Consider the following 141,310-nt stretch of genomic DNA (forward strand, 5'->3'; position numbering starts at 1 on the left):
ATAAGACACTGTTCCTGAAAAATAGCACACACTTCCCAACACACTGCACACTATTTTTTTCTATTTGAACACAGTTCACAAAGCACTGCAGACTTGTGTCAAAAATGCACATTATTGTCAAAATCTGAACTTTGCTTTCAAAATTAAGACACACGAAGCAAAACTAGGACACTGCACTGCTAAATACAAAACACTCTTCTCTCACTGTGTTTTCACATGAAGTGTAAAAAAATGATACAGTCCTCAAAAATGACAACTTAAACACAAATGTATCCTATAAATGACTCAGAGGGGTCATTGCAGTGCCTGACTGTACATTATAAAATAAAAATAATGTTAGACAAAAAATACAGCACTGTCTTGTACACAATACAGTATGCAGATATTTATACCACATCTCCATCTATTCTTTCAGCCTGGTCAGACCACAGGACCTCATCAACATCACAAGCTATGTTTTCTCTGGAAAGAAGGACCTAATGTGTCTGATCCATCCCTGACATGCATCAACAGAAACATCACCACATGCCAAGACCACTGATTGCAGAGATTTTCCCAAAGTATGGCTGCTGCTCATATACCTTCCACCTCCATGTAGAGAAGAATTCTTCAATTCAAAAAGGGAGAATATGGAGGCAGAAAAACCACAATAACTTGAGGTTCATATTGAACCATTCCTGAACCAATAGTCCTGGATGAAAACTAACATTGTCCCAGATGTATTCATGTGTATCATCAGAATCCAACTGAAAAACTCTCTGGAACAAACGCACACCAAACACAGAAAAAGTCAGTCATGTACACTTTCTGTAGTTTTACTAGCACTTGTGAAGCAGAATTATACATTATATTCTTTACAGTATTCTCAGAACATGTCTGACTGCTTGTATTGTTTCAGTATAGACATGTCACTGAAGTGACAAACAACATTTACATACATGTAAAGTAAACCACAATAAACCTGAAAACATTTACTTTATGCACCATCCTTACCATCTGCTGACCTTAACAACAGATTGCATTCTGAACAGCTAATTCTGCTTTCCAGCAGGTTTTATAGTGTGCAGTTCATTGGCAAAAGTGTTATCAGCTTTAACCTGTTGTGTCTTAATTGTGACAGCAGTGTTGGAACAGTCTCCCAGTTCTGCTTCCTAGTGTTCACTTTTTGAAAAATGTGTGCTATGTGTGAAAAAATGTGTTCAAATGAGCAAAAAGCGTTTTCAGTCTTTTGCAAAAAGAGTGCAAGAGTTTTGGAAACTGTGTGCAAACCATGAATAGTGACCAAAATTTGGACAGCAATATCCTGTTTTTGAGAAATGTGTGCAGTCAGTTGGTGGCTGTGTGCAGTGAATGGAATTTAGTGTCTTAACAATTGAGAAAAACTGTAATAGGATCTCAACAACATTTTTTTTTTTTTGCCCCATGGCTGCATCGACTGTTTATGGGCCGAGATCAAGGTATTCATTACAACTCAATATTGTGCATCACTGCCACACTGAAAGTATATAAAATGGGAATATTATGCAAACGTCTGCTTGATACAAAATAGTATTTTTTCACTACTGCCATGAGTGGCTCCCCACTGAAAGAACATCTCAAGTAAGTTGGAAACAAATGGGACTGTTGTTAACATAACAAAACATAGAATGAAAGGCTTCAGAGGGTTGTTTTACACTAGAGTCCACAAGTCAGGAGTCAAATGAGTGCTGCTTTTTATTGAGGATGATTTTGTGCTCAAAGTTGAAACATGCAGCATCTGTCTAATAAATGTCAAGTAAAAGTGTTGTTATTAGGTTACTAGTTGTAAGTAATGCAGCGACCAGAGGAGAAGGGCAGCTGGCTAAGCTAATAAAGGAGTCATATCCCCAGACACTGGCCAGGCTAATTGACAGACACATGAAGGGGGAACCACTAATTGATTATAAGCTTGACTTATCCCAACACACCAGGGGACTGATAGAAAATGAACTGAGGGAAATTTCGTGACTGTGAGTACAAATTTCTGTTTTCAGGAAACTCTGTGGTGCATGTTTCTTCAAAATGAGTTCCTTTTTGCAGTTTCGCAGCTCTAACCATAAATAAATCAAATGGTTATTTATGCCTAATGCTACTACTACTCAGCATGGGGCCCTTAGGCTTCTAAATACAGTCTGGACACACAAGAAATCTCATTAACTATAATTTCTTTTTGCCTCCACAGATTAAATATGGCTTTGTCGAAAGAAGAAAGCATTGAACTGGTACAATGGACGTGAAGGATGGTCATATCGAAAGATAGCAGATGAATTTAATGCACGTCATCCAAGGAGGATTCCACTTGGCTTTTCCACGGTGGCGAAGGTGGTTAAAAAGTTTAACGAAACAGACAGTGTCATGGACAAACCCCATTCTGGATGACCGAATGTGTCAGCCGAAACTAAAGAATTGTTCATGGCTAAAATTCACGCTCGCCCCCAAAAAATCACTTTCCTAATGCTAACTAACAGTGGTGTATATTTATGATGGATGCCAGGTGACAACCAAGAGGAAAAAAAGATGGATATGTATTAGAAAGCACAGGATTTTAAAAGCAGTTCAGATAAAATAAAGATAGAGGAGTACTTTACCACAGAGCTGATGTTAATAAATGTTGCACTTAGCTGCTTTAACCAATACTGTTGTCCTGGACAGATGTTATTTTCTTAAACTCAGATATCAATAAATTTTACATACAGATTGAGAAGAGCAGAATGCAGTTTCACTCACCCATTGCATTGGATGGCTTCAGTTCATCTGAGGTGAAAAACCAATGAATATCAACCTGGAAGTCAATGAAGGAAATTACAACATAGAGAAAACTTAGTGTGTTGCCACAGTGGGAGGTCTGGATGTTCCTGAACAACACACATCATACTGGTTATGCTATCTGATGGTGAAATCATTTTACTTAATTCTCACAGTCAGTCTCTGAGAACATGAATTTGATGTTGAGGAGTTGCCTGGAGAGCTTCTACCCCCTTATCTTAATATGTGTCTTAGAAATAGCCAACACATTAGTTCACAGAAGTTTGCCATCAAAGTTTTAATATTCTAGTATCCACAGGAACCTTACTGTGGGTAATAGGGGTAATGGGAAACCCCAACTGCTCCTCAGCAGAATGTAAAGGTGTAGAGATTATGGAAACTAGAACTACCTGAAAGAGACATTGGCAGGGCTTTGGATTTGGATTACATTTTGTGCATATCTTTCAGGCTTTCAGATATTTAGAACATTATATCAAGGGGAAAATGTTTTACCCAGGAGTCCTGTATGGTATCATAAGAGACTGTCCTCAAAAAACTGCCCAACAGGGCTAGTGTAACAGCATTTAATAGTCCATATTTTTTATTTCAAGGCAATCTCTGGCAATTATGTGAGACAGCATGAGTCATTCAGAAAATACATCAAAACAATTTGTGTTTCTATTCAAATGATAGCACCCTCTAGAAACCATGATGGAGGAAAAGGTGGAGGACATGGAGGACAGGGTGGATGGACAGGTTGAGAAAATATGAAACTTTAGGAAGCGGTTGTTTGTATTCAATGTCAAGCCAATATTTTTAACCATGTCTGTTACATAACTGTAAGTGTGTAATTATTAGGAATCAAGAATCTTCCTTGTAATTACGTTTTCGCATAGCAAAATTTTGATTGATGACTCCCAAAGCCATGTTTTCCATGTGAACTCATGCTTTCATTCATGTACTAACATAATTGCACAAGGGTTTTCTGATCATCTATTAGCCTTTCAACACCATTAGCTAACACAATGTAGCATTAGAACACAGGAGTGATGGTTGCTGGAAATGTTCCTCTGTACCCCTATGGAGATATTCCATTAAAAATCAGCCATTTCCAGCTAGAATAGTCATTTACCACATTAACAATGTCTAGACTTTATTTCTGAATAAATAAATTTTATCTTCATTGAAAAAAACTGCTTTTCTTTCAAAAATAAAGAGATTTCTAAGTGACCCCTGTATTTTTATTTGAACGCATTGGCTGTAGATGTTGCATTAAAGATGCATCTTCTACAGCTTACAATTTTGATATAAAACCTTTCATATTTTGCGGCTTTTTTGTTTTGTTTTTACCAATACCCCATGAGTGCACATCTAATAATCCTAAAAGAACTAAACCACCACATCCTCCACGCAAAAGTCTTTTGTCACCAAACTGTTATGTTCCACCATAAATTGGCAATTCATTGTGGTTAAGAAAGAGTCATTGGTTCAACCCCATCCTAAGTGATTTTTATTTGTTTCCTATCAAAGTGAATGTTGGGTCCAGCCCATGGGAGGGGCAACATGACATTTCCACAGCAACTTCTAAACAGGTCAGCCAAGGAACCATGGAGTCCAAAGCGGTGGGAGGGAGACACTTTCAACCAAAACCGTGTAACTGAATCTAAACCAGTGGTTAAACCCATTCAGTAGTGCAGGAATGGGGAGAGTCCTGACAATACAATACCATTCATAAGCTAACACAGCCCCAGTGGAATGACCAGGGAGGTATTTTAATCAGGCAGAAAGGCTCTCAGCCAGCCAGCCAGCCAGCCAACCAGGCAGTCGGTCATCTACAGAGGCCCTTGCTTCACATAAAGCCCCAGATCTCCACACCTACATCTATCCCTCTGTGTTTGTTTTGGATTGTGTGTTGCTTGACTCTGTCACTCTTTGATGGGTTTGAGGAATAAGAAAAATGTAAAGACTCTTCAGTTGGCAGTGGCAGAGAGATGTGATAAAGTGAAAGGGGAAGGAGAATAGGGAACTGCGAGTCAGTCTGCCCTTAGCCTGACCTGCAGCTTTCTGGGGGCTTGAACACATCAGAAATCCTATTGTGGGAGGTGATTAATTGAGAGTGATAACTTACCATGAACAGAGATTGTTATAGGCTTTAATGTGGTAGGCCTGGCTTTTTAAATGCTTCTTTCACGTAGCTTTGTAGTCCAGCATATGGGCCCAGACGTATTCACTGACAAAAGACGAACAGAAATTTATCACGCTTGTATGTCCTGCTAACAACGTGTTCTCTCTCTTTTTACTTCAGCCCTGATTCTCTGTTAGCCCTACTGGCTTTTTAACCTAAAACCACAATGGGAAAATACATTTTTACAGTGGCTGCATCCTGTTATTGTGAAGAGTATGGGTGCACTTAAAGACTCAAAAAATTGATTTTTTTTAATTATATGATTTTTCAATCAGTTCTTCAGCCAGTAAAATTTCCAACAACTTACTTGAGACTGGGACCAGCAGATGTTTGATGTTTTGTTTTGGGTCTGAGGCACTTCAGCTATTACTAAATTCTAAAATTAAGTAATTTTCTGACAGTTTATTAATAATAATGTTTCAATATTGAAAACTATGACAAAATACTGCAGACAAGGGGAAAAAAGTCAGTGTTAAAAAAATTAACAGCTATTATAATGAACACTTTGAGAGCTATTAACAGTGACACCTTGAAGTTAATTTACCTTGTCAACCTTTTGCATCAATAAGCAGTATTGTATTTTATTAATGATGTGTCTTTGCCAGCCATGCTAGCAATATAACTAGTTCTTGAAATGAGAATAGTACCAAATATATACAATAGGGATTTCCACAAACCCAGTGAAAACAGACGCAAAATACACAATAAGAAAATAACAAATCAAGCAACGGGCAAGGAAAAGACAAAGTCAGATAATATAAGGCAGATGGCCACTGTACGAACTCAAGGGAATCCCAGGGATACACATACATTTACAGGAACTTTAGCATCATCAGCCCTTTTAGCCTTTCCTAATTCAAATTCAAAAGTCTGGAGGAATTCAGAATTAGTATGAATGAATTCAGTTAAAAGTCTTTCCCTGAATGCTAACATTAGCTTACCTCTTGGAAATGTCAGCATTCTAATAGGTCAGTTCATGTTAGTTCCTTATCTTAAGCTAAACGCAGACAGTATTTCAGGAAAGAGGTTAGCAAATTAGAGAGAACCGATAGCTTCAAAGAATCATAAATGTGCAATGACAGTAAGTGAGTGGTGGCTCTGTTCAAATAACTTGTTGAAACAGTTTAAGTTTATTGATAGACTTAGTCTCCATGTGATAGTAATTTTACATTAAATTGTGTCTTTTCTGCTCATACCATACCATAACATACCATACCATACTATACCATACCATACCATACCATACCATACCATACCAAGCTAACTGACTTTCAGTACAAAATACAAGCCAGTTTAGTTTCAGAGATGCATGTAACCATCAAAAAGATCAACATGTGGTTAAGCTTAGTAGTGAACTAATACAATGACATTACAACATAAAGTTGTAAATATTACACACTGAAGTACTTTGTGGGATTGCTCTTTCTCTGATCTCTGGAATAGCACCAGTTAGGAAACCACAGCTCAGACCAAAGTCCTGTCAGCTTTTACATGGAATAAGTGACTGAAGAGAAGTGGAAATAGAAAAACAAGAGGGGCGGTCAAATGGGACTGGTGTGATGAGTCATAGCATTTGTTCTTGGCTTTTCAGCAATGTCAAGACCCCAAGGCCTTCTCTGCCGGCCCTTATCTATCCAAGCTCAATTACCGATGTGTCAGCAGTGATCTATGAGCTGAGAAGGGCAGGGAAAGGGGGAAGAAAATGTTGGGATCTGGCTAGAAGTGGTCTGGGACCACATGGTTGGGTCATGGTGAATGAGTGCGTGACTTTGTGTGTGTGTGTATGGACTGGAGAATAAGAGGTGACGCAAAACTGGTTGTTGTGTGTAGGTGGGTGGGGGATGGTAAAGTTGGGTCACATCTTTAACGGTGTAAGCGGCTAAAGGCCAGTCGCTTTTCGAAGGGCGATTGCCCTCTAGCATGCTCCCTGCCAGCCCTCTTGACTCCTACTTGACTGCGGCACTCAGCACTGAGTGGACGAGGACACACAGCGTCGCACAGCTGTGTTCACAGGCAGGACAGACACATTGATAGATGGCTGGACATATGCTGAGCTATTGATAGTTCTTTCAGTGTCTGTGGATGTGGAGGGAGGGGCTCGTAGATGACCAACAGAGGACCGAAGGGTTACTCCCAAATCAGTCATTGTGAGGAAATGTCTCAGTGCATGCACATCCATGAAACATTTCCCTGTTCATGATTATTACACATTAAAACCTAAATTATTTGTCAAAGGAACATGGAGTGTAGACACTCCACTTTGACCATCAGCTGACTTTAGTAGTAGTTGTATCAAATGTTGAGCTGTTATTCATTTAAACCATGTTGCTACAAATCAAAAGTAGCCACACTTCATGACAGCCCACTTTTAAATGACAGCTCAACATCTGATACAGCTGCTACTTAAGTATACAGATACTGCTGCATTTGGGAACACTCTCCAGGAGGTAGGAGCGTCTGTGTCAAAGTCAACAATTAAGAGGAGACTTCACCAGAGTGAATACAGAGGGTTCACCACAAGATGTCAAGCATGGGTGAGCCTCAAAAACAGGAAGACCAGATTAGAGTTTGCCAAAAAAGCATCATAGGATGTTGTTCTGGAACAACATTCGAAGACGAAGTTGAACTTGTACCAGAATGATGGGAAGAGAAGAGCCTGGAGAAGGGAAGGAGCTGCTCAAGATCCAAAGCAAACCAGCTCATCAGGAAGATCCAGGATTCGCTCCAGGTCCAAATCCTCCACTGGCTCCTTCATCTGTGGCACAGACCCTCCAGTCAGCATGGCCTCATCCACAATGAAGCGGCCCCTGAGTAGCAGCACATCATATGGTACCAAGTTGTCCTGGGATGAATGTCCTACTGAGACTATGTCTCCACAGACAAGGTCATCAGTAGAAATAGGTCTCCACTTCCTGTTGCGATACACCTGGATCATGTAAGGCTTGTTTCCCATACGGTGGATCTCAGACATATTCAGCATTTGCTGCTGGACCAAGGAGGCCTCAAATGCACACTAGCATGAAAAATGTGAAAACACTGTTGTACCAGGTGGTTGTAGTATCATGATGGGGGCATGTATGGCTGCCGATGGAATTGATTCTGTTATATTTATTGATGATGTGACCCCTGACAAAAGCAGCAGGATGAATTCTAAAGTGTTTCAGGCAATATTATTTGCTTACATTCAGCCAACTGCTTCAGAACTGAACAGAAATGTGAAAGTAACCAAAGAGTTTTTTAATGCAAAGAAGTGCAATGTTCTGCAATGGCAAAATCAGTCGCTTGACCTGACTCCAAATGAGCTGCATTTCACTTGCTGAGGGCAAAACTGAAAGGAAAATGCACAAAGAACAAGCAGGAAGTGAAGGCAGCAGCAGTAGAGGCCTTGCAGAGCATCACCAGGGACCAAACCCAGTGTCTGGTGATATGGGTTCCAGACTTCAGGCTGTCGTTGACTGCAAAGGATTTGCAACCAAATTTTAAAAATGAAGATTTGATTTATGATTCTGTTAGTTTGTCCAATTACTTCTGGTCTCTTGAAAAGGTGGAGGGCACATCTAAAATGTATTGTAATTCCTACACCGTTTATCTGATTTGGATGTAAAGACCCTCAAATTAAAGTTGAAAGTCTGCACTTAGAGCACATCTTGATTGTTTCATTTCAAATCCATTTTGGTGGTGTACAGAGCCTAAATGCTGAAAATTGTATCAATGTCCAAATATTTATGGACCTGACTGCATGTGTCTCAGACATTAAGACCGTTTTTGTGTTGTAGCCAGCAGTGCTTAAAAATTGCTAATACAGACTGAAGTTTCTGTGCCAATTTGACACTAAATGTAGCCCGCCCACCCATCCCTATTTCATATAGGAAAGGGCCCTGAGTTCTTTTAACATATATACTCTGGTATGATAAGTCTTACTTGACTCTCTTTAATTCTTGGATCTATATAGCAATTGTAGCACTTTCATTCTTAAGCTAAATTGTTCATTACAGTAAGAAGAAAAAACTAGTTTATTGGCCATCTAAATAAATAACTGCACCAGAAATAGACAAACTAAAACAATACCACTTTAGTTAAACCCCTAATTTGTGGGAAATGTGCATAAACAAACAAACACAATCACAAGTCAAAGTTTCACAGTAACCCAACTTCAAAATAATAATAAAAAAACTGAAATATTCAGGTTAACAGTATTTACTTTCTTGAAATGTCCCTATGTCTATTTATTGTGTGCACACCATTAATTAGTCTCTAAGCCAGCAATTTAACAAAAAAACTAAACAAAAGAAAAACAAAAACAAGGCGCAGGCCTGATTCGTTGCCCGGGATTCCACAGAGCAAACTCGACAGTCCTTTACTCAATGAGTAAAAATAAATAAATAAACAGTGATACCTTTGTCCAGCGAACTGTAAATGTCCAGTGACTTCCCATGTTCCCAGAGGAACTCTGAGCTTTTCCAGTCACTCAGTGCGCTATCTGGTATCACCATGAACTTGACAATTTTATTCACAATGAAATGTATGGATTTTAACAACCATTGATGAAACTATTTATTGTAGGCTATTTATTGTTTATTAATTATTTATTCAAATGTACTTTTTTTCTCTAACTTTATCAAACTTTATTCAACACTGTTACACTGTAATATATGTTACTTTTTTTAACCTGGCTACATAAACTTTTCAAAAAAAATAGTAACAAGAAAATTGTTTTTAAAAAAAAAAAAAATGTTATGATTATGAGATTCACTTTGTCTCCATAATGATGAGAATGCCATTTAAACAATGCCACATAAAAAGATCCATACTTAATATTTTTCTTACAAGGTAGGCCAATACAGCTTTCAGTTACTGTTTAATCCCCTCACAGCCCTTTCTTTTGATCCAAAACAGTGTACACATGAGAAAAGACCGAAACAGCTTTGCCACTAAGCTTCCTTTGAGGCCTAATCATCACAGCATCCTCTTGCTGACATACTTGGGAGTCTTTGTAACAGCAATGGTGTAATCTGCTGAGATTAATAGGCTGGCTTCTGTGCATCTGATATCCCAGTCTGTGAGGTTCCATATTGACTGAGGGGTGGGGTTGGAGGGCTTAAACAGCCCCCTCAGACTTATCTGTGCTTGTCATGTAAGCTAAGCTCATTAAGCCCTCAGACCAATAATCACTAAGTCAATATCAGGCCTGCAGATTATTGCAGTTAACTCAGCTGTGCAGGTCAGTCTGTGTCTCAGCTTCCTCATCAGGAGCTGAGAAGACACACAAACACACTTTGCTCTTTTCCAACTTCATCTAAATCTCAATGAAACCACTGCCAGGTGTCAATGGAGAGTCAATAAACACATATGTCATAGCTCTGACTGTTTTCTGAAAATTGATTTGTGAGGTCAGTATTGATTCATCAGCTACATACTAAAATTGAAGAAGTTCAAAAAGATAATTCTCCCCCCTTTTTAAAGACAATAACATGAGATAATCATCATCTGCAATGGTAGGTGGCATTTGGAGCCACAGACTTCTCTGATTCATCATTGCAGGGAAAGCAGAGATGCAGCTAATTACACCAATGATTTGGCATTTAAGTTTAGTTTTTAAAAATCATCCTGGAAAACCTTCCTCCAGTTCAGTCAGAGTAAGCACCACAACTGTGAGGCCAAAGTGAACAACATTGGGCTCTGTGAATAAGAGACACTAGGAGGAATTTGGAAATTCCAATAAGTTTCTTCATCAACAATTCCAGACTGACATAGAAAAATATACAGCAAAAACTGATATTTTTACTTCTACCTAAGAAAAACAGTATGCATAATGAACCCGTGAGAACAATTTAGTGCCCCATACACTCATCTCAACAATTTTGCACATATACACTACCACTGAAAAGTTTGGGGTCACCCAGACAATTTCATGTTTTCCATGAAAACACACATTTTTATTCATGTGCTAACGTAATTGCACAAGGGTTTTCTGATGATCAGTTAGCTTTTTAACACCATTAGCTACCATTTGAACACATGAGAAAAATTGGCATTTTAGGGGGAACTCCACACGTATTTGTTATTTTTAAAAAAATATTTTCAAACATTTTTTTCTCCTAGATTTTTTTAGATTTGGTCTCAGGACAAGCAAATTTACACAAGAATTGCATGCTCTAGTAATTTGTACGTGGATTAATTAATGAAGAAATTTGATGGGTGCATGGGGCATAAAAATGTCTGGAATTTTGGAATGACCCATGATGCTTGTGTGATGTTTGTCTCCTGGTGTGTGGGACCAAGTGGTGTCAGAACTAAAGACTGGCAGCAAGATATGAGATATGAACATGAAGGAAGGCGATTGTCCAACCTGCATCACTGCTCATGTGTTGGAATATACTGCTGTACTACTAAAAGACATCGTTAATAATCACTGTAAACATTAAAAGATGCTGAGTCACTCAGTAACTCCGCTACATAATCACTCATGGTCCATGTACTGCTGTTTAAAATATTGGAAGGCGTCCATGCAGGTGGCATGAGGACATTATTCAGAAATTAGTGAAATATTCAAAATCACTTGTATAATTCAATCAGCAGCTGATCATGAGCTACCAAAAAAAAAGGTGCCAAAACTTCCTGCATGGCTGAGTAAGAGTTTAAAGGAATAAGGGTTTCTTTGTGATTTGAGTGTATATTTTATGTTTTATTAAACTGTCTATTGCTAACCTCAATAAATACTTTTTTGGTTTGATTAGTCCTTTGATCCTTTCTGCATGTGCATTTCTGTGTGGCTGCATGTATGTGAGCGCTGAATGCAGAGAAGACAAATTAAAGTGTTAGTGAATCAGTATAGACTTAGCAGTATGAATATTCATTAGTTGAGTGAAAAGCTGGATGAGATGAGTAGGGCTTAACTGGACCTGCACCTGGTGAACCTTGATCTGTTTCTATCAAACGTTCATTGCATTGAAAATCAAGCTGAAGAAACCAGATCACACTGGCATTTGTGTATTTGTGTCAGTAAGTGCAACCACAGATGCAGGAGGGGAAAAAAACACATAGAAATTAAAGAGATTAACAAATATTTTTGTTTCATTTTAATGTTTGTTTGTATGCAGCGCTACATAAGATCCATCCATTCACTATGCAGCATGGTCCCAATAAAACTTCAGAGCTTAAAAGAACAAATGGAACAAACCAAAAAATGAGCAAAGATATTGATTTTTTTTTTTTAAAAGCTGAAACAACCATATCAGAAACATCAATGTTCAAAGGATGTTTAATTCTAATTTAAAAAATGTAAATAAATCAACCACGTAAAAAATATCAGTGTTTGAAAAGCTGATGGATGTAGCTAAGTTGTAAGTTCCATGATAGGCTGTCATGGAGTGAATAAAGGTCAGTTTTCAGTCTTCATTTAAATAACTCACTGAATGTGCTTCTGTTGATGTTGAACCATACACTGAAAAAAATTACTTTTGGGTGTACTAAGTTTTATTGTACAAAACCACATAATTCCTACTCTGTAAAATTAGGCCTCAATGTTAACTAAAATTTGTCATTTAAAAATGTGTGCTAATATGTAATTTAATTATGTAAAATAATGAACTGCATAACAACTGTAACAATTACTGTAAATATAGCATTAATCTGTCTGTGCCTTCTTGTAACCACAAGTAAAATTTACTTCAAAAAATCAAGTATCAAGTTTGAACTGGCACATGGGACCAATTCAACCTGGGATCCAAGCTAATAGACCGTTAAGGCTTTTGACCAGACAAAAGCCAATTCAGCCGAAGCGGTTGTGGCTGTGTCAAGGTGCAATTTGAAAACCAAGGCAAGTAACTATTTTTCTTTTATGTTCATCATATGACAGTAATGAGTTGTATATTATTGCAGACTTGAATTTGGTCAGCGGGATTGTACGCAAGTGACGCTAGGCCTAACGCTAGCTATTGCAAAAGGTTATATGTAATATGTGTTTTTCTTCTATTCTTGTGTGGAGATCTGCGAACATACATGAACCACAAATATGCACTCTGTGACGAATTACACAGCTAGAGAAGTGCACGCCTTGAATATTGTGTGGTATTGTTTAAAATTATCCACATTGGCCTGTTTTGTGTGTTATGTGTTTGCTAGCATTAGCTAAACTGCTAAAGCTAACGCTAATGCCATATTCACAAACCTCTCTAGCAAAGCACAAAACACTCAGGTGCTTTAACTTTGTAACGTTACTCTCTTTTGTGCTATTAGCAACAGGCCAGAACCGAATGCCAACAATTGAAAACAATTAACGCGAAGTCCAAATCCATACACTTTTAGCAAGTGTCGCAACTGTTGCGGTAAATACTACAGTTCCCATCATGCTTTGCCGTGTCACGTGTCCTTAACCATAACAACGATGGCGGGTGTGTTGAGACTGGACGAGAATGACTTTATTTTGGTCTGTAAGGAGCTTGCTCTCTTTTCTAAAACTTATCTCTGGGCGGTGAACAGAAGACCGCGCGCTCCCGTTAAGCCCTTTGTGCCCCGGTTTGTTTGACTTTCTGCATTAACACAACGCTCGTTTTTTATGCCTTTCAATACGACTGTCTCACTTTCTCGTAACTATTCTAAACAAAAAAAGCTCTTCCGTAATTGCAACTGATGCATATGACTATTGCTTAATAACAATAACGCATTAATGCTACGTCTGTCTTATGTTTTTTGTAAACTCTAAATTTGGCTTTTTGAAGCAGTGAATCCTGTCTCTGTTCATCAGCACTAATAAATTCCAAAACCTTTATGTCGACTTATATTAATTATTGTTTGTCAGTTATTTCGTACAATCACAATAATGTAATTTCAGTAATTTTGAAATGGTCTAAAACCTTTCTTTCAGGAAAGGGGAGAGCAGAAAAGTCGTGGGACTGACATCACTAAAATACTTCTGATACTTTCAGTCAGTCAAGCATTTAATTATAAACATTATTTATTGTTTGCCAACTAAATACATTGCTAAATTTAGTTTTTTTCTTTCTGTAATTTTTTTTTGTACAGGGGAAGCCATACTTGAAGTCTGAATGAGACGTCACAAAAGAGAAACAGCAGGCAGTATAAACCCAGGTACATAATCATGAAGGTGCTGAAACAAACAGCTCTCAATATTTACTTTTTTCTTATTATTGGAAAAATGCTCAAAATGGACTTTGGCTTGTACCTAAACTATTGTCATCATTATGACAAATTCAGTTTTGGAATTCGAAATTTTTACAGAATATGCACTTTTTCACGATAGTGTAATTTTATGACCAGCACTTGGTATGTGTGAAAGTAATTCTTCCTCTCTATTGTTTTTTTCTAGGTGGACAACTTTGAGGACGTTTGGCAGCACAATATAAAGATTGCTGTTGTTGGTGCTTCCTACGCTGAAGATCCTGTTGATGTCTCTCTTATTCTTGACGGCAAGGAGGTTGTGACTGGATGTGGAAATACTGCAAAGGCATGTACACTGCTAATGGGTCTGATATATTCCCTCAATCTTGCTTATCCTCCAACACTGCGTTACACTTTTGAAGTGTTCCAGAAGCTTTTCTTAGATTTAGACGCAATAAAGCTATCCCCCAAAGTACAAACTCTGAAAATGAAGTTGCTGTCCAAAACTTAAAAGATGACATTTTATTCAGCTTTGTTCAGCTTGGTATGCCTTTGCCATTATAGCAGTTTATGCTATAAAGTTGTATTGTTATTGTGTAACTCTTGCACATGCTTCAAAGTCGTTAATTGTTCATGAATGTTAATACAGCTGCAAAACTTATGCAGCCATTTCTCACAGCTGTGCCTTCAGAAAGGACTTATATAGATAATAGTATGACAACAAGAATTGCTGATTTGTTGTTTTTTTTTTTCAAGTGTAAAACTTGGACAAAAAAGGCTGTCAATAAAACAAAGTTGTTAAATATTGTCATTTTTATATTATTGATTTTTCATATTTTCTGTATACACTTTAACAAAACTAGTAGTTATTACTCAAATGTAGTGCTTAAAAATTATTTTGTAATAAGAATAAATATAGTGATACAACGAATAAAATATAAATAACATTTATTAAATTAATTCATTATTGTAAGTGATCAGCACACATAAAATTTACTCAGTATTTCTATGACACACATAGAAATACTAAAAAATATCACATAAACCTTACTTCATTATTTCATATAACCAAATATATAAAAATCCATTATGTTGAGTAATTTACTTACAAATCGCTTTTAGATTTTACTTGATAAAGGCAAGAGAGTTTTACTTGATTTAAAGTAGTAAAATTTAATAATCTGTTCGTGCAAAAACTTACGAGGATTTTTCTAAGTAAATGTTGTTAGTTATTTTTTTCAGTGTACACGTGAAGTTGTTGTTTAGTCTCCCCTACGTATGAGTCTGTGTACTCTTCACTGCACTGAAAGTGTTGTTAGTTTTGCATATACAGCATTGCTCCTCTCATGTGTTGATGTTTTATCCTTGGGGTGAACCATTCTCTGTTTCAGAGTGTTACATGTGACATTCCAGCTACATTTGGTAAGGCACCATTGTTCCTCCTGTTTTTCTGTTATTCTCAGTTTGCTGCAGTGCTGTGTTTTACAGATCTTTTTGTTAATTTGATGAAGGCTCACTTGGGGTAGCCGCAGTTTCTCAGTGCTTTCCTAATATTTGTGTGTTCCTTCTCTTTTCCCTCTGCATTGGTAGGGTCATTCTTAGCCCAGTGCTGTCAGGTTCTGATGACCTCCACTTTAAGTTCCAGTGGATGGTGGGAATCAAACAGCAGATATTGGTCTGTGTGTGTAGGTTTCCTGTACACTTCAATGATGAGACTTCCATTCTCACCAGCATGCGCAGCGGAGTCCAAAAAAGACAACTGGCCATCCTTCTTATCTTCCCAAGTGAACCTGTCCACTGAATTGATGTGCTCTGTGAAAGCTTCTTGGGCTTTGATTTTGACCCAGGTGTCGTCCACATGTCTGAACCAGTGGTACCAGTGACTGGGAGTTATTCCTTCGAAAGAGCTCAGTGCTCTGCTTTCAGACTTGTTCCAGTAGAGATTTGACACAATTGTTAACACTGGAGAACCAATGGCGCAGCTGCACTTCTGTCTGTAGAAATTCATTATATTATATATTCATTATATTCCAAGTAAGTAGTGGTCACACAGAGGTCCAACAGGGTACATATCTGGCTGAGGGGAGTTCTCCTAGGGAGCTGTATTGTAGAAGTTGTAGAAGTTTTCACTGCCTTAGATGTGGGAATGCATGTGAAGAGTGAGGGGACATCAAATGAAAGCATGGCTTCATCCTGGGCCAGTTTCACTCTCTGAACCTTGTTGGCAAAATCAGTGGAGTTATTGATGTAAAGACCGGTGTCTCCAGCCAGCGATGCCAAGACAGCTGCAAGGTGTTTCCCATGTTGTAAGTGACGGAGTTAATGCTGCTAATGATGGGTCGAAGTGGTGCATCCTCCTACCTTTATCTACATCTAAGTGTTGTAAGTGGTCCTTTTTGTAGCTGCTTGTATTATCTCGTGTCAGGGCCTCATAGTGACTGAGTAATGGGATTTAATTGTGGTAGTCAGGTGTGATAAGTATAACAGTGCATCTTCTTTCAGTGGCCAGCAGGATGGTGATATATCCTTATTTTTGCTAAGAATTTGCTCAAAATTTCACAGTTAAAACAAGTTAGGAGTGCATCTTTTTCATGAGCATTTCTGTTCAGGTTAGTGCAGTCAGTGGTTCCCAAACTCCTCCAGAATGTGACTCTTGTAGTGTTACCATGCCTGCATGTGGTCATTTCAATAGTGTTTTCTTGTTTTTTGTTTGCTTTGGGGGTTTTGTAACTAGTTATCCTTAACTACTGTTCTCACCAGGTGACAAGCAACATAGTAACTGTTTAATCTGTAATCAGCCAGCTAATACTGCCACATTTGATATCTAATTTATTTTTAAAAGGTGAATGTCCAAAATAACTAAACAAAACAGTGCAAACACAGTCTTGAGGCAAGTCTAATGATCCTTGTGTACTTGATAACAAATCAATGAACCACATGTGACCAAGTAAAGAAATCATTCACAACATGTCAAGTCTACATCCTGATTAAGGAGGCGTTGCTTTGTGTGTTCTTCAAATCTAATGTGTGTTTTCTGCTTTTCTCAGGCTCAATACCCAGTGAATAGCAGTGTTTGTGCTTTTAGTGCTTGCTGTGCCATTAGATCCACCTCCTACAAAGAGTATGAGTTGACCTGGCTAGCACTGAGCTTTCTTATGGCCCGTGGTCCTGCATTGTCAATGAGCTTGCAGGCCATTCTTCAGTATCTTCGGCCAGCATTGTGAATGGGTGCAGAGGCTGATTTAAAGCTTGTGGTCAGAGAAGCAGGTGAAGGTCAGGGCATCTGAGGTCAACCGCAGAACATCCAATTTATTCAGCTTCAATCTGCTTGCAGTCACATAGATGGAGCTGTAATGACCATTAAGACTGAAGCGGTCTGCCGGGGCAGTGGCTGCACTGTCACAGACACGATGTGGAGGTTAGAGAGGCAGCCAGCAATTTTGTAAGATGAAAAAAGTCAAGTCATTCGAAGGGTTCGTTCACCCAAATTACCACCCGCAGACACTCACCCTCCAAAAGAACTGGAACAGTGAGGCCAGTTCCTTTATTTTTGCTGTAGACAAAACATTTGGGTTTGACATCAAAAGAAGAATATGAGACAAGAGATCAACGTTTCAGCTTTTATTTGCAAGATATTTACATCTGGATCTGATACACAACTTCGAAGATAGCAATAAAAATCAATATGTAGGCACATTGTTGTGTTATATGTGATTATATTATATTATATTATATTATATTATATTATATTATATTATATTATATTATATTATATTATATTATATTATATTATATTATATTATATTATAACAGGGCTCCAGACTAACGTTTCCACTGGTAGCATTAGCAAATGATTTAGTCGCCCCACCTCCTTATTTTGTTTCAGCATTGTCATAACAATTAATCCACCTTGCACCTTGCAACAGGCCACAGTGCTGAACACTCGCTGAACACTTGCTAAATGAGAAGTCCTACATTTTCCCGATGTTCCCCAAACACCTCACCTTGCCAGGCTGTTGCAATGTAACAGCTCTGACAGGTGTGTGACCCAACAGTTGTGGAAAATTATTGAAAAAATGTTCTAATGTCAGATTTACCCAAATTGAAACATACACTATTCTATTAGCAGAGTTTTCTCTGAACAGATTTTTCAGAGCTCAATTTAAATGTCAATACCAGAGTCAATCATGCTTATATAGTCAAAACTGTGATCACTGTTAAAATGTTAACCACCGTGATTGAATGTAGTGGGTTGCTTTTTCTTCTAAAGGTGCTCAGTGAAGATCTCTCTGCATGCACCTGAACATTTATCACCAGGTGTATCGAACCTCTCCCTCTCCTCCAGCCTCCTCCTCTCTCCTCACTGGGTTTTTAACATAACCGTCTATAGACTGTTTCATTGTTGGAACACAGTAACAGTAAAATTGACTGTTTTACACATCAGAAAGGGAGAGACTGAGTCAATGCAATGTGGAAGAAATAGTACTATTTCCAGCCACAATAACTTCCTGCCTGTGCTGTCAATCATCATTCACTCACACAATGCAATCATGTTAAATTTCAGCTCACACACTTGTGAAAAAGGTTGTATATGCAATTGTATTGGTCGTGATGTGGAGCCCTGTAATAATAACATAAATCCCATTTATCAGATTAAGAAATACACATCTTTCGTGTATCACATAAAATGACGCAGTGGGCCGTATTCAGCCAACGGGCTTTGAGTCTGACACATGCGCTATAGGGTTTAAGTCTGAAGATTGACTTGGCCGGTCTAAAACCTTCCACTTCTTGCCCCTGATGAACTCCTTTGTTGTTTTGGCAGTGTGTTTTGGGTCATTTTCTTGCTGCATGATAAAAGATCTCCTAGTTTGGTTGCATCTTTCTTTAAAGTGGCAGACAAAAAGTTTCTGTAGACTTCTGAGTTCATTCGACTGCTGCCATCATGTGTTCCGTCATCAATGAAGACTCATGAGCCTGTCCTAGAGGAAGCCATGCAAGTCCAAGCCATAACATTACCTCCACTGTGTTTCACAGATGAGCTTGTATGTTTGGGATCATGAGCAGATCCTTTCTTTCTCCAAACTTTACCCTTTCCATCACTTTGGTAAAGGTTCATCTTCATCTCATCAGTCCAAAAAACCTTGTCCCAGAATTTTTGAGACTCATCTCTGTACTTTTTGGCAAATTCCACCCTGAACATCCTATTCTTCTTGCTATTGAGTGGTTTGCATCTTCTGGTGCAGCCTCTGTACTTTTGTTCAGGAAGTCTTCTGCCAACAGTAGATTGTGATACCTTCACTCCTGCCCTCTGGAGGTTGTTGTTGATCACTAACAGTTGTTTTAGAGTCTTTCTTTACAGCTCTCACAATGTTTCTGTCATCAACTGCTGCCGTTTTCCTTGGTCTACCCGTTTCTTCAAAGAAAATTCCTTCTTTGCCTGAACCAGTTTGTCTGCTTCTGTGTCTGTGATTGGGTTCCCTGACCCCCCTCGTGACGCGCTTATAGCTTAACAGCTGATCAATGGGCCACTGATTGTGAAGCAGAAAAGCAGTAACTGATCAATTAAAACCACCCAGATCTCATTATTTCAAAGAAAACATGCTCATATTGAACAATCATAAGAACATGAATTATGAATTTGTTAATTTCACAGTCTTTGTGGCATTAGAAAAAGTGTATGCAGAACCTAAATGGAAATAATACCTTGTAACCAAACATCCAGTCAGCAATCGCAGTTATCCAGTAAAGGCCATGTGGTGTGGGAAGGATTCCCATCACTTCCATGTCACATTCTCAACTGGAGAGAAAGCATGTTTTTAAAAGGCTTTGAGCACCACTGGGGTTTTCACTGCGAGTGTTAGAATGATAGTGACTCCAATTGTTGTGTGTGTGTGTGTGTGTGTGTGTGTGTGTGTGTGTGTGTGTGTGTGTGTGTGTGTGTGTGTGTGTGTGTGTGTGTGTGTGTGTGTGTGTGTGTGTGTGAGAGAGAGAGAGAGAAAGTGAATGAATGAATAGCAGCCTGGGCTGTCACATTAGCCATGGTTGGGAGTGTTTGTGGGCGTTTCTCTGTGGCTGCGTGGTTGGTCTGGCTGACAGAAGTTGTCAGGGTGGAACTCTCTTTTTTTTTTTTCCTCTGTTTGAGTGACCAGAAAAGAAAGAGAAGAGCATAATTGGAGGACGAAAGAGTGACAGGCCTTCTCCTCATGCGGTCTCTGATGTTCTTTGTGCATTGAGAAAAGACAATAAATATGTAGGTGTTTGCGTTTGACAATAGACTGTAAACAACTTCATCTACCTGCTTAGTTACAAACGAACAGCTGCCACATATTTAAACTAGAAAAGCACTCAGAGAGCGCAGTACTTCGCCAAGGCCGGTCATTCCCCCATATGACATTGTCAGAAATACAGCTTTTTTTTTTTTTTTTTTTTTTTAAGAAATGCAGCATTTGTTTATTAGTTATTGATGAAATCACAGCAATATAGAATGTGGCCATTTAATATAGATGTACCCACTAAAAAAATGACCTTGTGCTGTGCACAGGTGTGTGTTATGCATGTGTGCGTTATGTACGGATACCGAATCGCGTGACCTAAATATGTAGCAGGTGGTGGGAATTGATGGAACTCAGAAACACTCTCACAATTTAGTCAGTTGTTCCTTGTATCATTTCCGATGGATAAGTCCCAGTAAGTCTGCAGCGGTCGATTTGTAGTAGGATCACAATCATGTGATCGTCAGCAGGCAGCTTAGGCAATGTAGTGTTCACTTGTTGTCATAGTGGCAGTGACGCTGTGCTGCTATCTGGCAGTGATACAGAAATCTTTAACAAATCATGGATCCAGTGGAGAAGCCGCATCACTACCAAAGTCTAATCACTTGGTCCATGTGTCAATTCTGACCTTCCCTGAAAATTTCATCCAAATCCAAACAGACAGACAAACATACAGACAGACAAACCAATACTGATGGACTAACAGGTGATTAGGGAATCCTATGTGAAGTCACATGAATGTGGAATTTTGGCCAGACTATTTTGTGCCTTTGAGGTGCATACATTAGCCCATGCTCATCTGGTGGAAGAAGCTTAGCTTGCTACTCCACCAAGGAACGTGGTGGAGTTATGTGACAATCACCACTGGTTTGTCTGTCTGTCTGTTAGAAACATTACTGAAAAATGGACTAATAGATTTGGATAAAATTTTCAGGGAAGGTCAGAAATGACACAAGGACCAATTGATTAGATTTTGGCAGTGATGTGACTTATAGTCTGGATCCACGAATTTGTTAAAGATTTCTGTATCATTGCGAGATACCGGCACAGCGTCACTGTAACTAGTGAACACTACATCAGCTGCCTGCTGATGATCATATGACTGTAATCCTACTACAAATCGACAGCTGCGGACCACGAATTGTTTAAAGATTTTATCCGTCAGAAATCATGCAACGACTGAGCAACCTTGGCGGAGTACTGCGTTCTCTGAGTGTTTTTCTTGTTTGTTTTGGGGGTTTTTTGCCTTTTTTTTAGATTTCTACCACCTGCAGCTTGAGGCAAGTCAAGAGGTTTTAAAACATTAGTGTACTGAAAAAAGTGTTCGGCTAAAAGTTGCTGAAATTCTCACTTCAATAAAAGGACTGGGAGAAAAGTCAGAGTTTAAATTGTTTTCTCAAGCTTTCTTTTTTAACACCTCACTGCAAGAATTTCCATTTGTAGGATACATTATTTTGTGTTCTTAAAACGATATAAGGCATCTAGCTCAGACTCTGTGATAGCAGGCTTTTCCCCAACATACCAGCATAGCAACTTAGAACAGTTAAACACAGGTTTATCTGACACATTGTATGATGTAGTTCATTTGAATGATACTGAGGCCTGAACTATGGCTAATAAACGGCTCAGCCATTCCTCCACACCTGTACAATATACCAGTGGACATGTACATTATGTTTGCACTAAGAACAGTATTCTCTACTTTTTGCACCATATTGTCACTGTTGCAATTATCATTTTGCAATACTGTTTGTATATTCTCTTCATATGTGCAAATATCTGTATATACTTTTTTATTTTTTAATTTATTTTCATAACTATTATTTTCTCTTCTTCTTTCTATAGTTGTTTTATTTTTCTCTTTCCTTATTCCTGGGGTGACACCAACAGCCAAATCAAAATTCCTTGTATGTTGTGTACGTACTTGGCCATTAAAGCTGATTCTGATTCTGATTTTTGTGGAACAAAAGTTTATACATACCGGTACTCATTCAAGCTGAAACAGCTGCACTATGTCTGTCAGATGACACACTGAAGGTCTTGGCAGCTCCTTCCTGCTCTCCAGGTATTGTTTCCCCATTACTAATTTGGTGACAGCTTCTGCATTCGTCCCTGTCTCATGTCAACATATTAACACTCCTTTCTTGAACACAGGGAAAACTGCATTCTGAAAGGCTGTAAATAAATATAGATAAATATGACAGTGAATAACCTTTAAAGCGAAGTGTAGTGCTGATGTGTTAATCTCTAGGATTGTCGTGAGGCACATCCACATTCCTGATGATTTTGGGTTTTTTTTAAATGTTGCTTTGGACACCCTGATGAATGTATTTCATTGTTGACTCTGTGCTAAGCCAGACGTTGTACATTAACTAGTAATCAATAGCGTTGGGAGCCGTTTGTCTTGCATCTGATAGCACTAATGCTACCTGAGCACAAACGTCTAATGTCTGTTGAACTATCAGAAGCCCTCTTAAAACTGATTTTAAAAGAAACTGTTTTCCCCAAACAGCATGCTAGGCCTGCTAGGATCTATAAGCACATAGAAATAAAATAAACCTTATATTACAAACTAAAACATTGTTCAACTAAAATACAGATATGCTGCATTTGGTTTGATTAGTTGATACCTTGCAAGCTTAGCATATAAACTTTTTTTATATCATTTTTGAAATTTTTTTTATTAATTCCCTTTTGGGGATCAAGTAAGCATTTCTATTCTATTCTATTCTATTCTATTCTATTCTATTGGAAATCAGACCTGCAGTAACTGATGGGACAGCAGAACAAGCTGTAAACACTAGTATATTATAAGCTTTTAAGTTTATATGACAATGTGTGGGCATGTTGACTATGAAAATCAAATTAAAAAATAGAAAATGTAGAAAATAAATAAAATAAAATGCTACATATTTTATTTCTATATTAATAATAATAGTACACATATCTCTGTTTCAACAAATCTACATAAATGTCAGATAAAGTCATTCAGTCGTCCTCTATATTGCTATATAACTCACCTGCTTGTCTGTGTGCATCACAGTCAGCACTTAGCACCTAAAGAAACAATAATGCACCATTACTTGTTTTTCCTGTGGTCATTGCAATTGTTTTATGGTAAAAGGCAGTATTCACATCTAGCTATGGGCTCTCGCTCCCTCAAAGCCTGAGGCCCTGCAGAGACTGATCACTTCTTAGCACCTATTACTAAAGGCTATATTGTCCTCCAGAGAATGATTAGTGATTACAGAGATCTTGAAGTATGTGCATGTTTCTCTCTTAACACTCTTAGGAAAGAGCCACTTGAGCCAACTCAAAAAGCAGGTTTCCATTTGAACTCAAGGAAGGGAAGGCAGGGCAGTGATTATTGAACAGGTCTTTAAGTGTCATTGTTGTAAATGTAATATAGTGGCTGGCCTGAGGATGTATCTGTGCACAGGAGCTGAGAGGCCCATCATTAAGTCTGGACACAAAGGTCCAGCACAATGCCTTGTGAAAACATAGCTTAGAGATTAGACCAGAGCTAAAAGATTGCACCTGCTCAGCTTTCTGGACCTAGCAGAACAGAAACCTTCTTATGTAGGTAGCTGTCATTTGCAACTTGTTTTTTTTTTCATTTTCAACGCCAGTTCTTCTGAAAACTGTCATAAACAGTAATCCCAAGTATTTTATGAACAAGGCTACATCTACATAGCTATTGTGTTGCTGTAGCATCAAATCTGTCACTACTATTTATGAAGTACATGTAGATGTGTGACAAATTAAAGAAAACACAAATTAGCCTTTGACCTCACTGAGTGGTTCTCATCTGCTTTTGGGGGCAGTTTCCTGACATGCTTTGTTTCCACTTGTCCCCTTAGAGGGAAGGGTCACTGGAAATCAAAACAAAGTTGCTCTGAGTGATCACCTTTTCCTGTAATGAAATATATAAAGGAGTGGTCCCTTTTAGAATGGCAATGCCCTCATCCATAGAGTGTGTGACATCACTGAATGGTTTCTGTGTGAAAATTATACAATATGAATCATATGCTTTGGTCTTCCCAGTCACAAAAACTCAACCCATTTGAACATTTAAGGAAGATTTTTGACTGACGTGTTGGACAGCACTGTCTATCACCATCTTCAAAACAGCAAATGAGGAAACAGCTTTATGACTTAGACTGATTTTATTAATCCCCAGAGCAAAATTCTGTTGTTACAGCAGCTGGATATTCAACAAAGGGGTAAACAATAAGACAACACAGTGTATTAGGGTAGGGTATAAAGTGAAGATAAAATAAAATAAGAATGTAGAAAATATAATACAGAAAGAAGAAAAACGAAATGTGCAAATGACATAAGTAGGTGCAGATGAATTTACAGATATAATGAATGACGTTAGAATGTAAAGTGTCCAGGATGTAAAGTGGTTTTATCAGCAGGCAGAGTGATAGAGTCTTTTTGTTATCTACAACATGCAGATGCATTGAAAAGTCTCATTGCAGTGGGGAGTAATGGCCTCCTGTAACGTACCTTGGAGCAGCGGGGTTGTATCAGTCTGTTGCTGAAGCTGCTCCTCAGATTGTCCAGTTCTATGGAGGGAGTGGAAGGTGTTGTCCATGATGGTCAGCAGTTTGGTCAGCATCCTCTGCTCCACCACCTCCTCCAAGGTGACCAACTGACAGCCAACCACAGACTGGGCTTTCCTGATCAGTTTGTTCAGTCTGTTGGCGTCCTTCGCCTTGATGCCTGCTTCCCAGCACATCACAGCAAAGAAGATTCTCCACCACTGACTGATCAAACATCAGGAGCATACAGTTGCATACATTGAAGGACCTGAGCCTCCTGAGGAAGTAGAACTGACATGGGTCCTTCTTGTAGACAGCCTATGTGTTTGTAGACAACTCCAGTTTGTTGTCAAGACTTTACAGGAATAGTGTTCCATTCCTCCAGTTGAGTTATGCTTTAATGGAGAATCAATGCCAAGATACGCTGAAGCTTTTCTGATAGCACATGATGGTACGACACCTTACTAAGACAAGTTATGTAGATTTCTCCCTTTAATTGTCATCTCTCTGCACCATTTGCACATAGATTATTTGAAATTTGATGTCCTCCAATTCTGGAATGACCCCAAATGTTGTTTATAAGATGAGAATGGCTGATGTGCAAACCCAAACCTGTTATCGGTAAAAATCTATGATGAGAAACAGGAGGTCACTGAACAAATTTACATCCCTCCACCTCCGCAACATACTATAGCGACAGCAGAGCTATGTGACAGATGTATAGACTACTGCAGCACCACCTGCATATACAGTTTTTTTTAGTCATGTATATATTGTATTAAGTCATGACATTTCTGTACCCCTGTTCTAATGGATGCTTTTCTCTTATTTATTACTATTACTGTTTTTGGTGTTTAGATTTACATACATTTTTACAGTGAACTGTCCTGCAGATCTGTAATTCTGCTTTAATCAATCAACTAACCAATCTATCTATCTATTGTGATTTTTACAAGCTGGTGTAAAAGGGAAGGTGTGCATTTTTCTTGCTCTGTTGATGCTGATTGATTTTGCTGTAAATGTGAAGGGAAGTCACTTTAAATGAAGATACATCGATATTTTAGAATTTTTTACATGCTTTATGCAAAAGAAGAGAGGTTCCATCAGTGAGCTATAGCTATTGATAACAAATCATTACATTCATTGCTTGACCATTTGATTGCTAAATTGACTATTACTGTGGAGGTAGCTGCCCCTACGCATACTAACTCTTGAATTCCACTTTCATTTGCTGAGCTGTGAGGATAAAGTGCTCCCTCTCTCGCTCTCTCCATGGCAATTATTTTTCCTTTAACAGACAATACCCACAAATGGTTAACCTTGTTTGGGTTTTCTTAAAAGTGCCTCTGAAGAGGTGCTCAAAAATTGTCATTCAACATATGGGGTCAAGAAACACCCAAGGAGGGCCCCAGAGAAGTGTCCTGACTTTCACTCTCTACACAATGGTCTTGTCATGTGGCCTTTTTTTTTTTTATTTAGAAATTCAATATTAAATCCACAGCAACGTTTTTTTAAATTTTTTATTTTTATTTTTTATCTTGGCCTGCAAGAGCAAATCTTTGTTGGTCGAATTTTGATCTTTCAAGTATGGAAATGGTGGCTGATCACTGGAATAACTTTCTTTCTGATGAGAAGATTGATACCAAAGTTATGTCTGCAAAATAATGAAGCTGCAGCCAACAGGTGGTTAGCTTAACTTTGCATGCAAAATAAAGAATTTACAGTTTTATGAGGGGTCTGACCACTGGTCATACTTAATAATTAGTTAAGCATGTAAAAGTGCAAAATTAAACAAATCAGAGCTAATGTGCTGATTAGCACATTAGGTCTAATGATGTTTAGAGTAAAACCACATTTCCCTGTTTACAATCTTTGTAAACAATGCTTGGCAGCCTCTGGCTGTGGCCTTGCATTTAATAGATAGATATCATATTGATTTCAGTGTTTTCATCTTACTCTCTGCAGAAAGAGTAAACATATACCCCCCAGACGCTGAACTTTTGATCATTACATGATTTTGTTGTAACCTTCTGACTGCATTCCCAGGTTTCTTCTCACTTCTCCTCTTTTCTCTTTAAGGAAATCACCTTCATGAAGTGAAGCATACCTGCATTTGTTGATGTTCAGGCTAATGTACTGCATTGTTGAATTGTTAAAACATTTAAAATAAAATTTGCCAACATGTTTCATTCAAATAGACAAGTTATATGCAGGTACAGATACATATTTGGCTACTGTAAAGATGATAGCAGTCCTAAAAATGCACCATGATCGGGTCTGATTCTCACACTTGACAAACAGTATTTCTCGTCATCGTATTAAGACTATCTCTACACTCTCTTGCATATTTCATGTGTATCGGGATCCTGATTTACCTATAAAACACCTCTGCTGGCTGTGGATCACTGATTGTTTGATCTCCACCTAAGTCAGGTGATAATCCATGTGGTTTTCACAGAGAATCGTGTGTACGCACACTACCAGTCAAAAGTTTGGGGTCACTTAGAAATGTCCTTATTTTTGAAAGCAAACCATTTTTTCTATAATGATAACATCAAATTATTAAAGAAATACAGTCTAGACATTGGTAATGTGGTAAATGACTATTCTAGCTGGAAACAGCTGATTTTTAATGGAATATCTACATAGAGGTACAGAGGAACATTTCCAGCAGCCATCACTCCTGTGTTCTAATGCTACATTGTGTTAGCTAATGGTGTTGGAAGGTTAATTGATGATCAGAAAACCCTTGTGCAATTATGTTAGCACATGAATAAAAGTGTGATTTTTCATGGAAAACATGAAATTGTTTGAGTGACCCCAAACTTTTGAACGGTAGTGTATGTGGGGTACAGCATAGAATCCAATACCAGTTATATCTATCTCTTCTGCCCCATATTAGCCACATTCCTCTTCAAGGTTAAACGTAAAAGAGCAGGAAGAGATAAATGTAGAGATAGTCTTCTGAGGAGAATGGCCTAACAGCAAGCACCACCTGTAAAGGAGAGGTCACCTGGTGTTTTGAAGGTGGGGCAACCAGAGCTCTTAATGTTACCCTCCCTAACAGCATAACATGGTGTCGTTCTCTGGGTTTGAAGAAGGTGGTGGTGGTTTGCCTCACATTAGTTTTCAACACAATCTTCCTCCTAATTTCTCCCTCTTCCTCCATTCTTGACAACGCTATGTTGCCTAGCAGGAATCACAGGACTACAGATAGCATGCTGACTAAGCTACAGAACCCCTCGTGTTGTGGCTTACAGTTATCTCATACTTATGAAATGTGTAATGGACTGGAGAGTTAGTCTCGATATGATATGAGTATGTATGGCTACACTCGTGGAAAGACAGTCTTTCTGGTTGGACAGGATCTTTTATTGACGAATGAATAGAAGGACAGTTCAAAACATGTACTTAATATTGAGTAACTTAAAAAAAAGTGATTGTTTAACATCTCAAGACATGATGTACTGTATAGAATACAGCTCAGGAGATTCTGTAAGGTTTATTTGTTGACATTTGACAGGCTATGCCACTTGACTCCCCCTGTTTTCTAGCATATCACATCCTAGATGCGAGAGTTGAATACACAAAGCTCAAATTGTTATCAATGTTGACACAGAAAAAAAATCCCAGTTGTCTACATTTACACACACATTCTGTAGTAATCGATGCTAGATTTTAGTTGAATTAAAAAATGTTGACCTACCTTACATAAAATCCCTTTAAAATTATTTCTATAATTAACAGTTAACATTTTCAGAGCACCAAATAATTCAGGTGTTTAAAAAGAAAAAAAAAAAGATCTGTATCATCAATGACGCAACAAAACAGAGGTTTTAGTGGTGCTCAGGACACCAGGTTATAGTCGCCTAGCCATAGGCAGGGGTCAGGTCAGGGCACTTGTGTGGTGAAGTGGCCTCTTTTAGTCTTTCAACAACTTCTTTGTGTGTTTGCAAATGGGGGCTGTGAGGACAAGTGATAAACCTACTGAAATAATATTAGTGTTACAGTTCTTAAAAGGTCTAGAAATGATGTAACTATAAAAATCAACAGGTGGACTTGTCAGAAAGCATTCCCTATGGGCACATGCCCTCTGAACAGTAGCTCACTAGCTTGATTAGTAGTTGGCTGATTTTCTCTCCTTTACACTCCCTTCTGCATTCCCTCTGTCTCTACGATGTCTTAGTGAACAAAGCAAACAAACTCAAAAGCAAATATTTTAAAAAGTGCAATTATTCTGGTGGCCGCAAGCTAAAAGAAAAAAAATCATTAAAATTAAAACCTACTTCCACCATTATTGCACACATTACATTATTATATACTTAAGTGGAGTTAAATATGATGCATAGGCAAGTATTTCTTGCACGTGGATGCTTTTAACATTTATTTTATTTTTGCTTTGCTACTGTATCAGACTATGATCAGCCCGTGTAGAGTTGCAAAAGCCTTTCATTTTTATTTTGTTTTTAAATTAAAGGACATGTTCACAATTGTCCAAGGCATAAAGAAGACTGTGACTTTGGTAGAGATCAGCTTGCTTTGTGTGAGCTGCTCAGTTGAGCCCTCATGTTGACATCACAATGCATATGTGAACAAAAGGATTGTGGATTTTGTCCCATTTCGCTTACATTGAAAACATGTTAGGAAAGGATCTTTAAATGACTTGTATAAACAGACAGAACAAGCACAACAAGCAAAAACTGTTGCAGCATAAATATACGATATCCTTATTACTATGTGGAGAAAAAATTAAAAACTTATAAATGTTATTGAATGTAATTTGTGGTTTACAAGATTATTTCCAGATATACTACTGCAAACAAATACATGCATATGTTTGTGTATTTGTACACACACAAATGCACATAAACAGGTTCACATACATGCACACATACAAATACATCGACCCATACAAAAAATTTGTAACCGTTTATATAACTCTTTCGAGTGTAGTATGAACACAGTATCCCTTTAAAGTCATCACCAGGAAAAAAAGCAATGAAAATTATTTTTCTTTATATTTTTTATTTCCTTGGGGCACTAATAACAACTAGTAATGCACTCAGAGAGCACAGTACTCTGCCAAGGCTGCTCATTCCTTGTATCATTTCAGACGGATAAGTCCCGACAAGTCTGCAGTTGATGATTTGTAGTAGTGTCACAATCATGTGATCGTCAGCAGGCAGCTGACGTAGTGTTCACTTGTCATAGTTACAGTGACGCTGTCACTGTCATCAATGTTCCATAAATCTTTTTAAAAACTTCTGGATCCAGACTACAAGCTGCATCACTGCCAAAATCTAATCACTCAGTCCTTGTGCCATTTCTGACCTTCCCTGAAAATTTCATCGAAATCTGTTGGTCCATTTTTGAGTAATGTTGTGAACAGACAGACGAATCATCGCCAGTTGTCACATAACTTCACTGCGTTCCTTGGCGAAGTAACAATCAATGTTTTCTTTACGAACAGATGCCACAGTTTTTGAAATATTGGCCTCATTGGCCTCAATCACTACAGCTGATCTGTTATCAGAAGCTCCACATCCTTTCTTCATCAGTTCTTTGTCTGTCGTCACGTGAGCTCCGACAGTGCAGTTTGATCGCCAATGCACATGATGCCCAGTGTTGCATGCAGGCTCTGGATGAAGTTGAAACTAGTGAAGTAGTTATCACAGAAGAAGACAACTGAAACTGGCAGTGTTTTTGTTTTGCATAATGTTGTCACCAGTTTGGCCTCTAAAGGTAGAGCTTGCTCCTGTTCACTTTGGGCCACATTGAAGAATGTCGATGCCCCTTGGTAGAGTAGTAGGCCATGGATGACGCCACATGAACTGGCCTGGCAGAACAACTTAAAGCGCCACTTGTCTGGCTTGTTGTCAATATATTGACGGTGAGTACCAGCCCTTGTGCCTTTGTTTGCCATGATGACTTTATCCACACTGTGCTTGTAAGTGGATGGACCCTGCTCTTGAAGCATCTCAAAAAGAGGGCGGATTTTGTAGAATCGATCTGGACTGGCATTGCATTGCTGATTATAACTAAAATCAATGAACCAGCGTAACAGCTCAAATCTTTTCCTTAGCATAAGATCAGCTACCACGTTGAAGCATTGACTTGTGGTGCCAGAAGTCTGCTATGGCTGGGAAGATGAAAACAAGTAGTTTGGCAAGGAAATCTTCAGTCTCTTTAGGGCTAGTCTTGATTGGATCCATCAAGTCAAGGCCAGAATACAGATTGGTGTGGTGAGAATATTTCTCTCCATCATATTAATGAACAGTGGCATGTGGATGACTGAGCTGTATCTGATACACATTCTGTCTCTTTCTGGCTTTGTAGATTACTGATCCTGGCTGGCTCTGCTTTAATTAATGACAGGTAAGTAACATTCTTGCAGTTTGTCATCATATTTATCAAACATGTTTGCATTTTTCTCTGCAAAAATAGAGGTCAGAAGGACTACACACATAACAGCTCTTTAATAGCTCTAAGAACCTCTTGTCCTAAGAACAGTGTTAACAGGATCAAATACTAGAAAATAGTTAAGTTGCTATCAGCTTCTTAAAAAATAGCTTTTCTTTCTTTTTTTCTGTCTTTTTAATATATCTTTTTGAAAAGTATGAGAGCAAAAAATAAATTAACAAGAGCAAAAAATGAAAATAAACACAGCAGAATCAGCATGTCAGGGCTCTGGCCGAATGCCAGTATACTTTACCTCATTATCAGTATTTGCTTTTGGCTTACCAGAAGCACAGAGAACCTCCTCATAAATGTTCAAAGCTACAGCTAAACTTCACTCATTCACCATGTGCTTCAACCAACTCATTTTAAGTGTGTTAATCATTGACTAGCTCTGCGATGCCTTAGAAAAGGCTGATAACATCCAATAAAACCATTTAGTGTCTCCCCATCACTCACCTGTTGATTTACAATAGCACACCTCAAATCTATTGGCATCTATTTTATTTGATGGGAGGTTGTTTAAACACAAGTGAGAGGTGGAGATAATTTTTTACTAATCTAAAAGATGGTATCTGTTAAAACATGCTGCCATTTGATCTGGAAATGTTTCTTTCTCATTGTTTAACAGGGCACAGCACAGTATGCAATAAACTTCAATGACACTGAAATGTGAATGATTCAAAAATTGTGTCATTTTACAGTAACTGCATTGTTTTGAAGTTGAGGTGTAGGCTATTTGATGTGATATAAAAGTAAAGACCAACAAGTTAGTATAATTAACTTAATATATGTAAAGTGCAAAATGGCCCAAAAGAGGAAACTTTACAAACACATTGCCAACACAATCTTTGGTCAGATCAAAATAAATTAATCTGGATCAGCCTGTTTGTTGTAGATCTGGCTAAGCCTATTTTCACAGCACATCATGTTTCACAGCGCTGTCTGTGAAACATGATGTTGGGAGTGTACTGATATGGGCCTGCATGAGTACAAAAGCTGCAAAGGAGAAAATATTTATTGATTTATTGTAAATGCAAGTTTGTATCCAAATACTGAGTGACAAGATGACTCCCAGTCTTAACAAGGTTGGCAGGAAAGGGATTTTCAATGGGGTTTAGGTTGGTTATGCTTATTGGGGGTATATTTGCAGTCTGTAATGGGTTTTATGTAACTATTTAATACCTATTTATGTGGGTGTGTTTGGGGGTTTACCTCTCAGGTGGTATGTGCCTGGTAGGCACAGGGTATTTAAGTCAGTGGAGAGAAGTGCCACGGGCTTCTTTTATCTGGTTGGAGGAACAGGCTAGTATATTGTCTGGCATTATGGTGTACAAACAACAATAAAAAGAAAATACGGATTTGAATCTTCTCTGATTCACTGATTCCTTCCTCTTCCTCCGCCGTTTTGGCTATCTGACAGGCACATCCCAAAGTTTCTCAGTGGGGCTGTGCATCACTTCATCCACCTCTGTTCTTCCCCTGATGCTCCCATCACTTTGAAACAGGGTAAATCTGGACTCATCAGACCACATGACCGACCACATTTCTTCCTTGAAGATGATGGTTCACCACTATCTTTCTAGGTTGTAATGATGCGTTGGATGGTTCTTAACTCAATTTTAGTAGTTTCAGAAATCTCCTTAGTTGTTTTCTTTGCTTGAAGCAGGCCAATAATTTGACCCTTCTGAAACAGATTAACATCCTTTCTACGACCACATGATACGTACTTATAAACAAAAAGACTCAAAGTGTGCCCAGATTTACACAATAACAGATTGTTCTGTAAGGCAAATTACAAATGACTTGACATTAACAATGTATAGACTGTATTTCAGATTATTTTAATCTTATCTTCATTGAAAAAACTGCTTTTCTTTCAATAATAAGGGCATTTCTAAGTGACCCCAAACTTTTGAACGATAGTGTATCTAATATGACAACACATTATACAGGGTACCGTAGTTCTTTCCAAGCCTGACTTCTTAGACCTTCACACATTGCAGGGGATTGGCGGTCGACAGGAATGACAGCAAGTATTTCATATGCCAGCCTATTAATTGCGCTTAACACAACCAAGACCACAAAACCATCTGAGCATTACCAGCTCACATGTTGCACTGCTCTTGACAAATATTCTAACCTCCTCCCAAAAAGAGGTATTAGAACAGTGAGGCCAAATCCTTTATTGTTGCTGTAGACTGAAAACACTCAGATGCAGTCTGCACAGGCAAAATCCAAATCTGAAACTGAACGTAGACATTGAGTGCTGTTTATTGTTTGAATAATCAACGCAATAGGACACACCAAGGCAACAAACCACACCTGTCAGTCACATGTTCCAATACTTTTGCTCACATGAAAAATGGATGGTTTCAAACAAAAGGTGCTATATTCTAAGCACCTTTTGTATTAGATCCAGATGTAAATGCCTAGAAATAAAAGCTGAAATGGTGATCTCTTGTCTCATATTCATTGTCTGATGTCAAGCCCAAATGTTTTCAGTCTACAACAAAAATAAAGGAATTGGAATCAAAGTTCCAATGCTTTTGGAGGGGAGTGTAAGATGCTGGACAAAACACTAAGCCTCTGGCTACAGTCATCTTGTGTTAAAAGAGGTTTCAGACATAAAAGAGGTTTAAGTTTAGTTGTTGACGTGTGTATGTTTGTGTGTGTGTGTGCGTGTGTGTGTGCGTGTGTGTGCGTGTGTGTGCGTGTGCGTGTGTGCGTGTGCGTGTGTGCGTGTGTGTGTGTGTGTGTGTGTGTGTGTTTCTAAGCTCCATTGTCCCATGATGAACCACTTGAACCCAGAGGGCCCCTGTTCGTCCGGACAGGGTCTTGACCCGGTTCTGACCTCCAGACCAGTGGGTTCAAAGTTCTAGTGTGTGTTTGCAACCAGCTTCTTTGAGTTAGTCACAGTAGCAGGTGGCTCTTTGCTTTTCTATTTCATTCTTCATTTTCTTTGGTTAACCCACAGCACACTGAACTGGTAATGGGAAATTAATACTTCTCGTGTCCTTTGATCATCACTGGGACGAAATGCCAGCAGAGGCACTGATGAGATTTTATCCACTCTGATCGGCAAAATAATTTTAATTTGGATGAAAACGAACCTCAAATCCAGACTGATTGTGTTCTGTAGAAGTAAACCCAGAAGCAGACACAAAAGAAGTGGAGGGCAATTGCAGATAAAAGGTATTTTATTGTAAAAGCTGAAGGTAATGAGGAAAAAGGTTAAAGCTGGTGGCTGAAAAGCTGGGCTAAGGTTGGGGTGTGACCTAAGGTTACTGAAGCACAAGTTTTGTAATGGAGAGCTAGGCAGAGTGCCTGACCTGAGTAAAGTTAAAAACACTCCATTCCCCACATGAAAATGCTGGGCTTTCTCATGACAATTCCTATTTAAGTAAATATATGCAAGTATTAGCAATTGAGCGTAGTTAACAAGTATTGAAATAAAAGTATTGGTTCAGTTGTTTTGACTGAGTGACAGGAGTAGCAAAAAGTAAGGCCTCTAAAATATGTGGGATTACGTACTTAAGTTTAAATGGATGAAAAACGATGTTGGCATATTCCACATGAAACTAACTGAAAACTAATTACATCAAACTTACACTACCAATAGCTAGTTGACTAATGAGAGAAAATAAACAGTTTGCTTTTCAAAAATAAAACTCCAGGGACCAGCAAATGCATTCATTAAATATACCTCCTTGGCACATCTGGCTGTGGTCATCTTTGGTTCTGACAAAAGCATCAGAGCTTACTACTTAGACTAAATCTGGCAAGAACTTCTACACGATGGATGTCATTGCCCCAACATGTCAAACAATTAAATGAACGAAGCACACATTTTATAGACATTTGCAGAAACATTTTGGCCGAACCCAACATGCAGCTGATAGGCACTGTAGATCCAAGACTGATTTGCTCATGTCTGCTGTGGGCTACAGGCTACATTTGGCCATACAAGTATAAACAGCCTAGCCTCTAATACAGGGGTATCAAATTAATTTTAGTTCAGATGGCCACATTCAGCCCAATTTGATCTCAAGTGGGCCAGACCAGTAAAATAAGAACATAATAACCTATAAATAACAACAACTCCAAATTTTTCCTTTTGTTCGAGTGTATCTTTTTGCAAAACATTATGAACAAATTGAAAAAAGTTAGGGTTAGGGTTTCTTACATTTCTTAAGAAAAAGAAGTGCAATTTCAACAATATCATGCCTCAGTTTATCATTTGCGCAATACAACTTACAGATCACAGTGTATCTACAAAGGCTCAAAACATTTAGTCACAGATATCTGGAACTGAACAATATAGTATTTTACTTTATGATCTAGAAATTCTTTTAAATTTACATTCATTTCCACATCAGTGTAATAATCCTGACCACCACACTACACAAACTGAAGTGGAAACTATGAAGGAAGAACATTAAGTTATCCCCCTGCCTTGTAAATGTATGAAATTAATTTATTTTATATATTTGTTCATAAAAAGGCATAAAGGTTGTGGCAGTACATTGGACAAATTTAAAATAGCAGTTACTTTTATTGAAATATTGTCATTAATGTCTTCTCTGTAATTTTTACACTTTGCAAAGTCATCCCACGGGCCGGATTGGACCCTCTGGGGGGCCGGTTTTGGCCCATGGGCCATATGTTTGACACCTCTGCTGGGTGTGGGGAAATGTATGGGGCAAATGTAGATGCCATGCTGTAATGAGGGAAAAAAGAAAGAAAGAAAGAAAAAGTTTTTTTTTAAAGCCAATTAATGTGGTGCGTATCTGATACTGCTGCATTAATCTGAATTGATTTTAATTCCTCCATCGAGAGTCTCATGCTGTTCAAAGAGTGAAATCACTGCAGTACTCCTTGACTGCACAATACTATTTACATTTTGAAGAGAAAAAGGTCATTACAAATTGGAGCTTGGGCACAGGGGGCAGGGTATGATTGCCTGTAACTTAAATTTTGACAATCCTATTTTTCTCTCTGTCGCTTAACGTCCCCAATTTTATGGAAGTGAGATAATAAATTACTAAAATACCTCTTTAATGTAAAGTTGTATTGCACAACATTATAAAAATAAAAATGATATTTCAGAAAATAAACATATACAGATTGGAAAAAACTGGACTGTAAATGTGCATTTTTCATCATAATCTCTGGTCAAGTTCTTCAGGATTGCAAATGATAATAACTATGCTTCATGCCAGTGCTTCAGACCTAAACATACATTTAGCTGTCTGTCCCTTCTCCTGTTGCCTAAAAAGGCTGCAGATTCACAAAATAACAGATTCTGTGAGTACAAGCACAACATGGTCCAGTCGTTTTCTGCCTGGTCAGACAAGCTGGCAAATTAACTACTCACACACACACACACACACACACACACACACACACACACACAAACACACACACACACACACACACGCACATAAACTGTTATAGTTTGGCACATTAAGAGTGTCTAGTTCTAGGTTCACCCTCACAGGCCTTGAAGTTCCTTTGTCAGGTGAAATTTGCCCTGAAAGTTTGGACAAACATCAGGCAGGATAATGGCAGTCAGTGGTGAGAACAACTCATCAATCACTGACAGATACGGTGTATATTAGGCTTGTTAGCATTTCCACTGGAGCCCTTGAGGTGGCTGGCCAAGTTACATAAGCATGCTGGATGGCAGTCAAACATTTGTGCTAGATAAAGAAACCCTTGAAAGCTGTGAATCCACCTGTATGCTGTTTGTCTTCTCTCAGAGAGCTCCCACACGTTGTCTGACATTGGTCAAATATACAAGTGTTGTTAAACACTGCAGGGTGTTTGCAATCTGCACCAAGTGCCCGGCTTCTCCCTTTATTACTTGTGCATGAACATACATATACAAGCAGTAAAGCAGTTGGTGGCTCTCTGGAGGTGTTGCATAGCATTATGAACTGAATAGTCAAACAGCTTGAAGCATCGGACAAAATGGCAACGTGATCGGGTTTTGGACTTGGACTTAAATGATAATAAAGGGCAGACAGATTTTCACTCTACTCCATGTCTTAAATCTACTTCAAAGTACTTCTGAACATGCACTACCAGATTTTTTTGTTGCGGAGGTTCTGATTGTTAGCACTTCAGAAGAGGATTCTATGTGAAAAGCTCAGTTTTTCAAATAATTAAGCTGAAATGGGAGAGGAGTCTGAATACAAAGTCTGGAAACTTGTTGAGTTTTGCACATGTACAGTGCATGTCAGTCATGTACACTACCGTTCAAAAGTTTGGGGTCATTCAGACAATTTCGTGTTTTCCATGAAAACTCACACTTTTGCTCGTGCTAACATAACTGCACAAGAGTTTTCGAATCATCAATTAGCCTTTCAACACCATTAGCTAACACAATGTAGCATTAGAATGAAGGAGTGATGGTTGCTAGAAATGTTCCTCTGTACCCCTATGTAGATATTCCATTAAAAATCAACCATTTCAAGCTAGAATAGTGATTTTATATTCTCTCGTTTTACTGTAAAGAAACTGCTCTGTGTAAACACAGCAGGCAGTTGATTCCAGTCAAGCTGAAAGGTCCTTGAAGTTTAGCCACAGCTGAGTCACTAACAGCTTCCCAGTTGTGGCAAGAACAATTTTTTTAGTTTGTTTATCACAGAATCTGGTGCACGGCTGGTGAATTCTTTCTTACCAAACGTGACATGTAGAATAAAGTGGTAATGATTTTAAAAAACTAAACAAACAAACAAACATTCATTTTCATTTGGGCTGCAAGTCACACAGACTTGCATTTCTATTATTACTGTCAAGGAACACAGTGGAGTTATGTGATGATAAGCGTTGGTTTGTCTGTCTGTCCGTTTGCCACATTACTGAAAAACGGACTAAAAGATTTGGATGAAATTTTCAGGGAAGATCAGAAATGACACAAGGACCAAGTGATTAGATTTTGGCAGTGATGCAGCTTATAGTCTGGATCCACGGATTTGTTGAAGATTTCTGTATCATTACGAGATAGCAGCACTGCATCACTGTAACTATGACTACAAGTGAACACTACATCAGCTGCCTGCTGACGATCACATGATTGTGATCCTGCTACAAATCAACCACTGTGGACTACAAATTTTTTAAAGATTTCATCTGTAGGAAGTCATACGACTCAGCAGCCTTGGCAGAGTTCTGTGGTCTTTGAGTGCTTTTCTTGTTTCTATTTGTGATGTAGGTCCAGTGTTGTGGGGAGAAAGTGACTGTACAATGTAAAGAAGTGGCATCACATGCAGATGCAGCCACTTCAGAATGCATGCTGACAGTGCTGATTGAGGTACTGTAGTCCTTAAGTGTCTAGAAAGATCTAAGACTCAGTGTCAGTGCTATGTTGTGTACTGTGTTTACTGGCCTAAACCTGGCCCAGTTCATGAAGCATTACAACAGTCTCTCTCTTGCAACCTTTCCCTAATCACGATACAGGTGGTCCAGACAATAAGTTTTATGTTAAGTTTTACGTTACACGTGTTCCTCCTGGCTTGTTGTCTAACAAATCAATATGAACCCAGCATTGTATGTCTATGAAAAAAAATAATAATCTGGAACAAATATTTCATATCACTGTAGAGACAAGCCAAATCCAATTCGATGAACAAAGTTCTGATTCGGGTACAGTTCTACAACTGTCAATAGCAGATTTTCATTGTCGGTAACAACAATCATGTTTTTTCTGCTACAAATGCCTGCGCTACATCTACAAATACATATTCACGACTGAAGCTGAATGGCATGCTGACATGCACTTAATGCACACACAAATACATACACCCGCACACACACTCTGTCTCTTTGTCTCCGTCTTTTCAATGTTCTTTTAAAATACAGCACAAAAGGCACGACGCTCCAGCTGTGTAGCAAATATGAGTTCTATTCTGGGACAAAGCAATAGAACAACTTTCTGCCTTCAACTTCATCCAATGAATAATTAAAAGGTCTCTCTCTCTCTCTCTCTCTGTGTGTGTGTGTGTGTGTGTGTGTGTGTGTGTGTGTGTGTGTGTGTGTGCGTATGTGTGTGTCTTTGAAATGTGGACAGTACATTAGACACAAAGAGTATAATTCAGGGGGTCTGTTTGTTGAGGTGGATAATGTGCCTCATACTGGTGCTCGCTGTCACTCAGGTCAGTGTTTTGTAGAGGGTCAACATTAGCAGCTGCCCCCCCTCCCCGCCCCCCCCATAACACACATACGCGTATAAACAATACACAATAATGTTTGAGTATGTGTGTGTGTGTGTGTTCTGTTGTTTGGTTGACTGAGAGAAAGAGACTCCTGTAAAGTGAAGTTGCAATAGCTGGATTTCCATTTGGATGCAAACACAGAATAGAAACAGTTTCAGACAAACAAATCATCAAATGAGCATTGCATAAATATGAAGCTTTATTCAACAACATTTGTGAAATCACACACTGTAGCTAATGATTAGTTACACAGTGTCTCTTGTTTAAAGGTTGGTTTAACTCCCTCACCTCTCAGTTTGCACTAAGGATGAAGGAGGATTTGACTAGTTCTTGGGAGGAATAGATTAACAAATTCATTCACAGTCTCCTGACAATTAGACAAGAAGTAGCATCAGTTGTTATATATACACTGATCAGGTGTAACATTATGACCACTGAAGTGAATAACACTGATTATCTCTTCATCATGGCACCTGTTAGTGAGTTGGATATATTAGGAAGCAAGTGAACATTTTGTCCTCGAAGTTGATGTGTTGGAAGCAGGAAAAATGGGCAAGTGTAAGGATTTCAGTGAGTTTAACGAGGACCAAATTATGATAGCTAGATGACTGGGTCAGAGAATCTCCAAAACTGCTGCTCTTGTGGGGTGTTTCTGGTCTGCAGTGGTCAGTATCTGTCAGAAGTGGTCCATGGAAGGAACAGTGGTGAACTGACGACAGGGTCATGGACAGCCAAGGCTCAGTGATGCATGTGGGGAGGAAGGATGACCCATGTGGTCTGATCCAACAGACGAGCTACTGTTGCTCAGATTGCTGAAGAAGTTAATGATGGTTCTGATAGAAAGGTGTCAGAATACAAAGAACACAGTTTGTTGCGTATGAGGCTGCATAGCTACAGACCAGTCAGAGTGTCCATGCTGATCCCTGTGCACTGCTGAAAACACCAACAATGGGCATGTGAGCATCAGAACTTGACCATGGAGCAATGGAAGAAGGTGGCCTGGTCTGATGAATCACGTTTTCTTTTACATCACATGTGTCATTTACCTGGGGACCATGAGGCACCAGGATACACCATGGGAAGAAGACAAGCAGGTGAAGGCAGTGTGATGCTTTGGGTAATTTTCTGTTGGGAAACATTGGGTCCTGCCATCCATGTGGATGTTACTTTGACACGTACCACCAACCTAAGCATTGTTGCAGACCATGTACACCCTTTCATGGAAACAATATTCCCTGATGATTCCCTCTTTCAGCAAGATAAAGCACCGTGCCATGATGCAAAAATGGTTCAGGAATGGCTTGAAGAGCACAACAGCGAGTTTGAGGTGTTGACTTGGCCTCCAAATTCCACAGTTCTCAAGCCAATTGAGCATCTGTGGGATGTGCTGGACAATCAAGTCCAATCCATGGAGGTTCCACCTCACAACTTCCAGGATTTATATGAAGGATCTGCTGCTAACATGTTGGTGCCAGATACCACAGCACACATTCAGGGGACTAGTGGAGTCCATGCCTCGATGGCTCAGGGCTGTTGGTATATGACAGGGTTTCTCCATCATATGCAGTATGTAAGCCTCTCAACAGGGAAAAAAAAATATTAAAATAAGAATTTTGAGGTGGGAATCCCAAGTTTACTTGACATGAAATGGTCCCTCCGCTCTTAAAAAAATCAAAACAGTTGAGAGTCTTTTGAAGTGAGTTGTTGCAGCTTCTGAATTTCTCACTACTCAGCCACAATAACAGATAGTTATGGTAATGGTAACTGCATGATACAATTTCACTGAGGAAAATTAGACTTCATTTGTCTTTGAAATGTCTTCATTTGACGAGAAGTGTATTCAGGAAGGATCATGTAACGTCCCCTGGGAACCGGACGAAACATTACAACAAGTGAAAACTGTTTCAGTGGGCATACAGGCACCTGAAACAGTTTCAGGGCAAACTTGAAAAAAATGTTAACCTCTCCTTCAACTGACTTCAGTAGGACAAACGGATAAAATATGGCGTGCGCGTGTGTGTGCCTGTACACTTACATTAGTCATTATGTGTTCACACAGTCACATTGTTGAAATATGTTTAACTGAATTAATCTACGTCAGTATAATGTCCTCTGAAGCAATGGCAACATGATTGTGTATATCTGTGTGTCTGTGTGCTCCCTCCTGTACTCACTCCTCCTTCCTTTCACTCTCTCTATCTCTAGTTTTATTTGTATTCACTCTGAAAGATGTCAGCACTGTTTTGTGAGTGCAGATCATATTTGAGTAAAGGACATTTCCACTTTTCTCATAAATTGAAAGGGGTTTTTCTTGTCTCCACTGGAATGAGTCCAGAAGCTTTTCAATACAGCAGAAGCAACAAAAGCCTCCATAAGACTCGCTTTCATTCAGGTTCGCAAAATGGCACAGTGAAATGCAAAGAAAAGGAAATAAAAAGCCTGGGAGGAAAAATCAATTCAGGCAGTGTCAGATGTCACGCTTCATGAGGCTGACTGTGTGAATGCTAACTGCAAGCAGTCAGAAGCATGACAAAGCATCATAAACAGGCCCAACAAAAGATATCACTCCACAATCAGGCAGGGATTAGTGCTTCGCATCTGGGCTAAATTGTGTGTGTGCGTGTGTGTGTGTGTGTGTGTGTGTGTGTGTGTGTGTGCGCGTGCGTGCGTGCGTGCGTGCGTGCGTGCGTGCGTGCGTGCGTGCGTGTGTGTGTGTGCATGTGTGTGTGTGTGTCTGCTGTCCAGTGTGCTGTGTTTGGTTGGCCATTTGTTGTTATTGTCCATGTGTTGGTATCGTGCTGGCTGACTGGCCCTGGCTAATTGCTGGTTTTCTTAATCTGTGTGGGCACTCAGCCATTCACCTTGGCATCAACAGATGACCACTCCTGCCTGACTCTGTTGGCATACAGTGAAAAGCTGTGGGGTGCCACCGAAGATGTGGGAGAAATACGGCACCGCTTTATTTTCATAACTTGTAACTAAAGGCTTTACTAATGGTTTACTAGTGGCACTGACAAATGGTCACTAGAACTGTAGCAAGCATTACTATCTGTTGGGTTGCCAGGTTGTGCCTGGTGTTTATTCTCCTTTATTATGTACTTCTTACCTATTTAGCTGATGTGAGGCTATAAATCCACCATAAGTCAGAGTGCTTGTATATATTTATATATACACTACTGTTCAAAAGTTTGGGGTCACTTAGAAATGTCCTTATTTTTGAAAGAAAAAAAAGCTTTTGTTTTTTCAATGAGAAATACATTCTAGACATTGCTAATCTGGTAAATGACTATTCTAACTGGAAATGGCTGATTTTTAATGGAATATCTCCATAGGGGTACAGAGGAACATTTCCAGCAACCATCACTACTGTGTTCTAATGCTACATTGTGTTAGCTAATAGTGTTGAAAGGCTAATTGATGATTAGAAAACCCTTGTGCAATTATGTTAGCACATGAATAAAAGTGTGAGTTATCATGGAAAACATGAAATTGTCTGGGTGACCCCAAACTTTTGAACGGTTGTGTACATTTAATAGTAAGAAAAATAAGACCTAGGAAGTATATATGCTCAGAATAAAAAGTCTCTCTCTGCCTTGGTGGCTATGGTCTGTGACAGAGAGTAGGAGGGTGTTGGTGTATCATGTGTGCTTCTCCATGAACACGTCAGATTCGATGCGTTCTTCCTCCATACTGGTCCTGATCAGTCTGGTATCAGAGACTGAGTACAGATCGTCACTCCGATAATGCTGCATTTCCTTAATGTTCTGATTTAAACTGTTCAATTAATTCCTATGTAGAAAGTCACAGTTATTCTGTGTGTTAGGTAGGGAGATCAGAAGGTCACCATGCAGAATGTAAATCCTCTTCTCCAGAGGTGTGGTTTTCCTCACAGTTGACACTTTATGGCTGTTTTCAGATTGTTGTGGAGATAGGAGGCATCCTGTTGTCTCCAAGAGAGCCATGAGTGGTCCTTTAGTAGTAAATATCCAGTCGGTAGATGTTCCATTTGGATGTGAGTTTTGGGATAGCTGTATTCCGAAATGGTTTTGTTACCAAATTTACAGCTGTGGTAATGGCTCTCTGGATTGTTTTTGTGGTGATTTGGAATGTTCTGCTTCTCACTCCACTATATCATCAATACACTAATTAGCCACAACATTGAAACCGCTGACAGGTGAAGAGAATAGCATTGATCAAAGCAAAGTTCTACTTCTAAATCTTACTTTGACATGTACCACCCATTAAAACATTGCTCCAAATTGTAGACACTCTCAACGACAACAGCTCTGCCTGACAGCAGCCTCCCCCAGCAGGCCTGCTGCCCTGCAACACCACAAAAACTGCCCAGGAACAGCCAGAAGAGCATAACAATGAGTCTTAGGTGTTGGCCCTCTAAACTCCCCAGATCCTACTACAAACAAGCATTTGTGAGATGTGTCAGAACAACCTAATCCACAGCGGAGCCACCATTCCCTCATACATGTAACATATGACAAATTAAAGGAAAAACTTGAATCCTCTCCTCCAGTGGGGAGATCTGGTGACTGTTATGTTGCAGGGGGCGTTTAACTGACACAGTTCACCATCTTTATCTCATGATGAAACTCCTATAGGGGGTGGTCTCCTCCAGGATAACAGTGCTGCCATCCATAGTGCACAAGGGATCAATGAGTGCAGAATCACTCACTATTTAACAGCAGTTCAGAATAGTTGCTTTAACTAATTTAAGAACTTTCATATCCCAAGCCAAAGCAACAACCGTTTTAGTCAAATAGACAATGCATAATCTTGTTTATAATGTATTTTATGGCGTCCAACAGTTGGAATAAAACGCACACAGTAAAACATTTGGTTGTAATGGGCAACTCGTACCACAATGTAAAAGATACAACCTTGTTGCCTTTGAATAAAGAATAGATTTTCAAAGAAATGTCCACAGGGGATTGAGATGTCATGCCTGCTTTTAGCTTTCATGAACAGAACCAAAATGTTTTTGTACTTAAAGGTAGACAAGTTTAAAGCATAATGTGGCAGGCAAGGCAGACTCACCCTAACCCTAGTGACACAGTGGTCCCTGACTGAATAAAAAATAACCACTAAATGCTAACACCAGGAAGTCCAAAACTCCACTTTAAACTGGGAATTGTTTTGTGCTTCGTACCAAAGTGTGGAAGCGTATGTTTCAAAAATAAACTTTTGTCCCTTCATGACTCCTCTGCATCTGCCTTAGGCCTGGCCTTTCAGCCGGCAGGGCATTCTGTGCTCTGTGTTCCAATGAATGGAGACCACAGTGTCTGGAACTGGCCGCCACTAGCCTGCCAATCAATTTGTTTAACTCCCCAGGCGAGGACAGTGATTGGTGGACCCTGCACACACACTCCCTTCCAGTCAACAAAGCAGCCCATATGCCCTCCCAGCAGGGGCCAGCCCTGATATGGGGGCCCATGCATTTAGAGACCCAGTTATAGGAATTTGGAGCTAATAGGATGAAAGGGCTACCATCAGTGAATTGAATCTGAGCAAATCAAGTGGAATGCACATTCAGTGTGTCACTCATCATCCAACCCGGAACCTCCATTCCACATTCCCTACAGCCCCACTGCTCTACTAACAACGACTCTCGGTAGCATGGAGGGACATTTCATATCAGGAAACTTAAACAAGTTAAATGAAAGTTCATTGTTGTAGTTGCATGCCTCACCTACTCAGGCTACTTTGCTGGTCAGATTACATTTTTGAATTCATTTCAGTTCGATTCAATTTTGTTTATATAGCGCCAATTACGATTGAAATTGTCTCAAGATTCTTTACAGAACCCAAATGCCTGAATGACTTAAAAATATAGGGCATTTTATAATTGTTCATGTTGTTACTCTGGATGCTAAATGCTTTACCAGTCATTTTAACAAGCCAGTTTTCTACAGCAGAAACCTGTTTTCTGGAGCGGCCCCCTAATTGGACACATTCTACTGTTCTGTATTCATGGTGGTGTAGGATCCAACATCTATGAGCATATAGGAAATACAACAATAGAGAGTTTGTCATGTTAGCATTAATGGCAAATGTTACATTGTTGATGGTGATGGCTGAAAGCAGATTGCTACTGGATGAACACATCGACAGGAAGAGAAAAGATGGTGCTTGTTTTCTCCTCTGAGTGCAACCAATCAGCAACAGCTCTGCCCAGCAGTTTTTTTTAACCGCTGCTCAGGATTATCTGCGACCTATCTTTTTTACAAATAAATATGTGTTTCAATCACTTGAATATTTTTAATTTTACACAATGACAATTAAGTATTTCCATCAACTGTTAAATAACAGGTGCTTTTTGAAATCAATTAAATTCATTCAATTTTATTTATATAGATTCACAACAGACACTACCATCCAAAAGTTTAGGGTCACTTAGAAATGTTCTTATTTTTGAAAGAAAACAGTTTTTTCAATGAAGGTAACATTAAATTAATCCGAAATACAGTCTAGATATTGTTAATGTGGTAAATGACTATTCTAGCTGGAAACAGTTGATTTTTAATGGAATATCTGCATAGGGGTACAGAGGAACATTCCCAGCAACCATCACTCCTGTGTTCTAATGCTACATTGTGTTAGCTAATGGTGTTGAAAGGCTAATTGATGATTAGAAAACCCTTGTGCAATTATGTTAGCACATGAATAAAAGTGTGAATTTTCATGGAAAACATGAAATTGTCTTTAGAATGGTAGTGTATGTCACCTCACAGTGCTGACTATAGTAAGGTACAGACCTTATGAATTATAAACAGAGAAAACACAAAAATCCACAAAAATCACATGTCTATCAATGTTGTCTCCTAGAAATTGCATTTATAGATTTTGAAGTTATTTTCCTTTTTTTTTTTTTTTTGCATTTTAAGTGAATGAAGTACTACATTTCTACAACCCCACCAGGGAGGGAAGTGGTTTGGGTGGAAGGTGGTGGGTGTAAAAGTATTCACTGGAGACCAAGATTCACATTCAGAATGCTGTACTTTTTGATTTATGCAGCACAACTACTCCTTAGTCTTAGAGGGATTGTTGTTTTGTTTAAATTTTGTGTCTCAGGTCACTGCCAGACTTTTTCCATTTTAAAGCAGACTGATGTATTTCTATAATCAAACCAATTATGGTTGCTGCTTAAAAATAACTGTAAAAGTTTAATAATGCTGTCATCTCTTCAAGTGCATAATGTTTGTTGGATATTTTGGTTAGAATGAAAGACATTGTTTCTGAACATTTTACTGACATGTTCAGCATAAAATTTTTTGTGACTTGGCAGGTATGACGAGTAACATTGTTTCCTCCTTATGCATAATCAATCCTGCAATAAGTTTCCCTCCAATTGCATATTATTTATCGGTCACAGCTGATGACCCCTAATTGAATCACTTCTCAACAACTGCATTATGGGAGTTGAACAGTAGAGTATTTCCTTATGATAAAACAAAAATAAGTGCTGTAGAAAGACTATATTAATAATATAGGCCCCAAAATTGGAACTTCGTGCAGCAAATATGAATACACCTTTGTTCACTGAAACACAAGTTAGAAAACCTGTGACCTGTGAAACAAAGTTGAGTACACCTGCGATTTCCAATTAGTCAAACTGCATGAAAGTAATTATAAAATCAGCTGTGAACACCAGAACTTGAACAGAAGTTTTGGGTTTATAGGCTGTGTCTATCATGCATCATTGTTCTGCATGGAAAAAATACTGCCAGAGGAACTGCAAAATCTGTGTGAATTCAGAAAGATGGAAAAGGATACAGGAAGACCACTGATCAGCCACATACGCATTACATTATTAAGCATGACTAAAATAACGCAATGGACTGGGCGCCACTTGCACAGTCTTGCTCTGAAAAAAGATGGGAAGGTACTTTAGACTTGACACAGGTGTTGTCGATTGAAATTGGAGTTTCTGTGACAGTGTTAAAGAACAGCCCCCTTGCTTGCTGTTTGGTATGAAACCATATGATTAAACTTTGCTAAAGAACCTGAAATGGCGCCTTATGAAAACTAGGAGTGCATTCTTTGGTCAGGTGATAGTCATGATAAATTTGTTGGGCTCAGAATGGGTCTAGCATGTTTGCTGGGAACCTTTCTTGGACTACCACAGTGAATGCAGTCCTTGACATTACCCTCTTGATGCTGCTGATGATGATTTACAATTAAATAAAAAACATTTTTTGTGTGTTTTTGCTTTCCAGCTGATGCTAAAATAAGTGGAGATTGTTAATTTATCTATTACACATAGAACAGATATATAATAATAATAACAGATTCTAATTAGGTCCCACTCTGACTGGTCCTATGAGAAACCAGTGTTTGCAAAAGGTTCTGAGGTACGTATTGAATATGCACAAACCGGCATTGGGGGAAAGTATACACTATCTCGGCTACAGTCTGAATGAAAGTAGTATGATGCGAATTCACAACAATCGGCATCAAGGGGTTAAAACACAGAGGTGGGAGTGTTATGACATGGAGCTGCATGAGTGCTAAACTGTTTGGGAAGATTATATTTATAAATGCACCATGAATGGCTGTGGATAAATACTGGCAGAAGAGGATTTACCCAGCATGATGACCCAAAGCACACTGTCAAAATCACACAAGGCATCTAAAGAAGAGAAAAGTGAAGACTGTGACTTGGCCAGTTTTGTCACCTGACTTGAATCAAAATGAACACCTTTAGGGCACACCTTTTAAAGATAAAGGTAGAGCAACACAAGTCCTCCAGCAATGAGCGAAATATTATCTTTGAAGAATAACAGAACATCTCCTCAGCAGCTATTGAGAGGTGGTACAATTTTGAATCAACTGAGGGTGTCCCAACTTCTGTTGTATACTGTATATTAGTAGCATATTGATTGGTTTGTTTCACTCTTTAGGTTATAGAAATATGACAAAAAATAAGAGTATATTGTTGAACAATATGGCAGCACAGTCTCCAGACTGAAACCCCATGGAGATGGTTTGGGATGAACTGGACAGAAGAATGAAAGCAAAGCAACCTACATGGTAACTTCTGCAAGAGAGCTGGGAAGAACTTTCTGAAGAATATTTGATTTCCATTGTGGAAAGAATGCCAAGAGTGTGTTCAGCTGTTATATCTGCCAAAGGTGGATACTTTGATGAGTCAAAAGTTTAGAATACATTTTGATTTCTACATCGATTTTTTTTAAACTTCACTTGTTTATTTGTTCTATGCTTTCATTTCAGAGTACAATGAGACATTGACATGCATAATTTCCAGTAAAAAAGTGGAAAATTGGGATGTTCTAAAACTTTTGTCCGGTAGTGTATATTTCAGTATTTTTTTTAAACTCATTTCCATATACTGGCGTTAGACCAACAAACTTATATCTGTGTTTTAATGTGTTTAAAAACTGATAATGAATTACTTGTTGACATACAGTAGTCTTGCTGCAATCATTTAAACATTTCCAACAAAACAACAGCAGACAGTTAGTTAACAAAGAATGAAGTCAGGAAAAGGAAATGCAGGAAAACACTGGAATCACTATGATTGTAGGACTGTTTTACTATGAAATTAGACATGATTAAGAATGTTGCTAAACAATTCCTCAGTCAGGTGCACTTTAGTTGCGTAAGTGTTTTAGGGGATCTGGATAAACTTGTCTGATGGTTCATGTAAGCATATTACCACATGCCAGTTTTTACCTTCAAGTAAAATGTTGTTTTATAACTATAATCATTACTATGCCTGTAAAAAAGAATTCACCCCCTTGGAAGTTTCGCCCCTTATTCCTCTTCACCAATGAATCATAGTCAATTTCATTTAGCTTTTTTTTGTACCTAAAAAACAAAACAAACAAACTTGTTAAAGTCAAGACAGATTTCTACAATGTAAGTAAAACAAAACATTGCATAAGTATATATCCCCTTAAAGTCAGTACTTAGTAGATGGCTGCAACTGTAGCATTCAGCCTGTGTGGATAGGACTCAAACAGTCTTGCACATCTAGACACCACAATTTTATCCAGCTCCTCTTCCCAAAACTGCTTAAGCTCTGCAGTGTTCAAGTTCAACAGCAAATTTCCAACTCAGCCACTTTAGAACATTCGCTTTGTTGTCTTTGAACCATTTCTGTGTAGCTTTGGCTGTATGTTGTGGGTTTGTTTAGCCTGACAACAAATCTTCTGCCAAGTCGCAGCTCTCTTTAGACTGCATCAGTTTGTGCTTCAGAATTTTCCTATGCTTTGTTGCATTCATTTTACCCTCTACTTTTACAAGATTTCCAGGGTCTGCTGCTGAGAAGTATCCCCACATTATGATGCTGCCACCACCATGCTTCACAGTGGGGATGGTGTGTTTGTGGTGATGTGCAGTGTTTGGTGTCTGTCAGACATATAGCATCTAGTCTGCTGGACAAAAAGCAAAATTTTTGTCTCATTAGACCAAAGAACCTTCTTCCAGTTGACTTCAGAGTCTCCCATGTGTCTTTGTGGAAACTCTAGACTAGATGTAATATGAACTTTTTTTTCCACAATGGCTTTTTCTTGGCCACTCTCCCATAAAGCAGGCAGACAACAGTAGTTGTATGCAGTTTCTCCTCTCTTGCTCTCTGAAGCTTGTAACCATTACAGACAAGTCATAGGTATCTCGATGGCCTCCCTCACTAGTCTCTTTATTGCACTCAGTTTCTGAAGGAAGACCTGCGCATGTGTGATATTCCTTCCATTTCTCAATGATAGATTTAACAGTACTCCAAGGGATATTCAGTCACTCGGTAAAATTCTTGACTTACCAACTGACATGCTTATTAATAACCTTTTCACAGAGTTGTTTGGAGTGTTCTTTTCTCTTCATAGTGTAGTTATAGCCAGGAGTATTGATTCACCAGTGGTTGGACATTCCAGATGCAGGTGTCTTTACACTCACTTGAGACACATTCACTGCACTCAGATGATCTCCTTTTCACTAAAAGCATGATAAGCACCGATTGGCTTCATATGTGTTGGCGAGTCACTTTGAAGAGGGTGAATTCTTACACAATAATTTATTTTACTTTTTATATTTGGAATTGATTGGCAATACTCTGTAAAAATCTGTCAAATCAATAGAGCTGGTGGCAGAACTGCAGTGTAAATGTCCACTTTGTCGGTCCTGAAGGTCCCGTAGATAGAGGGTCGGTCCATGTGACAGCATTTTTACAAATCCAGCCAATTTGTCATTAATTCCATGCAATAATTTATCCCTGTTTAGTAATTAATCTCTTCATTTTATCATTTCAGCACGGATTAGTATGCATGATACTATAGTGTGAGGACTGGGAATTTTAGCCCAGAGACATATTTTCAGTGCTTTCAAATCTGTTTCCGAAGCTTTCTTCTCATTATTTGGATTAGTAAAATCAAGGCAATTACAATCTAAACTCCCAAACATATTGAAACCAATGCGTCTGAGGGGATTTGTGCGGCAGATTTCTCTTCCAATACAATCGCTGTTACATATGTGGGCCATTTAATGTCTGTAACTCACCCCTTAATCACAAAGCTGATTGTTTTCACCCAACAAAACTATTTGGAGATAGTTGCTAATCTCCTTCCCCATTGGAGTCTGTTTTGGACAGACATAATCTGCCAGAGTCTGATTGAGCTGCATAATCCCAGCTCCTCCAGCATCTATTGGACATCCCTGTTGGTGGCTGGAGATGTGACCCCACCCCCGTCTCCTCTGGCGTAGCTTCTCTACTGTATGAGTCTGCCCTGGGGGCTAAACAATATGCTCCCTTTTTTTTTAATTAATCAAAACCTAAATCTGTGTCTCTGAGAGCAGAGATGCAATGTCTGACAGTTGATGATGCTGGTATAAAGTACTGATGGATATTTTTTTTTCTTTTTCTCTTCTTTCATTTAGCCTTGCCCCCTTTCCTTGTCTTTGCCCCTCTTTTGCTTGTTTTTGTTTCTTTTTCTGACTTACCTATTCGCTGCTGTCAGACTTTCCTTCTTTCTTCCTTCCCTCCTTTTTCTCCACCCCTCAAATCACTGTTCCTCCCACACAACGCCATTTTTTTTACTCTTTCCAAACTCAACACCCCTACCCTCTTCTTTCCCTCTCTGTGTCTATTTTTGTTGCTACTGCAGCCAAATATTCCACCAAGAATTGATTCAGGGTCAATATTTTTTTTTATCGACATGATTGGTCAAAACAGTGAGTGGACAAGTTTTAACTGAGCCCAGATAGGTGTCTGGAGCTTTGCTGTGACACTGTGCAGCCGTTGGAGATGCAGCGACATGGAAGTGACTGCCAGCTGGGTCGGTCGAGGAATGAATGGAGGATCAATGACACATATCAACAGACAGCTCTCAGCTCTGGGAAGGGAGGGAGAGAGTGTGTGTGTGTGTGTGTATGTGTGTGTGTGTGTGTGTGTGTGTGTGTGTGTGTGTGTGTGTGTGTGTGTGTTAACCTGCCACTCCGAGTTAATTCAGACCAGACACAGTGGACATACGCACTTAAGAGAAAATCCCTTACAAAATGAAGGAATTAATAGTTATGAAAAATCTTCATTGGGTGTTTAAATGATTATAATTAGACATAATTTCACTGACATGAACCAACTTTTAATTGCAGACGAAAATATTATTAAATAAGTTTTAAATTTGCGTTGGGTCACATGAGTGTAAAAAAGCTTATCATCATTATTTTTTATGTTTAATTAGAGATTAATCAATGTCTTCTTTGGTTAAAAAACATCAGAAGTTATCAGAGCGTCTTTGCATGATTATTAGACTATTGCTAGTTTAAGAGTAAAAAGACCTGTCAATCAGTAGGAGACTGACAAGTGGTTTTCATCTCGTTACAGTTTCTACCACTGTGAGTCATCATTTTCTCAGATGAATAGTGAATTGTGTCTTTTTGTTGTGCAAGTGGTCTTATATTGCAAGAGCTAGAAGGAGCAGGAGCTTCTGCAACAACTCTGTCCCTTTTCACCATATAAAATGATGCTATAATAGTAACAGTAATTCATCATCAGCCAGTGTTGGGTGCATATTATTGTGTACTTTGAGCACCTCCTGCTGGCAGAGCTGGAGTTGAGCATCACTTCTTTTGTAAGCACTCTAAACAGGATCATAAATTTCATTCCCAGGCATCTGAAACATCTTAAAGGATATTGTTATACCCAATTTGTAAATTTATTTTTCAGGTTATTGGCTTCAGTGTTTTATTACAAAGTCCAACCCACACAAATGTTATTGGACACATGGGTGCTTGAGCAATAAAGGTGTATCCCCATTATTCAACAGGTGTAAGACAGTTTTAATTTAGCTACCCCTTTAAAAATAAATTTATCATCATACAGTCTTCTCAGCCTAATTTTATACCGCTGATGTCAATGAAGAATTTAATATTTTCAGCAACTGGCCAAACAATTAAAAAAATTTGAAATTCTTTGACCAATATTTGAGTTGGTGCAATCGAACTTGTTGCTATTTGTTTGCCACAGCATGCTCTGGCTGTGGCAAACAATCTACAGAGCTATCCAAAGTTGTTTAAATCAATCCAACTGGACTTTAAGAAGGTTCCTTGAAGATGTTTCACCTCTCATCCAAGAGGCTTCTTCAGTTCTGGTGGTGGTTGATGCCTCAACATCAACAACCATGACCTGGATGAATGAGAAACTACCCAGACAATCTACAGAGCTGTTTCTAAAGGGGAAACATGCCATTTATCTTCACTGTGATCACTGACTACGGTGAATGAATCTTGCCCACTGACTCCGGCCAACATCTTCAGTTAGCAAATAGTCGGATTGTACTGTCACCAAAATGTTGGCCCTATTCACATGTCATTGTTAGCTACCTTTTTTAACTTAACATTAACTCTGTATTTGGCCAGGATTCAGTGGTGATCATATGTTCATGAAAGGCTCTTTGTCGTGTTCCTTGAGCCATTACTGAGCAGTTTCTGCTGTGTGGAGGGATGCATCGTCCTGCTGGGGGATGCCCCTGCCGTTGGGGACTGCCATTGCCAAAGGGGGCTGTGCATTGTCAAGAACAATGTTTGGGTTGGTGGTATGAGTCAAAGTAACATCCACATGAATGCCAGGACCAAATAATTAGATTTTCGGTGATATACACTTCAGCAGTGAGACTTTGTTGCTATAGTTGCAGGTGTCTCTTAGATGGCTGTATCTTGACTTAATGCAGGAGGTTAGGTGGTGGGGAAAAGCAGAACTGTGTTTTAATTACAGTCAAGAAACATGTACTGTCTATGATGTATTTAACTGAAACTAAGTTTCAAAAAAGAACATGTGGGGTATTCACTTAGCTGTTAAGAGACAACTAGACTCGTAGTAATTTGGGCTGGAGGTGCCTGGTCTGTAGGATTTATACAAATGTATGATGAATAACATCAGAGGGTGGTAATGTAGGAGCTTAGGCAGATTGTCAAAGTGCATTATGTTACATTTCTAAATTGTTTATGGTATTAAAGGTGAAACAGGAGGAGACATAATTAACACCAGGTTAATAGTGATTAACTTTCAAATTCAATATAAGGAAGATTGAAACACAGTTTCTTCAGTCACTGTGGACACATTTGACTGCAACCCATAATAATGACAAGTATCGGGATTGAACACACATAAAGGACCACTAATGTGGTGTGAGGAGCACTTAAATAGCTATTTATGTGTAATTTATTGTAGGGAGTTATAGTTGTGCTTGTTGTTGTTTTTGTTGTTGAAGGGCCAAGTTGTCAGAGTATACTTTCAAGCCACACTGGCTGAGAACAATAGGCCATCTGGGGTCAAGAACAATGGTAATGCCATCATGGTTGAGAGAGAGAGAGAGTGAGAGAGAGACTCACAGACAGACAGAGGGAGGGAGGGATGGAGGGAGGGATGGGGATAAACACAGGAAGGGAGAGAGATTGTGATCATACAAATTTTTTTCCTCCAAAATCATAATCAGACTGATTAAAATGAAGTCATTGTAGATAGATAGATAGATAGATGGATGGATAGATAGATAGATAGATAGATAGATAGATAGATAGATGGATGGATGGATGGATGGATGGATGGATGGATGGATGGATGGATGGATGGATGGATAGATAGATAGATAGATAGATAGATAGATAGATAGATAGATAGATAGATAGATAGACAGATAGATAGATAGATAGATAGACAGATAGATAGATAGATAGATAGACAGATAGATAGATAGCCTTTCAGTAGATTTAAGCTTGTCAGCTTATATATGTCTCCCTCTAGTGGTCATAAAGGAGTACAGCTGGGTCAATATATAATTGAGGGACATTTGAAGTCCATGGGATATATTTTGTACACATTTTATTAAAAGTAAAAAAATAATAATAATGTTTTGTATGCTCATTGTGATCATGTCTTTAAAACTTCCATAATTATTTACTGTGGAAACAATCACTTTTTAATTTAAAAAAATGACTGGATATCACTAAAATGTCAACTAATCATCCGAATTGAATAACAACCACATTAACAATAATAAAATGGGCTGATTCAAAAATTGTTTTGATTGTCTTCTTTCTATTAAGTTGAGATCATCATGACAGATATTTCTTTTTTGGCAATATACTGCACACACATTTTAACAAATTGTATCTTTGTCCAAGAAATCACCTTCAACTAAGTTCAGCTAAAAAACTCTCAAGGAAGTGTGATCATTCCAAATCACATTACCTGCAGCACATGATGTCATTTCCTCCTGAAGAAAAGACTAGCAAGACTCCAAAGCTTTCTTTGTTATTTAATATAGTGTGTGAGTCAGGTGTGGATTGAATATTTTTATAAATAACTTTCAATTTCAATTTTACTCAGTTGTATATATAATGTTTAGAAGAATCTTTCCCTAAAAATGCCATGTGGCGTTTGGTTATAAGCAGCTGATGTTGATTTTACGCTTGAAAACAGCAAAAATGTCAACTAGGATACTTGTCAACTATGTTGCAAAAAGTCCCGCAATTATGTATTGACCCAACTACACGACAAAGACTTTGATGTTGCCACAACAAAAAGGGAAGAGTGAGCTGTATTAATGGTGTGCCATACTGATGTTCAGAATCGTGACCATCAGCTGAAGGCTTTATGTAAATTCATGAATGTAATTTAATTAATTGGTGAAAGGGGATTTACGATGGGGCTGACAGTGTGAGGATTATAAGGCTGGCATATGGTTGGTTTGTTTATCATGACTGCTGCAACACTTGGTGATGAGCAAAAGAAGAAAACAAAGCTACACACAGACCTCTTTTTAATAAGCGACATTTATGTATAGATACAGTTTTCGTAATATCAGATCAGACCTTCATCTAAATTGCAATTATGAACAAACACCACCTGTCAGTAACAAAAGCTAACAAGAATGAGCAGTGAGTAGAAATGCAGTCTGGTCTAAAAAAAACTAATTGGAATTGTGAGTTACAGCTACTTTGACTTCTAAGGATTTTTATAAATCTGTTGACATTCTAGGTTTTCTGTTCCTAGGAAGCGTCTGCAAATATGCCTTTTATAAGACTTATAATGCCTATAAAAAGTATTCACCCCCATTGGATGTTTCACCCTTTTATTGCTTTTATACATGCATGGTCAATATATATATATATATATATATATATATATATATAAAAATAAATAAATAAAAAATTTTTTTTTCAAGAATCAGAGGGAAAAAAATCTGCTTAATATCAAAATGAAAAAAGATTTTTAAAACATCATTTCAATTAATTAAAAACATATAAGTTAAAGTAAATGATTGCAGACATATTCACCCGACAACACAAGGGTTAAACTTATTTTGAGTTTTCTTGTAAAATTCAACTCAAAGCAAGATAATTTCAAGATTGCTTGACTTAAGATATTTAAGATGCATTGTCTTAAAACAAGTCCCTCCATCTTGCTGAAATGTCACTTGTTAAGTGAATTTATCTTAAACCAAGTGGGATGAGACATTCTGACTAAAAGTAAGACAAATAGACTTAGTTTTTGCAGTGCACCATTCATGCCGGTGACTCAGTCAAAGGCTGAAAAATCTTGGAGAAGATGCTTCTAATGGCACTGTGCATCGTTATTTAACAGAAACATTGGGGCTGAAAGCTTACAAGAGGCAACGCACTCCACGACTCACCAAACAGCAAAAGAGAAGAGACTGGCTCTCACAAAGAAGTATAACTCTGACTCCAAAAGACTGGGAGAAGTGATTTTTCTCTGATTGCCCTCTCTACTTATTTCCAACAGCCAACAATGTATTAAACAAACAATAAACCGTATCTATGCAGATGATCATGAAAATGTACCATCTTCTGAGCAAGTGAAACTCCGTGCCCATAGTATGGTTTGGGGGCCTATTGTCTGCTTCAGGTCTGTGAGCTGCACATTGTGCCTCAAGGTACCACTGTTAGGGTACAATATTATACCAACAGCACTCTAGAAAAGGTACTGTTTCTAGTTTTGGCCTAAAAATAGGGGCTTGTGACTAAATGGAAAATGTTTAACAGATGTTCTGAATTGGTATTCATGCAAGATGGTACCCCTGCTCACACTGGCCATATGACTGAGCATCTGCCTGGCTTTAAGGAGGAATGGCCACCAAACTCCCTCGACCTCAACCCAATTGAGAACTGTTGGGGAATCCTGAACAGCCGCATCTTTACCAGTCCACCACTAACCACGAAACAGTTCACGACTAGGGCTGCGTGGGAGTGGGGGAATGTAGAACCATCCTCACTCAAGAGCCTTGTACATTCCATGCCTGAAATAGGAAGCCAAGCAATATCAGTATGTGTTTGCAAAAAGCCTTTGTACTTCAGCAGCATAACAGAATTCGTGAAAATCTGTCATCACTTCTGGCTTTTGCTTGCCACTCCAGGATTTCTATTGGCCACATCTCGCCACCTCAGTGAAATACTGTAGATTCGCCTCTGCAGAGACTCTGCAGAGCAGCACCAGACCTGCGTCAAATAAATCTCACACACAATCCTGGATACAATTACAATTCTCCTTCAAAATAAAAGCACCGCTGATAAAGACTGGAGCATAAAGCGTGGACAGAGCTGCATGTTCATTTGGAACGGATAAAAAAAGTCACACCTCGATGCGTGATGTTGTCTTTTCCTGTCAGTGCTATCTAATAAATGAAACGCAGACGTATCACATGACCTCGTGTTATACTGAAAGGTCCCTGTTCGTCTCTCGACTCGACTTCCAGCTGCTCTGGCTGCGCTCTTGTCTCAGCTCACCAGGAGCTCCGTCACCGTGGTTATGGTCTCCGGTGTGCCGGTGGCTGCTGAGGGTTTGATATCGTTAATCCGTTTCCATTTGGCGGCACCGCTGCTGCACGGGGGGCGTCGGTAGCAGGCGGAGGATGAGAGCGGGAGCACTGCAGTAATGATGCGCTTTATTGTGGACTGCCTGAGGGCACCGCGGGACAGAGCCCCGAAGGATGAAGGGTAACACTCAAGCTCTGCCTCTGATCATCACTCGCTGCTCTCAGTCGCGTTGTTTCTTCGTATCAATGCAGTTTCAACTTTGAAAAAGAGGGTGTACAGTGAGGACTGCGTGAATAGGATTGAGGCTCACACTATAAATAGTGTGGGTGAGGACAGTTACGGGCCTGTCTAGTTCCAGTAAACGTTCATTAACATTGGATGTGTTAGATGTGTGCTGTCTATAGTGGCTCAAGCATTTAAATAGAGATATGCATGGATCATTAGAGAATTGGGGGACATTTTACGTCCCACCCATCAAATTTCAAATAATCCATGTAGAAAATACTACAACATGCAGTTGTGTAAATTCACTTGTCCTCAGACCAAATCTTAAAAAAAAAAAAAAAAAAACTGGGAGAAAAGTGTTTGAAAATATTTTTTAAAATACCAAATGAGTCTGGAGTTCCCCCTAAAATGCAATTTTTCTCTTGTTCCACCCCCCTAATGACCAAATTGAATCTGAATTAAATTTTACAGTTAATGTCACCAATTATCTATGTGCAGACAAATACAGATTCAATTACCAGTCACAAACAAAGGTTACACACATTTGTAATGACCATGTAAATCATGGCAGTCTTGAGTTTTCCTCTCCTCCCATTACTCTGAATTTTCTGTGATGGGATGATTAAAACCCGTGCACCTTTGATACAAAGAAAAAAACATTGCATTTTTGTTCTTTCATAGATTTAGTAAAGGTCCTCTGGAAATATGATCAAATCTGATGGATCAAAAATGTTTTCTTCCTAATCGTGGCAGTAGCACAACAGTGCCGTGCACTTTATGATTACAAGCAATTCTTTGCACAGATGATTTTGGGATCTGTAGTTGCTTTGACATGGCTCCAAGTGACTTTTCTGAGTTGTTCAAGTCAGTTATTTGCTTTTTCAGATCCCTGCTGAGCTCCTCAGACTTCACCACTGTAGTGTATAATGTGTGTATTAAGTGTATAATGGGTCTATTTAAATGGTTCAGTTGTGAAAATGAGCATGATGGCTTTTTCAGGGACATTAATATCGCTGTAAGGGCAGCTTTAATTTCCTAATTTACTTAGAATACCTGTACACAGTTATCTAGCATACCTAAACCATTTTGACTCCACTGTAGTGAATGGTTCTAAGTCTTTCACGATAAACTTGGTAACAGCCCTGACATTATGCTGCTTTTTGCTGTGTCATTCTCCCTTGTTTGGAGATGGTAAATGGGTTGGTGGTGAATGTCTGATTTCCATCAACTGACAAAGCAAAGGCTGCTGCTTGACTGGCATTGTCTGTGGGATTATTAAATTAACATAATGTCACATTACAGAAGTGCTTAAATCTATGACAGCAACTGTGACATTGCAAATAACTAATTGCATAAACTTATTTGTGTAAAAGTAGCTGTTGGTGTTAACTGACCTTTTAGTTTAGTTACTCCCCGTAACATCTCCATCAGAGCCAGTGGGGCTCGGAGGCTCCACTGATTTGCTAGCAGTAGCTGCTTTACTTAAGGTATCAAACATACTGCACTGTTTTTTATTACAGTTTTTCTCAAACACAGATTAACAGATTTGGATGAAATTTTCAGGGAAGGTCAGAAATGACACAAGGACCAAGTGATTAGATTTTGGCAGTGATGCAGCTTATAGTCTGGATCCACGGATTTGTTAAAGATTTCTGTATCATTGCGAGATAGCGGCACGGCGTCACTGTAACTATGACAACAAGTGAACACTAAATCAACAACCTGCTGACGATCACATGATTGTGATCTTACTACAAATCCACCGCTGCGGACCATGAAACTTTTAAAGATTTCATCCATCGGAAATCATACAACTGAGTAGCCTTGGCGGAGTACTGCGCTCTCTGAGGGCTTTTCTGGATACAGAAAGGCCCTCAGAGAGTTGCGCTTTTACGTGTTTCATGAGGTTGCTGGTATTACTACCTTTAGACACAAATTACATGTAGCTGCACTGTTGATAAATCTAGAAAAGTGAGCCCAAACTTTAGATCCCTTTGCCCTGTGCATCATTCGGCTGCTGCAGAGAGCCGTCAGCAGCAGCACAACAATGCAATGTCATACGTGATCACCTGACGCCAGACGCTCACCATTAGGGGATGCTTGCGATTTACATCAGTTTGAAGTAACGTTGTACAGTTTATTTCATAAACATCAATAACAGCCCCGTTTGTCAAAGATTTTAACGGTGCTAAATTACCGACCCAACGGTACCAATTAATACCAGTGCATGGTACCCATCCCTATGTAGACTGGAAAATGTGCTTCCCAGAAAGCATTGATTTAAGAAATATTGAGGCTTTAGTAAATAGATCAAACTTTTGTAGAAAAATAATACTGAGCTAACTGAGCTGACCCCAATCCGAAACTGTGTAACAGATGATTTAGCTTTAGCTGCTAAACTGTGACTGTGTCTGACAGCTCACCTGCCTGAAGTGTAGAGAAGAACACAGTGAGATTCACCATTAGGTCACGACCGATGCTACTGTCAGGGAAAACGTCTAGTTATAATTATTAGTAATGAATGAAGTTACCAATTGTTGTATTGTGCTGAGTTGTAAATGTGTGCACCTGTCTTGGATTGGAGACGTATTCATCCTGCTGCTGACTGATGCTGCAGGTATTTAAAAATCTCAGAATAAAGACACCTACAAATAGCTGGAAGCAGGAAAACTAAACTTCAGCTCATGTTTATACTTTGAGGTATTTGTGTGTGTCTTCGTCAACTAAAGGCATGCAAAATGTGTGCTTTGTGTTCTCTGTGATGCTCATGAGCAGCTGCACAGCCAACTGGCTGCTGCTGCCCTCAGCCTTTGAACATTGCAGCTTTAGTTAATGAACGTGACCTATATATCTGGGGGGGGGGGGGGGGGGGGGGGGGGGGGGGGGGGGGGGCACAGGTTGACTAGTAAGACACCAAGGGCTTTAAAAAACACAGCTCATTAGCTCTTTAACTTAAATGTCCAGGAGAGGTGAGGAGGTAACAAATTTTATCTGTACAAATCATCAGAACATAGTTTAATGTAACTTACAACAGCCTCCTTTCCTCCCTTGTAATTTGTTGTAGTACAATAAGAAGTTACTCTCCTACCTTTGAATAAGAGTGTGATTGTTCAATTTCAGAGCCTTATTCTTCATTTTGCTTTCAGGTTTTGCAATACTTTCCCTCAAAGCCCTGCCCTCTCTCAAATAGCACCTGATTAGATGCAATTGAGCTCTGCTGCTGCTCAAACCTGTTTGTTTGCACTTGGGTTTCTTGCTGTACAAATGTCCTGTTCTTCGTTTTGAAATGTCTCCTCGCTCAGAAGTGCTGTGAGATTGGCACTCTCGCATATGGATCTCTGCAAAACAACTCTGTCAAATGTCTGTGACCAATCAAATTGTCCCTGTACTTCTTACAGTGTCCTTGACGGACAGTTAGTGTTTGACTGAGTTCATTCTCCATAGTCCTCTTATATGTACTTCACTTGTTTTCCTGTAGGTGGTAATAGATATTCTAGTGTCTATATGTGAGTATTTACAGTTTCAGTTTTTACTACAATAGGTACATACTGTATTTTAGCAACCTGGAGTGGTTGCTAGAACTGTGGGCAGTTTCATGTTAGCAAGCACAATGAATGTAGATGGGAATATTCATGCTCAAATCTACTGTTGAATAAGTAGTTGTGTGATTGTTGTTCGGTTTTCGTTTTGGGGTCTCTGAATGTTTGTGTAGCCAAGAACACTGTGTGAGTTTTGTTTTCAATGAGTACTCATGACAGAGACTCCTGCAGCCGCTAATGATCGTGACTTTCAGCATGTACGTGTTCAAGTGAGTGTGTAAATGCTTTTTAAAACAGCATTCCTGTCTTTCTGTGATGGATAGTGAACTGGAACTGATGCACTTTATGGAACCACTTTGTCAAACTGTGAGCCCTGTTTTTCAAGTTAAAGTCTCACCCTGGAAGGCTAGTTTTCATTTTTTTTAAAATAGCCTTGCAATAACAACAGTAACAAGAAAAGGACTCAGGGAGCGCAGCACTCTGCCAAGGCTGCTCAGTAGTTGTACGATTTCTACGGATGAAATCTTCAAACAATTCATGGTCCACAGCGGTGGATTTGTAGTAGGATCGCAATCGTGTGATCGTCAGCGGGCAGCTGACGTAGTGTTCACTTGTTGTCATAGTTACAGTGATGCCGTGCCACTATCTCGCAATGATACAGAAATCTTTAACAAATCCGTGGATCCAGACTGTAAGCCACATCACTGTCAAAATCTAATCAACTGGTTCTTGTGTCATTTCTGACTTTCCCTGAAAGTTTCATCCAAATCAGTGAATCCGTTTTTGAGAAATGTTGCTAACAGACGGACAAACCGATGCTGATCGCCACATAACTTCCTTGGTGGAGTAACTAGTTCGCCCATTTAAACAGTACAAAACAAAAGCAGTTCCTCTTTCCAGACATGTATAAACATTGCAGTGGGTGAGGTAAGTACAGTGGTATGTAAAAGTTTGGGCACCCCTGATAATTTTCAAGATTTTCCTTTATAAATCACTGGTTGTTCGGATCAGCAATTTCAGTTAAATATATCATATAGCAGACGAACACAGTGATATTTGAGAAGTGAAATGAAGTTTATAGGATTTACAGAAAGTGTGCAATAATTTTTTAAACAAAAGTAGGCAGGTGCATAAATTTGGGCACCCTTGTTGTTTTATTGATTTGAATACCTTTAGCACTAATTATTGGAACACAAAATGTGTTTGGTAAGCTCATTGACCCTTGACCTACATACACAGGTGAAGCCAATCATGAGAAAGGGTATTTAAGGTGGCCAATTGCAAGTTGTTCTCCTCTTTGCATCTTCTCTGAAGAGTGGCAACATGGGAGCCTCAAAACAGCTGTCAAATGACCCGAAAGGAAAGCTTGTTCAACATCATGGTTTAGGGGAAGGATCCAAAAAGCTAGCTCAGAGATTTCAGCTGTCAGTTTCCACTGTGAGGAACATAGTGAGGAAATGGAAGACCACAGGCACAGTTCTAGTTAAGGCCCGGAGTGGCAGCCAAGAAAAATCTCAGATAAGCAGAGGCGAAGGATGGTGAGAACAGTCAAACTCAACCCACAAACCAGCTCCAAAGACCTACAACATGATCTTGCTGCAGATGGTGTCACTGTGCATCATTCAACTATTCAGTGCACTTTGCACAAGGGGATGCTGTATGGGAGAGTAATGCGGAAGAAGCCTTTTCTGTGCACATGCCACAAACAGAGTTGCTTCAGGTATGCTAAAGCACATTTGGACAAGCCAGCTTCATTTTGGAATAAGGTGCTGTGGACTGATGAAACTAAAATTGAGTTATTTGGACATAACAAGGGGCGTTATGCATGGCGGATGAAGAACACAGCATTCCAAGACAAACACTTGCTACCCACAGTAAAATTTGGTGGTGGTTCCATCATGCTGTGGGGCTGTGTGGCCAGTGCAGGTACTGGCAATCTTGTTAAAGTTGAAGGTCGCATGGATTCCAGTCAGTATCAGCAGATTCTTGCGAACAATGTTCAAGAATCAGTGACAAAGTTGAAGTTGCGCCGGGACTGGATACTTCAACAAGACGCTAAACACTGCTCAAATTCTACTAAGGCATTCATGCAGAGCAACAAGTACAACATTGTGGAATGGCCATCTCAGTCCCCAGATCTGAATATTATTGAAAATCTGTGGTGTGATTTAAAGCGGGCTGTCCATGCTCGGAAACCACCAAACCTGACTGAACTGGAGATGTTTTGTAAAGAACAATGGTCAAAAATACCTTCAACCAGAATCCAGACCCTCATTGGAAGCTATAGGAAGCGTTTAGAGGCTGTTATTTCTGCAAAAGGAGGATCTACTAAATATTGATGTAATTTTTCTGTTGGGGTGCCCAAATTTATGCACCTGCCTACTTTTGTTTAAATAATTATTGCACACTTTCTGTAAATCCTATAAACTTCATTTCACTTCTCAAATATCACTGTGTTCGTCTGCTATATGATATATTTAACTGAAATTGCTGATCCAAACAACCAGTGATTTATAAAGGAAAATCTTGAAAATTATCAGGGGTGCCCAAACTTTCCCATACCACTGTATGTGTACAAAGATTATGTCACTGATTGAGCTACGGGAATTTTTGTACTGTGTCAGCTTCATGTTATTGATAATTTAAGCCTATATGCCGACCTCACTTCAGCTGTTTCAGAGAAATGCACAGTGACTTTATAAAATAAATTCTGTAACATGAGATGTATCAATGTTTAATCCTGGACTGAGAAGCATCCATTTTTGTCTTAGTTATCTTGTGGCAGTGTTGGCATCACTGAATAACATTTGAAAGCCAAGCATATTATTATAATGGTATTCCATGGTTTCCATGCCTTCACAAAATAATTCTGAAGAAAGGAATTGTGTGATTAAAATAAATTCTTACTTAAGGTCCTTCATGTGGGTGATCCATACTGGCGAGTGATCTGCTAAACCTGATTAAAAAGTAATTGCATGAAAGGATTGCTGACAAAAAGCCTAATTGACATAGTTTTTTCCTCGAGTGATGCAATGTGCTGTTGGACTACTGTTATATGTAGATGCACTCAAAATAAAGCAAAGGACATCTGTGCGAGCAACAATAAATCTAAATAAATCAGCATTTAACAGAGTAGATTTGCACCCAACTTGCTCAAGGTATTATATACAAAAGTTATTGTGTCACAATTTAGGTATGGTGTGGTCATTTATGATGTGAGATTCAAATAGAAGATTGATAGTCATGTAGCAGTCATTCTACAGGTACAAAACAAAACTTCACACAGTCTGTCTCTGGCTGCAAATGGATACAAATTTTCAACACTTGTTTTAAGTCAATCAATAGTCAGCTACTAAGTAACACAAAATTAACTCAGTAGAAATCATTCCATGTTCTGATGTGGTCACTTGGAAACACAGTGAACACAACATAATCCTCTTCAATAGTCTACATCTTATGACATGCGCTGGACCAGGTGTAGATGATCAGCCACTCAATATCATTGATTCTGTCATAGTGCGCTTCAGCTCACCCATAACATTAGACCCCTGGCTGGTAGACATTAAGCAGCACGGATGACTTCATCATAGTGGCACTTAAGTAGCTAAACTCCTGTAATGCTCACCACTTGTCAACACGGAGCTGCTGGTAGTCCAAGTAACCTCCTTGGGCCACTACTGTACAAAACTGTAGCAGGCTCCACCTGGTGGCATAACCAAGCACTACAGCTAATGGTGGCGTAACCAAGCACTATAGCTAATGTTCAGTACATTCTCTGACATGCATGTTGTTCTGCCTTATTAGGTTATTACACTTTTAATTGTTTAAATTGTGAAAAGCAATTCATTGATTAACGTGTAATCACTACCATCCCTGTTGTTAATTCAGTTCAGTGTTATGCCAATTAGAGAACCCAACAATCCAATGTTCCCTTTGGATTCCCTATGAGTTAGCGGTCATATAAAAAATAAATTAACTGCTACCATCAAGGAGAAGGTTCAGGTCCATCCAAGCAAGAACTTCCAGATGGCCAACAGCTTCTTTCCACAATCCATAAGAGTTCTCAGTAACAGCGTCCCACCCCTGCCACCCCCCACCATGGACACAAGACATGTAGGCTTGATCTAGGATCAAGCACATTGCCACTCACTGTGACTGACTCACGTTATGCAATGTGCTTTGTAAAAAGTATTTATTTTTAGCATTTTAGATTTCTGTGTTTCTTGAATTAATTTTATTTATTTTATTACAGACTATTTATTGCAGTGCTGGAGATGCTATGCTTCTCGTTGTTTTTATAACAATAAAGAACCTTTGAACCTGTGAAAAAAAAAAATCTCAGACAGAACCAGGTTGAGGGAAGGCGACCATCTGCCTCAGCCAGTTGAGGTGAGAGTGGAGATGAGGAGGGAGGGGGATAGCAGGACAGCAGATGGAGAATAGATTAACAATACAAACAGAACAATGAACATTTTGGAGGTCGGTCAGACCAGCGACTGCAGAGAGATCAGAGATCACATACGATACTTAAATTGAATAGCTGGCTTCAATTTATCTCTGTATACTGTATCTGTCAAATAAGCCACCAATGCATAGATAGAAACTACGGCCTACACCTTATAATGCATTTATTAATGGCATGGGTGATTGAAGCAGGGAAGAAAAAGGAGTTCTACGGTAAGTCATGTTCTCACATATTTGAAATGTGTTGTTGAAGCGTTATTGATTGATCAGTTACTCTTGCCTGTCCAGGCTGCTGCTGCTGAGGTTTTCAATGAATGGCTCAGTCACTGCTTTAAGTGCGTGTGTGTGGACTGATGCATACTGCAGTTGCCAGTGGTGGTGACGGAGAAGGGGGAGGGAATATAGGAGGGAATGAGAGATGTGAGGACTAGAGAAGCAGCACGATGGTAGGATGAAAAAAGGGAGGAAGAGGAAATATATGAAGGGAGGAGACTAGAGAACGGGAATTAGCCTCCGCATGGATAAGCCTGCTCTACTGTTATTACTCTCTCCTGTCTGACTCATCCCCCCTTTCTCTCTCCATTCATTGGTGCATTCTGCCTGTATGCACCGATCAACATGAACACACACACACACACACACACACACACACACACACACACACACACACACACACACACACACAGGCAGCTCCTCCTCCTCTGCAGTGTAGCGACAGCTTTAGAGAGCAGCAATGGAGGAGACAGCAGTGCAGAAGGAAAAAACAGAGATATCGTGGGAGGGAGGGCATGATGGTGGGAAGACAGACTGGAAGAATGAGTGCTCTCTCTCTTCTCTCCTGAAACATTCTTGTCTTCTTTGCTGGTCGTCTCCCAGGGACAACGATGTCGTGGAAACAGATGAGAGAGTCCTCGCCAAGGTAGCGGAGATCAGAGTAAGAAGACCACAGCACCTAGCTCTGGTGTGTGTGTGTGATTTTGTGTTTGCCTGTGAGTGTGTGTGTGTGTGTGTGTGTGTGCGCGTTGGGTGTTGATACATCTGTGTGAACATGTTTTGTGTTGGCATCACATTTTATTAAGTTTGTTCAATAATGTGGACAGGGCATGCATATATGTGCATCTATATGTGTGTACTTGTCGTGTTTCCAGGGATTCTTCCAGCACTGCATTTCCCATGATGCTCTCATGTGATGTCATGAGGCTATCAGTGGTGCCTCCAGAATTTTTTTTGTAAGAGTGGCCAGATGGGACCACCGGAAATTTTAAGGTGGCATCCTAAAACAAAAAGCCTTTACTGAATTTCATGAACTCTATTATGCTGTGTGGTACAGAGGTGTTGTAAAAGCTGTGTCATTATGAAAGTTAAGGAATCCATACCTTGGGTTCTTATTTTACTGTTAATGTTCTTAATTATTTGATATGCATAGACTAACATGGGTACGTTGTGGTTATTTTGGTGACTGCCCTACAGAATAGAATAGAATTTGAGAGTAAGAAGTTCAGAAATAGGCAAGACATCCAAAGTTTATTTATGATTTCAACACAGAAAATTCTGTCCATATGTGGTGGTAATCTAACTACAGGTACTTTGGGTTGTAGAAAGCGGGGAGTTCATTGTTGCTTGGCTATTCGTTGCCATATTCTGGTAGTTACTGTAATGACTGGAGAAGTAATGTTCTACATCCTTTCCACAATAATGTCATTACATCAAATATCCTGTTGGGAAACAAAAAAAATCTCCCTGATAAAACGACTTGATATGACAGAAATATGTTTAGGCTATAATAAACAGATGAGATTTTTTACAGTGAAATAATATCCACCTGTGCTGTAGCTCAGTACTCAGGGCTGATTTAACAGCTGCTGTGGGTCTGTAACAGCTCACCTGTCTGATATGAAGAAATGTACACATTGTCATTTGCAATTAGATCCTGTCTCTATGTCTGGAATAATTTATGATTTGAAGTAATGAAATTACCGCTGCTGTGGGTAAACGAGCACATCTCTCTTTTTGGAAATGGTCATATGCTGCAGGTATTTATAAAACTCAGCTCCTGTTAATGTTTTCTCAAAACCTGTATTGTATTTATTACAATTTAGTTTCATAAATTTGCACTTTTAACTTGCACCATTGTATTTCAGTGGGTGTTTTAGTTTGTATTTGATGGGAAATTGTAAAGGAAAGTGAACACCGCAAACCTTTAGGTACATGAAAGGTGTTCTGTGATTTTGGAGAGGTCTCTGCATGCCTTCTTTAGCTAAAGGTACAAGCTGTGTCTTTTGACCCCAATCTTTTGAACAGTAGTGTAGATGTTGCATCATCTCATTGCTGCCCTCACTTGGACTGGGATCCAGTAGTAATTTTCTGCAAAATTTTAAAATCACAGTTTCAGTGAATGCAGTTCAGAAGTAGGTGGCTCGGACCCCCATTGGATCCCCTTGGAGAGGCCACTCTATGCAGTTACACTATTCTCAGACTTTATGAAGCTATGCTACAAGTAAACGTGTCCTTGGTGCAAGTCTAGATTATCAGATGAACAAAGCACAAACCTTCAGTGGTCCTCTTGTACCTGCAGGATCTCTTCATAGGACTGTCTGATGGAGTCTTGCAGTGGAGTGTTCCTCTCTCCAGCCTCCTCTGCCTTCCTCTTGGCTTGTTTCAGGCCTAGATTGTTGACATTTGATTTGTTTCACTGCAATCTAGATGCTGTAACTAGCTGCCACTAGAGCAGCACCATCTGAACTGATGACTAAGAAATGAACGCAGTTCACTTGCAGTGGCCTACAATATAATACCAAGAGTACAACCGATATCCAGTCTGAGGTCAATAATGACCCCAAAAAAGACCATCAATACTACTTCACATTCTGTACTGGCTTTGTTGAGCTTTTACAGACTGATTAAATCTCAATTCAACTCACGCCTTGTTAAATAAAACTAGCACTGTTAAAAGAATGCTAATCCTTAAGCTCGCTCTACATTGCTCAGAGGACAAGGTAGTGTAGGGCTGCAGCTAGTTAACATGAGCTACCTGGCACACAGATTGGAAGATGGGTAATATTACAGCGGAGTTTTGTCCCAAACCCCTTCGCGTCTTCTTCTAGTCTGGGCTCAGTGTTAAGTTATGCTTTTTTACTAATGATAAGGAATGTATTGTTTCAAAATAACCAAAATGTTGTGCATCACGACTTATACATTATATATGAGTTTTTTCTAAGTGCAGTTGCCATTTAAACACTGACAGGTGGAGATGGCAGATGGAAATTAGTTTTTTAGGTTAACTGGACTAATTTACAATTTTTCTTCTGTTAGGCAGTGAATACTTTCAATTTGAAATTCAATAAAAATTTGTGAATAATTTACTAGTTAGCATAATATACTGTATGACAGGAAAGGACTTGTTTACAAGCTCATGTACTAATTTTAGCAGACTCTCTCCTGCCTCCAGTTATTTGCTTTCTGGTTTTATGTGTTTACTGGACAGACACAAGTTAAACTGATGCCACTGTTTATATCACGCTGTGGGTAAAACATCAAAGAAGCACTGTTTCTTCCCTGAAATGTTGTTTGATGTGACTGTTGATCATATGTGGAGCCAGACCTGAATCGTGTTAATGTGATAAGACATATCTCTGCTCCAGCCACCAGCCCTGCCAGTCTTACTGTCTCTGGGTGTGGCTGTGTTGCTGCTCATTGTCCTCATCACAGGAGTAAAGGCTGGATCACCTGATGCCAGTTTGCACCTCCTGCATGAACATTTGACCATTCAGTCTTTGACCTGCTTCTAACTACTGTTTGTTCTGCTGTCAGTTCCGTGGCAACATTATTGTTCTTCTTACCCATTGCATGATATTTGTTAGTTTTTTTCAGTTCGTGTTTTCTGTTTTGCTTAGTTTTCAGTTCATGGGTTGATGGTATATTTTGTGTTGTGTGGCCTCTGGACTAGTTAGATTAGCCAGCCCCTAGAAATCTAAGTTAGGTTTCGGGCTACTCACTGGCAGTGGTTCACCCCATGCCATGTGCTCCCGAGACCCTGTGTTGAACTTACTTTGTTGTATTCAGTTGTTTTTGTAGAGTAAAATACAACCTGTTACACTTGCATTTTCTGCCAGATTCATGTCTGTTTCTTTTCTGTCTTTATGGTTTTGTTCAGTTCACATTTGTCAAGTGCACCTGTGTGGCTGTGTGTGTCCACATGCACACGTCATTATTCTACAGGAGCCTGAATCATGTGTCTGTGTGTGTGTGTGTGTGTGTGTGTGTGTGTGTGTGTGTGTGTGTGTGTGTGTGTGTAGGAGCTAGAAAATGCAGTGGCAGTTGAGAACTTGGAACTCCAGGAACAGCAGTCGGACCGCAAGGAGCTGGAGGAGACCCTGGTTAAATTAGATCAACACAAAGAGAAGCTGTCACAGCAGATAAAGGCAACCAGACAGCTCTGCTATGAAGAAAGTCAACAGGTAATGATGAACTGCTACTGTACAGATAATTCTGTCTCTCTCGTGCTGTTCCTGTGCTTCTCACATTCATTAACTAGAAAAGTACTCAGAGTGCAGTACTCCACCAAGGCTGCTCATTCCATGAAACACTTCTAAGGGATAAGTACCGATAAGTCTGCAGCGGTCGATTTGTAGTAGGATTGCAATCATGTAATTCACTGTGTTCACTTGTAGTCGTAGTTACAGTGACCCCGTGACGTGATCAATGATCGGAAAATTGTGGCTCCAGACTATAAGCTGTAAAACTGCCAAAACCTAATCACTTGGTCCTTGTGTCATTTCTGACCTTCCCTGAAAATTTCATCAAAATCCGTCTATTTTTGAGTAATGTTGCGAACAGACAGACAGACGGATAGACGGACAAATGTACGATGTTTGTCAGATACCTCCGCTGCATTTCTTGGCAGAGTAATTGCAGTATGTACTATATAAGTAAAAGAAAAGTAGTACAGGTAATCCTTCACCACCACTTCACAACTGTGCAGTGGAAAAAATAATTTGTTTTTCTGTCAAAAATGTAACTCTAATAACAGCAGCTACAGTTAAATTTCATTTGGACTTAATAGGATTAAATTAATATTAATTTTGTCCCTCCACATTCTGCCTTTTCATGTCTGTGAATAAAGACAGTGAACCATGAGTTTTTGCTGTTCAGATAAACCAGAAACAGTCACGTTAATGGTATCACATTATTTTCGTATGAATCAGATTCTGAACAGATTTCAATCTGTTAGTCAAAAAATCCTCATAGCTGCACAAAAAAAGTGGCTTCATTAGTTAAAAGTGAAGAGTAGAGTAAAAATGTTTATTAGCAGCTTGGCAGCAGCTGAGTTTTACAGTGGGATTTTCTATTTGTTTTATTGGAAAGTTTTAGCACCCTCTGATGACCAGATGGTTGTTTGTTAATCAATTTTAGCATCATTTTTGTGCAATTTGAAACTGACAGGCCATGGTGTTTTGTTTTGTGTCTTTGGTTTTTTTTTTTTAACAGTTTGTTTTAACTGCGGACCGACTTTGTCCTTTCTTGCCAGATTCTGTCTCTGCAGGCGGAGGAGGTGCAGAAGGAGAGCCAGGTGGAGGAATATGAGAGAGAGCTTGCCAGAGCCAGGTGGAGGTTGAGGAAGCTCAGAGAGGAGGTGAAACAAGCCAAGAGGAAGGCGGAGGAGGCTGGAGAGAGGAACACTCCACTGCAAGACTCCATCAGACAGTCCTATGAAGAGATCCTGCAGGTACAAGGGGACATCCATCCATCCATTATCTACTATTTACACTGCTTAATCGTCAGTAGGGTTGTGGGGGGGGCTAAAGTCTATCCCAACTGACTTAGGCTGAAGACAGGAGATGTCCTAGACAGGGCATCAGTCCTGTGATAGGACTATATATAGAGACTAAAAACCACACTCGCATTCGCCAATTAACTTCAGCATAGTTTTGGACTGTGAGAGGAAGCTGGAGAACCTGGAGAAAACCCACACATGCACAGGGAGAACATGCAAACTCCCTGCAGAAAGATCGCAGGAGGGTGGGGATGTGAACCGGGGATCTTCTAGCTGCAAGGCAACAGTGCTAACCACCAAGCCACTGTGTAGTCCTACAAGTCCTACTATAAGAAAAGATGAAGTTACGCACATTAACAGCATGGGATTGCTGTGGTTCTTTTTTTTTTGTCTCCTATGGGGATTTTGCATTGGTGCATGGTCCATGCCCCTTAAATGTAATTACTAATCAGGATGTGCAACATAAGTACAACAGTATGACAGTGGACTGTGCTGCATCTGATCTACAGCACATGTAGATAGGAAGCTGTCATTTTTATCAAAGACATAATTGAACTTCAGTGAAATGAAACCTCTTTGATTTTGTTACACTAAAATTGTCCCGGGTAACTATAGTTTAATTAATTATTTAAACTTTTGTTACATGCTGCTGGAAGTACTAACAAATGTGACAAAAAATGAGATTTTATATTGTCCATGCTGATTTTTCCATCATGTGGTTCAATATGATCTTGAACTACACTACCATTTACAAGTTTGGAGTCACTTAGAAATGTCCTTATTTTTGAAAGAAAAGCATTTTTTCAATGAAGATAGCCTTTAACTAATTCCAAATCCAGTGTAGACATTGTTAATGTGGTAAATGACTATTGTAGCTGAAAATGACTGATTTTTAATGGAATATCTACATAGGGGTACAGAGGAACAGTTCCAGCAACCATCACTCCTGTGTTCTAATGCTACATTATGTAAGCTAATGATGTTGAAAGGCTAATTGATGATTAGAAACCTTTGTGCAGTTAAGTTAGCACATGAATAAAAGTGTGATTTGTCATGGAAAACATGAAATTGTCTTGGTGACCCCAAACTTTTGAATGGTAGTGTATATTGCATCTCATTCTTGTACTTAAAAGATGTGTGACAAAAGAGAAAAGTGTATTCTTTGATTGAAGTTCATGAAACTTCCAACTCAGGTCTAAAACTACCTGCATTTACTGGCTACTCTTCACTCATGTTTTCCTTGTAGGAGGAAAACACTCTGTGCTCTCTGTCAGGAGGGGCAGTTACTCCAGAGAGCCAACTAGAGGAGTCAACATCCCCGGCAGACACCACTGAAGATGATCCACTTCCCATGAGGCCATGGGGAAGAAGCCAATCACTGCCCGCCTATGCTGACATGATAATGGTAAATCACAGTAATAATAACGAATACTACATAACAAATATGAATAGATTTTTGAAGTGTGTTTGAAAACAATCCAGTTGTGAGTAAGAAGTCGTAGTCATTGTAACCATAACCAATCTCCATAGTGGCTGTAAAACCTCTTAGAATGCAACTACACTGAACTTATAACATTTCAGTGTCTCAATTCAGGGGTAGCATCTTTTGAAGGACGCAGTCTAAGAAGGCATGGGAATTGTATACAGCCAAATACCATAGAAAGCGTTGGTAAATCAGACAATGACAGGATTGTCTACAGAGAACATCCTATACATATTATCAGCCATTCCTGCCTTGACCCATGCGTCATGAAGCGCCACATCCTGTCACCTAGCCATCTTGACTGTGGCAGGGGCACAGCTTAAGACAGAACCCGAATTTTTATTAGAGCAAATGGATATGCTTTGTCGCTGGGTCTGTGTCTGAGAGAGGATCACGGCCAGATAAAATCGGATTGGCTTAGTTCTGTACTTTTAGTCAACAGTAATGTTAACATTAGCTAGTGAACAGTAATAGTCTAATGTAGTATATATGGCTAATGTTATTTAACTTTAATAGTATGATTTTTATTTTGAAAGTAAGCCAGTGGTGGGATGCTACAAAGTACATTTACTCAGTTCAAGTTCCACCTTTTACGTCAGTCAGATGTTATTCCAAAAGTCTTGGGGCTCATCTAGATCATTTTCTGTAAATGCCAGATGAGTTTTTATCTTCTTTTTGGTCAGTAGCAGTTTACACCTTGTAATTCTCCCATTGATGCCATTTTTGCCCTTTGTCTTCCTTATTGTGGAATCATGTACACTGACCTTAACTGAGGCTAGTTAGGCCTGCAAGTCTTTTAATGTTCATCTGGGTTCTTTTGTGATCTCCTGGATGACATGCTGACTCGCTCTTGGAGAAATGTTAGTAGCCCAGCCACTCCTGCGAAGGTTCCCGACTGTTTGATGTTTTCTCCATTTGTGGATAATGTTTCTGACTGTGATTCTCTGGAGTCCCAGAGTCTTAGCAAAGGCTTTGTAACCCTCCAGACTGATAAATGTCAACTACTTTGTTTTGCATTTGTTCTTGAATCTCTTTAGAACATGGCATCCATCCTTTAGCTCCTTCACAATGCCAGACAGGTTGTATTTAGTCATGTTTAGATTCAACAAGCCTGGCAGTAATCATTTGTGGGTGTACATATTTGCACATTTCATGACTGATATAGCTGTTACTATAAACTTTTGTTTCTTCCTATTAATCCAATTGTATTTTCCTTTCTTTTACACCTGCACGTCTTTGTTTCCCTTCCTTCCATGGGTGACTGTACCAGGCGATTAGTGGCTCGCCCTTCTGCAATAATCTAGCTGGTACAAGGGAAGACGACAGTGGGACCAGCTCACCGAAGGTAGGTTTGTTACCACCTTTCATTCTGCACTACCCAACTTATGTGAAATGTTTTAGTCTGCATAATAACTCAAATCATCAGGGTTTTTATCATTTTGAGAAGTTGTGTAGTCACTTAGTTCCTAGACTTTTAAATTATTGTTACGCTGTCTACTAGTAGGACCAGCACTGTTCACTGTTCTCCTTGGTTTGGCATGAAAATATTGAATTTTCACATCTGTTCACAGATGGACAGATCTGACATAGAGGATGACCCAGACGAAGGAGAGCTCAACGATGTAGAGAACAAAGACAGAGAGCAGGAAGAGTCCATTATTAACCCAAAGCGTCTCAGTCAACTGGACTTTTACCAAGCTGACCCCTTCGCCCACTGTCAGAGTGACCGTATGTATCTGATGTACAGCAGAGCCTAAGTAAGATGTAGGGGAGGTAGCCACAGCTAAGCCTCCTGGCTGCATCAGCTACCTAAATCTATTTAAATATACGAGAAACATCAGAGAAATCCATTCTGTTGTCAGTCCAAAACACGATAAATAAGGATACAGCCCTTAGAGGAGAAATACAACTAGTGATATAATTAACTAGCTGTTTGAGTATATTTTGAGACAACTATTTTAAAAGTCTCTGGTTCCAGCTTTTCTATTCTGGCAGTTTGCTGTTTGTTCTTATCTTACATGATGGTAAAATTGGAATCCTTGAGTTTTAGTTAGACAAAACAAGCATTTTCAAGAAGTCACTTAAGGCTTTTTTGTTTATTCAGTATTTTCTAGCAATTTTTGGTCAAACAAATGAATTACTGAAAATAGAATCCACATGTTAATTGATAGTTAAAATAATTTTTTGTTGTAACTCTACTCTGTATGTAAAAAAAACATCGTTTTTACATGGTTATTCAGTATTTTGCACCCATTGTAACAAGAACTCAGCTTCTACTTATGGAACCATGGACACTCAAAGTAACCTGATGCTACTCTATACTTACACAAACATGACATTTGACTTGCCTTTTCTGTTACAAATATTTGTCTTTGGAAGAAAATTGTTTGTGCATTTTACTTCCCACCATTTTGGGTTTCTTGAGAGCAAAGATATTTTAGGGCTACTAACCAATATGTATTTCTGACGCAAGTTGATTTTACTCTCTAGCAAACCATCAATGTGTTTCTTGTTGAACACCAGTCATAGCTTCATATTTTCTGATCACGTCTCAGTGGTTAAATATAGTATTTGAGATTTTCTGATTTCTGTCTCTGTTGGTTTGTAGATGACCTCTTCACTAAACACCTATTTCCTATAATGGATTCAACTGGTGAGTAATAATACACTTATTAACTAGTCCTTATTTTACTTGACATGAAGAAAAGGGTCTATGCTGGACATGATTTTAGCTGTGTAGTTAATTTACTCCAACACTGTGCTTTCTTAAAATGTCTAATATTCTGTTTTCCAGATGAATTTACTTCAGACCCTTTCAAAGGCAGTGACCCATTTGCAGCAGACATTTTGTTTCCAGAACCGAACGTTGGCACTGATGACGGGACGGGAAATGTCGGCGATGAGGCAGACACTAGTCTGTCCTGTGCTGAAAACAAAGCCTCAACAGGCACTCAGTGCTTTGAGTCAGAATTCCCAGATGAAGACAGTGACATAGAGATAAGCTACAGCCGAGAGGACTTAGACGCCATTGCTGTGGCAGATGATTCCCGTGGATTTAAACCCATTCAGAGCTCATCAGAAGAGCTGGGGCCTGAACCGATCCAGGGCTGGAGGTCCCAGGGCCAGTATTCTGTAGAATCAGACCCCAATGGGTATGAGCTGGATCTTGGTGCCATCTCCCCGCCCTCTGACATAGAAGAACATAGTCTGGGATCTCTAGCTGGGGAGGCAACCAATGAGGCAACAGGAGGACTAGAACAAGGTAATTTTTTACTCAGAATTTTACAGATTTTCTAAGTTGTAGTTTTCTTGCTTCTACAACTTAATTTTTATGCTTTCAGAAAAAATACTTTAATACGGTTTGTAGTTTAGCTGTTGAAGCAAAGACAATTTAGTTTTACACAAAACCTCAGAGATGTGAATTGAATTTATGATTTAAATCTAAGCGTTTCCATTGTGTTACGTATTGTTTTGGATTTGAACACTACCATTAGCTCCATTGATGAACATCTGAATGTATTCTAAGTATCTCCTATTATAAACTGTATGCAGTGCTATTTTAACTCTTTTTATGGACCTCTAAACCTTTAAAGATTGTAGCATTGAAGTGTTTTTTTTTCCTTTATTAGTCTGAAATTCTTGCCCCTGATAGTTTATACTTTGACATACTCTTTGTTTTTTTCCTGCTAGGTCTGCATTCTGGTGTGGCTGAGGCTGTCACCGAGCATGGTGGGCCTGTCCTTTTCGAACCAGATTGGGAACGTAACGTAGAGGAAACGCTGCTCTGTGATATAACTTCCTCTCAGGCAACAGAATGGGCTGGCGACACTGACCAGGAGCCCCAAAATCCTGCAACTCCTCAAAACTCGCTAGATTCCCTGAACCGTTCTGTTCAGCCTGACTCACAGCAGAACAGCTTTGAGTTAAACTATGAACCAACCAGTCAGTCTTCCTTTGACCCATATGGGTTCAAGCTCAGTCCAGAGCATTCTAGTCACACCCTCTTAGACCCTGATGAAGCTGAGCTAAGCCCAGAACCTGCTGAAAATGATCTAGCATTTGATCCAGAGCCTTCCTCTTCTCAACCAGACCAACTCAACTTCGATGCCTATGGGTTTGATATCACTTCCTCCGAGATGGTACGGGACTCTGACCCGTATGGCTTTAAGCTCAGCCCTGAGGAAGAGAACCAGGAGGTATTGGATATATGTGCTCATGATAACCAGGAGGCAATGGACCTTTGCACCTATGACAACAATAAGCAAATAAAACCCTCTAACTATAGCAACCAGGAAGTAGTGAATCCTCACATATGTGAAAACCAAGAAGTGCTTGAACATTGTAGCCACAATAACCAGGAATTTCTGGATTTGTGTAGCAATGGAAACCAAGAAGTGCTGGAACCATCTAGCCTTGACAACAGGGAGTTGGTTATGCATGAAAACCAGGAACTGCTGGATCTCTGTTGTCATGACAACCAAGAGGTGGTAGAACCCTATTCCAATATTAGCAATGAGGGACTACTTGAACCTCCTGACTACGACAACCAAGAAGTGCTCGAATCTTGTAGCCATGGCAATCGGGAACTGCTGGACTTCTCCCATTCTGAAAATCAGGAAGTGCTTGATTTAGATAGCCGTGGCAACCAAGAACTGCTGGATTTTGGCAGCAAAGAAAATCAAGAAGTGCTGGTTTTAGATCGCCAAAACACACAGGGACTCCAGGATCTCCGTAGCCATGAAAATCAGGAATTGTTAGACTTAGGTAGCCATGACAACCAAGAGGTGCTAAACATGCTGTGTAAAGAAGTTTCCCCAGAAGCTAACAACAACCAATGCATTGTGGAGCCAGAGCGCAATGTCATTTCTACCAATAACAGCTCAGATAGTGATGTGGCATCAGAAGACTTGCTAGGATTGGAACTCTGCAACACCACTGTCTGCACTGCCAACACCACAAACACTATTACTGCTGACATGGCCATCAGCAACAGGTCTGCCAACCTGGACCTCAGTTCTTCCACTGCTCCGAACCATCAGAACTTGTTAGAAGGGGATCTGGGTTTAGTGTTTGGGGCTGGAGGATACATTGGTTGTCCTGATGTAGCTGACGACCTAGAGCCCATGGACAGAAAGCAGGCAAAGCCAGCAGCAGAACCAGTACAACCAGTCAGACCAGTTAGGCCACCTCGGCCATCTCTCAGGGTAAGTTGAAACTACAAACCGGTGATGTTCAGTGATTCTTTTTCTTTAATTAAATTTATACAATTAGCCTTCAATGGAAGTTACACATATAACCATTTCTGTCGCTGCGGTCTCAGGCAACTAGGCTTTTGTTGCATTGAACTTGTACTCTTGAGCTTGTAGTTTTCAATGTAGTCTGGAATGCTGGTACATATTTTCAGTCATGCTAGCAGTGTCAGTCAATTCACCAGGTTGGTCTACACTGAAACTTTCTCAAACACTGCCAAATGGATTAGGATTGCATTTGGTTTGTGAGTAAATAAAAAGGTAGTTAGTGATCATGGTAAACATTATACTCACTACCATTTTGGCATTCTTAGTATTTTAACTTTCTAATCATTGCCTTTAGCTCAAAGCACTGTTGTTCCTATGTGTAGCCTTACAGAGTCGCTAGCCAGACAACAGACAAATTCAGTTCAGTTCAATTTTGTATAGTGTCAGTTCGCAACATATGTCATCTCATAGCACTTCACATTGTAAGGTGAAGACCTTCTGAATTTTAAACAGAGAATAGAGAACCCAACAATCCGAAGTTCCCTTTGGATACCCTATGATCAAGCAGTTTGTTGACAGACCAATGCTTTGAACAATGAGGCAATTTTTGTCATACAGTGCCATGATTGCTTTAGCTACCTAACAGTTCAAACATGAGTAATATGACTATTTAAAAAGGTGATTAAAAATTACCACAACTCCAAACAAGTGTTAGCTAGATCTAGGTAAAGACAGAGTGTTTTCATTGTCTTCAAAACACATTTATCATCATGTTTTTGTTGCATTTTTCAGGCCAAGGAGAAGGCCCAGTCCCAGACTAAGGGCATCGACCTGAAGTGATCTTTCACCAACAAAGACTCGTGGGGGTTACCATGTCAGCAGGTGTCAACGTAATGGGGAATAAAGCAAGAGGATGGATGATAAAGTGGAGACAAATGACAATGAAAAAAAGGACGGACAATTAAATAGAAGGGAGAGAGACATCGTTCTGTTATGTTCATAAAGTAGTCTAATCAAGTCAGAAGAGAAAGAGAAGTAAATAACTGTAAAAAGTAACAGATACCATGGTAATAGTTAGCTCTGAAAGACTTATTAATTAATGTTATGGAAATGTGATTAGCTTGTTGCTTCAGCCTATATAGATTGATTTATAGAAGTCAGGATTGGAAGCAACTATCTGAAATTGAACAGCATTCTTCGAGGGTTGTCTAACATAAAATAAACTGTTCCCAGATTTTTTTTTTTTTGTCACAGCTAATGCCAGTTAATTAACTATGAGGTTTTTATTAATTGTGATCTATGATGTGATGATTTTATGAAGGTTCTGACAGAGCTGGCTTGTCTGCAGCGAAAAAATACCCCCAATTTTGATTTGAAATTAATGTCGGAACATGTATAGGTGGACTTTATCACATAGATGAAATGTATATAAATTATATACTGTACTCTGCTGTTGTGGTTTTGAGATTATCTAGTCAATTAGTAGTTTAGGTCTAAGTTGGATGCAAGCTGTAGAGGGAGTTTGGTCAGGTTTCACAGTGAGTGTTTAGCCATACAATCAATACAGTAACACACCCAGTGTTTTCACTCATCATCACTTTAAAGTGCTCCTTCAAGAGCTTTTTAACAGCAACCTGAGAAACAATGGTTCACTGCCAACTCTGGCTTTAAGTTTCAAGCCTGTTTCATGTCTGACTACAGCTATACTTTGGTCAGATGTGTAATTTGGTGCATGTGACAGTATACTAGAGTACACCTGTGCAGCAGTGATGTAAGGTGAGTTCAGAAAAACAAGCTTTTAGGTGAGTGTTAAGTTCCTCTCTGAAGCATTTAGCCGCTGAATTTAGTACTTAAATGTTATAATCAGTAGCAGTAAAGAACTGGACTGTCACCAAGAATACATTCAACTTTAAATGTCTTTTACAATGCATTTTTCTACATCATTGTCCCACTTCCATGCTATAATATTAATACAGCTAGGTGAAAACTATGCACTAATATTAGTTGTGTACTATTTTGGTAGATAGCAAACCAGACATTGATTTTCTTAACAATTTGACACTGACAGATGAAGATTACTTTCCCCAAAGACTACTGCCAAGAATTTTCAAGGATTTTGAGCGCATTCTGAGCAGTCGCTTTAGTCTTTGCACTACTGTCTGCCTTTGTCAGTATGTTGGTATGAAGTATGCAACTGGGACTCAGATAGGTTTGCTTTGGATTTAGTTCAGCACTTACCCTTTACAGCACAAGATGGTCAGAGGGCATTGTTCATCTAGCACAAATTGGCTTCAAACGTTCAGAATATTTTTGGGCCATGTCTGATAAGAAAATAGTTTCCAACATGTTTACCCTCATTTAACCAAAGACATCAGAAGCATGGGAGAACAGATGGAAATGGGCTTTATACTAATTGTAACTGCTCTGCCACTGCTCATTCCAAACTGTTGATGTATGACTGTGTGTGAGGGGAGTAGGTAGGGCTGCTGATTGGTTTCAGATCGTACTGCATGGCGTATAACATCTGCTGTCAAACTTGCAATTACTGACTTTTTGTTCACTTGGGGGTTAGTGGAAACATGTTGTGACCACAAGCAACAGAGCAATGTTATTATTCATTGGAGTGGTTGTGTAACATATTCACTCCTTTTTTCCCTCTCTTTTTGGTCTCTACCAGCTCCTGGGGGAAATATGTGACTGTTTAGTGCTAAATGCATGGCAGTGTTCACCAACTAGTCTCTGTCTGTCATCTGGTTCCTGTTGAGCAGGTAGAGTACAATGGCTTTTTCTCTGAAAATAGTTGTCTGCTGTGGTCAAATATGACACTATGAGCACTAAAAGCGAACTATAACTGTTAAGTTGCAGCTAGCTGGCTGAACAATGAGCTGAAACTCACCATTGAGCTCTTTCAAGATAAGATGGAGCTGCAGATTGAGCTGATCATTTTCTGTAGGTTCATTACTACCAGAGTGCGGTTGTATTATTTTCACAATACAATTTGTTGTTGTTACTGATTATAGCTGATTTAAGGTTACAGACACACAAATGCTGTCTTGCATACCTGACCAGTAGACAATACATTTTGTCTACTGGTCAGGTAGCAATGCTGTCAGGATTCATCAGACAGTTAGCAAATGCAATGAGAAGTGTACATATAGATGTATACCCATATAAAATGAAAAAAGAAGTGGATGTATGAGAAAACGTGGTGTGTATGATGAATATATATCCCAGGTGACAGTCTACCTTAACACTGGAACAGACTGTGCAGGTGCTGAGCAAACATTTAAATTCTTAAGTTTTTGTTCTGTCTACCTCATTACTGCTTTACCATAATTACAACATTGCAAACCTAGTGAAAGCAAACAGGCAGGTCAAAAGACTAATTCCTGTGTACATTGTATAACCAAGACAATAAAAGTTCAATCTACAGCTTTCAAAATCATGGATGCCACCAGAGCACCAGCATCTTTGCATCAGTTTTATTTACAACCAGAAAAGTAGGTGTTGGGTAGAAGACCAGCTTTTCTTCAGTGCATGTCATGTGGCTTTTTCCTCTCTTTCTACTATCTCCTGAGTTACCGTTTTGTTTTTCTCCTTCACTAAAGGAAACAAAAAATCTACAAATGAACAACCTACTTGCTAAAAATGGCAGGTTTTGTAAGATGGGATTGTGCAGGAAGGCAGGCCTACAGGGTTCTGTGAGGGAATAACCTATTTTAATGACAGTGCACGCCTCCTTGCATACAAATGTTCCATCTAAACTATTCCACTTCATAATTTTGCTGGGGCACTGTTGCTGTCTGCTGGGCTTAGCATTGCTCAAGACAATTGTTGTTAATAAAAAAGAAATTATACAAACAGGCCAGCATCTTTCCCCAACTAGACACATGCTGAACATTGCTACTATATTAATGCTATTTAAATGTCCCAAATCTCATACATGGAACCATGAAATATCAAACAGAACAATTCAAACATCATGCAAAAATTCAGTTTGCAACAAAGGGGTCCATCTCCTCACAAAAACCTCACTCACACAACCAAAGATGTTCCATGAGATAGCGACTGTACAGTGGAATCTCTGATAATACACACTTTGCAGGATATTGTCTTTCAGTATGTGTCACCATCACCTACCTCCATATTAAATTATTTTAGCTGAACATGAAGTATGCATATCACTATTATGCCTTATTTTCCTTAGATTTGTGTTTAACGTCAAAGGTCAAAGTCAGATTTCCTGTTTGCAAAACCAGTAAAGTAAAGCTGTAGTGGAACATGACAGCTTAGAGTTTGTTAGAAGCACATAGAGAAATGCTAACGTACTGCCTGGCTGACTTACCCACTGGTGTCCATGGGGATATGGAATTTGTTGTGTGGGGTCAATAAGAATAGAATCTTATGTCCTGGAAGTTTAAAAACTCATGTAGAGGAATTTATTGAAACAGGAGGGCATGTTACAATATTGTCATTGTGTAGAATACTCATGCTGAACACCTAATTAACCCTATTAGAGGCAGAAGATCGTAAAAGTTTTTCCGTCCTCTTGAAACATATTTTTGCAGTTTCTGTTCCCATTTTGAACCACTTGAAAGTGAATGAAGTTAGATTTTAAGACTGTCTTACAAATGTCAACATGTTTTATTCCCATTTTCAGTCCAGAGCTAAAACTGATTCGTGTAAAGGTAACAGTTGTTTTACATATTAAAAGAACTGCTGAAAATGCATCACTGTACATAGGCACATGTAGCACAATAAACATCTCATTCCGTGCACTGTAAAAATGAAAAAGTTAGCAAGCAATTTTATTATTTACACAGAATGCAGTTGAACTATTTGTTGTTTCTGACTCATTTATTTTTGTATTTATTTATTTTTGTATTTATTGATTTACAGGCTGCTTATAATGTCTGGACAGGATATGAATATTACTGAAAGCAGTTATCAGAGCAGTAATATTGTTCAGAGAGTCAGAGATGAACTTGCTTCTGGAGCTTTTCATTTTTTGCAGTGTGTGTTTTCTATGATACAGATGTATGCACTTTAAAGCCATGGTTGAAGGAAACCATATTCAGAATAACTTTTGGCCATGGCTTTTTGTGATGATGATAAAACTATGTGTGGTGTACATGTTGCTGTCTAAATGTGATGTTCTGTGATGAAAAACTAAAGAATAAAAGTAATCTATAATACGTTATGTTTGCTTTGTCTTCTGTTGTCCCCGCTGTCTGTACAAAACAGGACATTGTTGATAACAACAATCAAATCAACAGACTGTCAACTAAATCTCAAAGTTCAAACATTTGTTGGAGGCAGCAGAAAAGTCTGACTATAGCTGTTAAATTCTAGCAGTAGTAACATTGAACGAAATGTTGTACCTAAGTCCTCCATTTGAGGAACTTTCTGGAGAAAGTTTTTTCACTGAAAACAGTCTGCTGCAACGTAACACTGAGAGAGTCAAGACTGGAATTTGTGGATCTCTAAACGTGAACAACAAGGGTGAAAAATCTCTGTGCATTTGTCACTAGAAGTGACTCAATTAGATACAGAGCAGATTTATGTCATGGCTGACTGCCTCTCTAAATTGCTGAACTTTCTGAATATTTACTGAAAACTATATGTTCAATCATAGCATGAATCTGCTATCTCTGATGTTTGGTTTTTGTTGGGTGACTGTGGCTCAGGTGGTTGACCAGGTTGTCCACTGATCATGAGGTTGGTGGTTCAATCCCCCTGATATGTCAAAGCGTCCAGACACTGAGCCCAAAGTTGCTCGTTCCTCTGTTGTTAATTGGTGAATGAGAAACACATTGTTAAGTGCTTTCAGTACCACTATGGTAGAATAGAGCTTAATAAGTGCAGGACATTTACTATTGCTTTCCAATCCTTTTGATCAACAGAAGTTACTCTTGTGAGTTTGCTATTGTTGCGGCAGGACTTTAAAGAAAAAGTGAGTTGACAGAGGGATAAGTGTGAAAAAGAAAACGATGTGAAGGCAGCTGGACTGATACACTGAGAACAAAGAAGATGAGGTAAGATTTCCATCCATCCATTGTCTATGCACTGCTTAACCCTCATTAGGGTTGCGGGGGGTTGGAGTCTATCCCAGCTGACTTAGGGTGAAGACAGGGGACACCCTGGACATGTCACCAGTCTATCACAGAGCTACACATAGAGACAAACAATCACACTCACATTTACATGTATGGACAATTTAGAGTTACCAATTAACCTCAGCATGTTTTTGGACTGTGGGAGGAAGCTGGAGAACCCCGAAAAAAGCCACGCATGCACAGGGAGAACATGCAAACTCCATGCAGAAAGATCCCAGGAAGGTTGGGACACAAACCAGGGATCTTCTAGCCACAAGGCAAAAGTGCTAACCACTGAACCGCCGTGCAACCCACAGGTAACAATAGGTCCTTCAAACACAAACACATGGAACAAGTGCTAGAAATTCACAGGTGGAAAAAAAAAATTTAAAATTTTAAAGACTGATGTTTTCTCAGAATCAGAGAGAAGACAGAAAACTGAAGAGAGACCAGCCCCCTGTGTTTACAAAAAACAAAACAAAACACACACATACACACTAAACACTAAACAGGCACTGATGACTGAGATGTCTGAAATGTTCTGTTTCTTTGTTGGCGGCATCTGCAGCAGAGGACAGTCACTGTGATGGTGATGATGAGGACTGTAAGCAGGATGAAGGCTACACCAACCCACGTTTCAAGTCTCAAATCTGCGGGAGAGTCACAGTAAGAGAGTTAGCTGAATCATTCATCACTTTACACGCACACAACAGTTTTTAACCAGTAGTGGCTGTACAGAACAACATTTTGATGTGCAGGTTGCCATACTGTTAGCACCACCTGTTCTTCCTATATGAAATATCAACCGTGTCTAACTCAAAACAAGCTAAACAATGGATTCATTTTAATAATTAATACACATTGTTATGTGTATTATATGGTATATGTGTTTTCATTCTTGTGTCTGCTTTACTGTTTCAAAATTTGTCCTTTGTGTCTTTAATAGCTGAATGAGTAATCTTTCATTTAATTTGCCATATTGCATTAAAATGAAACCACAAAACAAAGTATAGTGCATGTCGGTTTTGTCCAGCAGAGGGCAGCACAGACCCATCAATGCTATTTAAGGAAGCAGTTCCAATTAATTCTCAACACTCAAACAAAAAAAGTAAAAAATAGAATCTCAAAAAGCTAGAGGCTAAATGGAGTGTGGCAAGGTATCTTCCTTCAGGCCTTTTGACAGTCATACATTTTTTTATTTCCTCATCTCAAGCATTATCTGTTGGATTCTGCTTGGAGACATGTTCTGTATCAATCATCAGAAAGGAAAACAGTGTGTATTTTTCTTTATTTGTTGAATTAGATCTAATTTGGCCATTCGTTATTTGGGGGTTTTTCCTATTGAAATTGAAGCCTGTGACTCTGAGTGGCATTTTTGACATTTGAACAAGAGACAAAGACAAAAAGTTTGAGGAATGCCAGTTGAGTGCTGAACTGTATACCTCAGATAGTCAATGACCCAAGGTATGCAATGAAGACCTAAGGATACACATGGTGTGTTGGATGAGACATAGACAAGAACATTTTCATAGCTTTTTCTACTGATGTACTTTGTGATCATTCTTCTAAGCACATTAGACAAAAGGTTTTATCCAAAAGACCACAAGCAGGACTTGTTTTTTACTCCACCAAGGAATGCAGCAAAGTTATGTGACGATCGGCGTTGGTTTGTCTGTCTGTCTGTCTGTTGGACTAACAGATTTGGATGAAATTTTCAGGGAGGGTCAGAAATGACACAAGGACCAACTGATTAGATTTTGGCAGCTTTTATCTTTTTTCGAAAAAATAAACAATAAAAGCTTCATTTCTGACAATGCCATATGGGGGAATGAACAGCCTTGGCAGAGTAATGTGCTCTCTGAGTGCTTTTCTACTTCTAAATATGTGGCTGTGGTCCTGCCTTTGCCATAATATTTGATTTGTAATTGCAAAAGAATTTTGCATCCGTATACATCACATGTGGGTTGACATGTAAAGTCCATGTCGGGTCAAGCTGGCGGCACAAAGGGGACCTACAAAATATTAGGCAGGTGGCTCTAAAGTTGTGACTGTTTGGAGTAAGTTATGATTTCATGCTATACAGTGAACTGCATGGAGTCAACCTCCTGTGCAGTATAGTGGGGTGTAGTGTAGTGTTGTATGGAGTGATGTAGTGTAGTGCAGTGTAATGTATTGAGAAGGTGTGCACCTTGCAGGACGTTTCCTCCTTGTACGTATGTACACTGCTGTGTGCTCCAGGTTCCCAGCTGGGTGGCTTTGGGTCTGGACGGGATGAAAGCTGCCACCATGAAGCAGTAACTTTGTCCTGAGTCCAGCTTCGACACATTTGCCACACTGGAATCACTTATGATGTCTCTCTGTCAGGTAGAAATAAGACACATTACAGTCACTTACATTACATCTGTCTAACAGACAATTTTTGAGTTTGCTAATTTCTACATCATATCTAAAAATGACATCTGCAGTTATAATGTAGTGTTACACTTACTATTTTCATTGTATCTTTTAATTAACCAAAGCAGGAATCAGTGCTAACAGCAACATGAAGTTTGTAGTTATTTGGTTCCTTTAAAGCAATATTTGATGGTAGGGAAATTGTCTTCTGTGTTCAATAAATGTATTGCTGCAGTCGGCAGCAGATTAGCTTAGCCTAAGAACCAAAGGGGGATACACTGCTAATCTATCCAAAGGTAACAAAATCCAATAATCAGCTTCTAGTGTGTTGAATTCTTTGGTCGTCTTTCCAGTTTAGAGTTTTTTGGTTTTCCTATGTACCTGTTAAGCATTAAGAACTTTTTCAAAGTTTTGGCATAATTTATTGTCCTTGGCACCCACGAAAACAAACACTGAATGTCACTTATGGTAGAGTGACCTCAACCATGAGATCCTTCCAAGAAATTAACACCTTCTGCCCTGGAGGAGCTGTACCAGACCCAGCCTTACACACACAATCCACCACCATGTTCTGAACGTTGTAGAGCATGGTACATTCAGTTAGAATGAATCATTAATGTTCTTAGCTTCCAGTGCATCAAATTTGGTGGAGTTACACTTGATAATGTTTAGAATAGCTTCAATAACATCAGTGTCACTGACTCATTGTTATTAGGCTGCTATTTATTCTAATTTATAGCCGTCCTTATGTTGAAGTAAAAATTGGAGTTGTTGGTAGAGCTGTGCTTGTATTTCAAAATTCATCCAAGTGTCTCTAATCCATTGAACACAAGGCTGTCATTGTGGCTACACACTTATGGAGCTCTTATGGAAATAATTTTTCTGGTGTGAATTTTAGAAAGTAGCCTTGGGCTGAAAGGTTGGACACCTGTAGGTGTTGTGAAGAACTGAGTTCTTAAAGACTTTATTCTAAAAAATGAAAGTGGAAACTAAATTTGCGAAGCAGTGAGTAAAACTCTAAATAAATGCTACCTTGATCTGATGTTGCTCAGTTAAATGTTTAATGAAGCAGTGGAGGTCAAACTGATGTGCAACAAATTATCAAATGCAGTTCAGACTTTTCTTCTATAAACCAAACTATATAAGATTTACTACACAGGACAAGCTAAAAACATAAGAAGACAAGACAGAGTGACAAAAATGAGGTCTATACCTGAGAGAAAAAGCAAGAAAAAACTCTTCATAGTCTTCAGAGCATTGAGCAGATACAAACCAGCACCCAAATCAAATGGCAAAGCTGTTTTTGTTTCCCTTAGGAAAAGGAAGAAGCAATGTTGGTGGAGCTGACAATGTCCAAAATGATGACCATGGACATCCACAATAGAACTATCTGATAGTGTCTTACAAGGGACTGTACAAGAGACACATTTTTGTATTGCTAGAAATCTATTGTGTTTAGTTTTTAACCGTTAGACACCTAAAGTGCATAAGTCTTTGACATGCGTTTGGTGGTTCATGTGTATTTGTGCCAAAATGGACCAAATTTGTCCCCTATGCAACATTCCCTGCTCCCCTCCATTGGTGTGGGAAGTGCACTGATACTAACTCACTAAACTCATTCAACCATTAATACAGTCGAAACGTCAGTCGAAACGTGTGCTTCCACACATGTCGTTTGGAGTCCTAAATAACTGGTCATTCTAAATCAGACCTGGGCATCGTACGGCCCGCGGGCCACATCCGGCCCGCCGGATGACCCTGACTGGCCCATATGAGGTCATTGGAAAATATTAAAAGTCAATGCAAATATATATCATCACAATGCATGCAAGCGATACGCCTGCACTGCTTTTATTTTGAAAGATCTGCTAAGGTACCGTTTTTTTCGTACAAACATTTGACTGATGCAGAGCGGGGAGGATGTCTGAAAGTTCGCTGCTAAACTGCTAAAGCAGCAAGGATTTTTTATTTTTTATTTTTTTTTAACCAAAGCTCACACATGTCAGTAAGCCATTCTCTGATGGAGAGTTTATAAAAGAATGTCTGGTGAACTCTGCAGCGCTTATATGCCCGGAGAAGAAAGGAGCGTTCGTTAATGTGACCCTTTCCAGGCGAACCGTAACGAGGCGGGTGGAGAGCATCGCCGAAAATCTGGAGCTTCAGCTGCACAACAAAGTGGACAATTTTGACGTTTTCTCCTTGGCTCTGGACGAGAGCTGTGATGTCCGTGACACAGCCCAGTTACTCATCTTTGGACGTGGACTAACAAAAACCTTAGAGATGACGGAGGAGCTGTCAGCTGTGCAGCCAATGAAGGGAACCACGACGGTTCACTGAGGTAAATACACGCATGAACAAGCTGGGACTAAAATGGGAGAGTTTGGTTGGTGTTACAACTGATGGCTGTCCAAATCTGACAGGGAAAAATGTTGGACTTTTGAAACGGATGCAAGATAAAGTGACTGAAATAAACCCAGAACAGAAACTGATATTTTTGCATTGTATTATACATCAGGAGGTGTTGTGCAAGTCAGTGCTAAAAATCAACCACGTGACTGATGATGTAACTAAAGTAGTTAACTTCATCATGGCAAGAGCATTGAATTACAGACAGTTTGTTGTCTTTTTGGAGGAGATGATAGTGAACATGGTGACCTTGGTTACCAGACAGCTGTCAGATGGATCAGCCTGGACAAGGTGCTTAAACGAGTTTGTGATCTGAGAGCAGAGATTCAAGAGTTTTGTGAGAAGAAAGGCAGGGACATCACCAAGCTCTCAGATGCAGACTGGATATCAGACCTTGCTTTTTGCTGTTGATGTGACTGCACTAATGAATGAACTAAATACCAAGCTGCAAGGCAAGGGCCTCTTTGCACATGAAATGTACAGCCTGGTGACTGCTTTTATGAGAAAGCTGAAGTTTCTCTCAAGCCAGTTGGAGGGCAACATTCTCATCCACATGCCCACACTGAAGGAAGTCACACCATCAAAAATATCTACAACTCAATAGGCAGCAATCATAGTTTAAATGAAAAAACAAAGTCTTTCATTAAATAGTTGTGTTCTGTGTTCCACATTTTCATTGTATCATTGTAATGTTTCATTTACTGTTTTTATTGAGATATATATTGAGCAGAGCTGTAAGTGTATTGGTCCGGCCCTTAACAACTGTCAAAGTTTCTCATGTGGCCCCATATGAAAATTAATTGCCCACCCCTGTTCTAAATGGATAACCAAGACAGTCCATATATGTTTTCTAGTTTCTAAAATTGTTTGTGATTATGAAATGTTTGGTTAAGGTTGGGGAAGCACGTTGTGGGGGTCGTTAGCACTATCACCTCACAGCTAGTAGGTCACTGGTTGGTGTCCCGGCCTCCTTGTTCTTGTATGAGTTCTCACCGGGTTCTCTGGCTTTGTCCCACAGTCCAAAGACATGCTAAGGTTAACTGACAATTCTAAATAGATAGCTGTGATAGACTCCAGCCCCCTCGTGACCCTACAGAGGATAAAGTGGTGTATAGATAATGGATGGATGGATTAAAATTGCAGTTTAAAAAATTTTTAATGACTTAATAACACACATTTTAAACATGAAGTGCTTTAAAATGTATTTCTCCTTCACCTATTAAGAGTGTAGTCTCCCATTGGGAACAAACTGCAAACGTTATGATTAGTGGAAAACCTACTGTTCCACCTGAAACCATGGCCCAGACATGACAATAATGCCAGACATTAAATGTCTTACGTTTCATGTCATCAAAATATTTCTCTTCTGCCTCAAGTTGGGGATCCTGATCTGAAGTGTTTTGGACAAAAAGAAAACACTAACGTCTGACAGTCAAAATGAGGATTTCTCCCCTGTTGTGTTTGTGTTTTTATGGGTGAGTCAAATTGGAGACGGTGTTCACATCTCATTACTGTACCTTTCCTGTACTTCCGGACTTGTAGTAGCTAATCTTGTACTTGAGATCCTTTTGGAGAATGTCTCTGATGCTGAGCTGCTTTCCATAAGCATCATGAAGAGTGGTCACAGGATCCTTGATGCTGACAATTACTTTGCTGTCATTGGTGGCCTCCACACTGAATTCCACAGCACTGATGTTACCTAAGGAGAGGGCCAACCAAAAGTGATGGTGAGACTACTTGTCAGGTTTATTCAGAGAGACTGTTAATGTATTAGTTATACTGTCACTGTTAGACAGACCGAGGTGCTGAATGAGTATATCAGAAACCACTTTTGAATATTTCTTCTTCTGTTTGTTGAAGAACAGAAGAAGAAGGTTCTCTGATGCCAAAATTTTTTTTTAGTTTCAAGCATACTGTGCCTCCAAAGTCAAATTGGGGATAAACTTTATGTTTTTTTACTCCACCAAGGTGGCGGGGCCTCGGTGGGGTTACATGACGATCGGCGTTGGTTTGTTTGTCTGTCTGTTAGCAACGTTACTCAAAAACAGACAAATGGATTTGGATGAAATTTTGCTGCTGATGATCACATGATTGCGATCCTGCGACAAATCGACAGCTGCATCCATCAGAAATCATACAGCAACTGAGCAGCTTTGGCGGAGTACTATACTCTCTGAATGCTTTTGTTATTGTTTATGCTTCCCTAAGTGTACATCAGTTTAAGATGCAACAATAAATTCATTTATTTAATGTTCAAAATTAACAAGATTTAAAATAGTTAAATAATTGTGAAAACCTTGTGCCTACAGGCACGACTGTTATACTGCAGTTATATTATGCATTGCAAGTATACTGGAGATCTAGCTGCTGGCTAAAGAAGCTCACTAGAGGATTATTATTATTAGTAAAAATAACCAAAAAAATTGAAGTAAAAGAGAATTAGCTGAAAGACTATTTATCAATAGACTAGCTTCATTTTCAGAATAAGAAAAATATTGTTTCACTGAGCTTGTTTTTTTTTTTCCTTTCAGGAATTTCAGGAATTTAAAACGGTATGTGGCAAGTGTAACGTTTGCTATTATGTGTGTGTGGATGTGTATCCGTCTTTGTGAGGGCCATTATTTAAACATGAGGACATTTTGACAGGGATTTGAAGGTTCAGACTTGGTTTTAAGGTTCAGGATAGAATCAGGTTCAGTGACGGTTAGAGGTTAGGGACAGTCATACAGTTGTGATGATTAAGAGGCCTAGGGAGAAAGCGGCTGGTCAATGTTATGTCAGTGAAGGTCCCCGCAAATATCGAAGTATAATTTGCACATGTGATACTTACTCTCTCTATAGGGGTTGAACTGTGGAGAATAAGTGTGAGGTAAGTCCTCTACATTAGAGTTGTAGTCGAACTCTGCAGGTTCTGTTTGAATGTCAGCAGAGTACATCCTGTCAAACAAGAGTGCATATTGCTATTTACTCAAATAAAACATGCATTGTATGTTCTGCCTGTTGAAGATGTCCTGGCAAATGAGATAGACCTGTTCCTACCTGTCCAAGGGCATGAGGTGGGCACTTAGATCGCAGTTCGTCTCTGATATTCGGTTACAGTCAGGACTTTCTGACCAGTCGCCATCATCCCTGGTAGTCACAAAATGCAATTTTTAAAACAACAAGCAATACTGTCGACATTTTGACATGATCAAACATTTTTATTCAAGCTATATATAGAGTTTAGTAAGTATTTAGCAAGCTACAAATGAAATATTCAGTAGGACAGGTACAGATGAGAGAAAGTAAGTACACCCCTGTCCTCAGAAACTCATACTGCCTTCTTTAGCGGAAAAAACTTGCCGTTAGGCATTTTGCATCACTGTCCACCAGTCTCTGACACTGGATTTTTGGGGAATTTGGGACCACTCTTCAATGAAAAAGATCTAAATTCTGAAGAATCTAAAATCTAAAACATGTTTTGACTTATTTCACACTTTTTTGTTTACTATATAATTCCATATGTGTTCATTCATAGTTTTGATGCCTCCAGTGAGAATCTACAATGTAAATAGTCATGAAAATAAAGAAAAGCCATTAAATGAGAAGGTGTGTCCAAACCTTTGACTGGTAGTGTGTGTATGCACTAAAACAGTGCCTGCTGTGAGAATTAAGTATCATGCTACATCATAGATATGCCTTCAATGATTAGAAGCAACAAGGACCAACGAGACTCCACCCACAAGCAGCCAAAGACACACTGAGGATATTGTTGTGGAAATGTAATAGAAAACAACTTTGTCAAACTCAATACAACACCTACTTGGGTCCCCAGCAATACAGCAGCCAAATATTACTGTTATACACTAAAACACCACATGAAATTCCTTGTATGTGAAAACCTACTTGGCAATAAAACCATTTCTGATTCTGAGATAAACTGTTGTTAAGAAAAGCACAGAACAGACAGACAAATGGAGGAAGACTCCTACTTTTAGAGAGTACACTGTTTGTCTTTCGCTTTTCTGTTGCAGTCCTCTGTCAAAATTAAGGTCCTGTCTTGTAATTTCTTGGCCCTTCTTTTGCCCATGTTGCTCTTCTCTACCAGGTTTCATGAAATTTGACGAAGTTGTTTGTTGCTGTTTTTTTTTTAGTTTTGTTTTTTACATTTTGGTTCAGGTGTGTGTGTGTGTGTGTGAGTGTGTGAACTCACATAGAGTACAGGACAGAGTATGTATAGTCCGATGGTTTGGTAGTCCAGCTAAGGATGGTCTTAAAGTCCAGCGACACCCAGTGAACATTCTCTGCTTTGGGGACAAAGTTCTCATCTGTGAACGAAACAACACTACATTTACTTTCCACAATTCACTGACCTTTGAATATTATGCTTTTTTCTGTTTGTTTGTTTTAGTTTTATTTCAGTGACCAAATGCAATTAAGTATGACATTAAAGCACACGTGAACGTTTAAAGTCAGTTGGAGAAAAACTTTGACATTTACCTCTCTATCCTCTTCTTCTACATAAACAGACCCTAATTAAAAACAGACTTTGCCAGTGAGCAAAGCTGAACAGGAGCCAAAAGTAATGCTGGTACATTCTAGAAACAATCCTGTAAAGTACTGCTTTGACAGTGTTCATACAATTTGAAATATCATGTGTTCAGCAATCACACAACGTGCATTCTTGTAAAATTCCATTAGGTTTTCATCGCATCTTCTACATTTCAAAGAATGTTCCGGGACATTTTGTTTGCTTTATGGGTTGTGGTAACATTCCCACATGTCTACTGCTAAACTGAATTTTGTTGTCTTAGTATTTGTACTCTGTTCAAGACAGTAAAGTTGAATCTACTCTGATCTAATCTAATTTGATCTAATCTAATTTGATCTAATCTATCTATCTATCTATCTATCTATCTATCTATCTATCTATCTATCTATCTATCTATCTATCTATCTATCTATCTATCTATCTATCTATCTATCTATCTATCCATCTATCCGTCTATCTATCCATCTATCTATCTATCTGATTTTACCTGCAGTGGTGATGCTCCAGGCAGACAAAAACAGTCCCAGATAAAGCAGAGTTGTCACAGATTCCATCTTTGCAAGACAGTCTTGTTTTTCCCTCATTTCTCTGGTATTGTAAAGAACTTTTTGGACTGAGAAGAAGTAGCTGCTGAAAATGTTCCCCCAGCTTGCAGCTGCTCAGGCTGAATGTTGTTTCCGTTCAGCAGGACAGAGTGTGGGAGCTGAAATGGGGTGGGGTTAGGGGGGCTGTTCAGGGTTCTGCCTCACTCTGAATGCTAATCCTTCCCACATGCCTGCCTGCACACAGGGGATTCTACAACAGTTTGCTCACTCTCAATTCCTCCTCCTTTTGCCAAAGCAAAAGAACATGAATGCCCTCTGGCTGACACACCAAACAACTTTTAAAGTTTTATTGTTATCTAGAAATTGCGGTGTTTAAACACACTGGATTACAAAGAAGCATGAGTAACGAGTTATGGTAATATTACATCATCAGATTTCTTTCTGCTTTCTTCACCAAGCTGCTCATCCATTCAGTGCATTTTTGTGAAGACCAAACAACGTGGATGCCCTGTTGCCTTGACAACTAATGGACCTTGTCCAAGTGGCCTAGTTACCAAGGAACGCGGCAGAGTCATGTGACGATCGATGTTGGTTTCTCTGTCTGTCTGTCTGTCTGTCTGACTGTCTGTTAGCAACATTACTCGAAAATGGACAAACGGATTTGGATGAAATTTTCAGGGAAGGTCAGAAATGACACAAGGACCAAGTGATTAGATTTTGGCAGTGATCAGCTTATAGTTTGGATCCACAGATTTGTTAAAGATTTCTGTATCATTGCAAGACAGCAGCACAGCATCACTGTAACTATGACTACAAGTGAACACTACGTCAGCTGACTATTGACTATCACGTGATTGCAATCCTACCACAAATCAACCGCTGCAGATCACAATTTTTTTTTAAAGATTTCATCCATCGGAAATCATACAACAACTGAGGGGCCTTGGTGGAGTACTGCGCCCTCTGAGTGCTTTTCTTGTTTAATTTCTGTATTGCATTTAGGCTAGCAGGAAGCTTATTCATGTCTTCCTAATCTCACACAACAGCAATGAAGATTTAGAACATGGAAATACTCAATAGACTAACAAGTTGCATTGATGCTAATACCCAGTAATAAATATTTACGTTTCCAATAACTGATATATGTGGTAACATTTATTGGTGTATTTGACGGGTGCTGTCTTTAGCTGTGATCAATGCAAAGAGCACTGAGCAACAAAGACTAAGCAACAACTGAAACAAAGCTATATAGTTTTGTCATGGAGATAGTCATAATAATTGTCAGTGTGTTCCTTAAAGAGTTCTCTAAGGGACACAAAGGATTTACTGTACATAAAAGTTTCATTGCAGAAATGCAATGACAATAAATATCCTTGAATCCTAAAAGACAAATGTAGTGACAGTGTGGCCCATTGGTTTGTGAACTACCAAAGTTTGGCGAAGTTTGGAGTTTGGCATTCGTTTGTCGCTATGCTGGCCTCTTGAAAGCAAACACAGGTCTATCTGACTAGAGAACCTGAGGACACTACACATGGTGATACAGTAGCAATCGGTCTGTCACAGCTGAGGCCCACTTGAAAATATTTCCCATTTTATGGTTAATTTTACTCTGAATTGGAACATAAATTATAAAATGGGCATTATGCTGTGTTCAAAAAGTCTTAAAGCTACCAATTGGTTCCATAAGCTCATTAGGAAGATGTTTACTGAAGTAACAGTTCAAGACAGAAGTAGGGACATGTTCTCATAGACTTCTATACACTCAGTTTTCTTTTTGCAGTCAGAGGAGTCACCCCCTGCTGGGTGAAACCAGCCTCATTAAGGAATACAAGAGTGTGAGGGATTTCATTTCCTCCCAGGTGCATTGTTTACGACAATAAACATGAGCAGTAACAACAAAAACACATCAAACCGCAGAATATACAAGCTCATAATTAAAGGAAACAACATAACACTGAACAATATATTCTAGGTAATGTGTGTATACCACAGCAATGCTTTACCATACAGTACAGCTGCGCCCTCATTCTTTCATAGTTACTGGCCACTGATAACGGAAACGTTACTTCAGTGTCACCGAATATCTCTTTACCTGTCTATCTATTGTAGACAGAGGAAAAAAAGGATTTATATCCTCAAAAATGTCCTGCAAAACAGCATTCCTTATCTCAAATCTCATTTTTGTCAGGTACCATGATGATGTTGCACATCTCCTGTTCCTGCTCAGGGAAGGTTTTTTTGTGTTGTTCTGTACATTGAAATTAACAAATGGAGCATATTACATCTATTTTACTGTACTAAGATAAGATAAGACAGTAAACCGACATTTTTACTCTATTCCCTGATTTTAATGGTTTGGCTTTGATTGGCTGGATGGCTCTTCAATCAGCCATCAGTCTAAGTTGACCTGTGTGTGTGTGTGTGTGTGTGTGTGTGTGTGTGTGTGTGTGTGTGTGTGTGTGTGTGTGTGTGTGTGTGTGTGTGTGTGTGTGTGTGTGTGTGCGCGTTAACTTTTACAAAATTTAATGTTATTTACCTGGCCTCTGCTCTCCATCTATTAACCCTCTGGGGCAAACAGGGCAAGAGGCCAAGGAATGTGGGTCTGAAGAAAACAAACTGAAACAAATCGCAGCTAAAGCAGCGGGTATTTTGGATTCTCGTGAGAATCCGTGACGCCTGTGATTTTATCTATTTAAGGTAATGGCATTTGAGCCCATCAGAGACCTGCAGTGAACATCTGCGACGTGTTCAGACAGACGCAATGGCATTGAGCAACTGTGTGAGAACATTGCAGCAGTTATGTGTCATTTAATGAAAAACCTCCTGGTGAACATTAGAAACCATCTGACTGGAGTTGGACCTCTTCTCCAAATATGTACACAGAAAGCCAGAGAACCACTTACTTCCTCCTAAAAATACACCAACATACAATGGTCATTCCAGAATTGGAGGACATTTTATGTCCCACCCATCTATTTTCAAAATTTTCCATGTACAAAATACTAAAACATGCACTTGTCGTGTAAATGTACTTGTCCTGAGACCAAATATAAAAAACTAGGAGAAAAGAATGTTTGAAAATATTTTTAAAAATACCAAGTAAATCTGGAGTTCCCCCTAAAATGCCATTTTTTCTGTTGTCCCACCCCCCTGATGACCAAATTGAATCTCAAATTTTAAAAAAATTGACAAATTTAAATCTCCTTTTTTTTGGTATTATAGTTTTGCATTGTTGTCTCTTGTAATCATGGGAATTTTTTTAAATCAACATAGTATCTTAAATAATAATTATTACAGGGTACCCAGATAGCTGAGCTGGCTGAGCAGGGAACCCAAAAACGGGCTATAGTCCCTGACATAGCGGTCAGGGGTTTGAATCCAGCCCATGGCCATTTACTGCATGTCAATCCCCCAGTCTTCTGTTTCCTGTCTCTCTCCACTGTCCTGCACATAATGAAGGCAAAAAGGCCAAAAACATTACGTGAAAAAAAAAATTATTATGCATGGAACATGTGTTCCAAAACATGCATGCAACCCTGTTAGCATAACCTTTCTAGCTGGTAGAAGAAGAAGAAAACAGTGAATCTCATGATACGCTGGAATTAACATCATCAAACAGTTTTCCAAAAGGATGAATAGAGCATATTATTAGGATAAGACAAATCATTTTACTTTTTTCTTTACTTTTTTCCATCAGTGAGTTTTTCCTCTTGGTCAGCAGTAACAGCTAGCTAAATATCTTGCTTCTACTCCTGAGAAATAGCTATTAGCATGGATTAGCAACACTGTTACTGTGATTAGTGTAGAGTTAGCAAACAACAAATAAAACATGGAATAAAAATGGTACCATTGGTTTGTAAGCTGAGCCAATCAAGCCTTTGATAGTTTATTACCTATTATTGATGAATAAGTAGCATAAAATTGTAAAAGAGAAGGTTTATTTTTCAAAAAATTTGAAGCCCAAATGACCCACAACTCTTTTGCATTGGAGTTACAATTTTTGCAGTTATAACCCCAGGATAATTGAATCCACAGAGCTCATTGTTGTTCATTTTGGCTTCACAATTATGGAGCTGCTACAGACAAAATTGGTATTATTTTCAAGTAGAAAGTTTAAAAATACTCCCGTAGTGATCATGTTTTGTTAAGAACCACTTAACTACTCAAGAGTCCATTAAGACATGAAGGTCAGTCAAAAACTTTGCAGGCGATACTGTTGGTGATTATTTCAGATTTCAATGCAACACTTAACCAATATGGCTACCAGAACATTCTGCAGCGACACCATCCCATCTGGTTTGAGCTTTGTGAGACAGTCATTGGGGTTTTATCAGGACAATAAAACACAACTCCCTGTCCAGGGTGTCCCCTGCCTTCACCCTAAGTCAGTTGGGATAGACTCCAGCCCCCTTGGTCACAAAAGGTCACAAACCCCAGTCTGTGGGGACACAGTAATGTCCCTTCCTTGGATCACACTTCCTGGATTGAAACAGATGTTGTAGGGGAAAATATTCTGAGCCAAAATGATGTTTCCACCAAAATATGTCTGTCAAATTATATCAGTAGGGTATAAAGATAGATTTATTCAAGGATGCTGAGTCTAAGAATGTTGCATCAATGAGCCTCACAGTTAAATGACAAAATACTGTCACGCAATGTTACATTTTTTAAGAATCATTATTATCGAACAAAAAAAGAGTGTTTATTATGCAGAATATGCCGCAGAATTTCTGAGTGCTTTGAAAAGAGTGCAGGTCACTGCTTATAGTGAATAGTTTCATTTTCCAAAGTCTATAGTTTAAAAGTTTATCCACATTTTGTATTTATTAACAAATGGATGGGTGTCTGTAATTTGAACTTAAGCACAGCACTTAACTGTAAGAGTAAAGAGAAAATGTACTTAGCTACATTTTACTGGAAACAGAAAAAACTAATTATTGAAATAGATTTTCTTAAAATTACATCCTAGACTGGTTTCTTTTGTGATTTGGGAGTGATGAGACTTTAGAACAGTTCGATCAATGTTTGACTGAAGACATTAAGGGAAAAATTCACTGCATGTGTTATCAGGTTGTTGAGAAGAACTGTAGAATGTTGGGGGGGAAGCCTTGTAAACCCTTTTGTGTCTTCAGAGGGAGCTGTGTGAAGTCCTTTGAGTCTGACACACTTGAGTTGGTGCCACTTTGATCTGAAGTCTAAAATGTAAAAACAACTGGAAAGAAGTGAGTTTGGCAGACTTCTGTAAGCCACTGTGTACCTGTAGTCCTATCTATGGCACACCCCAATCTCCCACCGAAGAGAAGATAGGCTGTTTAAACATATTCAACGTAGAATAATAATACAGTATATTACAAACAGTCACAACATCAAACACGTTAGTTTTTTCTTTCTGCGGTAAAAGGCCTACTTGCTCTGTGTGTCCTGCACCCCTTCACTGTCACTGGCAGCACATCAGTAGGTAGTTAGCTGGTCAATGCTACTTTAGAGGCCAGTTCAAGTAGAACTGCTCAGCTTCAGGTTCACTTAGCAGCTGAACGGAACAATCTGTGAGATATGTGGCTATACCACGTTTCAAATGGCTTTTGAGTCTTTCTTCCTATTTCTGCATTACCAACCATGAGTGAAATGGTAAATTTGTACATAATGTTTGAAATCATTGATGTGATCAAATCCTTTGATGATTTCATTTTTAGTCAAATTGGGCGGAAAAATCTGGAAATGTCCAAGTTTATTTCAATTGCCAATCAGTGTACGAAGCTGATCCAGGGCAGAAAAACTGTATGTGGAATATGTTCTGCTGCTCCACGATAAATAAACAGTTAATATGTCACAATCAGATCTGAACGAGGAGGACAGAGTTTACGGTGAATGAGCATCTAGGCTCCCTGACCTGTCAATCATTCCATACCAGACTGTCAATCAAGTAGCCCCGCCCCTGGCTTTGCAAAACTTTAACACTCTACATAAAATTCAATATTGATTTATTTGAGATCAGCCACCTGATCTCTCATTTTGACCATGAAAAGTAATGAAAACAAAATCCTGAGTCTACCGAATTAAAATTTTTCCTGTGTACACTTGGAGTCTGTGAAGTCAGAGCTTTTTGGAGCCAGCCCCTAGCAGACGGTGTGATATTACAACATTTTGACACTTCCGTGTAGGTTTCATTTTTGGAGCCAGGCGCTACGTCTTTATTATGCAGTCTATAATACCACTTTATCTGAACATGGAAAAGATGAGCTTTTTGTGAGCAACTCTAACTCAAAGCTGTGGTGATCACTTAAAGCTTTGTTGTAAATAAGCTGAAATCCCTGACAGCTGTTTTTGATCTCTGCGACAAAGCCCACACACAGAACTAACAAAGCATCATCCAGTTCCCACTGCTCTAGAACATTTTACAAAAACATCGAGTCTGTTTACATGGGCACCAGTATCCCAATGATTGGGCTTATCCCAGTTTTATTACATCTGAGTTATGGTGTTTACATTGAACATGCATATCCCGCTATTAGTTTTAACTGTTAGTATCTACTTACTGATGACTGTGTTATTTTCATGAAGGAAGATCAAGAGTAAAGAGTAAATTACATCCCACTGGCACACAGTATACACAGTATGCTTGTGTAGTAATATATAAAAAACAGATTCTTCCATCGACATTGCAATGCACTGAGCTCCTACATATTTGCATGTTGTATTGAAGTTATAGCAACAGTTCTTTTTCTCAAAGTGTGTGTCTGACTTATAACATAGTTTTTGTAATAATGTACCCAAACTTACCCTGAAGAATTACACAACAAAATCTCTACAAATCAGTTCTGTGCTTTACTCAGCCAAGTGCACTCCTGAGGGGTTTAAGCGGCGCCTCAGTCTGGATTGTTACATCAGGGATGGGAGATTTTAAGACATAAGACAGAAAGTGTAATATTTCAGCAGAATGCCTTCCCTGTCTTGGGGTGTAGAAACTGCATGAGTAATATTTGTGTAAGGAATTCCAGTTTCCTGGAAATGTGCTGTGTGAGCTCAGCCTGCTGTCTCATAACCCACATGTTTGGAGAGAAATTCAGGCACTTCCCCAGTCGCTCATGCTTTGGTGCAAGGTTCTGACTCACTGAACAGCTGGATATACGTATGTCTCAGCTTTAGTTTGTTTGCACCAAGTGATTCAGAGTAACCACAGAACAGTGTAAAGTGTATTTAGAGAGAAAACAGTGCAATGGGGTGGATCCATCATGGATTTAGCTCTAGTTACAGTAAATGGCACAGGAAGCATTTCAGTGGTAGTCAGAGGAATTAAATAATCTAATATTTAATTATATTATAATGATTAATAATCAAATAGCAGTAAATTCTGGAGTCAAACATCACAGTATCTGTAAATCAGCTGAAAATGATGATCCGAAACACTCCTCAAAATCCACAATGGACTACCTCATTAGGAAAATGAAGGTGCTGTCATGGCTCTCACAATGTTCTGACCAAAACATGATTAAAAATGAATGGAGGGATGGATGAGTTTACAAATGATACTTGCTGGAGATGTTGGTGCAGTAGTGAACATACTTTTACAAACTTTTGCTTTGGACCATTTTTCTTTTCATCATTTTCACCTTAAGCCAGATGGGACCCAAAAGAAATCATGATTAAAATATTTTAAAAAGTTGCCTGTTAGATACTAAGTATCCATTTTGGAAATCAATCATCAACATTATTATTTCCATACTGATAGTGGCGTGGTGGTTAACACTGTCGCCTCACAGCTAGAGGATCTGTAGTTTGTGTCCCGGCCTTCCTGGGATCTTTCTGTGTGGAGTTTGCATGTTCTCCCTGTACATACATGGGTTCTTACCAGGTTCTCTGGCTTCCTCCCACAGTCCAAAAACATGCTGAGGTTAACTGGTGATTCTAAATTGTCTGTAGGTATGAATGTGAGTGTGCTTGTTTGTCTCTATGGACATATCAAAAGATAGCAGATGAATTTAATCCACGTCATCCAAGGAGGATTCCACTTGGCTTTTCCACAGTGGTGAAGGTGGTTAAAAAGTTTAAAGAAACGGGCAGTGTCATGGACAAACCCAATGTATCAGCTGAAACTAAAGAATTGGTCATGGCTAAAATTCATGCTAGCCCCAAACAATCACTTCCCTAACCCTATGTTTTGACATGTCCATCCAGTTCAACTCTTTCTTCTTTCAACAAAGCCATATTTAATCCCTGGAGGCAGAAAAACATATAGTTAATGAGATTTCCTGTGTGTCCAGATTTTAGGAACATCCCATAATATGTAGAGTATTATGTAGACTCAACCAACTTAAGCTGCAGACAGATGTGTACAGTAGCAGCATTTATACCACGTCTGTGGGAGTCCACTCAGAGAACTCCATTGGATGCATGTAAGTCTACATAATACTTGGTTCCTGGAGCTTGGTTCCTCCTTGTGGGGAGTGATGAGGTGAAAACAAGCTCCACACAATAGAAGGACAGCATTTTCATAAGGCTGCAGGCAGTATGCCATCTAAGAATACACATTTATCTCCCAATCGGAAGTTTATGGGATTTTGATTCACTCTCTTTACTAACTTTTAGTCAAACTTGGCTGTCAGCTGGAACAAAAAGTCCTGGAACATCACGTTGCCATCGTTACCTTAAATGAATCCAGTAATGGGATTTAACAGTGATTGTTGGAGAGATTTTTAGGAAGTTAGTTCCTTTCATCAGTCATCCAAACTTTCTCAGGCCAAATGTTTGAGTCACAGGGTTTCTCTGTTTACATGGTGTAGTCTTACTTGCCCTACACATAAACAAACCAGCTACATCAACTGAAGGACAACAGTTGGCAAGAGTTGGCTCCTGCTTTCTCACTCTCACAAACACATGCAAAGAGAGACTGAGAGAGTAATTACAAACATCTCATGACTGCAGCAGACAAACATGAACTCCGTCAAGCCTCGACTGCCAAACCCTGCATTCTCACAGAAACACGGTGCTCTGTGGAGCCATGCTGCCTCCTCTAAAAAAAAAAAAAAAGTTCCCAAAGAAAGACAGAAATTCTGAATGGTTCAGTGAGAGCTGAGCTGAAACAAGATTGTTCTTGTTTTCAGCGTTCCTGAAAGTTTACATATTTTAGATTTCTATTGCAACAGTCATGCTTATCTTATGTTAGCAGGAAAAACTAAATCTGCAGCCTGTACATCCAGCTAACAGATGCACAAACTAGTTGCCAATTTATGATGCTAAGCAACATTTGGCTAATCACAGTGTGCATTTTGTTTCCCAAGAATACCAATAAAATACTTATTGGGTTTCTACTTGTAGGTATAGGATGAAGAACATTTCAGTTTTAGGATGTTTTTAATTCTCTGGTAGATTAAATTGAAAATAATTATAGGGTGGGCCAACAGGCTTGGCCTACATGTTGTTGCACTAGAAAAAACAAGCAAAATTATGCAATTTAATTCTTGTTTATACACTGATCAGCCACAACATTATGACCACTAATAGATAAAGTGAATAACATTGATCATCTTTTTTCATGCAATGTTCTGCTGGGAAACCTTGAGTCCTGACATTCTTATGGATGTTTGACATGTACCATCCACCTAAACATTGCAAGTCAAACAACCTCCCAACCCCCTAACTCCCATGGCAACAGCAGTCTTTGATGCCAGTTTCCACCCTCAGCAGGTCAATGCATCCCGACACACCACAAAAACTGCTCAGGAGAAGCCCAGGGAACACGACAAAGCTTAGATGTTCACCCGGGTTCCACACTCCTCAGATCTAAATCTTATTGAGCATCTGTGAGATGTACCAGGATAAGCCTGATCTAGGTAGGTCCCATCTTGCAGATTCACACAGAGTTCACTGCCACCATCTCGGTGCTACAGGACATCCCCAGAGGTCCCGTGTTCATGTCCCACTGGGTTAGAGGAGCTTTAGCAGCATAAAGGAGACCAACACTATTAGAAAGGTGGTCATAATGCTGTGCCTGATTGGTGTATATCATTAAGTCATCTCAGATCAATTTACATTAGTAAGGTCAAGGTGTCACAACATTATGGAGAGAAACCCAACAATTCAATCTCAATTTTAACAGGACGAAATCTCCAACAGAACCAGGCTGAGGAAGAACAGCCATCTGCCTCAACTGGCTGGGGTGAGACAAGAGGTTTCACTATTACAAACACATTGTTAACTCTGTTTCCCTAATGTATTTTTCTGCACATTTTGAAGCTTCACATTATAATAGCTCAAGGAAAAACATTCTCAATTTGACAAAAGAAAGTTCATGGCATGTGCAAACTTTTCTGAATAAGTTCTGATGAAGTGAAAATTGAGCACACAAACAACTGCTCAGTTGTTTCTATCATAGTGTTCATCTCTGGACAGCATCAGACATGGACAGTGCCAGCTGACAGGAAACAATAATATATACAGCTTTCCCAACCGTTCCTAAAGACCTCTCTCCATATTTTTTTTTTCAGGGATGGTCATAGATTTTTGTTCCTCCTCTTCCCTCTTCTTCAAATGTTTTTTTTTCAGAGTTTGGCAAATAACTGGCTCCATTTCTGTCTTTCTCTATTTGTTTATTACAGCCACATGTAATGTTACCTATACTGCCACCTTCTGATGACACTACGTAGCATAGTATTGCTGCTCCAAAGCAATTAATGGAAACTTCTTTGTTTTTTAGAGTTATTAAAAAGTTCACTTCAAATTTATCTCATTGTTGGAAATGCACCTGTATGATCCTCAGTGATGAGGTGTCGCCCAATATGATGGAATTCAAAGATGGCCCCAATGACCTGTTGCTTCAACAGAATGTTGCGTTCTGGGTTCGTAATTCTTAAACAAGTTCTCAGTAGGATAATCAGTTAAATCCTTGTTCCACACAAAGTTGTAGCCTGTGCAGTCCTCAAGCTTTACTGTTCTTCCCCATATTTGTCTCAATACATGTACCGAGTCAGTGTGGTATTTACTTACTGCATGTGCTAAATAATTACACTATAACTGGACAGAATGGTCCTATTCAGTTCCCAGAACAGGATCTTAAGGTGCAGCCGGGGTGAGGAGGGTGTCTGGTTTGGGGACCTCAGGATCACATCTCTGCTTTTTGCAGATGATGTGGCTCTTTTGGCTTTCTCACATCATGACCTTCAGCATGCACTGGAGGGGTTTGAAGCCGAGTGTGAAGCAGCAGGGATGCGGATCAGCACCTCCAAATCCGAGGCCACGGTTCTCTGCTGGAAACCGGTGGATTGCTCCCTCTGGGTTGGGGGGAGTTGCTTCCCCAAGCGAGGGAGTTCAAGTATCTCGGGATCTTGTTCATAAGTGATGGGAAAATGGAGCGTGAGATGGACAGGCGGATTAGTGCAGCGTCAGCAGTAATGCGGGCGTTATATTGAACTGTCATGGTGAAGAGGGAGCTGAGCCGCAAGGCGAAGCTCTCAATTTACCAGTCTATCTACGTCCCAGCCCTCACCTATGGTCATGAGCTCTGGGTAGTGACCAAAAGAACAAGATCGCGGATACATACGGCTGAAATGAGCTTCCTCCACAGCGTGGCTGGGCTCAGCTTGAGAGATAGGGTGAGAAGCTCAGACATCCGAAGGGAGCTCGGAGTAGAGCCACTGCTCCTTTGCGTCTAAAGGAGCCAGTTGAGGTGGTTTGGCCATCTGATTCAGGTGCCTCCAGGGAGGCTTCCTCTGGACGTTTTCCGAACACATCCACCTGAGAGGAGACCCCGGGGCAGACCCAGAACTCGCTGGAGAGATTATATATCTCGTCTGGCCTGGGAATGCCTTGGGATCCCCCAGGAAGAGCTGGAAAGCATCACTGGAGTGAGGGATATCTGGAATGACCTGCTTTTCCTGCTGCCTCCGTGACCCGGTCACGGATAAGAGGAAGACAATGGATGGATGGATGGATGAATGGATATTTACATAAAATCCATTACTGATTACAAATATACACTCAAGTATAACCAACCTAAACCCCATTTAATAAATACCCACCTCATTACCTTAAATGATTATTTATATAACTGGAAACTCAAACTCACCTCTACCTACTTCCCACATCGCAGCTCCATACCGGAACTAATAAAAGGCATCCGAACCCCTGGGTAATGCTTTTGCCTGGACACCCTGGGAGGAAGAGGATAGGCAGAGGTAAGTTTCTGCCAGCAGTACATCAATAAGCTAACAACACATTTACACAGTTTGCTTAACTAGCTCAACCTGCTTCTTTCCACTATACCATCTACTGCCACCTGCTACTTATGTTCACAGGTGAAGATCCAGATAGAACTGCCTGGCGTCACAGCTGCAAACCATGTGCTCCAACAAAGAAACAAATACATAAAAACATATACATCAATATTTTAGAAATTAAAGGGTGTGTTGGTTTCATTTCAATTTACTATTTAACTGACCTTTGGTAACAGCAGTCTGTCGTTACAGTGCTGTTGGCAATCCTGAATATTTTCATGGCGATAAAAAGAAACAATATTTCAACCAAATCTGGCTTCTAACCACGACTATAGGTCCCATATTTTTCCGGCCACTAGAGAATAGTCATGTCATCATGGAAACGCGATAGCAGGATACTTGTTTATTTGTATTTTCAAGATCAAAGTTGAAGCTGCGGATAAAGATCGGAAGAAGAAAAATATATTTCCCAGTGTTCTTACTTTAAATGAGAATTCAGACTTTCAGACTTGAGCAGAAACAGCTTTACAAACATAGAAGGAGTTAGGGCCTAGACAATGACAGAGTGCTGCAGTTGGCCTCTCTCCAGCAGCAGCAACAAAACACAGGGTTTACTGGATCCACTCACAAAAATCAGTGGGCCTGCTGAGAACACAACAGTGCACATATGAACTTGAACAACTTGAGTGTGTAACCAGCCAGATTAACTCTTATCCATCTGTCATTTGGACTTGAATCTCTCATAGTTTTCTAAAATCATCAGGCATATGAACCCTTTAAAAACCTAGAATGTCTACTTTAAGTCTACTTTGTCTTCACAGTTTAACCATCAGGGGATCTGTACACATTTCAACTGCAGAACTTTTTTATTTTCTCTGTAAGGGTTAATTATTTTCAGAGCAATGAGAATGTAGAAGTGTACAGCATGTGTTCCTAAGAAATACTATTAAGATTTATCGCTATCCTCCACTAAGTCAATAAATTAAATTCATCATAAAATACATATTGTTAATGTCAAGCAGAAATCACATTAATTGTGATATGAAATGTGACAGCATACAGATTTACAACGTTTATAATTATGTTTTTAAATGCTAATATCAACTACCGTTCAAAAGTTTGGGGTCACTTAGAAGTGTCATTACATTGAAAGAAAATCAGTTTTTTTTCAATGAGGATAACATCAAATTAATCAGAAATATAGTCTAGACATAGTTAGTTGCACCTCAGACTAGTAAAAATAAATCAATAAATAACAACAATAATAATTAATAGTGTTTTAGTAAGGGGTTGTACCTCCATGTGCTGCCGGAACATTACCGGTGCTTCTTGGCATTGATTCTCCAACTCTATGGAACTCTAATGGAATGATGGACCACCACTCTTCCAAAAGATATTCCCTCATTTGGCATTTTGATGATAGTGATGCAGAGTGCTGTCTAACATGTTGTTCCAAAATGTGCCTTAGGTGTTCACTTGGGCTGAGATCTGGTGACAGTGAAGACCATAGCACACGATTCACATCATTATACTCACCAAAACTATTCAATGACCCTTTGTGCCCTATGGTTGAGGACACTGTCATCCTGGAACCGAGCACCCCCATAAAAATACAAGTGTTTCATTGTGGGATAAAGACTCCAAACAAGATTTCATCAGTTTGCAGTGACTTTCCTCTTCGGGGAGAAGTGAACCCCAACCAACCAAATGCCTTCTATAGTATAACAGGGCCACCAGATCACCCCACTGTAAGGTTTAAGTGTTTAGGTTTTTCCTTTAAATTGTCACTTGTCTGTATAATGTACATGACATGTTTAATTGATTGTCTGGTCAAAACCTTTAAGTCGTGCTTACATCATTATATACGCTTATTAATCTCCTTTTGCAATGTATACTACCACTCAGAGGTTTGGGGTCACTTAGAAACATCCTTATTGTTGAAAGAAAAGCAGTGTTTTCAATGAAGATAACATTAAATGAATCAGAAATACAGTCTAGACATCGCTAATGTGGTAAATGACTATTCTAGCTGGAAACAGATGATTTTTAATGGAATATCTACATAGGGGTACAGAGGAACATTTCCAGCAACCATCACTCCTGTGTTCTAATGCTACACTGTGTTAGCTAATGGTGTTGAAAGGCTAATTGATGATTAGAAAACCCTTGTGCAATTATGTTAGCACATGAAAAAAGTGTGAGTTTTCATGGAAAACATGAAATTGTCTGAGCGACCTTAATCTTTTGAATGGTACTGTATGTAATGGTTTTGCTGTGTTAAACTGTACAGTTCACACATTTTCATTAACTCGTTGACACATTGACTTTGGTCTTCCTTACTGTTAAATCTTTGCATATTCACAACAAAAAAGCAAAACAAGAACCTTGATCCAAAAGGAACCCACTTCCAAGAAAATCAGGCCATAATGAAAGCTTCTGCTGAAACGACTTCAGCATTAGGCATCTGTCACCCTAGACAAGAACAACACGATGTGTTCTTGTTAAATCCCTGAAAAATGTCTCTGAGTCAGGTGGGCAGGCCTATCAAAATTCCTCAGATTATGTTACATTGCGTCCATGCAGTTAAGCAATAAACTGTCCAACTTTCAAACTGTGGAGACATCACAGGCTGGCTTTCACATTACCAGCCTAGAGCCAATAAAAATATAAACCAAACTGAATTGTGGTTTATGGGAGATGGTGTTTGTTAAAGGCCTGTATAGACATTGAATGAACAACAGGATATTTGATCATTTTCCAAAAGCAACAAGGTGTACTGTCTAGACGAGCTCCGTTCCAAAACTGTAAACAGCATTATGATTATATTTTAGGTTTAGGTTATAACCTCTCTCTGTCTGTTGCACACACATCAGCCTACACCATTAACTTGGGCTTCTTCATTGGGTAACTGTGTCAGTGCCCTTTGGTTTCCATGGTTACCTTAAAAGCCTGTCACCACATTAATCTTGCGCTTTATCCCTCGGCAACAAGGTGCACTTATAGAAGAGCAGTCTAGATGTAAGCCAGCTCTGTCTCTTTCTGTTCTCTCGCACATGTGCGCGCGCACACACACAAACACAAACACACACACACACACACACACACACACACACACACACACACACACACACACACCAGTATTTTCAGAAGCATTCAAGTTCATCCAAGGAACCAGTGTCATCCTTTTTTTGTTTTTCTAATTTTCTGGTGTATCAGCTGGTAAGAGAGTAGAATGGAGAAAGAAAACACGAATAGTTTATAGAGCACAAATTCAAAAGTATGTCATGTCAAGGCACGTCACATAATCTCTTTATATATAAGTCATACATTTTGCCTATGTATTGTCACTGTTGGGGTGGGGACTTGTATCTCCATATTTTGTCATTTTCATTTAGCCTATTTTCACAGTTGATCACCCTTTGTCTGCGGGTTTTAGAAATATTAAGCCAGTATTCATTTATTTGTACCCTTGTTTTGAGCATGCAAGAGTCCCGCCCCACAGTGATGATATGTGACATATATAAGCTTTTGTGCCATGCTAAATCTTAAATGGATAGTTCAGATTTTTTTTGTTTGTTGTTTTTTTTTTGTGGGACAGTATGAGATACTTGACAGCGTATTACTTACAGTAGATGGTGATTGGCACACTCCCAGTTCAGAAAAGCAGCAGGGGTCCTGGTGTAAGAAGTTAAGCTATGTGTTGCTGTGGAGAAGGTCAGCTGCAGAATGTGTTTTACCTACAAAAAAACCTTTCCTAAACTTTTATTTCAACTTAGTTGTACACTACAGCGTGGCTTAGGATAGAGTGATATTTGGCCTATGTAATGTCACTTTCCCATTAAAACATGATGTCTGGTGGCAAGTCAAAGCCGTGAAAATATTCTAAATATAGTGTATGCTTAAAAAATAAACATCAGTTTAGGTGTCTAAAATACATTTTGCTGCTGACCCTGTACAGTGTTTCTTACACCAGGACTCCAGCTTCTCCAAACTGGGGATACATCAACCAACATCAATTAAAGGTAGGGATGAGTACACAACCCCACTTAAAAAAAATCTGAACTATCCCTTTAAATTCTGACTGTTGTATTTAATTATTTGTCGTAAACATAGACAAGCGTAGAATAAAGCATACTTTTTGACCTTAAATTTATTTTTTTTTGCCTTCATTCAACAGGTTGAAGGAGAGTTGCACCTGAGGTTCTCTCTTTTCTGGGCCAGTATCTGATGAGGTTCTTTGAGCTATACAAAGCAAAGAGTGATGTAAGTGTTCAAATGTTCTTTCGTGCCTCAATCATTTCCCACAAACATGAGACTTGCATGGGTTGCTGAGTTGATCCAGTGAAATGTTCAGATATGCCATAAATAAATGATTAATTGGGAATGTGTTTGTCAGGGTGTTATAATAGTGGTTCCTAACTTTGAGGTGGATATTCTTTTGTGCTTCACAATTAAGGTTTTTGGATCCATAAAGTTAAAATGGAAGTAAGAAAATTTGTGAGATGGATGCATTGATTGTGATTAAGTTGTTTTTTGTTTCTTAAAGATGCAATATGTTAATACGATCTGGTTGCAAAAGTATATGTAACATTTGGCTTGTATTTTTGTTGCTTTTGAGACAGTTTCAAGACCCTGAATTTGATAATCAACTTTGCAATTTAAGCAACATTTCAGAGCTTCCTAAAGATAAAGTCACTTTGAAAGTGTTGTCGATATGTCTGTGACTGTCACCTGACAGCATTTTCAGTTTTGTGGTGAAGACCAGGTGAGCACATGTGAAGCCACTCCATCTCTTCAAGGGCAGTATTGATCACATTGATACTTGTTTTTTTGTTTACACTGTATGCAGGATGTCTAGTCATAACTGTTGACAAGACGTGCACAAATAAATGTGACATTGATTAGATGTTAGTTGGTGGTTGTCATGTGTCTCTTAAAAACGAACTGGCCCTGGTTATCTATAGGTTGCTGTAACATTTATTTCATTAGGTATTTATGGACATTGCTTCTTTATGCTGGATCTTTCGCTCATGCTTCTGTGTCAAATTAACACTCAGCTGTTGTTTTCTTTTGAATTTCTCACTGAGGCAGAGAGAACTGTAAATCGAATGTAAACATCAGCAGACCTCCAGGCCTCAAAGAATTCTACATTGTGACATCACAACTCTTCTGACTATGACATCATAGTGACATCATAGCAAAAAAGTATTTAAATTGACAGACTGTTCAGTGCTGCTCATTCCTGTACAGACATCCTCAGAGCATTTAGCAAAGAGTGAAGAGTCGCTTATTTCAACGTGGACAGCAGCATACATTCGACAGACAGTGAGAGAATCATCAGAGAAGAAGACAATATGACTAGCGTGACTTCAAGAAAGCGTTTAGCTGCCCTGAATCCCCGCTACTGGGACATGTTCGGCAGAGCAGAAAATAAAGCTCTGCTGAACCAGGTCGAAGAGCTGAAGGCAGAGCTGCAAAGGGCTCAAGAAGAAATTGTGTCTCTGGAGACGCACAACAAAGAGCTGTGTGAAAACAACATGGTCCAGAAGACAACTATTCAGCAGCTCACCGAAAACGCCACCAACCAAGATGCCAAGATCCAGCATCTCTCTAAGCTCACCACCAACCAAGAGGCCCAGATCCAGCAGCTGTCTCAAAATGCTGCCAGTCAGGAGGCAAAAATTCAGCAGCTGTGTGAAAACACAACCAATCAGGATGCTAAGATCCAGGAAGTGTTTGCCTACCTCAGATCTGAAGAGGAAGAAAATAAAACTCTGTGGGGTCAAATTTTATATTTGACCAATGAGCTAGATAAGTTCAAGAAGTCAACTGATGACTGGAAGGATTTATACCACAGAGAGAGAGATCTGCATGCAGAGAGCAAAAAGCGAAAGCTGGATCTAGAGAAGCAGCTGAATAGCACGACTCAGCACCTCCAAGCCCAGCTGAATCTAAGAGGGCTGATGGTGGCTGCAGAAAAGCAGCTGACGAGGGACTTGAATGAGCTGCAAGCATCATATGAGGAACTCCAGCAAGCTCATGAGACACTGCTGAAAGAAAAACAGGAGCAGAAGGCACAGAAAGAAATGTTGTCACTTCAACAAAGTGTCTCTGAGCTGAAGGAGCTCATAAAAAGTCTGCTTCATCCTGATATAGTCCACCTGGAAGAGCATGTGGGTTACCCTAACCAGAAGCTGGAGCGAGTGCATGCCTGGGCTGAGGAGCAGAGCGATCTGCTCAATAAACAGAAAGCCCTGTACCAGAAGGAGAAAAGACGTAGGCGCACACTCGACAAACAGCTGAAGAAAGCTAAGAGGCTGCCGAAACTGAGCAGAAAAACAGAGATCTGCTGCTGGATGCATCGAACCAGCTGGAGACTTATCGGACGAGTCAATCCCTCAGAGCCGCATCACTGAGAAGCAGCCTAACAAACCAACTATGTCTGGATGCATGCAAGAAAACCAAACGAACGTGGCTCAAGAAAAAAAAAAAGAAGAAGATGAAGAACGAACAAAGAGCCTTTAAAATAAGTGTGTTCGTCATGAGCAGCATCCCGACATCATCTCTGGATTAAAGAACATTTGGATGCAATTAGGAAATCCAGAAGAAGATGGCTCCAGGAAAAAAAAGAAGAATGAACAACAAAGAGCCATCAGAATAACCATGTTTGTCTTTTTGATTAAAGACAAGAAGTGGGGCAGTGGCATTTAAATGACACTGTTCTTTCTTTTTTCTTTTTTCTTAAGGACAGCACTGTTATTCCAAAACAACAGCATTGGAAATAAAAATAAATAAATTGGCAATACCAAATTTATTTGATGTATTGAAATGATGTAATTATTGTTGTGATCACCTGTAAACAGATTAAAGTAGAGAAAATAGACAGATAGAATTGATAGTATATTGATAGTTGTGATACTTTGGAGTAACTGAGAGACAACACAGATTTGATTCAGTAGATGAAGACTGAAAGTTCACATCAGAAATTATTTATAAAAATATCTTCATTTTTCTGACACTTCTCTCAAAGAACTTACTAATTATGAACACATGAGATCTAAAAGGATAATTCCAATTTATTTTAACCTGTTAAATTCAAGTTTATTCATGTAAATATACACGAAAGTGTTGCTTCTGTGGGTTATCATAAGAATATAGCAGGCAAATGTATTTTAACTATGAAAAATATTGTATTTCCAAAAGATAGTTATTTTCTGTTTTATTGCAGTATTTGTTTGGAGGTCCAGTATTTGTTCTCTGTGAGTCTATGTCATAAACATTAAACTGGTGCCCTTTTGCGGTTGAAACTATGATAAAGAGCTGATAATAGTTGTAAACAACAGCTTAATGACAGCTGTGATATTAGCAGGAAAAAAAAACAATTTCAGAAGATTTTGTTAAATGAAAGTTATCTTGTAGAGTCACTGAGGTGTGGAGATGTGAAATGAATGTGTTAAATGTAAGCTTAGAAAAATCTTGTCAAAATACACTAAAATGTTAATTTTGCCTGTTTAATCTTAACATATTATTCTGTCTAAGTAAGTGACAAAACATTAACGTGAAATTGGTCATGATAACACAAATTTATAAGTTGACAATCTCTCAAGCTACATAAAAAAAATGTTGAATTGAAGATTTAAGTCCACCTTAAATTAGTAATCTATGTCAACCTTGACTTTTGATGCGCCGCTTGCATTCATGTATATGCGACCTTAAGGTGAGTAAAATTGGTTGTGCCTTCTATGAATGCAGCTACGAAAGTTTGAACATATTTTGAAGGGATCCTGTGTTTTTTTCTGGACAGTAACGTAAAACTGTCTATGTAGCTATGCAAGGTTATGCCCAGTCTTGTCCAACCTAGCTCGGTGAATTTCAGATTCATTTCGGTGAAACCACATTTGGTGATTATTGGAACAATGAAAAGACGGGGTGGGGAGGGGATGGAAACACCCCTTCGGAAATTTTATAACATGTCGCCCAGCTGGATTTACTAATGAAATAAATAGCAGGGAGATGTTGATTTCTATCATGCTGAATTTATTGTCCCAGTAAGTGAGCCTTATTTAAAGCTTAGATAAAATGAGGCGACTGCCCTGATAATAAGGTAATCTTATTCCTACCAGAACAAATAAGATGAAGATATTCATTAGTCTGATGAGTAAAATTTAAATCATTGTTATTTTGATAACAGGGTTACTGCTCAAGTTTATTGCAGCAATGCCGAGTAAAAATTAAAGAGATGAATGTTATATTTTTGTAAGTTTGCATCTAGCCAGTGTGTTGAGTTCATGAATGTTTTCCTATGCAGTGTTGAATGTTTCAGACTGAAAGCAGATTTAAACCACTAAACTACAGTATGTGTATGGATTAGTTGCCAGAATTGCACTAAATGGAGCACTATGTTATAGTAGCCATGAAAGCAGTACAGATACTGAAATATACTTGAACAAATAATGTTTAATGGATTTAATGCCTGTGAAGGAATCGATGAGTGAATGTGAATAGAGCCATACTGCTGTACTTTATGTGGATTAAAACACTGTGAACTAAACAACAGGACACTGAAACACAGACATGTTATGAACATGAGTGAAGAGTTTGAGACCATTGATGATCTAATAATTGTGTTTAATAAACTCAGAGGAATTTTGGGAAGATAAATGATCGGTTGGTGTCTTCATTCCTGTGAACCTGTGTTTTCCAGGGAGACACCGGACCAAAAATCTTTTTGTTGCTGTGGTTGCAAGTTTTGGGAACCGTAACACTTCCATAAGTGGGTCAAAGAAAAGACGAATAGTTTATAGAGCACAAATTCAAAAGTATGTCACGTCAAGGCACTTCACGTAATCAGGTGAGGACCTCATAAAAGCAAAAACAGAAACCCAACAAATCCAAAGGATCCTTTGGATTTCCTTAAGCAGCACTAGACAACAGTGGGAAGAAAAAAAACCTCTCATTTACCAAAAAGAAACCTCTGCCAGATTCAGGTTCAGGGAGGGTAACCATCTGTCTCGACCAGTTGATGTGAGATTAAAGGGTTAGAGAGAACAGGACAGGAGATAGAAAACAAACAGTGCTAAGGGGAGGATTGGAAGCTTATGAGCTCCGGATTCAGAAATACCTATAGAGAGGACCAAACTCAAACTACAGTGAGAGAAGACACAATGTTAATGGCATGTAATGGCGGTGTATACCTGTATAGAGAAACAGGAGAGTAGAAGAGAGGTGCTTCCTGCATCATGGGAAGCTCCTCTGCAGTCTTGACCCAGAGCAGCATAACTACAGGATGGTTCAGGGTTGCCTGTGCCAGGCCTACCATAGGTTTTATAGAAGAGGAAAGTTTTCAGCCTAATCTTAAAAGAGAGTGTCTGCCTTCTGAACCCACACAGGAAGCTGATTTCAGGGAAGAAGAGTCCCATTTTACCTCTGGAAGTGTTGGGAACCACAAGTAAGCCTGAATTCTGAGAGCTAAGTTATCTTTATAATAACAATATGGTACAATATGATCCTTAGGATCTCCAGGTTTCCCCAAAGTAGTGCTTGAGGTCAAGGCAGTGCCTTCTAGAGTAACTATCTGGTTAGGTAGTGTGTTTCTGAGGTGTTTAGGGCCAAAAGCCATTATTCAGTTTGTCTGTTTAGAAGAGAAAAATTAGAATGTCCAACAGTCTGGTTTCAGTTTGCTCTGTTACCCCCAAGTGGTCAAAGGAAGAACTATTAACACGGACTCTTTTAAAACGTCCTATTTGCCAAGGCAACCACAAACCGATTAAATCTGACTCGCCGATGTTCAGAGATCTGAAAATATCTACTCTGTGAGATTGCTCGTATATCTGTAAGTTACGATGTGGCACATCTACTGAACTTTTAAAATCTTCTCCTGGGACAATAAAGACTGTCTGTCTTTAGCCGTCTATGTTATGGATGAGCTCTTATACATATGCTATTGTCAATGTAGTGTAATAACAGTTTGTAGTGTAAACTACACTGTGTGATTAAATTTGTTTAACTACTGCTACAAATAAATGATAAGACAACAGTGACTTCACAAACAGAGACTGAATGAATGAATACAAAAAAAACAAACGAATGAACTAACTGTGATCATTACTGGACGCAGCTGGTAGAGCAGTGATCAATTTGGAATCGTTTTGGAATTGAGAAGCCAATTGTCATTTCTAAATCCACCCATTTCGCAGAAGGAAAGTTATACGTGCATAATGACGCTGAAGGGGCATGTGTCAGTGGACACCTGCTGGCTAAGCTGGTTCTGGAACTAAGAGACAGGTCGGCACTTTTCCACAGTTGCATTTAAATGTGTGCCAAAGTAAAAACAAAACTCATAGTTACAAAGAAAATGTTCATGCTGTTGCATTGAAGAAGTTAACTTAGGAAGACAAACTCTGGTAAAACATAGGGGAAGAACAGCCAGTGAAAAAGATAAAGATAAATAAATCCAAGTCAAAAAAAGTAGTAACAGCCCTTTAAACGTCATCATGAAAGAACAAAGAACCTGCTAAACATCCAGTAAAATAGTAGAGGAAGCCCACATTGCATCCCAGTGACTTTCTCTTATATAGTTCTTGGAGCCAAATTCAAATCAGCATCTGACCAATCATGGCTGTGTTCCTCCCAAGGGGTGGTGTTGAGCTTCACTGTCCAGGAGAGGTCAGAGGTCAAATACCTTTCAGACTTAATTTGAGTTTGTTTCTTAAACAGTTGTTCAATACCTACGATGCTGCCACTTCAGATGTGAGGTGCTCTCCTTCAGTACTGGTCCCAGTGGCCTGGAATATTGAGTCCAGATCTTTGGGGACATCACTCCCCAGTGAATGAGCTCCTTAATTTCACTTTTTGAAACCTGTTAAGTTAATCTGCTACAGAAAGTCCTGAGTGTTAGGAGTAGAAGAGAGTCAGCAGGTGATGAATACAGTCTCCTCTACTCCAGAGGTATGGTTGTCTTACATACTGTGCCTCCAAGAGGGATAAAAATGGTAATTCTGTGGTAAACATCCAATATGCAGATGTTTCATTTAGATGTGAGTTTTGATTTAGCCATCTTCTGAAATGGTCTCTTACCGGATTTACAGTTGTGAGAAAGAATCTCTAGATACTCTGTGTGTTGATTTGGAATCTGCCTGGCAATAAACTGTTATTCTGGTCCTCAGTATGCTACAGTGTATAAAACAGTGTCATTTCTATTAAAAAAAACTGGTATTACCACAGAATTATGTAATGTTGATACAAGATAAGAGCATGTATCTGGACAGCCTATTATGGGATCTTATATTGTTGTATCATTTTTAATATAATGATTGCAACCTTTTCAGGGCATAGTTTTAACACCGAGACAAAAATTAATAATAATACATTTTATTGAAAGCGCCTTTCTTGGCAATCAAGGACACTGTACAGACATATATACACAAAATACGCATTAAAAAACAGTAAAAACAATACAAGAGACAGAGCAAATGGTGTTAGATGGAATAAGCAGTTTTTAACAGATGTGTTTGGAGTTGGAATTAATCGAAAATGAAATCATGTTTTTGTCAATCTTTTTTTCTTTTACAATTATGCCGCTCAAAATTAGTCATTGTTAGACATATTCATTGCAGGTGATACAGTGATGCAGTGGTTAGCACTGTTGCCTCACAGTTGGAGGTCCTGGGTTTGAAACTTGCAGTGGGATCTTTCTGTGTGGAGTTTGCATGTTCTCCCTGTGCCTGCATGGGTTCTCACTGGGTGCTCCAATTGGCGCTACATGCATAAAACTGAATTGAATCGTGCTAAGGGTTGCTGCGTACTAGCACGGCTAGTGCTAATACTTGCTACTAAGTTCAGGAAAATACACATTAGCTGTTGGACTGTTTGCGTCAAACTGAAAGCTTCCAGCTTGAAAGTTTTGAAAACTCTGTCTATTTTGCTCTATACTCTGCGACTCCCCAGGAGCTGTGCGCTGAAACAGGCGGCGAGCGCAGCACATCTGGCATCCTGTGTGAAAACCGCTTACTCTACACAATCCTTTTAGTATATATTTTTGTCTTTTAACTGTGGACAAACCTCCTGTCTTAATCGACGTATAGAGCTTCACTCTGTCAGTAGGGCAAATGCTTTGACTCGGTACTCTATTAAACAGCAGCTCTCAATATGGTAGCTTCATGAATAAATATCTGTTTATATATAAGTCATACATTTTGCCTATGTATTGTCACTGTTGGGGTGGGGACTTGTATCTCCATATTTTGTCATTTTCATTTAGCCTATTTTCACAGTTGATCACCCTTTGTCTGCGGGTTTTAGAAATATTAAGCCAGTATTCATTTATTTGTACCCTTGTTTTGAGCATGCAAGAGTCCCGCCCCACAGTGATGATATGTGACATATATAAGCTTTTGTGCCATGCTAAATCTTAAATGGATAGTTCAGATTTTTTTTGTTTGTTGTTTTTTTTTTGTGGGACAGTATGAGATACTTGACAGCGTATTACTTACAGTAGATGGTGATTGGCACACTCCCAGTTCAGAAAAGCAGCAGGGGTCCTGGTGTAAGAAGTTAAGCTATGTGTTGCTGTGGAGAAGGTCAGCTGCAGAATGTGTTTTACCTACAAAAAAACCTTTCCTAAACTTTTATTTCAACTTAGTTGTACACTACAGCGTGGCTTAGGATAGAGTGATATTTGGCCTATGTAATGTCACTTTCCCACTAAAACATGATGTCTGGTGGCAAGTCAAAGCCGTGAAAATATTCTAAATATAGTGTATGCTTAAAAAATAAACATCAGTTTAGGTGTCTAAAATACATTTTGCTGCTGACCCTGTACAGTGTTTCTTACACCAGGACTCCAGCTTCTCCAAACTGGGGATACATCAACCAACATCAATTAAAGGTAGGGATGAGTACACAACCCCACTTAAAAAAAATCTGAACTATCCCTTTAAATTCTGACTGTTGTATTTAATTATTTGTCGTAAACATAGACAAGCGTAGAATAAAGCATACTTTTTGACCTTAAATTTATTTTTTTTTGCCTTCATTCAACAGGTTGAAGGAGAGTTGCACCTGAGGTTCTCTCTTTTCTGGGCCAGTATCTGATGAGGTTCTTTGAGCTATACAAAGCAAAGAGTGATGTAAGTGTTCAAATGTTGTTCTTTCGTGCCTCAATCATTTCCCACAAACATGAGACTTGCATGGGTTGCTGAGTTGATCCAGTGAAATGTTCAGATATGCCATAAATAAATGATTAATTGGGAATGTGTTTGTCAGGGTGTTATAATAGTGGTTCCTAACTTTGAGGTGGATATTCTTTTGTGCTTCACAATTAAGGTTTTTGGATCCATAAAGTTAAAATGGAAGTAAGAAAATTTGTGAGATGGATGCATTGATTGTGATTAAGTTGTTTTTTGTTTCTTAAAGATGCAATATGTTAATATGATCTGGTTGCAAAAGTATATGTAACATTTGGCTTGTATTTTTGTTGCTTTTGAGACAGTTTCAAGACCCTGAATTTGATAATCAACTTTGCAATTTAAGCAACATTTCAGAGCTTCCTAAAGATAAAGTCACTTTGAAAGTGTTGTCGATATGTCTGTGACTGTCACCTGACAGCATTTTCAGTTTTGTGGTGAAGACCAGGTGAGCACATGTGAAGCCACTCCATCTCTTCAAGGGCAGTATTGATCACATTGATACTTGTTTTTTTGTTTACACTGTATGCAGGATGTCTAGTCATAACTGTTGACAAGACGTGCACAAATAAATGTGACATTGATTAGATGTTAGTTGGTGGTTGTCATGTGTCTCTTAAAAACGAACTGGCCCTGGTTATCTATAGGTTGCTGTAACATTTATTTCATTAAATCAGTTTTAATTGATCTTTTTAATTAGGCTTTGCTAAACCCAATTTGGAATGATTAGGTCAATTCTTCGGACATCTTGACTAAGATTTTGTAGTTTAAACCTCTAGAAAAGCGGTTGTGTAAATGTACAAACTTAAATTGAATGTACTAAGACAAACGTAACACAACATACCACTTCAGTTATGTTGAAATGGGTTTTATGTTCAGTAAATTTAATAACTTAATTCAAATGAACAGACCTGTTTCATTAACCTGAATTACATTTACAAGTTCAAATAATTACCCTGAACAGTTGAATCGATTAACAAATCTATATCAAAATGAAAACAAAAGTTGACACAACTATTTAAAGCTGCATCTCACAGATGCTGCACAAACACATACACCCAGATCTATTTAACTTTTTATTATTCCATTTACACTGGTTTGTTATGTGTAGGTATTTATGGACATTGCTTCTTTATGCTGAATCTTTCGCTCATGCTTCTGTGTCAAATTAACACTCAGCTGTTGTTTTCTTTTGAATTTCTCACTGAGGCAGAGAGAACTGTAAATCGAATGTAAACATCAGCAGACCTCCAGGCCTCAAAGAATTCTACATTGTGACATCACAACTCTTCTGACTATGACATCATAGTGACATCATAGCAAAAAAGTATTTAAATTGACAGACTGTTCAGTGCTGCTCATTCCTGTACAGACATCCTCAGAGCATTTAGCAAAGAGTGAAGAGTCGCTTATTTCAACGTGGACAGCAGCATACATTCGACAGACAGTGAGAGAATCATCAGAGAAGAAGACAATATGACTAGCGTGACTTCAAGAAAGCGTTTAGCTGCCCTGAATCCCCGCTACTGGGACATGTTCGGCAGAGCAGAAAATAAAGCTCTGCTGAACCAGGTCGAAGAGCTGAAGGCAGAGCTGCAAAGGGCTCAAGAAGAAATTGTGTCTCTGGAGACGCACAACAAAGAGCTGTGTGAAAACAACATGGTCCAGAAGACAACTATTCAGCAGCTCACCGAAAACGCCACCAACCAAGATGCCAAGATCCAGCATCTCTCTAAGCTCACCACCAACCAAGAGGCCCAGATCCAGCAGCTGTCTCAAAATGCTGCCAGTCAGGAGGCAAAAATTCAGCAGCTGTGTGAAAACACAACCAATCAGGATGCTAAGATCCAGGAAGTGTTTGCCTACCTCAGATCTGAAGAGGAAGAAAATAAAACTCTGTGGGGTCAAATTTTATATTTGACCAATGAGCTAGATAAGTTCAAGAAGTCAACTGATGACTGGAAGGATTTATACCACAGAGAGAGAGATCTGCATGCAGAGAGCAAAAAGCGAAAGCTGGATCTAGAGAAGCAGCTGAATAGCACGACTCAGCACCTCCAAGCCCAGCTGAATCTAAGAGGGCTGATGGTGGCTGCAGAAAAGCAGCTGACGAGGGACTTGAATGAGCTGCAAGCATCTATATGAGGAACTCCAGCAAGCTCATGAGACACTGCTGAAAGAACAACAGGAGCAGAAGGCACAGAAAGAAATGTTGTCACTTCAACAAAGTGTCTCTGAGCTGAAGGAGCTCATAAAAAGTCTGCTTCATCCTGATATAGTCCACCTGGAAGAGCATGTGGGTTACCCTAACCAGAAGCTGGAGCGAGTGCATGCCTGGGCTGAGGAGCAGAGCGATCTGCTCAATAAACAGAAAGCCCTGTACCAGAAGGAGAAAAGACGTAGGCGCACACTCGACAAACAGCTGAAGAAAGCTAAGAGGCTGCCGAAACTGAGCAGAAAAACAGAGATCTGCTGCTGGATGCATCGAACCAGCTGGAGACTTATCGGACGAGTCAATCCCTCAGAGCCGCATCACTGAGAAGCAGCCTAACAAACCAACTATGTCTGGATGCATGCAAGAAAACCAAACGAACGTGGCTCAAGAAAAAAAAAAAGAAGAAGATGAAGAACGAACAAAGAGCCTTTAAAATAAGTGTGTTCGTCATGAGCAGCATCCCGACATCATCTCTGGATTAAAGAACATTTGGATGCAATTAGGAAATCCAGAAGAAGATGGCTCCAGGAAAAAAAAGAAGAATGAACAACAAAGAGCCATCAGAATAACCATGTTTGTCTTTTTGATTAAAGACAAGAAGTGGGGCAGTGGCATTTAAATGACACTGTTCTTTCTTTTTTCTTTTTTCTTAAGGACAGCACTGTTATTCCAAAACAACAGCATTGGAAATAAAAATAAATAAATTGGCAATACCAAATTTATTTGATGTATTGAAATGATGTAATTATTGTTGTGATCACCTGTAAACAGATTAAAGTAGAGAAAATAGACAGATAGAATTGATAGTATATTGATAGTTGTGATACTTTGGAGTAACTGAGAGACAACACAGATTTGATTCAGTAGATGAAGACTGAAAGTTTACATCAGAAATTATAAAAATATCTTCATTTTTCTGACACTGTTCTCTCAAAGAACCTACTAATTATGAACACATGAGATCTAAAAGGATAATTCCAATTTATTTTAACCTGTTAAATTCAAGTTTATTCATGTAAATATACACGAAAGTGTTGCTTCTGTGGGTTAACATAAGAATATAGCAGGCAAATGTATTTTAACTATGAAAAATATTGTATTTCCAAAAGATAGTTATTTTCTGTTTTATTGCAGTATTTGTTTGGAGGTCCAGTATTTGTTCTCTGTGAGTCTATGTCATAAACATTAAACTGGTGCCCTTTTGCGGTTGAAACTATGATAAAGAGCTGATAATAGTTGTAAACAACAGCTTAATGACAGCTGTGATATTAGCAGGAAAAAAAAACAATTTCAGAAGATTTTGTTAAATGAAAGTTATCTTGTAGAGTCACTGAGGTGTGGAGATGTGAAATGAATGTGTTAAATGTAAGCTTAGAAAATCTGTCAAAATACACTAAAATGTAATTTTGCCTGTTTATCTTAACATATTATTCTGTCAGTATGACAAAACATTACTGAATTTGTCATGATAACACAAATTTATAAGTTGACAATCTCTCAACTACATAAAAAAAATGTTGAATTGAAGATTTAAGTCCACCTTAATTAGTAATCTATGTCAACTTGACTTTTGATGCGCCGCTTGCATTCCTGTATTTGCGACCTTAAGGTGAGTAAAATTGGTTGTGACTTCTAATTGAATGCAGCTACGAAAGTTTGAACATATTTTGAAGGGATCCTGTGTTTTTTTCTGGACAGTAACGTAAAACTGTCTATGTAGCTATGCAAGGTTATGCCCAGTCTTGTCCAACCTAGCTCGGTGAATTTCAGATTCATTTCGGTGAAACCACATTTGGTGATTATTGGAACAATGAAAAGACGGGGTGGGGGAGGGGATGGAAACACCCCTTCGGAAATTTTATAACATGTCGCCCAGCTGGATTTACTAATGAAATAAATAGCAGGGAGATGTTGATTTCTATCATGCTGAATTTATTGTCCCAGTAAGTGAGCCTTATTTAAAGCTTAGATAAAATGAGGCGACTGCCCTGATAATAAGGTAATCTTATTCCTACCAGAACAAATAAGATGAAGATATTCATTAGTCTGATGAGTAAAATTTAAATCATTGTTATTTTGATAACAGGGTTACTGCTCAAGTTTATTGCAGCAATGCCGAGTAAAAATTAAAGAGATGAATGTTATATTTTTGTAAGTTTGCATCTAGCCAGTGTGTTGAGTTCATGAATGTTTTCCTATGCAGTGTTGAATGTTTCAGACTGAAAGCAGATTTAAACCACTAAACTACAGTATGTGTATGGATTAGTTGCCAGAATTGCACTAAATGGAGCACTATGTTATAGTAGCCATGAAAGCAGTACAGATACTGAAATATACTTGAACAAATAATGTTTAATGGATTTAATGCCTGTGAAGGAATCGATGAGTGAATGTGAATAGAGCCATACTGCTGTACTTTATGTGGATTAAAACACTGTGAACTAAACAACAGGACACTGAAACACAGACATGTTATGAACATGAGTGAAGAGTTTGAGACCATTGATGATCTAATAATTGTGTTTAATAAACTCAGAGGAATTTTGGGAAGATAAATGATCGGTTGGTGTCTTCATTCCTGTGAACCTGTGTTTTCCAGGGAGACACCGGACCAAAAATCTTTTTGTTGCTGTGGTTGCAAGTTTTGGGAACCGTAACACTTCCATAAGTGGGTCAAAGAAAAGACGAATAGTTTATAGAGCACAAATTCAAAAGTATGTCACGTCAAGGCACTTCACGTAATCAGGTGAGGACCTCATAAAAGCAAAAACAGAAACCCAACAAATCCAAAGGATCCTTTGGATTTCCTTAAGCAGCACTAGACAACAGTAGGAAGAAAAAAAACCTCTCATTTACCAAAAAGAAACCTCTGCCAGATTCAGGTTCAGGGAGGGTAACCATCTGTCTCGACCAGTTGATGTGAGAGTAAAGGGGAGAGAGAACAGGACAGGAGATAGAAAACAAACAGTGCTAAGGGGAGGATTGGAAGCTTATGAGCTCCGGATTCAGAAATACCTATAGAGAGGACCAAACTCAAACTACAGTGAGAGAAGACACAATGTTAATGGCATGTAATGGCGGTGTATACCTGTATAGAGAAACAGGAGAGTAGAAGAGAGGTGCTTCCTGCATCATGGGAAGCTCCTCTGCAGTCTTGACCCAGAGCAGCATAACTACAGGATGGTTCAGGGTTGCCTGTGCCAGGCCTACCATAGGTTTTATAAAAGAGGAAAGTTTTCAGCCTAATCTTAAAAGAGAGTGTCTGCCTTCTGAACCCACACAGGAAGCTGATTTCAGGGAAGAAGAGTCCCATTTTACCTCTGGAAGTGTTGGGAACCACAAGTAAGCCTGAATTCTGAGAGCTAAGTTATCTTTATAATAACAATATGGTACAATATGATCCTTAGGATCTCCAGGTTTCCCCAAAGTAGTGCTTGAGGTCAAGGCAGTGCCTTCTAGAGTAACTATCTGGTTAGGTAGTGTGTTTCTGAGGTGTTTAGGGCCAAAAGCCATTATTCAGTTTGTCTGTTTAGAAGAGAAAAATTAGAATGTCCAACAGTCTGGTTTCAGTTTGCTCTGTTACCCCCAAGTGGTCAAAGGAAGAACTATTAACACGGACTCTTTTAAAACGTCCTATTTGCCAAGGCAACCACAAACTGATTAAATCTGACTCGCCGATGTTCAGAGATCTGAAAATATCTACTCTGTGAGATTGCTCGTATATCTGTAAGTTACGATGTGGCACATCTACTGAACTTTTAAAATCTTCTCCTGGGACAATAAAGACTGTCTGTCTTTAGCCGTCTATGTTATGGATGAGCTCTTATACATATGCTATTGTCAATGTAGTGTAATAACAGTTTGTAGTGTAAACTACACTGTGTGATTAAATTTGTTTAACTACTGCTACAAATAAATGATAAGACAACAGTGACTTCACAAACAGAGACTGAATGAATGAATACAAAAAAAACAAACGAATGAACTAACTGTGATCATTACTGGACGCAGCTGGTAGAGCAGTGATCAATTTGGAATCGTTTTGGAATTGAGAAGCCAATTGTCATTTCTAAATCCACCCATTTCGCAGAAGGAAAGTTATACGTGCATAATGACGCTGAAGGGGCATGTGTCAGTGGACACCTGCTGGCTAAGCTGGTTCTGGAACTAAGAGACAGGTCGGCACTTTTCCACAGTTGCATTTAAATGTGTGCCAAAGTAAAAACAAAACTCATAGTTACAAAGAAAATGTTCATGCTGTTGCATTGAAGAAGTTAACTTAGGAAGACAAACTCTGGTAAAACATAGGGGAAGAACAGCCAGTGAAAAAGATAAAGATAAATAAATCCAAGTCAAAAAAAGTAGTAACAGCCCTTTAAACGTCATCATGAAAGAACAAAGAACCTGCTAAACATCCAGTAAAATAGTAGAGGAAGCCCACATTGCATCCCAGTGACTTTCTCTTATATAGTTCTTGGAGCCAAATTCAAATCAGCATCTGACCAATCATGGCTGTGTTCCTCCCAAGGGGTGGTGTTGAGCTTCACTGTCCAGGAGAGGTCAGAGGTCAAATACCTTTCAGACTTAATTTGAGTTTGTTTCTTAAACAGTTGTTCAATACCTACGATGCTGCCACTTCAGATGTGAGGTGCTCTCCTTCAGTACTGGTCCCAGTGGCCTGGAATATTGAGTCCAGATCTTTGGGGACATCACTCCCCAGTGAATGAGCTCCTTAATTTCACTTTTTGAAACCTGTTAAGTTAATCTGCTACAGAAAGTCCTGAGTGTTAGGAGTAGAAGAGAGTCAGCAGGTGATGAATACAGTCTCCTCTACTCCAGAGGTATGGTTGTCTTACATACTGTGCCTCCAAGAGGGATAAAAATGGTAATTCTGTGGTAAACATCCAATATGCAGATGTTTCATTTAGATGTGAGTTTTGATTTAGCCATCTTCTGAAATGGTCTCTTACCGGATTTACAGTTGTGAGAAAGAATCTCTAGATACTCTGTGTGTTGATTTGGAATCTGCCTGGCAATAAACTGTTATTCTGGTCCTCAGTATGCTACAGTGTATAAAACAGTGTCATTTCTATTAAAAAAAACTGGTATTACCACAGAATTATGTAATGTTGATACAAGATAAGAGCATGTATCTGGACAGCCTATTATGGGATCTTATATTGTTGTATCATTTTTAATATAATGATTGCAACCTTTTCAGGGCATAGTTTTAACACCGAGACAAAAATTAATAATAATACATTTTATTGAAAGCGCCTTTCTTGGCAATCAAGGACACTGTACAGACATATATACACAAAATACGCATTAAAAAACAGTAAAAACAATACAAGAGACAGAGCAAATGGTGTTAGATGGAATAAGCAGTTTTTAACAGATGTGTTTGGAGTTGGAATTAATCGAAAATGAAATCATGTTTTTGTCAATCTTTTTTTCTTTTACAATTATGCCGCTCAAAATTAGTCATTGTTAGACATATTCATTGCAGGTGATACAGTGATGCAGTGGTTAGCACTGTTGCCTCACAGTTGGAGGTCCTGGGTTTGAAACTTGCAGTGGGATCTTTCTGTGTGGAGTTTGCATGTTCTCCCTGTGCCTGCATGGGTTCTCACTGGGTGCTCCAATTGGCGCTACATGCATAAAACTGAATTGAATCGTGCTAAGGGTTGCTGCGTACTAGCACGGCTAGTGCTAATACTTGCTACTAAGTTCAGGAAAATACACATTAGCTGTTGGACTGTTTGCGTCAAACTGAAAGCTTCCAGCTTGAAAGTTTTGAAAACTCTGTCTATTTTGCTCTATACTCTGCGACTCCCCAGGAGCTGTGCGCTGAAACAGGCGGCGAGCGAGCAGCACATCTGGCATCCTGTGTGAAAACCGCTTACTCTACACAATCCTTTTAGTATATATTTTTGTCTTTTAACTGTGGACAAACCTCCTGTCTTAATCGACGTATAGAGCTTCACTCTGTCAGTAGGGCAAATGCTTTGACTCGGTACTCTATTAAACAGCAGCTCTCAATATGGTAGCTTCATGAATAAATATCTGTTTATATATAAGTCATACATTTTGCCTATGTATTGTCACTGTTGGGGTGGGGACTTGTATCTCCATATTTTGTCATTTTCATTTAGCCTATTTTCACAGTTGATCACCCTTTGTCTGCGGGTTTTAGAAATATTAAGCCAGTATTCATTTATTTGTACCCTTGTTTTGAGCATGCAAGAGTCCCGCCCCACAGTGATGATATGTGACATATATAAGCTTTTGTGCCATGCTAAATCTTAAATGGATAGTTCAGATTTTTTTTGTTTGTTGTTTTTTTTTTGTGGGACAGTATGAGATACTTGACAGCGTATTACTTACAGTAGATGGTGATTGGCACACTCCCAGTTCAGAAAAGCAGCAGGGGTCCTGGTGTAAGAAGTTAAGCTATGTGTTGCTGTGGAGAAGGTCAGCTGCAGAATGTGTTTTACCTACAAAAAAACCTTTCCTAAACTTTTATTTCAACTTAGTTGTACACTACAGCGTGGCTTAGGATAGAGTGGTATTTGGCCTATGTAATGTCACTTTCCCACTAAAACATGATGTCTGGTGGCAAGTCAAAGCCGTGAAAATATTCTAAATATAGTGTATGCTTAAAAAATAAACATCAGTTTAGGTGTCTAAAATACATTTTGCTGCTGACCCTGTACAGTGTTTCTTACACCAGGACTCCAGCTTCTCCAAACTGGGGATACATCAACCAACATCAATTAAAGGTAGGGATGAGTACACAACCCCACTTAAAAAAAATCTGAACTATCCCTTTAAATTCTGACTGTTGTATTTAATTATTTGTCGTAAACATAGACAAGCGTAGAATAAAGCATACTTTTTGACCTTAAATTTATTTTTTTTTGCCTTCATTCAACAGGTTGAAGGAGAGTTGCACCTGAGGTTCTCTCTTTTCTGGGCCAGTATCTGATGAGGTTCTTTGAGCTATACAAAGCAAAGAGTGATGTAAGTGTTCAAATGTTGTTCTTTCGTGCCTCAATCATTTCCCACAAACATGAGACTTGCATGGGTTGCTGAGTTGATCCAGTGAAATGTTCAGATATGCCATAAATAAATGATTAATTGGGAATGTGTTTGTCAGGGTGTTATAATAGTGGTTCCTAACTTTGAGGTGGATATTCTTTTGTGCTTCACAATTAAGGTTTTTGGATCCATAAAGTTAAAATGGAAGTAAGAAAATTTGTGAGATGGATGCATTGATTGTGATTAAGTTGTTTTTTGTTTCTTAAAGATGCAATATGTTAATATGATCTGGTTGCAAAAGTATATGTAACATTTGGCTTGTATTTTTGTTGCTTTTGAGACAGTTTCAAGACCCTGAATTTGATAATCAACTTTGCAATTTAAGCAACATTTCAGAGCTTCCTAAAGATAAAGTCACTTTGAAAGTGTTGTCGATATGTCTGTGACTGTCACCTGACAGCATTTTCAGTTTTGTGGTGAAGACCAGGTGAGCACATGTGAAGCCACTCCATCTCTTCAAGGGCAGTATTGATCACATTGATACTTGTTTTTTTGTTTACACTGTATGCAGGATGTCTAGTCATAACTGTTGACAAGACGTGCACAAATAAATGTGACATTGATTAGATGTTAGTTGGTGGTTGTCATGTGTCTCTTAAAAACGAACTGGCCCTGGTTATCTATAGGTTGCTGTAACATTTATTTCATTAAATCAGTTTTAATTGATCTTTTTAATTAGGCTTTGCTAAACCCAATTTGGAATGATTAGGTCAATTCTTCGGACATCTTGACTAAGATTTTGTAGTTTAAACCTCTAGAAAAGCGGTTGTGTAAATGTACAAACTTAAATTGAATGTACTAAGACAAAGTAACACAACATACCACTTCAGTTATGTTGAAATGGGTTTTATGTTCAGTAAATTTAATAACTTAATTCAAATGAACAGACCTGTTTCATTAACCTGAATTACATTTACAAGTTCAAATAATTACCCTGAACAGTTGAATCGATTAACAAATCTATATCAAAATGAAAACAAAAGTTGACACAACTATTTAAAGCTGCATCTCACAGATGCTGCACAAACACATACACCAGATCTATTTAACTTTTTATTATTCCATTTACACTGGTTTGTTATGTGTAGGTATTTATGGACATTGCTTCTTTATGCTAATCTTTCGCTCATGCTTCTGTGTCAAATTAACACTCAGCTGTTGTTTTCTTTTGAATTTCTCACTGAGGCAGAGAGAACTGTAAATCGAATGTAAACATCAGCAGACCTCCAGGCCTCAAAGAATTCTACATTGTGACATCACAACTGTTCTGACTATGACATCATAGTGACATCATAGCAAAAAAGTATTTAAATTGACAGACTGTTCAGTGCTGCTCATTCCTGTACAGACATCCTCAGAGCATTTAGCAAAGAGTGAAGAGTCGCTTATTTCAACGTGGACAGCAGCATACATTCGACAGACAGTGAGAGAATCATCAGAGAAGAAGACAATATGACTAGCGTGACTTCAAGAAAGCGTTTAGCTGCCCTGAATCCCCGCTACTGGGACATGTTCGGCAGAGCAGAAAATAAAGCTCTGCTGAACCAGGTCGAAGAGCTGAAGGCAGAGCTGCAAAGGGCTCAAGAAGAAATTGTGTCTCTGGAGACGCACAACAAAGAGCTGTGTGAAAACAACATGGTCCAGAAGACAACTATTCAGCAGCTCACCGAAAACGCCACCAACCAAGATGCCAAGATCCAGCATCTCTCTAAGCTCACCACCAACCAAGAGGCCCAGATCCAGCAGCTGTCTCAAAATGCTGCCAGTCAGGAGGCAAAAATTCAGCAGCTGTGTGAAAACACAACCAATCAGGATGCTAAGATCCAGGAAGTGTTTGCCTACCTCAGATCTGAAGAGGAAGAAAATAAAACTCTGTGGGGTCAAATTTTATATTTGACCACGGAGCTAGATAAGTTCAAGAAGTCAACTGATGACTGGAAGGATTTATACCACAGAGAGAGAGATCTGCATGCAGAGAGCAAAAAGCGAAAGCTGGATCTAGAGAAGCAGCTGAATAGCACGACTCAGCACCTCCAAGCCCAGCTGAATCTAAGAGGGCTGATGGTGGCTGCAGAAAAGCAGCTGACGAGGGACTTGAATGAGCTGCAAGCATCGTATGAGGAACTCCAGCAAGCTCATGAGACACTGCTGAAAGAACAACAGGAGCAGAAGGCACAGAAAGAAATGTTGTCACTTCAACAAAGTGTCTCTGAGCTGAAGGAGCTCATAAAAAGTCTGCTTCATCCTGATATAGTCCACCTGGAAGAGCATGTGGGTTACCCTAACCAGAAGCTGGAGCGAGTGCATGCCTGGGCTGAGGAGCAGAGCGATCTGCTCAATAAACAGAAAGCCCTGTACCAGAAGGAGAAAAGACGTAGGCGCACACTCGACAAACAGCTGAAGAAAGCTAAGAGGCTGCCGAAACTGAGCAGAAAAACAGAGATCTGCTGCTGGATGCATCGAACCAACTGGAGACTTATCGGACGAGTCAATCCCTCAGAGCTGCATCACTGAGAAGCAGCCTAACAAACCAACTATGTCTGGATGCATGCAAGAAAACCAAACGAACGTGGCTCAAGAAAAAAAAAAAAGAAGAAGATGAAGAACGAACAAAGAGCCTTTAAAATAAGTGTGTTCGTCATGAGCAGCATCCCGACATCATCTCTGGATTAAAGAACATTTGGATGCAATTAGGAAATCCAGAAGAAGATGGCTCCAGGAAAAAAAAGAAGAATGAACAACAAAGAGCCATCAGAATAACCATGTTTGTCTTTTTGATTAAAGACAAGAAGTGGGGCAGTGGCATTTAAATGACACTGTTCTTTCTTTTTTCTTTTTTCTTAAGGACAGCACTGTTATTCCAAAACAAGAGCATTGGAAATAAAAATAAATAAATTGGCAATACCAAATTTATTTGATGTATTGAAATGATGTAATTATTGTTGTGATCACCTGTAAACAGATTAAAGTAGAGAAAATAGACAGATAGAATTGATAGTATATTGATAGTTGTGATACTTTGGAGTAACTGAGAGACAACACAGATTTGATTCAGTAGATGAAGACTGAAAGTTTACATCAGAAATTATTTATAAAAATATCTTCATTTTTCTGACACTGTTCTCTCAAAGAACCTACTAATTATGAACACGAGATCTAAAAGGATAATTCCAATTTATTTTAACCTGTTAAATTCAAGTTTATTCATGTAAATATACACGAAAGTGTTGCTTCTGTGGGTTAACATAAGAATATAGCAGGCAAATGTATTTTAACTATGAAAAATATTGTATTTCCAAAAGATAGTTATTTTCTGTTTTATTGCAGTATTTGTTTGGAGGTCCAGTATTTGTTCTCTGTGAGTCTATGTCATAAACATTAAACTGGTGCCCTTTTGCGGTTGAAACTATGATAAAGAGCTGATAATAGTTGTAAACAACAGCTTAATGACAGCTGTGATATTAGCAGGAAAAAAAAAACAATTTCAGAAGATTTTGTTAAATGAAAGTTATCTTGTAGAGTCACTGAGGTGTGGAGATGTGAAATGAATGTGTTAAATGTAAGCTTAGAAAATCTGTCAAAATACACTAAAATGTAATTTTGCCTGTTTACCTTAACATATTATTCTGTCAGTATGACAAAACATTACTGAATTTGTCATGATAACACAAATTTATAAGTTGACAATCTCTCAACTACATAAAAAAAATGTTGAATTGAAGATTTAAGTCCACCTTAATTAGTAATCTATGTCAACTTGACTTTTGATGCGCCGCTTGCATTCATGTATTTGCGACCTTAAGGTGAGTAAAATTGGTTGTGACTTCTAATTGAATGCAGCTACGAAAGTTTGAACATATTTTGAAGGGATCCTGTGTTTTTTTTCTGGACAGTAACGTAAAACTGTCTATGTAGCTATGCAAGGTTATGCCCAGTCTTGTCCAACCTAGCTCGGTGAATTTCAGATTCATTTCGGTGAAACCACATTTGGTGATTATTGGAACAATGAAAAGACGGGGTGGGGGAGGGGATGGAAACACCCCTTCGGAAATTTTATAACATGTCGCCCAGCTGGATTTACTAATGAAATAAATAGCAGGGAGATGTTGATTTCTATCATGCTGAATTTATTGTCCCAGTAAGTGAGCCTTATTTAAAGCTTAGATAAAATGAGGCGACTGCCCTGATAATAAGGTAATCTTATTCCTACCAGAACAAATAAGATGAAGATATTCATTAGTCTGATGAGTAAAATTTAAATCATTGTTATTTTGATAACGGGGTTACTGCTCAAGTTTATTGCAGCAATGCCGAGTAAAAATTAAAGAGATGAATGTTATATTTTTGTAAGTTTGCATCTAGCCAGTGTGTTGAGTTTATGAATGAGACCATTGATGATCTAATAATTGTGTTCAATAAACTCAGAGGAATTTTGGGAAGATAAATGATCGGTTCGTGTCTTCATTCCTGTGAACCTTTAACCTGTGTTTTCCAGGGAGACACTGGACCAAAAATCTTTTTGTTGCCGCGGTCGCAAGTTTTGGGACACATGTATTACTGTAGAATTTCATGGAAACCTGTGATTCTTATCAATTGTAACTGTCAGGAATATTTTTACTGTGGACCACACACACTATATCAGAAGTATCACCGATCAGGAAGATCATTTTACACAGCAAGACCTGATACATGTAAGTATTATCTATATTTTTTCCTCAGAAAAAAATGTCATCAAATTTTTCAACATATATTCTTGACTCTTTTGTGACACAGTAAGTGTTTTTATTATGTATCATCAAATTAATCTATAGTTAGCTAACACTATAGCTAACTAAGCTAGCTAACATTAGTCTATGCATTGAGTGTGTCCCGGACTAGAAGTATGTAGGGTCCAATCACTCATGCATCTAAGGGTTAAAGACAAACAGTTAAATAGTTGTGCAGTGCAGAACTAGAATTAGGACCAATGACCTTTCTGACAAACAAGTGCTACTATCAGTGTTATGATTCTGCTCCTGCCCCTGTTCCTTCTCCCTCTTTCTTTCTTCCTCCTTGTTTTTCTGCGTCTATTTTGACCTGTCTCCCTTTGGCTCCCTCTGTCTGTCATCTCTTTCCCTCTTGTCTCTCTCATCCCTGTCTCTTGCTCTCCCTGCTCACCTGTCTACACTCACCTGATTACTACAGGTGACTCACATTGCAGTAATCAGCTCACCTGCCCACAATATCACCTGTTCACTATTTAAACCCTGCTCATTCATCCACTCCCTGCCAGATCATTTACTCACATGCCTTCATGGACTCTGTTTTTGGACTCTGTTTTCCCTTGCACTGGATATCCTTCACTTGGACTCAGTTCTTCTTTTGGATTCTTGCTAGCCCTGCTTTTGTCTCCAGCCAGTAGCTCCAGTCTCGTCTCCGTTCGCCCCAGATTTCCTGAGCCTGCTTCCTTGCCCCTTCTGTTGTCAGTTTCCCCATCTTGTAAGTACCCCTCCTTAGCTTAGTTTTAGTTTGGTGATCTTCTGTTTTGAATTCATAGTGTTTGTTAGTAGTGGTTTGGTTTAGTTTTGTTTCCTCCCAGTTCAGTTCTCCATTTATGTATTGTTTTAGTTTTCTGGTGTAATAAAAGTCTTTCCTTAATTCACATTTCTGCCAGTCTCCCTGTGTCTGCGCCTGGGTTCTCCAGCTCCCCCCGTAACAATTAGCCATGTTGCCACAACATGACAAAGGGGGGAAATGTTATTATCTTACCTCAAAGAAGGGTATGCAAAAACATCAAAATATAGCAACAGGTATATTACAGTATCGGATAAGATGAAGGGTCAGCTATGACCTCCAGTAGTAATATACCCACCAAAAAACACTGTTTGTCTTTCCTGCAAAACAATTACTGAATAAATCACTTTAAGTCCTGCTCAGAAGTGGTTCCAAAGTGCTGTAGTAGGGGGTACGGTGGATTTACAGAGACAGAGATCCATTTTAAGAAGGTAAGCTGACTCAGAGTATTGGCAGGGTACAGTGTTTCATACAGATGGTGAGCAAGTACAATGGCAGACACAATATGTAAATACAGTAGTGATCACTGGGTGGTTTGCATGTGCTACTCCAAAAAACTGACTAAATGTAATCAGATCGAGAGTTCTGGCAGACAACTGCATGTAACTGCTGCATATCGTATGCTATTCTGCCCATGGTGTATTCCTGACTATCTTCTCCACTGTTTTGGATAGAGTAATAGCGATATTTCCCCAAGCATTCGACTTTGGTCTGTCTCCTTGCTCTGTGGCCTGTAGTGATGCAGCTGGACAGTTCAGTGACGAACCACCTTGACTTTGGCACAGGAGATTGTTGGTTGGAATCACAGTTGTTCAGCGAGGACCCGTAGGCAAGGTCCTTAATGCTACTTGCCTACCTACCTTGTATCTACTCTCAGATGTATTTTGCTTTGGATAAAAGCGTCTGTCTCTCTGGAACAACATCTACTGTGGCCTCACATGGCTTTTTGCACTGGGCTTCCACAGCAGTCGTCCACTTGGCCTGATTTTGCGTGAGTCTATGATGACAAGGATGCTGTCTCTGTAGCCTGGTTTTTCACGGTTGCTAGGTAACAGTGTGGGGGGTTTGCCCACATGACAACACAGAGTCTCAGAAGCTGTGTAAGATGGTGTGCTTGTCTGGGTGTGTGTGTGCCTCATGACAGACAAACAGCACCGTCTTTCAGTGAAGCAGGCACACACTTACTGACTCTCAACACGCTTCATCCTCTCCATCCTCCTTCCCAGCAGTGGAAGAATCCCTCCTCCGTTCAGATGCTTAACGTTTTTAAGGAGAATTTCTGTGCCTCCCTGTTGACAGCAGCAACGGCTAGAGGCATTCTGTTTTTAGGTTGTGTGTCTGTCTGCATGTACGTGTATCCATCTGTCCTTCTGTGTCTCTGTCTGTCCCATTCTTGAATCCAATATCTCATTATTGCTTTGGGGGACTTTCTTCAGATGTTGCACAAACATTTGCTTAATAAACTCAACAATGAACCGTTTAAATTTTGATGTCAAATGTCATAGTTCGAGGTCACGGTGATCTCACAAAACATATTTTTGGACATAAGTCAAGATTTCATATGACAGTTTTGACAACTGTTCAAACATAGTCTGACTCACTAGATACAGAGCAGGTCAGACTCTTTACATGTGGTGAATCAGCAGCTTTTCACACAGCTTACTCCTCCCCTTTCACTACCTACATCTTACCTATTTTTAAAATCCCCTTCATTGTGAGAAACAACAACAGAGACCTTCAGGCAGCTGTGTCCTTATTTTGAAGCGAAAAGCATTGTTTTCCCCAAAGAAGATAACATTAAATGAATCAGAAATGCAGTCTAGACATTGTTAATGTGCTAAATGACTCTTCTAGCTGGAAAGGGCTGATGTTTAATAGAATATCTACATAGAGGTACAGAGGAACATTTCCAGCAACCATCACTCCTGTGTTCTAATGCTACATTGTGTTAGCTAATGGTGTTGAAAGGCTAATTGTTGATTAGAAAACCCTTGTGCAAATATGTTAGCACATGAATAAAAGTGTGAGTTTTCATTGGAAAACATGAAATTGTCTGGGTGACCCCGAACTTTTGAACGGTAGTGTATACACTGAAAAACCTGCTGGGATTGGTTGAAAGAAATACAAACAGAGCTGTATTTTCTAGCTATGCCAGACTATTTCACACAAAACCCTAATAGGAAAAAGTAATGACATTATACCATTTTATATCTAAAAGGTCAAAGAGTACTTCTGGCTATTTTTCAATGCCATAACTCAAGGAGAGATGGATGTAAACTGGAACTTGGCAGGTAGGAGGAGGCATACAATTGCAAGGCGGTAAATCTAGTTTTTGGGGGGTAAAACAGTATGTAGCTGCATAACCTTCAACATAGATTTTAAAACCAGATGTAGTTTGGTTTTTTTTTTTTTGTTTTTTTTTTTTCTTGCTGAAATTCTCCACGATGGTGCACAGTGCTTCACCAAAAAGGTTTTATGGTTGAGCTTGCTGGTTGGCTGAAGTGTGTGCAGCTTGCATGTTCTCTGGTGGTCAGTGGGTGTCCTGAGATATACAGGGAAGGTTAATTGGTGATTCTAAATTGACCTGAGATGATGGGTTTGAGAGTGAGCATGTATAGTTGTCTTTGTGTTAGCTTTAACTCTGGCTCTCGTCCACTGTCACCTGGGACAGGCTGCAGCCCATCGAGACCCTCTAAAAATTTTAGCTTTCTTGCGGACAACTTGACTTCCACATATCTGTCGAGCTCTGGGAGTTTCAGACATCATCACACTATATTTCACTCTGCGCCATAAAAGCCTGGCTCAGATCATGAAGCGACAGCAGATCGTTGAAAAATACTCAGTTAGTCAAACCCAGCCACTCTTTGAGTCCTTGTTCTGCTTGTTCTTGCCTGTGTGGACTGTGTTAACTGTGATTTCCTTCTGTACAGTCCACGACCATATCCTAATATTCTTGTCTGCACCCTGGGCACCTTTCTTCAGTCTGCTCTGCTTTAATGATAATAATAACAATAATAATACATTTTATTTGTATAGCGCTTTTCAAAACACTCAAAGACACTTTACATAAAAATCATCAAACATTAAAAATAGAGGAGCATCATAAAACAAGTCATAAAATACATCATAAAAATAAGTTCGTATTATGTATTAAAAGCAGTTCTGAACAGGTGGGTTTTGAGGAGTGATTTAAAGAGGGTCAGGTCTGTGCAGTCGCAGATGTGTTGTGGCAGGGAGTTCCAGAGTGTGGGGGCACATATGGACAAGGCTGTGTCCCCCCTCCAGGTTCAGTGCTTGGTTCTGAGCGGAGGGGAGAGAAGGTTTGCAGTAGATGTACGAAGGCTGAGGGAGGGAGTGTGGCGGTGGAGCAGGTCTCTGAGGTATGGGGGGGCTTGGTTATGGAGGGCTTTGTGGGTCAGCAGGAGGACTGTGAAGTGGATGCGTTGTGGGATGGGGAGCCAGTGGAAGTTTTGGAGGACGGGGTGATGTGTTCACAGGAGTGGGAGTGGGTGAGGAGGCGGGCAGCAGAGTTCTGGATATGCTGAAGTTTATTGAGGAGTTTTGAAGATGAACCATAAAGAATGCTGTTGCAGTAGTCAATTCTGGATGTGATGAATGCATGGATGAGGGTCTCAGCAGCAGGGAAGGAGAGTGGATTGTGGAGGCATGCAATGTTCTGCGTTCCTAGCTTGGTAGTGCCAAGTCCTGGTCAGTCACTGCTCCTAATTAATCTTGCTCGTGAGATATATTCTGCGTGAGTGTGTTTGTAATGTGTCTATTCTTGTATTACTCTAGTCTTCCTGTTACTGGCAATTCAGCCTCTGGTCAGTAGTTGCCCTCTGGTTTTGGCCAGCCTAGTTACTCCCCTTTAGTTTTCATCATTTCCAGTTGCCCTTTAACCATTTCCTTGTGTGTCAATGTTTATATATGAAGGTTAATAAATTCTTGTTGTGTTAAAGTATTGGTTTCACTGTGTTTTGTCATCCTGTTTTTGAGCATCTGTCCAGCTCTAACAAATATAGAAGTGTTCAGGGTAAAACATCCTTGAGCATTCACTTTGGGATGGAATCTAAAAGAGAAGCTGATGGTTTAGTAGGCATAACTGTCAAAGTTATCTGAGAGCGATCCATAGGAACGAAGTAATCGAAATATAAATCAGGGTTTACTGATGTTTCTAAAGCTACTGCACTTGACAATACAGCTGCAAAATTTGTGTTGAGGTTGAGACTGTTTTTTTTCTTCTCATTGTTACACTTATATTTATAAATAAACTATTTATAGCCACACTAAAGCAGCTGGTAAGATTTTGCAAGTATTCAGAGTAGAATTTCCATGCATTACATTTGTCTCAGTTGAGTCACAATGGAATTCATGAAGAAAATGTGTAATATGATCTTTCTGAGTAGCAGAACTTTTGATGTGATGTCATAATTTTGTTCCGGCTCCTCGTTTGTAGCAAATGTAATAAAGATTTGGGACACTGAATTTTCTCACAAATACAAATCCAATCTAAAGCAGCTTTCTCAAAAACTTCAGAAGAAATTATTATACCAAAACAGCAATGGTTAAAAAAAACCTTTTCCAAAATATTTCATGTCCTGGACAGTTAGCAGCTCTGTACTTATGGTCCAAGGGGAATGAGACATTTGAAAACAGCTGAGAAGGAAACCTGCCAAAGTTCTGCTGTAGGATCGGAAGAAGACCGGGTCAGAACTATCTGAGAAGACTATAGGAAGGCTGAGCAATGACCAATAAGCTCATTAAAATCGACCTGAACACGAAAAAAAACAAAACATCTGGATGTGGGGTAGCATGGTGGTGCAGTGGTTAGCTCTCTTACCACATGGTTAAAGGTTCAAAACTCCAGGCGGGCGAGAGCCTTATTTTGTGGCGTTTCCATGTTCTATGTGCTTCCTCCTGATGGATGGATGGATGGAGATGCCCTATGAATTGTGTGCTGAGAGTAAACTGGCCAAGGGCAAGATGAAGACTATCCCAACAGTACTGTATAGAGAGGAGTCCTTCCTTTTTTGAATGAGAGGGTTAAAACGTAAAACACAATGGGTTTATGGAATAGATGCCTCCTTTCACATCAGGAGCCCTTTTCAGACATGGGATGTGTCACATTTCATCAATCCAGTGAAATGACAGTATTCTGTCATTCAGACATAGGTCACTTGACATTAATGTTCCTCACAGCTTCATTCAGAACTTTCCTCCCAGAGTGACGGAGAGACAGCTGTGGCATGCACGTGGTAGTCATCTTTCTTGCAAGACTAAGCAATGACCAAGTAATGATTAATACATAATAATGCACTAACAAACAAAAGACTAATAGCAGTTCATCAGTGTTCAAATAACAGACTAGTGTATTTAAGATTCCCCTGAATACTGAAAATTATGTTCGTGTGTCATGTGTGATAAACTATCGGGGTGACTCATATCACCTTCTCCGATATCATCTTGATCTTGCTGTCTGATGCTGCAGGTATTTAAAAAAAAAAAAACAAAAAAACCAAAAACTCACATTACAGAACCCCTAAAACAGCTGTAAACAACAGACTAAACTCTGACAAATTTAATTTTATTTATCCTATTTTAGCCACCACATGACTGCTGCTACCATTATACACTTGTAGCTACCACTCTGTGCCCAACTGTTCTATGTGCCTTCAATTGCCACAGGGGACAAATATAGGTTTTTGAACTGAATTGATTGTTTGTGACAACCCACTTTTCGAATATGAGGAAAAGTACACAGTGTGACTTACTGCTAGAGCCTGACACAGACTGATCCTGTCTCCATGTCGGAGATAATTTCTAATCACAGTAATTAACGAAGTTACTGCCACCGTTGTTCTATGTGAGCAAATGTGTGGAGCTCTGTTGCTTTGGAGATGATCAAATGGATTTTGCTGCTGCAGGTTTTAATGAGAGGAAAGACTTTTGGGATGCTTTTGGATCAATGTTAGTGACGAAATGTGGAAAAAGACTTGTGCCGAGTTGAAAATTATATGCATGTCCGTCCTAGTTGGGATGCCTTTAGAATGAAAGATTGAAAAGATTTGCACATCCATGGGGTGTAGTCAGCTGTCAAAAATAAGACATGCACTGGCCCTTTAATGAATGGACCGCTCCATTCGTATTCGCAGGGGAGAACTCTATTGACAAACCACTAGATGCGCTTAATTTTAGCAACAATATAAAAAGTAAAAGGGATGTGCCAAAAAAGCACTATATGGAAAGTCTATGTATGAGAAGGTAAATGCTTACAGTCGGTGGAAAATGCAGTAGAGATGCAGTCAGTCCGTGGAAGCTCTCCCGTCCAGCTCCATTTCTCTGCCTCAATGCAGACAGAGCCGTTAGCAGCTGCGTCAAGCTAACCGCTCTGATAAAAACAACTAACCGGAAAATATAACATTTTAATCTTCAAAATAAAAGCATAAGCATGCTTAAACCTATGCCTGCTGGAGTCTATCCCAGCTGACTGA

The 141,310-nt window shown here is 39.1% G+C and overlaps 2 protein-coding genes and 1 long non-coding RNA gene across 8 annotated transcripts; 2 read left to right on the forward strand and 1 right to left on the reverse strand.

The window, feature by feature from the left end:
* Window positions 1–13,333: 13,333 nt before the first annotated feature.
* LOC111562887 (uncharacterized) lies at window positions 13,334–14,875 on the forward strand. Its single transcript, XR_002745638.3, has 4 exons — window positions 13,334–13,465; window positions 13,815–13,874; window positions 13,973–14,038; window positions 14,277–14,875. It is a non-coding gene; the product is annotated as an uncharacterized LOC111562887 (long non-coding RNA).
* A 42,931-nt stretch (window positions 14,876–57,806) lies between these two features.
* Window positions 57,807–83,781, forward strand: LOC111562877 (uncharacterized). 6 transcript variants are annotated; one of them, XM_035944173.2, is made up of 11 exons: window positions 57,807–58,045; window positions 66,970–67,054; window positions 70,389–70,550; window positions 71,621–71,818; window positions 73,113–73,271; window positions 74,620–74,694; window positions 74,921–75,077; window positions 75,958–76,002; window positions 76,144–76,611; window positions 77,040–78,553; window positions 79,379–83,781. In XM_035944173.2, exons 1-11 carry the CDS (start codon window positions 57,984–57,986, stop codon window positions 79,424–79,426), a joined length of 2,973 nt encoding a protein of 990 aa, XP_035800066.2. In that variant the 5' UTR covers window positions 57,807–57,983; the 3' UTR covers window positions 79,427–83,781. The 6 variants fall into 6 exon arrangements, with proteins under 6 accessions (XP_035800066.2, XP_035800067.2, XP_023117423.2 ...); XM_035944174.2 differs by having other exon boundaries at window positions 66,970–67,012; XM_023261655.3 differs by having other exon boundaries at window positions 57,808–58,045; window positions 66,970–67,027.
* LOC111562878 (tissue factor-like) lies at window positions 82,999–94,698 on the reverse strand. Its single transcript, XM_035944178.2, has 7 exons — window positions 94,500–94,698; window positions 93,674–93,788; window positions 92,521–92,610; window positions 92,312–92,418; window positions 90,999–91,180; window positions 86,870–87,038; window positions 82,999–85,331 (listed from the first exon to the last, which is right to left on the reverse strand). The coding sequence occupies exons 1-7, from the start codon at window positions 94,594–94,596 to the stop codon at window positions 85,186–85,188; spliced, it is 906 nt and encodes a 301-aa protein (XP_035800071.1). The 5' UTR covers window positions 94,597–94,698; the 3' UTR covers window positions 82,999–85,185.
* Window positions 94,699–141,310: the final 46,612 nt, after the last annotated feature.

This window comes from Amphiprion ocellaris, chromosome 10 (assembly GCF_022539595.1).
Source record: "Amphiprion ocellaris isolate individual 3 ecotype Okinawa chromosome 10, ASM2253959v1, whole genome shotgun sequence".
In the NCBI taxonomy this organism is placed as follows: Eukaryota; Metazoa; Chordata; class Actinopteri; family Pomacentridae; genus Amphiprion; species Amphiprion ocellaris.

Excerpts from the sequence above, each read along its gene's own strand:
- LOC111562877 (XM_035944170.2), top strand. The coding sequence starts at position 66,827 with ATGGAGGAGACAGCAGTGCAGAAGGAAAAAACAGAGATATCGTGGGAG. Across the intron at positions 73,272-74,619 it reads CCTATGCTGACATGATAATG|GCGATTAGTGGCTCGCCCTT; the intron begins GTAAATCACAGT and ends TGACTGTACCAG. Across the intron at positions 78,554-79,378 it reads CACCTCGGCCATCTCTCAGG|GCCAAGGAGAAGGCCCAGTC; the intron begins GTAAGTTGAAAC and ends TGCATTTTTCAG.
- LOC111562878 (XM_035944178.2), bottom strand. The coding sequence starts at position 94,596 with ATGAGGGAAAAACAAGACTGTCTTGCAAAGATGGAATCTGTGACAACT. Across the intron at positions 93,789-94,499 it reads CTGGAGCATCACCACTGCAG|ATGAGAACTTTGTCCCCAAA; the intron begins GTAAAATCAGAT and ends TTTCGTTCACAG. Across the intron at positions 92,611-93,673 it reads TACTCTGTCCTGTACTCTAT|GGATGATGGCGACTGGTCAG; the intron begins GTGAGTTCACAC and ends TGTGACTACCAG.